This window comes from Rissa tridactyla, chromosome 18, assembly GCF_028500815.1.
Source record: "Rissa tridactyla isolate bRisTri1 chromosome 18, bRisTri1.patW.cur.20221130, whole genome shotgun sequence".
Taxonomy (NCBI): Eukaryota; Metazoa; Chordata; class Aves; order Charadriiformes; family Laridae; genus Rissa; species Rissa tridactyla.
This window is the reverse complement of record NC_071483.1, coordinates 8,881,006-9,017,205: the sequence shown is the minus strand read 5'-3', so window position 1 is coordinate 9,017,205 and position 136,200 is coordinate 8,881,006.

The window sequence follows — 136,200 nt, the reverse complement described above, 5'->3', positions numbered from 1 at the left end:
CCAAAGAGCTTTAGAACAAGGCATAGTTTTCCCTGATGGCTCTTTGGGCAGGGGACCCATCTCCAGCCATAGGCCATTTTTGTGCCTGGCGCGATGCCAAGTGGGAAAAGGTGGCTTTGAGGCTGAAGGCAGCAGCAAAGCCTGCAGCCCCCAGGTCTGTGGGGCTACGCAAGCGGTTCCCAAAGAGCTTTAGAACAAGGCATAGTTTTCCCTGCTGGCTCTTTGGGCATGGGACCCATCTCCAGCCGTATGGCCATTTTTGTGCCTGGCGCGGCGCCAAGTGGGAAAGGGTGGCTTTGAGGCTGAAGGCAGCAGGAAAGCCCGCAGCCCCCAGGTCTGTGGGGCTACGCAAGCGGTTCCCAAAGAGCTTTAGAACAAGGCATAGTTTTCCCTGCTGGCTCTTTGGGCGGGGGACCCATCTCCAGCCGTATGGTCATTTTTGTGCCTGGCGCGGCGCCAAGTGGGAAAGGGTGGCTTTGAGGCTGAAGGCAGCAGGAAAGCACGCAGCCCCCAGGTCTGTGGGGCTACGCAAGCGGTTCCCAAAGAGCTTTAGAACAAGGCATAGTTTTCCCTGCTGGCTCTTTGGGCAGGAGACCCATCTCCAGCCATAGGCCATTTTTGTGCCTAGCGCGGCGCCAAGTGGGAAAGGGTGGCTTTGAGGCTGAAGGCAGCAGGAAAGCACACAGCCCCCAGGTCTGTGGGGCTACGCAAGCGGTTCCCAAAGAGCTTTAGAACAAGGCATAGTTTTCCCTGATGGCTCTTTGGGCAGGGGACCCATCTCCAGCCATAGGCCATTTTTGTGCCTGGCGCGATGCCAAGTGGGAAAAGGTGGCTTTGAGACTGAAGGCAGCAGCAAAGCCTGCAGCCCCCAGGTCTGTGGGGCTACGCAAGCGGTTCCCAAAGAGCTTTAGAACAAGGCATAGTTTTCCCTGCTGGCTCTTTGGGCATGGGACCCATCTCCAGCCGTATGGCCATTTTTGTGCCTGGCGCGGCGCCAAGTGGGAAAGGGTGGCTTTGAGGCTGAAGGCAGCAGGAAAGCCCGCAGCCCCCAGGTCTGTGGGGCTACGCAAGCGGTTCCCAAAGAGCTTTAGAACAAGGCATAGTTTTCCCTGCTGGCTCCTTGGGTAGGGGACCCATCTCCAGCTGTATGGCCATTTTTGTGCCTGATGCGGCGCCAAGTGGGAAAGGGTGGCTTTGAGGCTGAAGGCAGCAGCAAAGCCTGCAGCCCCCAGGTCTGTGGGGCTATGCAAGCGGTTCCCAAAGAGCTTTAGAACAAGGCATAGTTTTCCCTGCTGGCTCTTTGGGCATGGGACCCATCTCCAGCCATAGGCCATTTTGGTGCCTGGTGCGGTGCCAAGTGGGAAAGGGTGGCTTTGAGGCTGAAGGCAGCAGCAAAGCCTGCAGCCCCCAGGTCTGTGGGGCTACGCAAGCGGTTCCCAAAGAGCTTTAGAACAAGGCATAATTTTCCCTGATGGCTCTTTGGGCATGGGACCCATCTCCAGCCATAGGCCATTTTTGTGCCTGATGGGGCGCCAAGTGGGAAAGGGTGGCTTTGAGGCTGAAGGCAGCAGGAAACCCTGCAGGCCCCAGGTCTGTGGGGCTACGCAAGCGGTTCCCAAAGAGCTTTAGAACAAGGCATAGTTTTCCCTGCTGGCTCTTTGGGCGGGGGACCCATCTCCAGCCGTATGGCCATTTTTGTGCCTGGCGCGGCGCCAAGTGGGAAAGGGTGGTGTCGAGGCTGAAGGCAGCAGGAAAGCCCGCAGCCCCCAGGTCTGTAGGGCTACGCAAGCGGTTCCCAAAGAGCTTTAGAACAAGGCATAGTTTTCCCTGCTGGCTCTTTGGGCGGGGGACCCATCTCCAGCCGTATGGTCATTTTTGTGCCTGGCGCGGCGCCAAGTGGGAAAGGGTGGTGTCGAGGCTGAATGCAGCAGGAAAGCCCGCAGCCCCCAGGTCTGTGGGGCTACGCAAGCGGTTCCCAAAGAGCTTTAGAACAAGGCATAGTTTTCCCTGATGGCTCTTTGGGCAGGGGACCCATCTCCAGCCATAGGCCATTTTTGTGCCTGGCGCGATGCCAAGTGGGAAAAGGTGGCTTTGAGGCTGAAGGCAGCAGCAAAGCCTGCAGCCCCCAGGTCTGTGGGGCTACGCAAGCGGTTCCCAAAGAGCTTTAGAACAAGGCATAGTTTTCCCTGCTGGCTCTTTGGGCATGGGACCCATCTCCAGCCGTATGGCCATTTTTGTGCCTGGCGCGGCGCCAAGTGGGAAAGGGTGGTGACGAGGCTGAAGGCAGCAGGAAAGCCTGCAGCCCCCAGGTCTGTGGGGCTACGCAAGCGGTTCCCAAAGAGCTTTAGAACAAGGCATAGTTTTCCCTGCTGGCTCTTTGGGCGGGGGACCCATCTCCAGCTGTATGGCCATTTTTGTGCCTGGCGTGGCGCCAAGTGGGAAAGGGTGGCTTTGAGGCTGCAGGCAGCAGCAAAGCGTGCAGCCCCCAGGTCTGTGGGGCTATGCAAGCGGTTCCCAAAGAGCTTTAGAACAAGGCATAGTTTTCCCTGCTGGCTCTTTGGGCATGGGACCCATCTCCAGCCATAGGCCATTTTGGTGCCTGGTGCGGTGCCAAGTGGGAAAGGGTGGCTTTGAGGCTGAAGGCAGCAGCAAAGCCTGCAGCCCCCAGGTCTGTGGGGCTACGCAAGCGGTTCCCAAAGAGCTTTAGAACAAGGCATAATTTTCCCTGATGGCTCTTAGGGCATGGGACCCATCTCCAGCCATAGGCCATTTTTGTGCCTGATGGGGCGCCAAGTGGGAAAGGGTGGCTTTGAGGCTGAAGGCAGCAGGAAACCCTGCAGGCCCCAGGTCTGTGGGGCTACGCAAGCGGTTCCCAAAGAGCTTTAGAACAAGGCATAGTTTTCCCTGCTGGCTCTTTGGGCGGGGGACCCATCTCCAGCCGTATGGCCATTTTTGTGCCTGGCGCGGCGCCAAGTGGGAAAGGGTGGTGTCGAGGCTGAAGGCAGCAGGAAAGCCCGCAGCCCCCAGGTCTGTAGGGCTACGCAAGCGGTTCCCAAAGAGCTTTAGAACAAGGCATAGTTTTCCCTGCTGGCTCCTTGGGCGGGGGACCCATCTCCAGCTGTATGGCCATTTTTGTGCCTGGCGCGGCGCCAAGTGGGAAAGGGTGGCTTTGAGGCTGAAGGCAGCAGCAAAGCCTGCAGCCCCCAGGTCTGTGGGGCTATGCAAGCGGTTCCCAAAGAGCTTTAGAACAAGGCATAGTTTTCCCTGCTGGCTCTTTGGGCATGGGACCCATCTCCAGCCATAGGCCATTTTGGTGCCTGGCGCGGCGCCAAGTGGGAAAGGGTGGCTTTGAGGCTGAAGGCAGCAGCAAAGCCTGCAGCCCCCAGGTCTGTGGGGCTACGCAAGCGGTTCCCAAAGAGCTTTAGAACAAGGCATAATTTTCCCTGATGGCTCTTAGGGCATGGGACCCATCTCCAGCCATAGGCCATTTTTGTGCCTGATGGGGCGCCAAGTGGGAAAGGGTGGCTTTGAGGCTGAAGGCAGCAGGAAACCCTGCAGGCCCCAGGTTTGTGGGGCTACGCAAGCGGTTCCCAAAGAGCTTTAGAACAAGGCATAATTTTCCCTGCTGGCTCTTTGGGCGGGGGACCCATCTCCAGCCGTATGGCCATTTTTGTGCCTGGCGCGGCGCCAAGTGGGAAAGGGTGGTGTCGAGGCTGAAGGCAGCAGGAAAGCCCGCAGCCCCCAGGTCTGTAGGGCTACGCAAGCGGTTCCCAAAGAGCTTTAGAACAAGGCATAGTTTTCCCTGCTGGCTCTTTGGGCGGGGGACCCATCTCCAGCCATAGGCCATTTTTGTGCCTGGCGCGATGCCAAGTGGGAAAAGGTGGCTTTGAGGCTGAAGGCAGCAGCAAAGCCTGCAGCCCCCAGGTCTGTGGGGCTACGCAAGCGGTTCCCAAAGAGCTTTAGAACAAGGCATAGTTTTCCCTGCTGGCTCTTTGGGCATGGGACCCATCTCCAGCCGTATGGCCATTTTTGTGCCTGGCGCGGCGCCAAGTGGGAAAGGGTGGCTTTGAGGCTGAAGGCAGCAGGAAAGCCCGCAGCCCCCAGGTCTGTGGGGCTACGCAAGCGGTTCCCAAAGAGCTTTAGAACAAGGCATAGTTTTCCCTGCTGGCTCTTTGGGCGGGGGACCCATCTCCAGCCGTATGGTCATTTTTGTGCCTGATGGGGCGCCAAGTGGGAAAGGGTGGCTTTGAGGCTGAAGGCAGCAGGAAAGCACGCAGCCCCCAGGTCTGTGGGGCTACGCAAGCGGTTCCCAAAGAGCTTTAGAACAAGGCATAGTTTTCCCTGCTGGCTCTTTGGGCAGGGGACCCATCTCCAGCCATAGGCCATTTTTGTGCCTGGCGCGATGCCAAGTGGGAAAGGGTGGTTTTGAGGCTGAAGGCAACAGCAAAGCCTCCACCCCCAGGTCTGTGGGGCTACACAAGCGGTTCCCAAAGAGCTTTAGAACAAGGCATAGTTTTCCCTGCTGGCTCTTTGGGCGGGGGACCCATCTCCAGCCGTATGGCCATTTTTGTGCCTGGCGCGGCGCCAAGTGGGAAAGGGTGGTGTCGAGTCTGAAGGCAGCAGGAAAGCCCGCAGCCCCCAGGTCTGTGGGGCTACGCAAGCGGTTCCCAAAGAGCTTTAGAACAAGGCATAGTTTTCCCTGCTGGCTCTTTGGGCGGGGGACCCATCTCCAGCTGTATGGCCATTTTTGTGCCTGGCGCGGCGCCAAGTGGGAAAGGGTGGCTTTGAGGCTGAAGGCAGCAGGAAAGCACGCAGCCCCCAGGTCTGTGGGGCTATGCAAGCGGTTCCCAAAGAGCTTTAGAACAAGGCATAGTTTTCCCTGCTGGCTCTTTGGGCATGGGACCCATCTCCAGCCATAGGCCATTTTGGTGCCTGGTGCGGTGCCAAGTGGGAAAGGGTGGCTTTGAGGCTGAAGGCAGCAGCAAAGCCTGCAGCCCCCAGGTCTGTGGGGCTACGCAAGCGGTTCCCAAAGAGCTTTAGAACAAGGCATAATTTTCCCTGATGGCTCTTAGGGCATGGGACCCATCTCCAGCCATAGGCCATTTTTGTGCCTGATGGGGCGCCAAGTGGGAAAGGGTGGCTTTGAGGCTGAAGGCAGCAGGAAACCCTGCAGGCCCCAGGTCTGTGGGGCTACGCAAGCGGTTCCCAAAGAGCTTTAGAACAAGGCATAGTTTTCCCTGCTGGCTCTTTGGGCGGGGGACCCATCTCCAGCCGTATGGCCATTTTTGTGCCTGGCGCGGCGCCAAGTGGGAAAGGGTGGTGTCGAGGCTGAAGGCAGCAGGAAAGCCCGCAGCCCCCAGGTCTGTAGGGCTACGCAAGCGGTTCCCAAAGAGCTTTAGAACAAGGCATAGTTTTCCCTGCTGGCTCTTTGGGCGGGGGACCCATCTCCAGCCGTATGGTCATTTTTGTGCCTGGCGCGGCGCCAAGTGGGAAAGGGTGGTGTCGAGGCTGAATGCAGCAGGAAAGCCCGCAGCCCCCAGGTCTGTGGGGCTACGCAAGCGGTTCCCAAAGAGCTTTAGAACAAGGCATAGTTTTCCCTGATGGCTCTTTGGGCAGGGGACCCATCTCCAGCCATAGGCCATTTTTGTGCCTGGCGCGATGCCAAGTGGGAAAAGGTGGCTTTGAGGCTGAAGGCAGCAGCAAAGCCTGCAGCCCCCAGGTCTGTGGGGCTACGCAAGCGGTTCCCAAAGAGCTTTAGAACAAGGCATAGTTTTCCCTGCTGGCTCTTTGGGCATGGGACCCATCTCCAGCCGTATGGCCATTTTTGTGCCTGGCGCGGCGCCAAGTGGGAAAGGGTGGCTTTGAGGCTGAAGGCAGCAGGAAAGCACGCAGCCCCCAGGTCTGTGGGGCTACGCAAGCGGTTCCCAAAGAGCTTTAGAACAAGGCATAGTTTTCCCTGCTGGCTCTTTGGGCAGGAGACCCATCTCCAGCCATAGGCCATTTTTGTGCCTAGCGCGGCGCCAAGTGGGAAAGGGTGGCTTTGAGGCTGAAGGCAGCAGGAAAGCCTGCAGCCCCCAGGTCTGTGGGGCTACGCAAGCGGTTCCCAAAGAGCTTTAGAACAAGGCATAGTTTTCCCTGCTGGCTCTTTGGGCATGGGACCCATCTCCAGCCGTATGGCCATTTTTGTGCCTGGCGCGGCGCCAAGTGGGAAAGGGTGGCTTTGAGGCTGAAGGCAGCAGGAAAGCCCGCAGCCCCCAGGTCTGTGGGGCTACGCAAGCGGTTCCCAAAGAGCTTTAGAACAAGGCATAGTTTTCCCTGCTGGCTCTTTGGGCGGGGGACCCATCTCCAGCTGTATGGCCATTTTTGTGCCTGATGCGGCGCCAAGTGGGAAAGGGTGGTTTTGAGGCTGAAGGCAGCAGCAAAGCCTGCAGCCCCCAGGTCTGCAGGGCTATGCAAGCGGTTCCCAAAGATCTTTAGAACAAGGCATAGTTTTCCCTGCTGGCTCTTTGGGCATGGGACCCATCTCCAGCCATAGGCCATTTTGTTGCCTGGTGCGGTGCCAAGTGGGAAAGGGTGGCTTTGAGGCTGAAGGCAGCAGCAAAGCCTGCAGCCCCCAGGTCTGTGGGGCTATGCAAGCGGTTCCCAAAGAGCTTTAGGAGAAGGCATAATTTTCCCTGATGGCTCTTAGGGCATGGGACCCATCTCCAGCCATAGGCCATTTTTGTGCCTGATGGGGCGCCAAGTGGGAAAGGGTGGCTTTGAGGCTGAAGGCAGCAGGAAAGCCCACAGCCCCCAGGTCTGTGGGGCTACGCAAGCGGTTCCCAAAGAGCTTTAGAACAAGGCATAGTTTTCCCTGCTGGCTCTTTGGGCGGGGGACCCATCTCCAGCCGTATGGTCATTTTTGTGCCTGGCGCGGCGCCAAGTGGGAAAGGGTGGTGTCGAGGCTGAAGGCAGCAGGAAAGCCTGCAGCCCCCAGGTCTGTGGGGCTACGCAAGCGGTTCCCAAAGAGCTTTAGAACAAGGCATAGTTTTCCCTGCTGGCTCTTTGGGGGGGAGACCCATCTCCAGCCACAGGCCATTTTTGTGCCTGGCGCAGTGCCAAGTGGGAAAGGGTGGCTTTGAGGCTGAAGGCAGCAGGAAAGCCCGCAGCCCCCAGGTCTGTGGGGCTACGCAAGCGGTTCCCAAAGAGCTTTAGAACAAGGCATAGTTTTCCCTGCTGGCTCTTTGGGCGGGGGACCCATCTCCAGCCACAGGCCATTTTTGTGCCTAGCGCGGCGCCAAGTGGGAAAGGGTGGTGTCGAGGCTGAAGGCAGCAGCAAAGCCTGCAGCCCCCAGGTCTGTGGGGCTACGCAAGCGGTTCCCAAAGAGCTTTAGAACAAGGCATAGTTTTCCCTGCTTGTTCTTTGGGCAGGGGACCCATCTCCAGCCGTATGGCCATTTTTGTGCCTGGCGCGGCGCCAAGTGGGAAAGGGTGGTGTCGAGGCTGAAGGCAGCAGCAAAGCCCGCAGCCCCCAGTCTGTAGGGCTACGCAAGCGGTTCCCAAAGAGCTTTAGAACAAGGCATAGTTTTCCCTGCTTGTTCTTTGGGCGGGGGACACTTCTCCAGCCGTATGGCCATTTTTGTGCCTGGCGCGGCGCCAAGTGGGAAAGGGTGGCTTTGAGGCTGAAGGCAGCAGGAAAGCCCACAGCCCCCAGGTCTGTGGGGCTACGCAAGCGGTTCCCAAAGAGCTTTAGAACAAGGCATAGTTTTCCCTGCTGGCTCTTTGGGCGGGGGAACCATCTCCAGCCGTATGGCCATTTTTGTGCCTGGCGCGTCGCCAAGTGGGAAAGGGTGGCTTTGAGGCTGAAGGCAGCAGGAAACCCTGCAGGCCCCAGGTCTGTGGGGCTACGCAAGCGGTTCCCAAAGAGCTTTAGAACAAGGCATAGTTTTCCCTGCTGGCTCTTTGGGCGGGGGACCCATCTCCAGCCGTATGGCCATTTTTGTGCCTAGTACGGCGCCAAGTGGGAAAGGGTGGTGTCGAGGCTGAAGGCAGCAGCAAAGCCCGCAGCCCCCAGGTCTGTAGGGCTACGCAAGCGGTTCCCAAAGAGCTTTAGAACAAGGCATAGTTTTCCCTGCTGGCTCTTTGCGCGGGGGACCCATCTCCAGCCGTATGGTCATTTTTGTGCCTGGCGCGGCGCCAAGTGGGAAAGGGTGGTGTCGAGGCTGAAGGCAGCAGGAAAGCCCGCAGCCCCCAGGTCTGTGGGGCTACGCAAGCGGTTCCCAAAGAGCTTTAGAACAAGGCATAGTTTTCCCTGCTGGCTCTTTGGGCGGGAGACCCATCTCCAGCCGTATGGCCATTTTTGTGCCTGGCGCGGTGCCAAGTGGGAAATGGTGGTGTCGAGGCTGAAGGCAGCAGCAAAGCCCGCAGCCCCCAGGTCTGTGTGGCTACGCAAGCGGTTCCCAAAGAGCTTTAGAACAAGGCATAGTTTTCCCTGCTGGCTCTTTGGGCGGGGGAACCATCTCCAGCCGTATGGCCATTTTTGTGCCTGGCGCGGCGCCAAGTGGGAAAGGGTGGTGTCGAGTCTGAAGGCAGCAGGAAAGCCCGCAGCCCCCAGGTCTGTGGGGCTACGCAAGCGGTTCCCAAAGAGCTTTAGAACAAGGCATAGTTTTCCCTGCTGGCTCTTTGGGGGGGAGACCCATCTCCAGCCATAGGCCATTTTTGTGCCTAGCGCGGCGCCAAGTGGGAAAGGTTGTTGTCGAGGCTGAAGGCAGCAGGAGAGCCTGCAGCCCCAGGTCTGTGCGGCTACGCAAGCGGTTCCCAAAGAGCTTTAGAACAAGGCATAGTTTTCCCTGCTGGCTCTTTGGGCAGGGGACCCATCTCCAGCCGTATGGCCATTTTTGTGCCTGGCGCGGCGCCAAGTGGGAAAGGGTGGTGTCGAGTCTGAAGGCAGCAGGAAAGCCCGCAGCCCCCAGGTCTGTGGGGCTACGCAAGCGGTTCCCAAAGAGCTTTAGAACAAGGCATAGTTTTCCCTGCTGGCTCTTTTGGCAGGGGACCCATCTACAGCCGTATGGCCATTTTTGTGCCTGGTGCGGCGCTAAGTGGGAAAGGGTGGCTTTGAGGCTGAAGGCAGCAGCAAAGCCTGCAGCCCCCAGGTCTGTGGGGCAAGCAAGAGGTTCCCAAAGAGCGTTAGAACAAGGCATAGTTTTCCCTGCTGGCTCTTAGGGCATGGGACCCATCTCCAGCCATAGGCCATTTTTGTGCCTGATGCGGCGCCAAGTGGGAAAGGATGGCTTTGAGGCTGAAGGCAGCAGGAAAGCCTGCAGCCCCCAGGTCTGTGAGCTATGCAAGCGGTTCCCAAAGAGCTTTAGAACAAGGCATAGTTTTCCCTGATGGCTCTTTGGGCGGGGGACCCATCTCCAGCCATAGGCCATTTTTGTGCCTGGCGCGACGCCAAGTGGGAAAGGGTGGCTTTGAGGCTGAAGGCAGCAGCACAGCCTGCAGCCCCCAGGTCTGTGGGGCTATGCAAGCGGTTCCCAAAGAGCTTTAGAACAAGGCATAATTTTCCCTGCTGGCTCTTTGGGCATGGGACCCATCTCCAGCCATAGGCCATTTTTGTGCCTGATGCGGCGCCAAGTGGGAAAGGGTGGCTTTGAGGCTGAAGGCAGCAGCAAAGCCTGCAGCCCCCAGGTCTGTGGGGCTATGCAAGCGGTTCCCAAAGAGCTTTAGAACAAGGCCTAGTTTTCCCTGCTGGCTCTTTGGGCGGGGGACCCATCTCCAGCCATAGGCCATTTTTGTGCCTGGCGCGGCGCCAAGTGGGAAAGGGTGGTGTCGAGGCTGAAGGCAGCAGGAAAGCCCGCAGCCCCCACGTCTGTGGGGCTATGCAAGCGGTTCCCAAAGAGCTTTAGAACAAGGCATAGTTTTCCCTGCTGGCTCTTTGGGCGGGGGACCCATCTCCAACCGTATGGCCATTTTTGAGCCTGGCGCGGCGCCAAGTGGGAAAGGGTGATGTCGAGTCTGAAGGCAGCAGGAAAGCCCGCAGCCCCCAGGTCTGTGGGGGTACGCAAGCGGTTCCCAAAGAGCTTTAGAACAAGGCATAGTTTTCCCTGCTGGCTCTTTGGGCGGGAGACCCATCTCAAGCCGTATGGCCATTTTTGTGCCTGGCGCGGCGCCAAGTGGGAAAGGGTGGTGTCGAGGCTGAAGGCAGCAGCAAAGCCTGCAGCCCCCAGGTCTTTGGGGCTACGCAAGCGGTTCCCAAAGAGCTTTAGAACAAGGCATAGTTTTCCCTGCTTGTTCTTTGGGCGGGGGACCCATCTCCAGCCGTATGGCCATTTTTGTGCCTGGCGCGGCGCCAAGTGGGAAAGGGTGGTTTTGAGGCTGAAGGCAACAGCAAAGCCTCCACCCCCAGCTCTGTGGGGCTACACAAGCGGTTCCCAAAGAGCTTTAGAACAAGGCATAGTTTTCCCTGCTGGCTCTTTGGGCGGGGGACCCATCTCCAGCCGTATGGCCATTTTTGTGCCTGGCGCGGCGCCAAGTGGGAAAGGGTGGTGTCGAGTCTGAAGGCAGCAGGAAAGCCCGCAGCCCCCAGGTCTGTGGGGCTACGCAAGCGGTTCCCAAAGAGCTTTAGAACAAGGCATATTTTTCCCTGCTCGCTCTTTGGGCGGGGGACCCATCTCCAGCTGTATGGCCATTTTTGTGCCTGATGCGGCGCCAAGTGGGAAAGGGTGGTGTCGAGGCTGAAGGCAGCAGGAAGGCCCGCAGCCCCCAGGTCTGTGGGGCTACGCATGCGGTTCCCAAAGAGCTTTAGAACAAGGCATAGTTTTCCCTGCTGGCTCTTTGGGCGGGGGACCCATCTCCAGCCGTATGGCCATTTTTGTGCCTGGCGCGGCGCCAAGTGGGAAAGGGTGGCTTTGAGGCTGAAGGCAGCAGCAAAGCCTGCAGCCCCCAGGTCTGTGGGGCTATGCAAGCGGTTCCCAAAGAGCTTTAGAACAAGGCATAGTTTTCCCTGCTGGCTCTTTGGGCATGGGACCCATCTCCAGCCATAGGCCATTTTGGTGCCTGGTGCGGTGCCAAGTGGGAAAGGGTGGCTTTGAGGCTGAAGGCAGCAGCAAAGCCTGCAGCCCCCAGGTCTGTGGGGCTACGCAAGCGGTTCCCAAAGAGCTTTAGGAGAAGGCATAATTTTCCCTGATGGCTCTTAGGGCATGGGACCCATCTCCAGCCATAGGCCATTTTTGTGCCTGATGGGGCGCCAAGTGGGAAAGGGTGGCTTTGAGGCTGAAGGCAGCAGGAAACCCTGCAGGCCCCAGGTCTGTGGGGCTACGCAAGCGGTTCCCAAAGAGCTTTAGAACAAGGCATAGTTTTCCCTGCTGGCTCTTTGGGCGGGGGACCCATCTCCAGCCGTATGGCCATTTTTGTGCCTGGCGCGGCGCCAAGTGGGAAAGGGTGGTGTCGAGGCTGAAGGCAGCAGGAAAGCCCGCAGCCCCCAGGTCTGTAGGGCTACGCAAGCGGTTCCCAAAGAGCTTTAGAACAAGGCATAGTTTTCCCTGCTTGTTCTTTGGGCGGGGGAACCATCTCCAGCCGTATGGTCATTTTTGTGCCTGGCGCGGCGCCAAGTGGGAAAGGGTGGTGTCGAGGCTGAATGCAGCAGGAAAGCCCGCAGCCCCCAGGTCTGTGGGGCTACGCAAGCGGTTCCCAAAGAGCTTTAGAACAAGGCATAGTTTTCCCTGATGGCTCTTTGGGCAGGGGACCCATCTCCAGCCATAGGCCATTTTTGTGCCTGGCGCGATGCCAAGTGGGAAAAGGTGGCTTTGAGGCTGAAGGCAGCAGCAAAGCCTGCAGCCCCCAGGTCTGTGGGGCTACGCAAGCGGTTCCCAAAGAGCTTTAGAACAAGGCATAGTTTTCCCTGCTGGCTCTTTGGGCGGGGGACCCATCTCCAGCCATATGGCCATTTTTGTGCCTGGCGCGGCGCCAAGTGGGAAAGGGTGGTGACGAGGCTGAAGGCAGCAGCAAAGCCCGCAGCCCCCAGGTCTGTGGGGCTACGCAAGCGGTTCCCAAAGAGCTTTAGAACAAGGCATAGTTTTCCCTGCTGGCTCTTTGGGCGGGGGACCCATCTCCAGCCATAGGCCATTTTTGTGCCTGGCGCAGTGCCAAGTGGGAAAGGGTGGCTTTGAGGCTGAAGGCAGCAGGAAAGACTGCAGCCCACAGGTCTGTGCGGCTACGCAAGCGGTTCCCAAAGAGCTTTAGAACAAGGCATAGTTTTCCCTGCTGGCTCTTTGGGCGGGGGACCCATCTCCAGCCATATGGTCATTTTTATGCCTGGCGCGGCGCCAAGTGGGAAAGGGTGGTGTCGAGTCTGAAGGCAGCAGGAAAGCCTGCAGCCCCCAGGTCTGTGTGGCTATGCAAGCGGTTCCCAAAGAGCTTTAGAACAAGGCATAGTTTTCCCTGCTGGCTCTTTGGTGGGGAGACCCATCTCCAGCCGTATGGTCATTTTTGTGCCTGGCGCGGCGCCAAGTGGGAAAGGGTGGTGTCGAGGCTGAAGGCAGCAGCAAAGCCTGCAGCCCCCAGGTCTGTGGGGCTACGCAAGCGGTTCCCAAAGAGCTTTAGAACAAGGCATAGTTTTCCCTGCTTGTTCTTTGGGCGGGGGACCCATCTCCAGCCGTATGGCCATTTTTGTGCCTGGCGCGGCGCCAAGTGGGAAAGGGTGGTTTTGAGGCTGAAGGCAACAGCAAAGCCTCCACCCCCAGGTCTGTGGGGCTACACAAGCGGTTCCCAAAGAGCTTTAGAACAAGGCATAGTTTTCCCTGCTGGCTCTTTGGGCGGGGGACCCATCTCCAGCTGTATGGCCATTTTTGTGCCTGGCGCGGCGCCAAGTGGGAAAGGGTGGTGTCGAGTCTGAAGGCAGCAGGAAAGCCCGCAGCCCCCAGGTCTGTGGGGCTACGCAAGCGGTTCCCAAAGAGCTTTAGAACAAGGCATATTTTTCCCTGCTGGCTCTTTGGGCGGGGGACCCATCTCCAGCCATAGGCCATTTTTGTGCCTGGCGCGATGCCAAGTGGGAAAAGGTGGCTTTGAGGCTGAAGGCAGCAGCAAAGCCTGCAGCCCCCAGGTCTGTGGGGCTACGCAAGCGGTTCCCAAAGAGCTTTAGAACAAGGCATAGTTTTCCCTGCTGGCTCTTTGGGCGGGGGACCCATCTCCAGCCATATGGCCATTTTTGTGCCTGGCGCGGCGCCAAGTGGGAAAGGGTGGTGACGAGGCTGAAGGCAGCAGCAAAGCCCGCAGCCCCCACGTCTGTGGGGCTACGCAAGCGGTTCCCAAAGAGCTTTAGAACAAGGCATAGTTTTCCCTGCTGGCTCTTTGGGCGGGGGACCCATCTCCAGCCATATGGTCATTTTTATGCCTGGCGCGGCGCCAAGTGGGAAAGGGTGGTGTCGAGTCTGAAGGCAGCAGGAAAGCCCGCAGCCCCCAGGTCTGTGTGGCTATGCAAGCGGTTCCCAAAGAGCTTTAGAACAAGGCATAGTTTTCCCTGCTGGCTCTTTGGGGGGGAGACCCATCTCCAGCCACAGGCCATTTTTGAGCCTAGCGCGGCGCCAAGTGGGAAAGGGTGGTGTCGAGGCTGAAGGCAGCAGCAAAGCCTGCAGCCCCCAGGTCTGTAGGGCTACGCAAGCGGTTCCCAAAGAGCTTTAGAACAAGGCATAGTTTTCCCTGCTTGTTCTTTGGGCGGGGGAACCATCTCCAGCCGTATGGTCATTTTTGTGCCTGGCGCGGCGCCAAGTGGGAAAGGGTGGTGTCGAGGCTGAATGCAGCAGGAAAGCCCGCAGCCCCCAGGTCTGTGGGGCTACGCAAGCGGTTCCCAAAGAGCTTTAGAACAAGGCATAGTTTTCCCTGCTGGCTCTTTGGGCAGGGGACCCATCTCCAGCCATAGGCCATTTTTGTGCCTGGCGCGATGCCAAGTGGGAAAAGGTGGCTTTGAGGCTGAAGGCAGCAGCAAAGCCTGCAGCCCCCAGGTCTGTGGGGCTACGCAAGCGGTTCCCAAAGAGCTTTAGAACAAGGCATAGTTTTCCCTGCTGGCTCTTTGGGCGGGGGACCCATCTCCAGCCATATGGCCATTTTTGTGCCTGGCGCGGCGCCAAGTGGGAAAGGGTGGTGACGAGGCTGAAGGCAGCAGCAAAGCCCGCAGCCCCCAGGTCTGTGGGGCTACGCAAGCGGTTCCCAAAGAGCTTTAGAACAAGGCATAGTTTTCCCTGCTGGCTCTTTGGGCGGGGGACCCATCTCCAGCCATAGGCCATTTTTGTGCCTGGCGCAGTGCCAAGTGGGAAAGGGTGGATTTGAGGCTGAAGGCAGCAGGAAAGACTGCAGCCCACAGGTCTGTGCGGCTACGCAAGCGGTTCCCAAAGAGCTTTAGAACAAGGCATAGTTTTCCCTGCTGGCTCTTTGGGCGGGGGACCCATCTCCAGCCATATGGTCATTTTTATGCCTGGCGCGGCGCCAAGTGGGAAAGGGTGGTGTCGAGTCTGAAGGCAGCAGGAAAGCCCGCAGCCCCCAGGTCTGTGTGGCTATGCAAGCGGTTCCCAAAGAGCTTTAGAACAAGGCATAGTTTTCCCTGCTGGCTCTTTGGTGGGGAGACCCATCTCCAGCCGTATGGTCATTTTTGTGCCTGGCGCGGCGCCAAGTGGGAAAGGGTGGTGTCGAGGCTGAAGGCAGCAGCAAAGCCTGCAGCCCCCAGGTCTGTGGGGCTACGCAAGCGGTTCCCAAAGAGCTTTAGAACAAGGCATAGTTTTCCCTGCTTGTTCTTTGGGCGGGGGACCCATCTCCAGCCGTATGGCCATTTTTGTGCCTGGCGCGGCGCCAAGTGGGAAAGGGTGGTTTTGAGGCTGAAGGCAACAGCAAAGCCTCCACCCCCAGGTCTGTGGGGCTACACAAGCGGTTCCCAAAGAGCTTTAGAACAAGGCATAGTTTTCCCTGCTGGCTCTTTGGGCGGGGGACCCATCTCCAGCTGTATGGCCATTTTTGTGCCTGGCGCGGCGCCAAGTGGGAAAGGGTGGTGTCGAGTCTGAAGGCAGCAGGAAAGCCCGCAGCCCCCAGGTCTGTGGGGCTACGCAAGCGGTTCCCAAAGAGCTTTAGAACAAGGCATATTTTTCCCTGCTGGCTCTTTGGGCGGGGGACCCATCTCCAGCCATAGGCCATTTTTGTGCCTGGCGCGATGCCAAGTGGGAAAAGGTGGCTTTGAGGCTGAAGGCAGCAGCAAAGCCTGCAGCCCCCAGGTCTGTGGGGCTACGCAAGCGGTTCCCAAAGAGCTTTAGAACAAGGCATAGTTTTCCCTGCTGGCTCTTTGGGCGGGGGACCCATCTCCAGCCATATGGCCATTTTTGTGCCTGGCGCGGCGCCAAGTGGGAAAGGGTGGTGACGAGGCTGAAGGCAGCAGCAAAGCCCGCAGCCCCCACGTCTGTGGGGCTACGCAAGCGGTTCCCAAAGAGCTTTAGAACAAGGCATAGTTTTCCCTGCTGGCTCTTTGGGCGGGGGACCCATCTCCAGCCATATGGTCATTTTTATGCCTGGCGCGGCGCCAAGTGGGAAAGGGTGGTGTCGAGTCTGAAGGCAGCAGGAAAGCCCGCAGCCCCCAGGTCTGTGTGGCTATGCAAGCGGTTCCCAAAGAGCTTTAGAACAAGGCATAGTTTTCCCTGCTGGCTCTTTGGGGGGGAGACCCATCTCCAGCCACAGGCCATTTTTGAGCCTAGCGCGGCGCCAAGTGGGAAAGGGTGGTGTCGAGGCTGAAGGCAGCAGCAAAGCCTGCAGCCCCCAGGTCTGTGGGGCTACGCAAGCGGTTCCCAAAGAGCTTTAGAACAAGGCATAGTTTTCCCTGCTTGTTCTTTGGGCGGGGGACCCATCTCCAGCCGTATGGCCATTTTTGTGCCTGGCGCGGCGCCAAGTGGGAAAGGGTGGTGACGAGGCTGAAGGCAGCAGCAAAGCCCGCAGCCCCCAGGTCTGTGGGGCTACGCAAGCGGTTCCCAAAGAGCTTTAGAACAAGGCATAGTTTTCCCTGCTGGCTCTTTGGGCGGGGGACCCATCTCCAGCCATAGGCCATTTTTGTGCCTGGCGCAGTGCCAAGTGGGAAAGGGTGGCTTTGAGGCTGAAGGCAGCAGGAAAGCCTGCAGCCCCCAGGTCTGTGCGGCTACGCAAGAGGTTCCCAAAGAGCTTTAGAACAAGGCATAGTTTTCCCTGCTGGCTCTTTGGGCGGGGGACCCATCTCCAGCCGTATGGTCATTTTTATGCCTGGCGCGGCGCCAAGTGGGAAAGGGTGGTGTCGAGTCTGAAGGCAGCAGGAAAGCCCGCAGCCCCCAGGTCTGTGTGGCTATGCAAGCGGTTCCCAAAGAGCTTTAGAACAAGGCATAGTTTTCCCTGCTGGCTCTTTGGGGGGGAGACCCATCTCCAGCCACAGGCCATTTTTGTGCCTAGCGCGGCGCCAAGTGGGAAAGGGTGGTGTCGAGGCTGAAGGCAGCAGCAAAGCCTGCAGCCCCCAGGTCTGTGGGGCTACGCAAGCGGTTCCCAAAGAGCTTTAGAACAAGGCATAGTTTTCCCTGCTTGTTCTTTGGGCGGGGGACCCATCTCCAGCCGTATGGCCATTTTTGTGCCTGGCGCGGCGCCAAGTGGGAAAGGGTGGTTTTGAGGCTGAAGGCAACAGCAAAGCCTCCACCCCCAGGTCTGTGGGGCTACACAAGCGGTTCCCAAAGAGCTTTAGAACAAGGCATAGTTTTCCCTGCTGGCTCTTTGGGCGGGGGACCCATCTCCAGCCGTATGGCCATTTTTGTGCCTGGCGCGGCGCCAAGTGGGAAAGGGTGGTGTCGAGTCTGAAGGCAGCAGGAAAGCCCGCAGCCCCCAGGTCTGTGGGGCTACGCAAGCGGTTCCCAAAGAGCTTTAGAACAAGGCATAGTTTTCCCTGCTGGCTCTTTGGGCGGGGGACCCATCTCCAGCTGTATGGCCATTTTTGTGCCTGGCGCGGCGCCAAGTGGGAAAGGGTGGCTTTGAGGCTGAAGGCAGCAGCAAAGCCTGCAGCCCCCAGGTCTGTGGGGCTATGCAAGCGGTTCCCAAAGAGCTTTAGAACAAGGCATAGTTTTCCCTGCTGGCTCTTTGGGCATGGGACCCATCTCCAGCCATAGGCCATTTTGGTGCCTGGTGCGGTGCCAAGTGGGAAAGGGTGGTTTGAGGCTGAAGGCAGCAGCAAAGCCTGCAGCCCCCAGGTCTGTGGGGCTACGCAAGCGGTTCCCAAAGAGCTTTAGAACAAGGCATAATTTTACCTGATGGCTCTTAGGGCATGGGACCCATCTCCAGCCATAGGCCATTTTTGTGCCTGATGGGGCGCCAAGTGGGAAAGGGTGGCTTTGAGGCTGAAGGCAGCAGGAAACCCTGCAGGCCCCAGGTCTGTGGGGCTACGCAAGCGGTTCCCAAAGAGCTTTAGAACAAGGCATAGTTTTCCCTGCTGGCTCTTTGGGCGGGGGACCCATCTCCAGCCGTATGGCCATTTTTGTGCCTGGCGCGGCGCCAAGTGGGAAAGGGTGGTGTCGAGGCTGAAGGCAGCAGGAAAGCCCGCAGCCCCCAGGTCTGTAGGGCTACGCAAGCGGTTCCCAAAGAGCTTTAGAACAAGGCATAGTTTTCCCTGCTGGCTCTTTGGGCGGGGGACCCATCTCCAGCCGTATGGTCATTTTTGTGCCTGGCGCGGCGCCAAGTGGGAAAGGGTGGTGTCGAGGCTGAATGCAGCAGGAAAGCCCGCAGCCCCCAGGTCTGTGGGGCTACGCAAGCGGTTCCCAAAGAGCTTTAGAACAAGGCATAGTTTTCCTTGATGGCTCTTTGGGCAGGGGACCCATCTCCAGCCATAGGCCATTTTTGTGCCTGGCGCGATGCCAAGTGGGAAAAGGTGGCTTTGAGGCTGAAGGCAGCAGCAAAGCCTGCAGCCCCCAGGTCTGTGGGGCTACGCAAGCGGTTCCCAAAGAGCTTTAGAACAAGGCATAGTTTTCCCTGCTGGCTCTTTGGGCATGGGACCCATCTCCAGCCGTATGGCCATTTTTGTGCCTGGCGCGGCGCCAAGTGGGAAAGGGTGGCTTTGAGGCTGAAGGCAGCAGGAAAGCCCGCAGCCCCCAGGTCTGTGGGGCTACGCAAGCGGTTCCCAAAGAGCTTTAGAACAAGGCATAGTTTTCCCTGCTGGCTCTTTGGGCGGGGGACCCATCTCCAGCCGTATGGTCATTTTTGTGCCTGGCGCGGCGCCAAGTGGGAAAGGGTGGCTTTGAGGCTGAAGGCAGCAGGAAAGCACGCAGCCCCCAGGTCTGTGGGGCTACGCAAGCGGTTCCCAAAGAGCTTTAGAACAAGGCATAGTTTTCCCTGCTGGCTCTTTGGGCAGGAGACCCATCTCCAGCCATAGGCCATTTTTGTGCCTAGCGCGGCGCCAAGTGGGAAAGGGTGGCTTTGAGGCTGAAGGCAGCAGGAAAGCACACAGCCCCCAGGTCTGTGGGGCTACGCAAGCGGTTCCCAAAGAGCTTTAGAACAAGGCATAGTTTTCCCTGATGGCTCTTTGGGCAGGGGACCCATCTCCAGCCATAGGCCATTTTTGTGCCTGGCGCGATGCCAAGTGGGAAAAGGTGGCTTTGAGACTGAAGGCAGCAGCAAAGCCTGCAGCCCCCAGGTCTGTGGGGCTACGCAAGCGGTTCCCAAAGAGCTTTAGAACAAGGCATAGTTTTCCCTGCTGGCTCTTTGGGCATGGGACCCATCTCCAGCCGTATGGCCATTTTTGTGCCTGGCGCGGCGCCAAGTGGGAAAGGGTGGCTTTGAGGCTGAAGGCAGCAGGAAAGCCCGCAGCCCCCAGGTCTGTGGGGCTACGCAAGCGGTTCCCAAAGAGCTTTAGAACAAGGCATAGTTTTCCCTGCTGGCTCCTTGGGTAGGGGACCCATCTCCAGCTGTATGGCCATTTTTGTGCCTGATGCGGCGCCAAGTGGGAAAGGGTGGCTTTGAGGCTGAAGGCAGCAGCAAAGCCTGCAGCCCCCAGGTCTGTGGGGCTATGCAAGCGGTTCCCAAAGAGCTTTAGAACAAGGCATAGTTTTCCCTGCTGGCTCTTTGGGCATGGGACCCATCTCCAGCCATAGGCCATTTTGGTGCCTGGTGCGGTGCCAAGTGGGAAAGGGTGGCTTTGAGGCTGAAGGCAGCAGCAAAGCCTGCAGCCCCCAGGTCTGTGGGGCTACGCAAGCGGTTCCCAAAGAGCTTTAGAACAAGGCATAATTTTCCCTGATGGCTCTTTGGGCATGGGACCCATCTCCAGCCATAGGCCATTTTTGTGCCTGACGCGGCGCCAAGTGGGAAAGGGTGGCTTTGAGGCTGAAGGCAGCAGGAAACCCTGCAGGCCCCAGGTCTGTGGGGCTACGCAAGCGGTTCCCAAAGAGCTTTAGAACAAGGCATAGTTTTCCCTGCTGGCTCTTTGGGCGGGGGACCCATCTCCAGCCGTATGGCCATTTTTGTGCCTGGCGCGGCGCCAAGTGGGAAAGGGTGGTGTCGAGGCTGAAGGCAGCAGGAAAGCCCGCAGCCCCCAGGTCTGTAGGGCTACGCAAGCGGTTCCCAAAGAGCTTTAGAACAAGGCATAGTTTTCCCTGCTGGCTCTTTGGGCGGGGGACCCATCTCCAGCCGTATGGTCATTTTTGTGCCTGGCGCGGCGCCAAGTGGGAAAGGGTGGTGTCGAGGCTGAATGCAGCAGGAAAGCCCGCAGCCCCCAGGTCTGTGGGGCTACGCAAGCGGTTCCCAAAGAGCTTTAGAACAAGGCATAGTTTTCCCTGATGGCTCTTTGGGCAGGGGACCCATCTCCAGCCATAGGCCATTTTTGTGCCTGGCGCGATGCCAAGTGGGAAAAGGTGGCTTTGAGGCTGAAGGCAGCAGCAAAGCCTGCAGCCCCCAGGTCTGTGGGGCTACGCAAGCGGTTCCCAAAGAGCTTTAGAACAAGGCATAGTTTTCCCTGCTGGCTCTTTGGGCATGGGACCCATCTCCAGCCGTATGGCCATTTTTGTGCCTGGCGCGGCGCCAAGTGGGAAAGGGTGGTGACGAGGCTGAAGGCAGCAGGAAAGCCTGCAGCCCCCAGGTCTGTGGGGCTACGCAAGCGGTTCCCAAAGAGCTTTAGAACAAGGCATAGTTTTCCCTGCTGGCTCTTTGGGCGGGGGACCCATCTCCAGCTGTATGGCCATTTTTGTGCCTGGCGTGGCGCCAAGTGGGAAAGGGTGGCTTTGAGGCTGCAGGCAGCAGCAAAGCCTGCAGCCCCCAGGTCTGTGGGGCTATGCAAGCGGTTCCCAAAGAGCTTTAGAACAAGGCATAGTTTTCCCTGCTGGCTCTTTGGGCATGGGACCCATCTCCAGCCATAGGCCATTTTGGTGCCTGGTGCGGTGCCAAGTGGGAAAGGGTGGCTTTGAGGCTGAAGGCAGCAGCAAAGCCTGCAGCCCCCAGGTCTGTGGGGCTACGCAAGCGGTTCCCAAAGAGCTTTAGAACAAGGCATAATTTTCCCTGATGGCTCTTAGGGCATGGGACCCATCTCCAGCCATAGGCCATTTTTGTGCCTGATGGGGCGCCAAGTGGGAAAGGGTGGCTTTGAGGCTGAAGGCAGCAGGAAACCCTGCAGGCCCCAGGTCTGTGGGGCTACGCAAGCGGTTCCCAAAGAGCTTTAGAACAAGGCATAGTTTTCCCTGCTGGCTCTTTGGGCGGGGGACCCATCTCCAGCCGTATGGCCATTTTTGTGCCTGGCGCGGCGCCAAGTGGGAAAGGGTGGTGTCGAGGCTGAAGGCAGCAGGAAAGCCCGCAGCCCCCAGGTCTGTAGGGCTACGCAAGCGGTTCCCAAAGAGCTTTAGAACAAGGCATAGTTTTCCCTGCTGGCTCCTTGGGCGGGGGACCCATCTCCAGCTGTATGGCCATTTTTGTGCCTGGCGCGGCGCCAAGTGGGAAAGGGTGGCTTTGAGGCTGAAGGCAGCAGCAAAGCCTGCAGCCCCCAGGTCTGTGGGGCTATGCAAGCGGTTCCCAAAGAGCTTTAGAACAAGGCATAGTTTTCCCTGCTGGCTCTTTGGGCATGGGACCCATCTCCAGCCATAGGCCATTTTGGTGCCTGGCGCGGCGCCAAGTGGGAAAGGGTGGCTTTGAGGCTGAAGGCAGCAGCAAAGCCTGCAGCCCCCAGGTCTGTGGGGCTACGCAAGCGGTTCCCAAAGAGCTTTAGAACAAGGCATAATTTTCCCTGATGGCTCTTAGGGCATGGGACCCATCTCCAGCCATAGGCCATTTTTGTGCCTGATGGGGCGCCAAGTGGGAAAGGGTGGCTTTGAGGCTGAAGGCAGCAGGAAACCCTGCAGGCCCCAGGTTTGTGGGGCTACGCAAGCGGTTCCCAAAGAGCTTTAGAACAAGGCATAATTTTCCCTGCTGGCTCTTTGGGCGGGGGACCCATCTCCAGCCGTATGGCCATTTTTGTGCCTGGCGCGGCGCCAAGTGGGAAAGGGTGGTGTCGAGGCTGAAGGCAGCAGGAAAGCCCGCAGCCCCCAGGTCTGTAGGGCTACGCAAGCGGTTCCCAAAGAGCTTTAGAACAAGGCATAGTTTTCCCTGCTGGCTCTTTGGGCGGGGGACCCATCTCCAGCCATAGGCCATTTTTGTGCCTGGCGCGATGCCAAGTGGGAAAAGGTGGCTTTGAGGCTGAAGGCAGCAGCAAAGCCTGCAGCCCCCAGGTCTGTGGGGCTACGCAAGCGGTTCCCAAAGAGCTTTAGAACAAGGCATAGTTTTCCCTGCTGGCTCTTTGGGCATGGGACCCATCTCCAGCCGTATGGCCATTTTTGTGCCTGGCGCGGCGCCAAGTGGGAAAGGGTGGCTTTGAGGCTGAAGGCAGCAGGAAAGCCCGCAGCCCCCAGGTCTGTGGGGCTACGCAAGCGGTTCCCAAAGAGCTTTAGAACAAGGCATAGTTTTCCCTGCTGGCTCTTTGGGCGGGGGACCCATCTCCAGCCGTATGGTCATTTTTGTGCCTGATGGGGCGCCAAGTGGGAAAGGGTGGCTTTGAGGCTGAAGGCAGCAGGAAAGCACGCAGCCCCCAGGTCTGTGGGGCTACGCAAGCGGTTCCCAAAGAGCTTTAGAACAAGGCATAGTTTTCCCTGCTGGCTCTTTGGGCAGGGGACCCATCTCCAGCCATAGGCCATTTTTGTGCCTGGCGCGATGCCAAGTGGGAAAGGGTGGTTTTGAGGCTGAAGGCAACAGCAAAGCCTCCACCCCCAGGTCTGTGGGGCTACACAAGCGGTTCCCAAAGAGCTTTAGAACAAGGCATAGTTTTCCCTGCTGGCTCTTTGGGCGGGGGACCCATCTCCAGCCGTATGGCCATTTTTGTGCCTGGCGCGGCGCCAAGTGGGAAAGGGTGGTGTCGAGTCTGAAGGCAGCAGGAAAGCCCGCAGCCCCCAGGTCTGTGGGGCTACGCAAGCGGTTCCCAAAGAGCTTTAGAACAAGGCATAGTTTTCCCTGCTGGCTCTTTGGGCGGGGGACCCATCTCCAGCTGTATGGCCATTTTTGTGCCTGGCGCGGCGCCAAGTGGGAAAGGGTGGCTTTGAGGCTGAAGGCAGCAGGAAAGCACGCAGCCCCCAGGTCTGTGGGGCTATGCAAGCGGTTCCCAAAGAGCTTTAGAACAAGGCATAGTTTTCCCTGCTGGCTCTTTGGGCATGGGACCCATCTCCAGCCATAGGCCATTTTGGTGCCTGGTGCGGTGCCAAGTGGGAAAGGGTGGCTTTGAGGCTGAAGGCAGCAGCAAAGCCTGCAGCCCCCAGGTCTGTGGGGCTACGCAAGCGGTTCCCAAAGAGCTTTAGAACAAGGCATAATTTTCCCTGATGGCTCTTAGGGCATGGGACCCATCTCCAGCCATAGGCCATTTTTGTGCCTGATGGGGCGCCAAGTGGGAAAGGGTGGCTTTGAGGCTGAAGGCAGCAGGAAACCCTGCAGGCCCCAGGTCTGTGGGGCTACGCAAGCGGTTCCCAAAGAGCTTTAGAACAAGGCATAGTTTTCCCTGCTGGCTCTTTGGGCGGGGGACCCATCTCCAGCCGTATGGCCATTTTTGTGCCTGGCGCGGCGCCAAGTGGGAAAGGGTGGTGTCGAGGCTGAAGGCAGCAGGAAAGCCCGCAGCCCCCAGGTCTGTAGGGCTACGCAAGCGGTTCCCAAAGAGCTTTAGAACAAGGCATAGTTTTCCCTGCTGGCTCTTTGGGCGGGGGACCCATCTCCAGCCGTATGGTCATTTTTGTGCCTGGCGCGGCGCCAAGTGGGAAAGGGTGGTGTCGAGGCTGAATGCAGCAGGAAAGCCCGCAGCCCCCAGGTCTGTGGGGCTACGCAAGCGGTTCCCAAAGAGCTTTAGAACAAGGCATAGTTTTCCCTGATGGCTCTTTGGGCAGGGGACCCATCTCCAGCCATAGGCCATTTTTGTGCCTGGCGCGATGCCAAGTGGGAAAAGGTGGCTTTGAGGCTGAAGGCAGCAGCAAAGCCTGCAGCCCCCAGGTCTGTGGGGCTACGCAAGCGGTTCCCAAAGAGCTTTAGAACAAGGCATAGTTTTCCCTGCTGGCTCTTTGGGCATGGGACCCATCTCCAGCCGTATGGCCATTTTTGTGCCTGGCGCGGCGCCAAGTGGGAAAGGGTGGCTTTGAGGCTGAAGGCAGCAGGAAAGCACGCAGCCCCCAGGTCTGTGGGGCTACGCAAGCGGTTCCCAAAGAGCTTTAGAACAAGGCATAGTTTTCCCTGCTGGCTCTTTGGGCAGGAGACCCATCTCCAGCCATAGGCCATTTTTGTGCCTAGCGCGGCGCCAAGTGGGAAAGGGTGGCTTTGAGGCTGAAGGCAGCAGGAAAGCCTGCAGCCCCCAGGTCTGTGGGGCTACGCAAGCGGTTCCCAAAGAGCTTTAGAACAAGGCATAGTTTTCCCTGATGGCTCTTTGGGCAGGGGACCCATCTCCAGCCATAGGCCATTTTTGTGCCTGGCGCGATGCCAAGTGGGAAAAGGTGGCTTTGAGACTGAAGGCAGCAGCAAAGCCTGCAGCCCCCAGGTCTGTGGGGCTACGCAAGCGGTTCCCAAAGAGCTTTAGAACAAGGCATAGTTTTCCCTGCTGGCTCTTTGGGCATGGGACCCATCTCCAGCCGTATGGCCATTTTTGTGCCTGGCGCGGCGCCAAGTGGGAAAGGGTGGCTTTGAGGCTGAAGGCAGCAGGAAAGCCCGCAGCCCCCAGGTCTGTGGGGCTACGCAAGCGGTTCCCAAAGAGCTTTAGAACAAGGCATAGTTTTCCCTGCTGGCTCTTTGGGCGGGGGACCCATCTCCAGCTGTATGGCCATTTTTGTGCCTGATGCGGCGCCAAGTGGGAAAGGGTGGCTTTGAGGCTGAAGGCAGCAGCAAAGCCTGCAGCCCCCAGGTCTGTGGGGCTATGCAAGCGGTTCCCAAAGAGCTTTAGAACAAGGCATAGTTTTCCCTGCTGGCTCTTTGGGCATGGGACCCATCTCCAGCCATAGGCCATTTTGGTGCCTGGTGCGGTGCCAAGTGGGAAAGGGTGGCTTTGAGGCTGAAGGCAGCAGCAAAGCCTGCAGCCCCCAGGTCTGTGTGGCTATGCAAGCGGTTCCCAAAGAGCTTTAGAACAAGGCATAGTTTTCCCTGCTGGCTCTTTGGGCGGGGGACCCATCTCCAGCCACAGGCCATTTTTGTGCCTAGCGCGGCGCCAAGTGGGAAAGGGTGGTGTCGAGGCTGAAGGCAGCAGCAAAGCCTGCAGCCCCCAGGTCTGTGGGGCTACGCAAGCGGTTCCCAAAGAGCTTTAGAACAAGGCATAGTTTTCCCTGCTTGTTCTTTGGGCGGGGGACCCATCTCCAGCCGTATGGCCATTTTTGTGCCTGGCGCGGCGCCAAGTGGGAAAGGGTGGTTTTGAGGCTGAAGGCAACAGCAAAGCCTCCACCCCCAGGTCTGTGGGGCTACACAAGCGGTTCCCAAAGAGCTTTAGAACAAGGCATAGTTTTCCCTGCTGGCTCTTTGGGCGGGGGACCCATCTCCAGCCGTATGGCCATTTTTGTGCCTGGCGCGGCGCCAAGTGGGAAAGGGTGGTGTCGAGTCTGAAGGCAGCAGGAAAGCCCGCAGCCCCCAGGTCTGTGGGGCTACGCAAGCGGTTCCCAAAGAGCTTTAGAACAAGGCATAGTTTTCCCTGCTGGCTCTTTGGGCGGGGGACCCATCTCCAGCTGTATGGCCATTTTTGTGCCTGGCGCGGCGCCAAGTGGGAAAGGGTGGCTTTGAGGCTGAAGGCAGCAGCAAAGCCTGCAGCCCCCAGGTCTGTGGGGCTACGCAAGCGGTTCCCAAAGAGCTTTAGAACAAGGCATAGTTTTCCCTGCTGGCTCTTTGGGCATGGGACCCATCTCCAGCCGTATGGCCATTTTTGTGCCTGGCGCGGCGCCAAGTGGGAAAGGGTGGCTTTGAGGCTGAAGGCAGCAGGAAAGCCTGCAGCCCCCAGGTCTGTGGGGCTACGCAAGCGGTTCCCAAAGAGCTTTAGAACAAGGCATAGTTTTCCCTGCTGGCTCTTTGGGCGGGGGACCCATCTCCAGCTGTATGGCCATTTTTGTGCCTGGCGCGGCGCCAAGTGGGAAAGGGTGGCTTTGAGGCTGAAGGCAGCAGCAAAGCCTGCAGCCCCCAGGTCTGTGGGGCTATGCAAGCGGTTCCCAAAGAGCTTTAGAACAAGGCATAGTTTTCCCTGCTGGCTCTTTGGGCATGGGACCCATCTCCAGCCATAGGCCATTTTGGTGCCTGGTGCGGTGCCAAGTGGGAAAGGGTGGCTTTGAGGCTGAAGGCAGCAGCAAAGCCTGCAGCCCCCAGGTCTGTGGGGCTACGCAAGCGGTTCCCAAAGAGCTTTAGAACAAGGCATAATTTTCCCTGATGGCTCTTAGGGCATGGGACCCATCTCCAGCCATAGGCCATTTTTGTGCCTGATGGGGCGCCAAGTGGGAAAGGGTGGCTTTGAGGCTGAAGGCAGCAGGAAACCCTGCAGGCCCCAGGTCTGTGGGGCTACGCAAGCGGTTCCCAAAGAGCTTTAGAACAAGGCATAGTTTTCCCTGCTGGCTCTTTGGGCGGGGGACCCATCTCCAGCCGTATGGCCATTTTTGTGCCTGGCGCGGCGCCAAGTGGGAAAGGGTGGTGTCGAGGCTGAAGGCAGCAGGAAAGCCCGCAGCCCCCAGGTCTGTAGGGCTACGCAAGCGGTTCCCAAAGAGCTTTAGAACAAGGCATAGTTTTCCCTGCTGGCTCTTTGGGCGGGGGACCCATCTCCAGCCGTATGGTCATTTTTGTGCCTGGCGCGGCGCCAAGTGGGAAAGGGTGGTGTCGAGGCTGAATGCAGCAGGAAAGCCCGCAGCCCCCAGGTCTGTGGGGCTACGCAAGCGGTTCCCAAAGAGCTTTAGAACAAGGCATAGTTTTCCCTGATGGCTCTTTGGGCAGGGGACCCATCTCCAGCCATAGGCCATTTTTGTGCCTGGCGCGATGCCAAGTGGGAAAAGGTGGCTTTGAGGCTGAAGGCAGCAGCAAAGCCTGCAGCCCCCAGGTCTGTGGGGCTACGCAAGCGGTTCCCAAAGAGCTTTAGAACAAGGCATAGTTTTCCCTGCTGGCTCTTTGGGCATGGGACCCATCTCCAACCGTATGGCCATTTTTGTGCCTGGCGCGGCGCCAAGTGGGAAAGGGTGGTGACGAGGCTGAAGGCAGCAGGAAAGCCTGCAGCCCCCAGGTCTGTGGGGCTACGCAAGCGGTTCCCAAAGAGCTTTAGAACAAGGCATAGTTTTCCCTGCTGGCTCTTTGGGCGGGGGACCCATCTCCAGCTGTATGGCCATTTTTGTGCCTGGCGTGGCGCCAAGTGGGAAAGGGTGGCTTTGAGGCTGAAGGCAGCAGCAAAGCCTGCAGCCCCCAGGTCTGTGGGGCTATGCAAGCGGTTCCCAAAGAGCTTTAGAACAAGGCATAGTTTTCCCTGCTGGCTCTTTGGGCATGGGACCCATCTCCAGCCATAGGCCATTTTGGTGCCTGGTGCGGTGCCAAGTGGGAAAGGGTGGCTTTGAGGCTGAAGGCAGCAGCAAAGCCTGCAGCCCCCAGGTCTGTGGGGCTACGCAAGCGGTTCCCAAAGAGCTTTAGAACAAGGCATAATTTTCCCTGATGGCTCTTAGGGCATGGGACCCATCTCCAGCCATAGGCCATTTTTGTGCCTGATGGGGCGCCAAGTGGGAAAGGGTGGCTTTGAGGCTGAAGGCAGCAGGAAACCCTGCAGGCCCCAGGTCTGTGGGGCTACGCAAGCGGTTCCCAAAGAGCTTTAGAACAAGGCATAGTTTTCCCTGCTGGCTCTTTGGGCGGGGGACCCATCTCCAGCCGTATGGCCATTTTTGTGCCTGGCGCGGCGCCAAGTGGGAAAGGGTGGTGTCGAGGCTGAAGGCAGCAGGAAAGCCCGCAGCCCCCAGGTCTGTAGGGCTACGCAAGCGGTTCCCAAAGAGCTTTAGAACAAGGCATAGTTTTCCCTGCTGGCTCTTTGGGCGGGGGACCCATCTCCAGCTGTATGGCCATTTTTGTGCCTGGCGCGGCGCCAAGTGGGAAAGGGTGGCTTTGAGGCTGAAGGCAGCAGCAAAGCCTGCAGCCCCCAGGTCTGTGGGGCTATGCAAGCGGTTCCCAAAGAGCTTTAGAACAAGGCATAGTTTTCCCTGCTGGCTCTTTGGGCATGGGACCCATCTCCAGCCATAGGCCATTTTGGTGCCTGGTGCGGTGCCAAGTGGGAAAGGGTGGCTTTGAGGCTGAAGGCAGCAGCAAAGCCTGCAGCCCCCAGGTCTGTGGGGCTACGCAAGCGGTTCCCAAAGAGCTTTAGAACAAGGCATAATTTTCCCTGATGGCTCTTAGGGCATGGGACCCATCTCCAGCCATAGGCCATTTTTGTGCCTGATGGGGCGCCAAGTGGGAAAGGGTGGCTTTGAGGCTGAAGGCAGCAGGAAACCCTGCAGGCCCCAGGTTTGTGGGGCTACGCAAGCGGTTCCCAAAGAGCTTTAGAACAAGGCATAATTTTCCCTGCTGGCTCTTTGGGCGGGGGACCCATCTCCAGCCGTATGGCCATTTTTGTGCCTGGCGCGGCGCCAAGTGGGAAAGGGTGGTGTCGAGGCTGAAGGCAGCAGGAAAGCCCGCAGCCCCCAGGTCTGTAGGGCTACGCAAGCGGTTCCCAAAGAGCTTTAGAACAAGGCATAGTTTTCCCTGCTGGCTCTTTGGGCGGGGGACCCATCTCCAGCCATAGGCCATTTTTGTGCCTGGCGCGATGCCAAGTGGGAAAAGGTGGCTTTGAGGCTGAAGGCAGCAGGAAAGCCTGCAGCCCCCAGGTCTGTGGGGCTACGCAAGCGGTTCCCAAAGAGCTTTAGAACAAGGCATAGTTTTCCCTGCTGGCTCTTTGGGCATGGGACCCATCTCCAGCCGTATGGCCATTTTTGTGCCTGGCGCGGCGCCAAGTGGGAAAGGGTGGCTTTGAGGCTGAATGCAGCAGGAAAGCCCGCAGCCCCCAGGTCTGTGGGGCTACGCAAGCGGTTCCCAAAGAGCTTTAGAACAAGGCATAGTTTTCCCTGCTGGCTCTTTGGGCGGGGGACCCATCTCCAGCCGTATGGTCATTTTTGTGCCTGATGGGGCGCCAAGTGGGAAAGGGTGGCTTTGAGGCTGAAGGCAGCAGGAAAGCACGCAGCCCCCAGGTCTGTGGGGCTACGCAAGCGGTTCCCAAAGAGCTTTAGAACAAGGCATAGTTTTCCCTGCTGGCTCTTTGGGCAGGGGACCCATCTCCAGCCATAGGCCATTTTTGTGCCTGGCGCGATGCCAAGTGGGAAAAGGTGGCTTTGAGGCTGAAGGCAGCAGCAAAGCCTGCAGCCCCCAGGTCTGTGGGGCTACGCAAGCGGTTCCCAAAGAGCTTTAGAACAAGGCATAGTTTTCCCTGCTGGCTCTTTGGGCGGGGGACCCATCTCCAGCCATATGGCCATTTTTGTGCCTGGCGCGGCGCCAAGTGGGAAAGGGTGGTGACGAGGCTGAAGGCAGCAGCAAAGCCCGCAGCCCCCAGGTCTGCGGGGCTACGCAAGCGGTTCCCAAAGAGCTTTAGAACAAGGCATAGTTTTCCCTGCTGGCTCTTTGGGCGGGGGACCCATCTCCAGCTGTATGGCCATTTTTGTGCCTGGCGCGGCGCCAAGTGGGAAAGGGTGGCTTTGAGGCTGAAGGCAGCAGCAAAGCCTGCAGCCCCCAGGTCTGTGGGGCTATGCAAGCGGTTCCCAAAGAGCTTTAGAACAAGGCATAGTTTTCCCTGATGGCTCTTTGGGCAGGGGACCCATCTCCAGCCATAGGCCATTTTTGTGCCTGATGGGGCGCCAAGTGGGAAAGGGTGGCTTTGAGGCTGAAGGCAGCAGGAAACCCTGCAGGCCCCAGGTCTGTGGGGCTACGCAAGCGGTTCCCAAAGAGCTTTAGAACAAGGCATAGTTTTCCCTGCTGGCTCTTTGGGCGGGGGGACCCATCTCCAGCCGTATGGCCATTTTTGTGCCTGGCGCGGCGCCAAGTGGGAAAGGGTGGTGTCGAGGCTGAAGGCAGCAGGAAAGCCCGCAGCCCCCAGGTCTGTAGGGCTACGCAAGCGGTTCCCAAAGAGCTTTAGAACAAGGCATAGTTTTCCCTGCTGGCTCTTTGGGCGGGGGACCCATCTCCAGCCGTATGGTCATTTTTGTGCCTGGGGCGGCGCCAAGTGGGAAAGGGTGGTGTCGAGGCTGAATGCAGCAGGAAAGCCCGCAGCCCCCAGGTCTGTAGGGCTACGCAAGCGGTTCCCAAAGAGCTTTAGAACAAGGCATAGTTTTCCCTGCTGGCTCTTTGGGCGGGGGACCCATCTCCAGCCGTATGGCCATTTTTGTGCCTGGCGCGGTGCCAAGTGGGAAAGGGTGGCTTTGACGCTGAAGGCAGCAGCAAAGCCTGCAGCCCCCAGGTCTGTGGGGCTATGCAAGCGGTTCCCAAAGAGCTTTAGAACAAGGCATAGTTTTCCCTGCTGGCTCTTTGGGCATGGGACCCATCTCCAGCCATAGGCCATTTTGGTGCCTGGTGCGGTGCCAAGTGGGAAAGGGTGGCTTTGAGGCTGAAGGCAGCAGCAAAGCCTGCAGCCCCCAGGTCTGTGGGGCTACGCAAGCGGTTCCCAAAGAGCTTTAGAACAAGGCATAATTTTCCCTGATGGCTCTTAGGGCATGGGACCCATCTCCAGCCATAGGCCATTTTTGTGCCTGATGGGGCGCCAAGTGGGAAAGGGTGGCTTTGAGGCTGAAGGCAGCAGGAAACCCTGCAGGCCCCAGGTCTGTGGGGCTACGCAAGCGGTTCCCAAAGAGCTTTAGAACAAGGCATAGTTTTCCCTGCTGGCTCTTTGGGCGGGGGACCCATCTCCAGCCGTATGGCCATTTTTGTGCCTGGCGCGGCGCCAAGTGGGAAAGGGTGGTGTCGAGGCTGAAGGCAGCAGGAAAGCCCGCAGCCCCCAGGTCTGTAGGGCTACGCAAGCGGTTCCCAAAGAGCTTTAGAACAAGGCATAGTTTTCCCTGCTGGCTCTTTGGGCGGGGGACCCATCTCCAGCCATAGGCCATTTTTGTGCCTGGCGCGATGCCAAGTGGGAAAAGGTGGCTTTGAGGCTGAAGGCAGCAGGAAAGCCCGCAGCCCCCAGGTCTGTGGGGCTACGCAAGCGGTTCCCAAAGAGCTTTAGAACAAGGCATAGTTTTCCCTGCTGGCTCTTTGGGCATGGGACCCATCTCCAGCCGTATGGCCATTTTTGTGCCTGGCGCGGCGCCAAGTGGGAAAGGGTGGCTTTGAGGCTGAAGGCAGCAGGAAAGCCCGCAGCCCCCAGGTCTGTGGGGCTACGCAAGCGGTTCCCAAAGAGCTTTAGAACAAGGCATAGTTTTCCCTGCTGGCTCTTTGGGCGGGGGACCCATCTCCAGCCGTATGGTCATTTTTGTGCCTGATGGGGCGCCAAGTGGGAAAGGGTGGCTTTGAGGCTGAAGGCAGCAGGAAAGCACGCAGCCCCCAGGTCTGTGGGGCTACGCAAGCGGTTCCCAAAGAGCTTTAGAACAAGGCATAGTTTTCCCTGCTGGCTCTTTGGGCAGGGGACCCATCTCCAGCCATAGGCCATTTTTGTGCCTGGCGCGATGCCAAGTGGGAAAAGGTGGCTTTGAGGCTGAAGGCAGCAGCAAAGCCTGCAGCCCCCAGGTCTGTGGGGCTACGCAAGCGGTTCCCAAAGAGCTTTAGAACAAGGCATAGTTTTCCCTGCTGGCTCTTTGGGCGGGGGACCCATCTCCAGCCATATGGCCATTTTTGTGCCTGGCGCGGCGCCAAGTGGGAAAGGGTGGTGACGAGGCTGAAGGCAGCAGCAAAGCCCGCAGCCCCCAGGTCTGTGGGGCTACGCAAGCGGTTCCCAAAGAGCTTTAGAACAAGGCATAGTTTTCCCTGCTGGCTCTTTGGGCGGGGGACCCATCTCCAGCCATAGGCCATTTTTGTGCCTGGCGCAGTGCCAAGTGGGAAAGGGTGGCTTTGAGGCTGAAGGCAGCAGGAAAGCCTGCAGCCCCCAGGTCTGTGCGGCTACGCAAGCGGTTCCCAAAGAGCTTTAGAACAAGGCATAGTTTTCCCTGCTGGCTCTTTGGGCGGGGGACCCATCTCCAGCCATATGGTCATTTTTATGCCTGGCGCGGCGCCAAGTGGGAAAGGGTGGCTTTGAGGCTGAAGGCAGCAGGAAAGCCCGCAGCCCCCAGGTCTGTGGGGCTACGCAAGCGGTTCCCAAAGAGCTTTAGAACAAGGCATAGTTTTCCCTGCTGGCTCTTTGGGCGGGGGACCGATTCCAGCCGTATGGCCATTTTTGTGCCTGATGGGGCGCCAAGTGGGAAAGGGTGGCTTTGAGGCTGAAGGCAGCAGGAAAGCACGCAGCCCCCAGGTCTGTGGGGCTACGCAAGCGGTTCCCAAAGAGCTTTAGAACAAGGCATAGTTTTCCCTGCTGGCTCTTAGGGCAGGGGACCCATCTCCAGCCATAGGCCATTTTTGTGCCTGGCGCGATGCCAAGTGGGAAAAGGTGGCTTTGAGGCTGAAGGCAGCAGCAAAGCCTGCAGCCCCCAGGTCTGTGGGGCTACGCAAGCGGTTCCCAAAGAGCTTTAGAACAAGGCATAGTTTTCCCTGCTGGCTCTTTGGGCGGGGGACCCATCTCCAGCCGTATGGCCATTTTTGTGCCTGGCGCGGCGCCAAGTGGGAAAGGGTGGTGACGAGGCTGAAGGCAGCAGCAAAGCCCGCAGCCCCCAGGTCTGTGGGGCTACGCAAAAGGTTCCCAAAGAGCTTTAGAACAAGGCATAGTTTTCCCTGCTGGCTCTTTGGGCGGGGGACCCATCTCCAGCTGTATGGCCATTTTTGTGCCTGGCGCGGCGCCAAGTGGGAAAGGGTGGCTTTGAGGCTGAAGGCAGCAGCAAAGCCTGCAGCCCCCAGGTCTGTGGGGCTGTGCAAGCGGTTCCCAAAGAGCTTTAGAACAAGGCATAGTTTTCCCTGCTGGCTCTTTGGGCATGGGACCCATCTCCAGCCATAGGCCATTTTGGTGCCTGGTGCGGTGCCAAGTGGGAAAGGGTGGCTTTGAGGCTGAAGGCAGCAGCAAAGCCTGCAGCCCCCAGGTCTGTGGGGCTACGCAAGCGGTTCCCAAAGAGCTTTAGGAGAAGGCATAATTTTCCCTGATGGCTCTTAGGGCATGGGACCCATCTCCAGCCATAGGCCATTTTTGTGCCTGATGGGGCGCCAAGTGGGAAAGGGTGGCTTTGAGGCTGAAGGCAGCAGGAAACCCTGCAGGCCCCAGGTCTGTGGGGCTACGCAAGCGGTTCCCAAAGAGCTTTAGAACAAGGCATAGTTTTCCCTGCTGGCTCTTTGGGCGGGGGACCCATCTCCAGCCGTATGGCCATTTTTGTGCCTGGCGCGACGCCAAGTGGGAAAGGGTGGTGTCGAGGCTGAAGGCAGCAGGAAAGCCCGCAGCCCCCAGTTCTGTAGGGCTACGCAAGCGGTTCCCAAAGAGCTTTAGAACAAGGCATAGTTTTCCCTGCTGGCTCTTTGGGCGGGGGACCCATCTCCAGCCGTATGGTCATTTTTGTGCCTGGCGCGGCGCCAAGTGGGAAAGGGTGGTGTCGAGGCTGAATGCAGCAGGAAAGCCCGCAGCCCCCAGGTCTGTGGGGCTACGCAAGCGGTTCCCAAAGAGCTTTAGAACAAGGCATAGTTTTCCCTGATGGCTCTTTGGGCAGGGGACCCATCTCCAGCCATAGGCCATTTTTGTGCCTGGCGCGATGCCAAGTGGGAAAAGGTGGCTTTGAGGCTGAAGGCAGCAGCAAAGCCTGCAGCCCCCAGGTCTGTGGGGCTACGCAAGCGGTTCCCAAAGAGCTTTAGAACAAGGCATAGTTTTCCCTGCTGGCTCTTTGGGCATGGGACCCATCTCCAGCCGTATGGCCATTTTTGTGCCTGGCGCGGCGCCAAGTGGGAAAGGGTGGTGACGACGCTGAAGGCAGCAGGAAAGCCTGCAGCCCCCAGGTCTGTGGGGCTACGCAAGCGGTTCCCAAAGAGCTTTAGAACAAGGCATAGTTTTCCCTGCTGGCTCTTTGGGCATGGGACCCATCTCCAGCTGTATGGCCATTTTTGTGCCTGGCGCGGCGCCAAGTGGGAAAGGGTGGCTTTGAGGCTGAAGGCAGCAGCAAAGCCTGCAGCCCCCAGGTCTGTGGGGCTATGCAAGCGGTTCCCAAAGAGCTTTAGAACAAGGCATAGTTTTCCCTGCTGGCTCTTTGGGCATGGGACCCATCTCCAGCCATAGGCCATTTTGGTGCCTGGTGCGGTGCCAAGTGGGAAAGGGTGGCTTTGAGGCTGAAGGCAGCAGCAAAGCCTGCAGCCCCCAGGTCTGTGGGGCTACGCAAGCGGTTCCCAAAGAGCTTTAGAACAAGGCATAATTTTCCCTGATGGCTCTTAGGGCATGGGACCCATCTCCAGCCATAGGCCATTTTTGTGCCTGATGGGGCGCCAAGTGGGAAAGGGTGGCTTTGAGGCTGAAGGCAGCAGGAAACCCTGCAGGCCCCAGGTCTGTGGGGCTACGCAAGCGGTTCCCAAAGAGCTTTAGAACAAGGCATAGTTTTCCCTGCTGGCTCTTTGGGCGGGGGACCCATCTCCAGCCGTATGGCCATTTTTGTGCCTGGCGCGGCGCCAAGTGGGAAAGGGTGGTGTCGAGGCTGAAGGCAGCAGGAAAGCCCGCAGCCCCCAGGTCTGTAGGGCTACGCAAGCGGTTCCCAAAGAGCTTTAGAACAAGGCATAGTTTTCCCTGCTGGCTCTTTGGGCGGGGGACCCATCTCCAGCTCTATGGCCATTTTTGTGCCTGGCGCGGCGCCAAGTGGGAAAGGGTGGCTTTGAGGCTGAAGGCAGCAGCAAAGCCTGCAGCCCCCAGGTCTGTGGGGCTACGCAAGCGGTTCCCAAAGAGCTTTAGAACAAGGCATAGTTTTCCCTGCTGGCTCTTTGGGCAGGAGACCCATCTCCAGCCATAGGCCATTTTGGTGCCTGGTGCGGTGCCAAGTGGGAAAGGGTGGCTTTGAGGCTGAAGGCAGCAGCAAAGCCTGCAGCCCCCAGGTCTGTGGGGCTACGCAAGCGGTTCCCAAAGAGCTTTAGAACAAGGCATAATTTTCCCTGATGGCTCTTAGGGCATGGGACCCATCTCCAGCCATAGGCCATTTTTGTGCCTGATGGGGCGCCAAGTGGGAAAGGGTGGCTTTGAGGCTGAAGGCAGCAGGAAACCCTGCAGGCCCCAGGTCTGTGGGGCTACGCAAGCGGTTCCCAAAGAGCTTTAGAACAAGACATAGTTTTCCCTGCTGGCTCTTTGGGCGGGGGACCCATCTCCAGCCGTATGGCCATTTTTGTGCCTGGCGCGGCGCCAAGTGGGAAAGGGTGGTGTCGAGGCTGAAGGCAGCAGGAAAGCCCGCAGCCCCCAGGTCTGTAGGGCTACGCAAGCGGTTCCCAAAGAGCTTTAGAACAAGGCATAGTTTTCCCTGCTGGCTCTTTGGGCGGGGGACCCATCTCCAGCCATAGGCCATTTTTGTGCCTGGCGCGATGCCAAGTGGGAAAAGGTGGCTTTGAGGCTGAAGGCAGCAGCAAAGCCTGCAGCCCCCAGGTCTGTGGGGCTACGCAAGCGGTTCCCAAAGAGCTTTAGAACAAGGCATAGTTTTCCCTGCTGGCTCTTTGGGCATGGGACCCATCTCCAGCCGTATGGCCATTTTTGTGCCTGGCGCGGCGCCAAGTGGGAAAGGGTGGCTTTGAGGCTGAAGGCAGCAGGAAAGCCCGCAGCCCCCAGGTCTGTGGGGCTACGCAAGCGGTTCCCAAAGAGCTTTAGAACAAGGCATAGTTTTCCCTGCTGGCTCTTTGGGCGGGGGACCCATCTCCAGCCGTATGGTCATTTTTGTGCCTGATGGGGCGCCAAGTGGGAAAGGGTGGCTTTGAGGCTGAAGGCAGCAGGAAAGCACGCAGCCCCCAGGTCTGTGGGGCTACGCAAGCGGTTCCCAAAGAGCTTTAGAACAAGGCATAGTTTTCCCTGATGGCTCTTTGGGCAGGGGACCCATCTCCAGCCATAGGCCATTTTTGTGCCTGGCGCGATGCCAAGTGGGAAAAGGTGGCTTTGAGGCTGAAGGCAGCAGCAAAGCCTGCAGCCCCCAGGTCTGTGGGGCTACGCAAGCGGTTCCCAAAGAGCTTTAGAACAAGGCATAGTTTTCCCTGCTGGCTCTTTGGGCGGGGGACCCATCTCCAGCCATATGGCCATTTTTGTGCCTGGCGCGGCGCCAAGTGGGAAAGGGTGGTGACGAGGCTGAAGGCAGCAGCAAAGCCCGCAGCCCCCAGGTCTGTGGGGCTACGCAAGCGGTTCCCAAAGAGCTTTAGAACAAGGCATAGTTTTCCCTGCTGGCTCTTTGGGCGGGGGACCCATCTCCAGCCATAGGCCATTTTTGTGCCTGGCGCAGTGCCAAGTGGGAAAGGGTGGCTTTGAGGCTGAAGGCAGCAGGAAAGCCTGCAGCCCCCAGGTCTGTGCGGCTACGCAAGCGGTTCCCAAAGAGCTTTAGAACAAGGCATAGTTTTCCCTGCTGGCTCTTTGGGCGGGGGACCCATCTCCAGCCATATGGTCATTTTATGCCTGGCGCGGCGCCAAGTGGGAAAGGGTGGTGTCGAGTCTGAAGGCAGCAGGAAAGCCCGCAGCCCCCAGGTCTGTGTGGCTATGCAAGCGGTTCCCAAAGAGCTTTAGAACAAGGCATAGTTTTCCCTGCTGGCTCTTTGGGCGGGGGACCCATCTCCAGCCACAGGCCATTTTTGTGCCTAGCGCGGCGCCAAGTGGGAAAGGGTGGTGTCGAGGCTGAAGGCAGCAGCAAAGCCTGCAGCCCCCAGGTCTGTGGGGCTACGCAAGCGGTTCCCAAAGAGCTTTAGAACAAGGCATAGTTTTCCCTGCTTGTTCTTTGGGCGGGGGACCCATCTCCAGCCGTATGGCCATTTTTGTGCCTGGCGCGGCGCCAAGTGGGAAAGGGTGGTTTTGAGGCTGAAGGCAACAGCAAAGCCTCCACCCCCAGGTCTGTGGGGCTACACAAGCGGTTCCCAAAGAGCTTTAGAACAAGGCATAGTTTTCCCTGCTGGCTCTTTGGGCGGGGGACCCATCTCCAGCCGTATGGCCATTTTTGAGCCTGGCGCGGCGCCAAGTGGGAAAGGGTGGTGTCGAGTCTGAAGGCAGCAGGAAAGCCCGCAGCCCCCAGGTCTGTGGGGCTACGCAAGCGGTTCCCAAAGAGCTTTAGAACAAGGCATAGTTTTCCCTGCTGGCTCTTTGGGCGGGGGACCCATCTCCAGCTGTATGGCCATTTTTGTGCCTGGCGCGGCGCCAAGTGGGAAAGGGTGGCTTTGAGGCTGAAGGCAGCAGCAAAGCCTGCAGCCCCCAGGTCTGTGGGGCTACGCAAGCGGTTCCCAAAGAGCTTTAGAACAAGGCATAGTTTTCCCTGCTGGCTCTTTGGGCATGGGACCCATCTCCAGCCGTATGGCCATTTTTGTGCCTGGCGCGGCGCCAAGTGGGAAAGGGTGGTGACGAGGCTGAAGGCAGCAGGAAAGCCTGCAGCCCCCAGGTCTGTGGGGCTACGCAAGCGGTTCCCAAAGAGCTTTAGAACAAGGCATAGTTTTCCCTGCTGGCTCTTTGGGCGGGGGACCCATCTCCAGCTGTATGGCCATTTTTGTGCCTGGCGCGGCGCCAAGTGGGAAAGGGTGGCTTTGAGGCTGAAGGCAGCAGCAAAGCCTGCAGCCCCCAGGTCTGTGGGGCTATGCAAGCGGTTCCCAAAGAGCTTTAGAACAAGGCATAGTTTTCCCTGCTGGCTCTTTGGGCATGGGACCCATCTCCAGCCATAGGCCATTTTGGTGCCTGATGGGGCGCCAAGTGGGAAAGGGTGGCTTTGAGGCTGAAGGCAGCAGGAAACCCTGCAGGCCCCAGGTCTGTGGGGCTACGCAAGCGGTTCCCAAAGAGCTTTAGAACAAGGCATAGTTTTCCCTGCTGGCTCTTTGGGCGGGGGACCCATCTCCAGCCGTATGGCCATTTTTGTGCCTGGCGCGGCGCCAAGTGGGAAAGGGTGGTGTCGAGGCTGAAGGCAGCAGGAAAGCCCGCAGCCCCCAGGTCTGTAGGGCTACGCAAGCGGTTCCCAAAGAGCTTTAGAACAAGGCATAGTTTTCCCTGCTGGCTCTTTGGGCGGGGGACCCATCTCCAGCCGTATGGTCATTTTTGTGCCTGGCGCGGCGCCAAGTGGGAAAGGGTGGTGTCGAGGCTGAATGCAGCAGGAAAGCCCGCAGCCCCCAGGTCTGTAGGGCTACGCAAGCGGTTCCCAAAGAGCTTTAGAACAAGGCATAGTTTTCCCTGATGGCTCTTTGGGCAGGGGACCCATCTCCAGCCATAGGCCATTTTTGTGCCTGGCGCGATGCCAAGTGGGAAAAGGTGGCTTTGAGGCTGAAGGCAGCAGCAAAGCCTGCAGCCCCCAGGTCTGTGGGGCTACGCAAGCGGTTCCCAAAGAGCTTTAGAACAAGGCATAGTTTTCCCTGCTGGCTCTTTGGGCATGGGACCCATCTCCAGCCGTATGGCCATTTTTGTGCCTGGCGCGGCGCCAAGTGGGAAAGGGTGGCTTTGAGGCTGAAGGCAGCAGGAAAGCCCGCAGCCCCCAGGTCTGTGGGGCTACGCAAGCGGTTCCCAAAGAGCTTTAGAACAAGGCATAGTTTTCCCTGCTGGCTCTTTGGGCGGGGGACCCATCTCCAGCCGTATGGTCATTTTTGTGCCTGGCGCGGCGCCAAGTGGGAAAGGGTGGTGTCGAGGCTGAATGCAGCAGGAAAGCCCGCAGCCCCCAGGTCTGTGGGGCTACGCAAGCGGTTCCCAAAGAGCTTTAGAACAAGGCATAGTTTTCCCTGCTGGCTCTTTGGGCAGGAGACCCATCTCCAGCCGTATGGCCATTTTTGTGCCTGGCGCGGCGCCAAGTGGGAAAGGGTGGCTTTGAGGCTGAAGGCAGCAGGAAAGCCCGCAGCCCCCAGGTCTGTGGGGCTACGCAAGCGGTTCCCAAAGAGCTTTAGAACAAGGCATAATTTTCCCTGCTGGCTCTTTGGGCGGGGGACCCATCTCCAGCCGTATGGTCATTTTTGTGCCTGGCGCGGCGCCAAGTGGGAAAGGGTGGCTTTGAGGCTGAAGGCAGCAGGAAAGCACGCAGCCCCCAGGTCTGTGGGGCTACGCAAGCGGTTCCCAAAGAGCTTTAGAACAAGGCATAGTTTTCCCTGCTGGCTCTTTGGGCAGGAGACCCATCTCCAGCCATAGGCCATTTTTGTGCCTAGCGCGGCGCCAAGTGGGAAAGGGTGGCTTTGAGGCTGAAGGCAGCAGGAAAGCACACAGCCCCCAGGTCTGTGGGGCTACGCAAGCGGTTCCCAAAGAGCTTTAGAACAAGGCATAGTTTTCCCTGCTGGCTCTTTGGGCGGGGGACCCATCTCCAGCCGTATGGTCATTTTTGTGCCTGGCGCGGCGCCAAGTGGGAAAGGGTGGTGTCGAGGCTGAATGCAGCAGGAAAGCCCGCAGCCCCCAGGTCTGTGGGGCTACGCAAGCGGTTCCCAAAGAGCTTTAGAACAAGGCATAGTTTTCCCTGATGGCTCTTTGGGCAGGGGACCCATCTCCAGCCATAGGCCATTTTTGTGCCTGGCGCGATGCCAAGTGGGAAAAGGTGGCTTTGAGGCTGAAGGCAGCAGCAAAGCCTGCAGCCCCCAGGTCTGTGGGGCTACGCAAGCGGTTCCCAAAGAGCTTTAGAACAAGGCATAGTTTTCCCTGCTGGCTCTTTGGGCATGGGACCCATCTCCAGCCGTATGGCCATTTTTGTGCCTGGCGCGGCGCCAAGTGGGAAAGGGTGGCTTTGAGGCTGAAGGCAGCAGGAAAGCCCGCAGCCCCAAGGTCTGTGGGGCTACGCAAGCGGTTCCCAAAGAGCTTTAGAACAAGGCATAGTTTTCCCTGCTTGTTCTTTGGGCGGGGGACCCATCTCCAGCCGTATGGTCATTTTTGTGCCTGGCGCGGCGCCAAGTGGGAAAGGGTGGCTTTGAGGCTGAAGGCAGCAGGAAAGCACGCAGCCCCCAGGTCTGTGGGGCTACGCAAGCGGTTCCCAAAGAGCTTTAGAACAAGGCATAGTTTTCCCTGCTGGCTCTTTGGGCAGGAGACCCATCTCCAGCCATAGGCCATTTTTGTGCCTAGCGCGGCGCCAAGTGGGAAAGGGTGGCTTTGAGGCTGAAGGCAGCAGGAAAGCACACAGCCCCCAGGTCTGTGGGGCTACGCAAGCGGTTCCCAAAGAGCTTTAGAACAAGGCATAGTTTTCCCTGCTGGCTCTTTGGGCAGGGGACCCATCTCCAGCCGTATGGCCATTTTTGTGCCTGGCGCGGCGCCAAGTGGGAAAGGGTGGTGTCGAGGCTGAAGGCAGCAGGAAAGCCCGCAGCCCCCAGGTCTGTGGGGCTACGCAAGCGGTTCCCAAAGAGCTTTAGAACAAGGCATAGTTTTCCCTGCTGGCTCTTTGGGCGGGGGACCCATCTCCAGCTGTATGGCCATTTTTGTGCCTGGCGCGGCGCCAAGTGGGAAAGGGTGGTGTCGAGGCTGAAGGCAGCAGGAAGGCCCGCAGCCCCCAGGTCTGTGGGGCTACGCATGCGGTTCCCAAAGAGCTTTAGAACAAGGCATAGTTTTCCCTGCTGGCTCTTTGGGCAGGGGACCCATCTCCAGCCGTATGGCCATTTTTGTGCCTGGCGCGGCGCCAAGTGGGAAAGGGTGGTGTCGAGGCTGAAGGCAGCAGCAAAGCCCGCAGCCCCCAGGTCTGTAGGGCTAGGCAAGCGGTTCCCAAAGAGCTTTAGAACAAGGCATAATTTTCCCTGCTTGTTCTTTGGGCGGGGGACACTTCTCCAGCCGTATGGCCATTTTTGTGCCTGGCGCGGCGCCAAGTGGGAAAGGGTGGTGTCGAGTCTGAAGGCAGCAGGAAAGCCCACAGCCCCCAGGTCTGTGGGGCTACGCAAGTGGTTCCCAAAGACCTTTAGAACAAGGCATAGTTTTCCCTGCTGGCTCTTTGGGCGGGGGAACCATCTCCAGCCGTATGGCCATTTTTGTGCCTGGCGCGGCGCCAAGTGGGAAAGGGTGGTGTCGAGTCTGGAGGCAGCAGGAAAGCCCGCAGCCCCCAGGTCTGTGGGGCTACGCAAGCGGTTCCCAAAGAGCTTTAGAACAAGGCATAGTTTTCCCTGCTGGCTCTTTGGGGGGGAGACCCATCTCCAGCCATAGGCCATTTTTGTGCCTAGCGCGGCGCCAAGTGGGAAAGGGTGTTGTCGAGGCTGAAGGCAGCAGGAGAGCCTGCAGCCCCAGGTCTGTGCGGCTACGCAAGCGGTTCCCAAAGAGCTTTAGAACAAGGCATAGTTTTCCCTGCTGGCTCTTTGGGCAGGGGACCCATTTCCAGCCGTATGGCCATTTTTGTGCCTGGCGCGGCGCCAAGTGGGAAAGGGTGGCTTTGAGGCTGAAGGCAGCAGGAAAGCACGCAGCCCCCAGGTCTGTGGGGCTACGCAAGCAGTTCCCAAAGAGCTTTAGAACAAGGCCTTGTTTTCCCTGCTGGCTCTTTGGGCGGGGGACCCATCTCCAGCCATAGGCCATTTTTGTGCCAGGCGCGGCGCCAAGTGGGAAAGGGTGGTGTCGAGGCTGAAGGCAGCAGGAAAGCCCGCAGCCCCCACGTCTGTGGGGCTATGCAAGCGGTTCCCAAAGAGCTTTAGAACAAGGCATAGTTTTCCCTGCTGGCTCTTTGGGCGGGGGAACCATCTCCAGCCGTATGGCCATTTTTGAGCCTGGCGCGGCGCCAAGTGGGAAAGGGTGATGTCGAGTCTGAAGGCAGCAGGAAAGCCCGCAGCCCCCAGGTCTGTGGGGGTACGCAAGCGGTTCCCAAAGAGCTTTAGAACAAGGCATAGTTTTCCCTGCTGGCTCTTTTGGCCGGAGACCCATCTCAAGCCGTATGGCCATTTTTGTGCCTGGCGCGGCGCCAAGTGGGAAAGGGTGGTGTCGAGGCTGAAGGCAGCAGCAAAGCCTGCAGCCCCCAGGTCTGTGGGGCTACGCAAGCGGTTCCCAAAGAGCTTTAGAACAAGGCATAGTTTTCCCTGCTTGTTCTTTGGGCGGGGGACCCATCTCCAGCTGTATGGCCATTTTTGTGCCTGGCGCAGCGCCAAGTGGGAAAGGGTGGTGTCGAGGCTGAAGGCAGCAGGAAGGCCCGCAGCCCCCAGGTCTGTGTGGCTACTCATGCGGTTCCCAAAGAGCTTTAGAACAAGGCATAGTTTTCCCTGATGGCTCTTTGGGCGGGGGACCCATCTGCAGCCATAGGCCATTTTTGTGCCTGGCGCGGCGCCAAGTGGGAAAGGGTGGCTTTGAGGCTGAAGGCAGCAGCAAAGCCTGCAGCCCCCAGGTCTGCGGGGCTATGCAAGCGGTTCCCAAAGAGCTTTAGAACAAGGCATAGTTTTCCCTGCTGGCTCTTTGGGCATGGGACCCATCTCCAGCCATAGGCCATTTTGGTGCCTGGTGCGGTGCCAAGTGGGAAAGGGTGGCTTTGAGGCTGAAGGCAGCAGCAGCAAGCCTGCAGCCCCCAGGTCTGTGGGGCTACGCAAGCGGTTCCCAAAGAGCTTTAGGAGAAGGCATAATTTTCCCTGATGGCTCTTAGGGCATGGGACCCATCTCCAGCCATAGGCCATTTTTGTGCCTGATGGGGCGCCAAGTGGGAAAGGGTGGCTTTGAGGCTGAAGGCAGCAGGAAACCCTGCAGACCCCAGGTCTGTGGGGCTACGCAAGCGGTTCCCAAAGAGCTTTAGAACAAGGCATAGTTTTCCCTGCTGGCTCTTTGGGCGGGGGACCCATCTCCAGCCGTATGGCCATTTTTGTGCCTGGCGCGGCGCCAAGTGGGAAAGGGTGGTGTCGAGGCTGAAGGCAGCAGGAAAGCCCGCAGCCCCCAGGTCTGTGGGGCTACGCAAGCGGTTCCCAAAGAGCTTTAGAACAAGGCATAGTTTTCCCTGCTGGCTCTTTGGGCGGGGGACCCATCTCCAGCCGTATGGTCATTTTTGTGCCTGGCGCGGCGCCAAGTGGGAAAGGGTGGTGTCGAGGCTGAAGGCAGCAGGAAAGCCCGCAGCCCCCAGGTCTGTGGGGCTACGCAAGCGGTTCCCAAAGAGCTTTAGAACAAGGCATAGTTTTCCCTGCTGGCTCTTTGGGGGGGAGACCCATCTCCAGCCACAGGCCATTTTGGTGCCTGGCGCAGTGCCAAGTGGGAAAGGGTGGCTTTGAGGCTGAAGGCAGCAGGAAAGCCCGCAGCCCCCAGGTCTGTGGGGCTACGCAAGCGGTTCCCAAAGAGCTTTAGAACAAGGCATAGTTTTCCCTGCTGGCTCTTTGGGCATGGGACCCATCTCCAGCCGTATGGCCATTTTTGTGCCTGGCGCGGCGCCAAGTGGGAAAAGGTGGTTTGAGGCTGAAGGCAGCAGGAAAGCCCGCAGCCCCCAGGTCTGTGGGGCTACGCAAGCGGTTCCCAAAGAGCTTTAGAACAAGGCATAGTTTTCCCTGCTGGCTCTTTGGGCGGGGGAACCATCTCCAGCCGTATGGCCCTTTTTGTGCCTGGCGCGGCGCCAAGTGGGAAAGGGTGGCTTTGAGGCTGAAGGCAGCAGCAAAGCCTGCAGCCCCCAGGTCTGTGGGGCTACGCAAGCGGTTCCCAAAGAGCTTTAGAACAAGGCATAGTTTTCCCTGATGGCTCTTTGGGCATGGGACCCATCTCCAGCCATAGGCCATTTTTGTGCCTGGTGCGGTGCCAAGTGGGAAAGGGTGGCTTTGAGGCTGAAGGCAGCAGCAAAGCCTGCAGGCCCAGGTCTGTGGGGCTACGCAAGCGGTTCCCAAAGAGCTTTAGGAGAAGGCATAATTTTCCCTGATGGCTCTTAGGGCATGGGACCCATCTCCAGCCATAGGCCATTTTTGTGCCTGATGGGGCGCCAAGTGGGAAAGGGTGGCTTTGAGGCTGAAGGCAGCAGGAAACCCTGCAGACCCCAGGTCTGTGGGGCTACGCAAGCGGTTCCCAAAGAGCTTTAGAACAAGGCATAGTTTTCCCTGCTGGCTCTTTGGGCGGGGGACCCATCTCCAGCCGTATGGCCATTTTTGTGCCTGGCGCGGCGCCAAGTGGGAAAGGGTGGTGTCGAGGCTGAAGGCAGCAGGAAAGCCCGCAGCCCCCAGGTCTGTGGGGCTACGCAAGCGGTTCCCAAAGAGCTTTAGAACAAGGCATAGTTTTCCCTGCTGGCTCTTTGGGCGGGGGACCCATCTCCAGCCGTATGGTCATTTTTGTGCCTGGCGCGGCGCCAAGTGGGAAAGGGTGGTGTCGAGGCTGAAGGCAGCAGGAAAGCCCGCAGCCCCCAGGTCTGTGGGGCTACGCAAGCGGTTCCCAAAGAGCTTTAGAACAAGGCATAGTTTTCCCTGCTGGCTCTTTGGGGGGGAGACCCATCTCCAGCCACAGGCCATTTTTGTGCCTAGCGCGGCGCCAAGTGGGAAAGGGTGGTGTCGAGGCTGAAGGCAGCAGGAAAGCCTGCAGCCCCCAGGTCTGTGGGGCTACACAAGCGGTTCCCAAAGAGATTTAGAACAAGGCATAGTTTTCCCTGCTTGTTCTTTGGGCGGGGGACCCATCTCCAGCCGTATGGCCATTTTTGTGCCTGGCGCGGCGCCAAGTGGGAAAGGGTGGTGTCGAGGCTGAAGGCAACAGCAAAGCCTCCACCCCCAGGTCTGTGGGGCTACACAAGCGGTTCCCAAAGAGCTTTAGAACAAGGCATAGTTTTCCCTGCTGGCTCTTTGGGCGGGGGACCCATCTCCAGCCGTATGGCCATTTTTGTGCCTGGCGCGGCGCCAAGTGGGAAAGGGTGGTGTCGAGTCTGAAGGCAGCAGCAAAGCCCGCAGCCCCCAGGTCTGTGGGGCTACGCAAGCGGTTCCCAAAGAGCTTTAGAACAAGGCATAGTTTTCCCTGCTGGCTCTTTGGGCGGGGGACCCATCTCCAGCTGTATGGCCATTTTTGTGCCTGGCGCGGCGCCAAGTGGGAAAGGGTGGTGTCGAGGCTGAAGGCAGCAGGAAGGCCCGCAGCCCCCAGGTCTGTGTGGCTACTCATGCGGTTCCCAAAGAGCTTTAGAACAAGGCATAGTTTTCCCTGCTGGCTCTTTGGGCGGGGGACCCATCTCCAGCCGTATGGCCATTTTTGTGCCTGGCGCGTCGCCAAGTGGGAAAGGGTGGCTTTGAGGCTGAAGGCAGCAGCAAAGCCTGCAGCCCCCAGGTCTGTGGGGCTATGCAAGCGGTTCCCAAAGAGCTTTAGAACAAGGCATAGTTTTCCCTGATGGCTCTTTGGGCATGGGACCCATCTCCAGCCATAGGCCATTTTGGTGCCTGGTGCGGTGCCAAGTGGGAAAGGGTGGCTTTGAGGCTGAAGGCAGCAGCAAAGCCTGCAGCCCCCAGGTCTGTGGGGCTACGCAAGCGGTTCCCAAACAGCTTTAGGAGAAGGCATAATTTTCCCTGATGGCTCTTAGGGCATGGGACCCATCTCCAGCCATAGGCCATTTTTGTGCCTGGTGGGGCGCCAAGTGGGAAAGGGTGGCTTTGAGGCTGAAGGCAGCAGGAAACCCTGCAGGCCCCAGGTCTGTGGGGCTACGCAAGCGGTTCCCAAAGAGCTTTAGAACAAGGCATAGTTTTCCCTGCTGGCTCTTTGGGCGGGGGACCCATCTCCAGCCGTATGGCCATTTTTGTGCCTGGCGCGGCGCCAAGTGGGAAAGGGTGGTGTCGAGGCTGAAGGCAGCCGGAAAGCCCGCAGCCCCCAGGTCTGTAGGGCTACGCAAGCGGTTCCCAAAGAGCTTTAGAACAAGGCATAGTTTTCCCTGCTGGCTCTTTGGGCGGGGGAACCATCTCCAGCCGTATGGTCATTTTTGTGCCTGGCGCGGCGCCAAGTGGGAAAGGGTGGTGTCGAGGCTGAAGGCAGCAGGAAAGCCCGCAGCCCCCAGGTCTGTGGGGCTACGCAAGCGGTTCCCAAAGAGCTTTAGAACAAGGCATAGTTTTCCCTGCTGGCTCTTTGGGCAGGAGACCCATCTCCAGCCATAGGCCATTTTTGTGCCTAGCGCGGCGCCAAGTGGGAAAGGGTGGCTTTGAGGCTGAAGGCAGCAGGAAAGCACACAGCCCCCCAGGTCTGTGGGGCTACGCAAGCGGTTCCCAAAGAGCTTTAGAACAAGGCATAGTTTTCCCTGCTGGCTCTTTGGGCATGGGACCCATCTCCAGCCGTATGGCCATTTTTGTGCCTGGCGCGGCGCCAAGTGGGAAAGGGTGGTGTCGAGGCTGAAGGCAGCAGGAAAGCCCACAGCCCCCAGGTCTGTGGGGCTACGCAAGCGGTTCCCAAAGAGCTTTAGAACAAGGCATAGTTTTCCCTGCTGGCTCTTTGGGCGGGGGAACCATCTCCAGCCGTATGGCCATTTTTGTGCCTGGCGCGTCGCCAAGTGGGAAAGGGTGGCTTTGAGGCTGAAGGCAGCAGGAAAGCCTGCAGCCCCCAGGTCTGTGGGGCTACGCAAGCGGTTCCCAAAGAGCTTTAGAACAAGGCATAGTTTTCCCTGCTTGTTCTTTGGGCGGGGGACCCATCTCCAGCCATATGGCCATTTTTGTGCCTGGCGCGGCGCCAAGTGGGAAAGGGTGGTGTCGAGTCTGAAGGCAGCAGGAAAGCCCGCAGCCCCCAGGTCTGTGGGGCTACGCAAGCGGTTCCCAAAGAGCTTTAGAACAAGGCATAGTTTTCCCTGCTGGCTCTTTGGGCGGGGGACCCATCTCCAGCCGTATGGTTATTTTTGTGCCTGGCGCGGCGCCAAGTGGGAAAGGGTGGTGTCGAGGCTGAAGGCAGCAGGAAAGCCCGCAGCCCCCAGGTCTGTGGGGCTACGCAAGCGGTTCCCAAAGAGCTTTAGAACAAGGCATAGTTTTCCCTGCTGGCTCTTTGGGCGGGGGACCCATCTCCAGCCATAGGCCATTTTTGTGCCTGGCGCAGTGCCAAGTGGGAAAGGGTGGCTTTGAGGCTGAAGGCAGCAGCAAAGCCCGCAGCCCCCAGGTCTGTGGGGCTACGCAAGCGGTTCCCAAAGAGCTTTAGAACAAGGCATAGTTTTCCCTGCTGGCTCTTTGGGCAGGAGACCCATCTCCAGCCATAGGCCATTTTTGTGCCTAGCGCGGCGCAAAGTGGGAAAGGGTGGCTTTGAGGCTGAAGGCAGCAGGAAAGCACACAGCCCCCAGGTCTGTGGGGCTACGCAAGCGGTTCCCAAAGAGCTTTAGAACAAGGCATAGTTTTCCCTGCTGGCTCTTTGGGCGGGGGACCCATCTCCAGCCGTATGGCCATTTTTGTGCCTGGCGCGGCGCCAAGTGGGAAAGGGTGGTGTCGAGGCTGAAGGCAGCACCAAAGCCCGCAGCCCCCAGGTCTGTAGGGCTACGCAAGCGGTTCACAAAGAGCTTTAGAACAAGGCATAGTTTTCCCTGCTTGTTCTTTGGGCGGGGGACACTTCTCCAGCCGTATGGCCATTTTTGTGCCTGGCGCGGCGCCAAGTGGGAAAGGGTGGTGTCGAGGCTGAAGGCAGCAGGAAAGCCCACAGCCCCCAGGTCTGTGGGGCTACGCAAGTGGTTCCCAAAGACCTTTAGAACAAGGCATAGTTTTCCCTGCTGGCTCTTTGGGCGGGGGAACCATCTCCAGCCGTATGGCCATTTTTGTGCCTGGCGCGTCGCCAAGTGGGAAAGGGTCGTGTCGAGTCTGAAGGCAGCAGGAAAGCCCGCAGCCCCCAGGTCTGTGGGGCTACGCAAGCGGTTCCCAAAGAGCTTTAGAACAAGGCATAGTTTTCCCTGCTGGCTCTTTGGGGGGGAGACCCATCTCCAGCCATAGGCCATTTTTGTGCCTAGCGCGGCGCCAAGTGGGAAAGGGTGTTGTCGAGGCTGAAGGCAGCAGGAGAGCCTGCAGCCCCAGGTCTGTGCGGCTACGCAAGCGGTTCCCAAAGAGCTTTAGAACAAGGCATAGTTTTCCCTGCTGGCTCTTTGGGCGGGGGACCCATCTCCAGTCGTATGGCCATTTTTGTGCCTGGCGCAGTTCCAAGTGGGAAAGGGTGGTGTCAAGTCTGAAGGCAGCAGGAAAGCCCGCAGCCCCCAGGTCTGTGGGGCTACGCAAGCGGTTCCCAAAGAGCTTTAGAACAAGGCATAGTTTTCCCTGCTGGCTCTTTGGGCGGGGGACCCATCTCCAGCCATAGGCCATTTTTGTGCCTGGCGCAGTGCCAAGTGGGAAAGGGTGGCTTTGAGGCTGAAGGCAGCAGGAAAGCCTGCAGCCCCCAGTTCTGTGGGGCTACGCAAGCGGTTCCCAAAGAGCTTTAGAACAAGGCATAGTTTTCCCTGCTGGCTCTTAGGGCATGGGACCCATCTCCAGCCATAGGCCATTTTTGTGCCTGATGGGGCGCCAAGTGGGAAAGGGTGGCTTTGAGGCTGAAGGCAGCAGGAAACCCTGCAGGCCCCTGGTCTGTGGGGCAAGCAAGAGGTTCCCAAAGAGCTTTAGAACAAGGCATAGTTTTCCCTGCTGGCTCTTTGGGCGGGGGAACCATCTCCAGCCGTATGGCCATTTTTGTGCCTGGCGCGGCGCCAAGTGGGAAAGGGTGGTGTCGAGGCTGAAGGCAGCAGGAAAGCCTGCAGCCCCCAGGTCTGTGCGGATACGCAAGCGGTTCCCAAAGAGCTTTAGAACAAGGCATAGTTTTCCCTGCTGGCTCTTTTGGCAGGGGACCCATCTCCAGCCGTATGGCCATTTTTGTGCCTGGTGCGGCGCCAAGTGGGAAAGGGTGGCTTTGAGGCTGAAGGCAGCAGCAAAGCCTGCAGCCCCCAGGTCTGTGGGGCAAGCAAGAGGTTCCCAAAGAGCTTTAGAACAAGGCATAGTTTTCCCTGCTGGCTCTTAGGGCATGGGACCCATCTCCAGCCATAGGCCATTTTTGTGCCTGATTCGGCGCCAAGTGGGAAAGGATGGCTTTGAGGCTGAAGGCAGCAGGAAAGCCTGCAGCCCCCAGGTCTGTGAGCTATGCAAGCGGTTCCCAAAGAGCTTTAGAACAAGGCATAGTTTTCCCTGCTGGCTCTTTGGGCGGGGGACCCATCTCCAGCCATAGGCCATTTTTGTGCCTAGCACGGCGCCAAGTGGGAAAGGGTGGCTTTGAGGCTGAAGGCAGCAGCACAGCCTGCACCCCCAGGTCTGTAGGGCTACGCAAGCGGTTCCCAAAGAGCTTTAGAACAAGGCATAGTTTTCCCTGCTTGTTCTTTGGGCGGGGGACACTTCTCCAGCCGTATGGCCATTTTTGTGCCTGGCGCGGCGCCAAGTGGGAAAGGGTGGTGTCGAGGCTGAAGGCAGCAGGAGAGCCTGCAGCCCCAGGTCTGTGCAGCTACGCAAGCGGTTCCCAAAGAGCTTTAGAACAAGGCATAGTTTTCCCTGCTGGCTCTTTGGGCAGGGGACCCATCTCCAGCCGTATGGCCATTTTTGTGCCTGGCGCGGCGCCAAGTGGGAAAGGGTGGTGTCGAGTCTGAAGGCAGCAGGAAAGCCCGCAGCCCCCAGGTCTGTGGGGCTACGCAAGCGGTTCCCAAAGAGCTTTAGAACAAGGCATAGTTTTCCCTGCTGGCTCTTTTGGCAGGGGACCCATCTACAGCCCTATGGCCATTTTTGTGCCTGGTGCAGTGCCAAGTGGGAAAGGGTGGCTTTGAGGCTGAAGGCAGCAGCAAAGCCTGCAGCCCCCAGGTCTGTGGGGCAAGCAAGAGGTTCCCAAAGAGCTTTAGAACAAGGCATAGTTTTCCCTGCTGGCTCTTAGGGCATGGGACCTATCTCCAGCCATAGGCCATTTTTGTGCCTGATGCGGCGCCAAGTGGGAAAGGATGGCTTTGAGGCTGAAGGCAGCAGGAAAGCCTGCAGCCCCAGGTCTGTGGGGCTACACAAGCGGTTCCCAAAGAGCTTTAGAACAAGGCATAGTTTTCCCTGCTGGCTCTTTGGGCGGGGGACCCATCTCCAGCCGTATGGCCATTTTTGTGCCTGGCGCGGCGCCAAGTGGGAAAGGGTGGTGTCGAGTCTGAAGGCAGCAGGAAAGCCCGCAGCCCCCAGGTCTGTGGGGCTACGCAAGCGGTTCCCAAAGAGCTTTAGAACAAGGCATATTTTTCCCTGCTGGCTCTTTGGGCGGGGGACCCATCTCCAGCTGTATGGCCATTTTTGTGCCTGATGCGGCGCCAAGTGGGAAAGGGTGGTGTCGAGGCTGAAGGCAGCAGGAAGGCCCGCAGCCCCCAGGTCTGTGGGGCTACGCATGCGGTTCCCAAAGAGCTTTAGAACAAGGCATAGTTTTCCCTGCTGGCTCTTTGGGCGGGGGACCCATCTGCAGCCATAGGCCATTTTTGTGCCTGGCGCGTCGCCAAGTGGGAAAGGGTGGCTTTGAGGCTGAAGGCAGCTGCAAAGCCTGCAGCCCCCAGGTCTGTGGGGCTATGCAAGCGGTTCCCAAAGAGCTTTAGAACAAGGCATAGTTTTCCCTGCTGGCTCTTTGGGCATGGGACCCATCTCCAGCCATAGGCCATTTTGTTGCCTGGTGCGGTGCCAAGTGGGAAAGGGTGGCTTTGAGGCTGAAGGCAGCAGCAAAGCCTGCAGCCCCCAGGTCTGTGGGGCTACGCAAGCGGTTCCCAAAGAGCTTTAGGAGAAGGCATAATTTTCCCTGATGGCTCTTAGGGCATGGGACCCATCTCCAGCCATAGGCCATTTTTGTGCCTGATGGGGCGCCAAGTGGGAAAGGGTGGCTTTGAGGCTGAAGGCAGCAGGAAACCCTGCAGGCCCCAGGTCTGTGGGGCTACGCAAGCGGTTCCCAAAGAGCTTTAGAACAAGGCATAGTTTTCCCTGCTGGCTCTTTGGGCGGGGGACCCATCTCCAGCCGTATGGCCATTTTTGTGCCTGGCGCGGCGCCAAGTGGGAAAGGGTGGTGTCGAGGCTGAAGGCAGCAGGAAAGCCCGCAGCCCCCAGGTCTGTAGGGCTACGCAAGCGGTTCCCAAAGAGCTTTAGAACAAGGCATAGTTTTCCCTGCTGGCTCTTTGGGCGGGGGAACCATCTCCAGCCGTATGGTCATTTTTGTGCCTGGCGCGGCGCCAAGTGGGAAAGGGTGGTGTCGAGGCTGAATGCAGCAGGAAAGCCCGCAGCCCCCAGGTCTGTGGGGCTACGCAAGCGGTTCCCAAAGAGCTTTAGAACAAGGCATAGTTTTCCCTGATGGCTCTTTGGGCAGGGGACCCATCTCCAGCCATAGGCCATTTTTGTGCCTGGCGCGATGCCAAGTGGGAAAAGGTGGCTTTGAGGCTGAAGGCAGCAGCAAAGCCTGCAGCCCCCAGGTCTGTGGGGCTACGCAAGCGGTTCCCAAAGAGCTTTAGAACAAGGCATAGTTTTCCCTGCTGGCTCTTTAGGCGGGGGACCCATCTCCAGCCATATGGTCATTTTTATGCCTGGCGCGGCGCCAAGTGGGAAAGGGTGGTGTCGAGTCTGAAGGCAGCAGCAAAGCCTGCAGCCCCCAGGTCTGTGGGGCTACGCAAGCGGTTCCCAAAGAGCTTTAGAACAAGGCATAGTTTTCCCTGCTTGTTCTTTGGGCAGGGGACCCATCTCCAGCCGTATGGCCATTTTTGTGCCTGGCGCGGCGCCAAGTGGGAAAGGGTGGTTTTGAGGCTGAAGGCAACAGCAAAGCCTCCACCCCCAGGTCTGTGGGGCTACACAAGCGGTTCCCAAAGAGCTTTAGAACAAGGCATAGTTTTCCCTGCTGGCTCTTTGGGCGGGGGACCCATCTCCAGCCGTATGGCCATTTTTGTGCCTGGCGCGGCGCCAAGTGGGAAAGGGTGGTGTCGAGTCTGAAGGCAGCAGGAAAGCCCGCAGCCCCCAGGTCTGTGGGGCTACGCAAGCGGTTCCCAAAGAGCTTTAGAACAAGGCATAGTTTTCCCTGCTGGCTCTTTGGGCGGGGGACCCATCTCCAGCTGTATGGCCATTTTTGTGCCTGGCGCGGCGCCAAGTGGGAAAGGGTGGCTTTGAGGCTGAAGGCAGCAGCAAAGCCTGCAGCCCCCAGGTCTGTGGGGCTATGCAAGCGGTTCCCAAAGAGCTTTAGAACAAGGCATAGTTTTCCCTGCTGGCTCTTTGGGCGGGGGACCCATCTCCAGCCGTATGGCCATTTTTGTGCCTGGCGCGGCGCCAAGTGGGAAAGGGTGGTGTCGAGGCTGAAGGCAGCAGGAAAGCCCGCAGCCCCCAGGTCTGTGGGGCTACACAAGCGGTTCCCAAAGAGCTTTAGAACAAGGCATAGTTTTCCCTGCTGGCTCTTTGGGCATGGGACCCATCTCCAGCCATAGGCCATTTTGTTGCCTGGTGCGGTGCCAAGTGGGAAAGGGTGGCTTTGAGGGTGAAGGCAGCAGGAAAGCCTGCAGCCCCCAGGTCTGTGGGGCTACGCAAGCGGTTCCCAAAGAGCTTTAGGAGAAGGCATAATTTTCCCTGATGGCTCTTAGGGCATGGGACCCATCTCCAGCCATAGGCCATTTTTGTGCCTGATGGGGCGCCAAGTGGGAAAGGGTGGCTTTGAGGCTGAAGGCAGCAGGAAACCCTGCAGGCCCCAGGTCTGTGGGGCTACGCAAGCGGTTCCCAAAGAGCTTTAGAACAAGGCATAGTTTTCCCTGCTGGCTCTTTGGGCGGGGGACCCATCTCCAGCCGTATGGCCATTTTTGTGCCTGGCGCGGCGCCAAGTGGGAAAGGGTGGTGTCGAGGCTGAAGGCAGCAGGAAAGCCCGCAGCCCCCAGGTCTGTAGGGCTACGCAAGCGGTTCCCAAAGAGCTTTAGAACAAGGCATAGTTTTCCCTGCTGGCTCTTTGGGCGGGGGAACCATCTCCAGCCGTATGGTCATTTTTGTGCCTGGCGCGGCGCCAAGTGGGAAAGGGTGGTGTCGAGGCTGAATGCAGCAGGAAAGCCCGCAGCCCCCAGGTCTGTGGGGCTACGCAAGCGGTTCCCAAAGAGCTTTAGAACAAGGCATAGTTTTCCCTGATGGCTCTTTGGGCAGGGGACCCATCTCCAGCCATAGGCCATTTTTGTGCCTGGCGCGATGCCAAGTGGGAAAAGGTGGCTTTGAGGCTGAAGGCAGCAGCAAAGCCTGCAGCCCCCAGGTCTGTGGGGCTACGCAAGCGGTTCCCAAAGAGCTTTAGAACAAGGCATAGTTTTCCCTGCTGGCTCTTTGGGCGGGGGACCCATCTCCAGCCATATGGCCATTTTTGTGCCTGGCGCGGCGCCAAGTGGGAAAGGGTGGTGACGAGGCTGAAGGCAGCAGCAAAGCCCGCAGACCCCAGGTCTGTGGGGCTACGCAAGCGGTTCCCAAAGAGCTTTAGAACAAGGCATAGTTTTCCCTGCTGGCTCTTTGGGCGGGGGTCCCATCTCCAGCCATATGGTCATTTTTATGCCTGGCGCGGCGCCAAGTGGGAAAGGGTGGTGTCGAGTCTGAAGGCAGCAGGAAAGCCCGCAGCCCCCAGGTCTGTGTGGCTATGCAAGCGGTTCCCAAAGAGCTTTAGAACAAGGCATAGTTTTCCCTGCTGGCTCTTTGGGGGGGAGACCCATCTCCAGCCACAGGCCATTTTTGTGCCTAGCGCGGCGCCAAGTGGGAAAGGGTGGTGTCGAGGCTGAAGGCAGCAGCAAAGCCTGCAGCCCCCAGGTCTGTGGGGCTACGCAAGCGGTTCCCAAAGAGCTTTAGAACAAGGCATAGTTTTCCCTGCTTGTTCTTTGGGCGGGGGACCCATCTCCAGCCGTATGGCCATTTTTGTGCCTGGCGCGGCGCCAAGTGGGAAAGGGTGGTGTCGAGGCTGAAGGCAACAGCAAAGCCTCCACCCCCAGGTCTGTGGGGCTACACAAGCGGTTCCCAAAGAGCTTTAGAACAAGGCATAGTTTTCCCTGCTGGCTCTTTGGGCGGGGGACCCATCTCCAGCCGTATGGCCATTTTTGTGCCTGGCGCGGCGCCAAGTGGGAAAGGGTGGTGTCGAGTCTGAAGGCAGCAGGAAAGCCCGCAGCCCCCAGGTCTGTGGGGCTACGCAAGCGGTTCCCAAAGAGCTTTAGAACAAGGCATAGTTTTCCCTGCTGGCTCTTTGGGCGGGGGACCCATCTCCAGCCGTATGGCCATTTTTGTGCCTGGCGCGGCGCCAAGTGGGAAAGGGTGGTGTCGAGGCTGAAGGCAGCAGGAAAGCCCGCAGCCCCCAGGTCTGTAGGGCTACGCAAGCGGTTCCCAAAGAGCTTTAGAACAAGGCATAGTTTTCCCTGCTGGCTCTTTGGGCGGGGGACCCATCTCCAGCCGTATGGTCATTTTTGTGCCTGGCGCGGCGCCAAGTGGGAAAGGGTGGTGTCGAGGCTGAATGCAGCAGGAAAGCCCGCAGCCCCCAGGTCTGTGGGGCTACGCAAGCGGTTCCCAAAGAGCTTTAGAACAAGGCATAGTTTTCCCTGATGGCTCTTTGGGCAGGGGACCCATCTCCAGCCATAGGCCATTTTTGTGCCTGGCGCGATGCCAAGTGGGAAAAGGTGGCTTTGAGGCTGAAGGCAGCAGCAAAGCCTGCAGCCCCCAGGTCTGTGGGGCTACGCAAGCGGTTCCCAAAGAGCTTTAGAACAAGGCATAGTTTTCCCTGCTGGCTCTTTGGGCATGGGACCCATCTCCAGCCGTATGGTCATTTTTGTGCCTGGCGCGGCGCCAAGTGGGAAAGGGTGGCTTTGAGGCTGAAGGCAGCAGGAAAGCACGCAGCCCCCAGGTCTGTGGGGCTACGCAAGCGGTTCCCAAAGAGCTTTAGAACAAGGCATAGTTTTCCCTGCTGGCTCTTTGGGCAGGAGACCCATCTCCAGCCATAGGCCATTTTTGTGCCTAGCGCGGCGCCAAGTGGGAAAGGGTGGCTTTGAGGCTGAAGGCAGCAGGAAAGCACACAGCCCCCAGGTCTGTGGGGCTACGCAAGCGGTTCCCAAAGAGCTTTAGAACAAGGCATAGTTTTCCCTGCTGGCTGTTTGGGCAGGGGACCCATCTCCAGCCGTATGGCCATTTTTGTGCCTGGCGCGGCGCCAAGTGGGAAAGGGTGGCTTTGAGGCTGAAGGCAGCAGCAAAGCCTGCAGCCCCCAGGTCTGTGGGGCTATGCAAGCGGTTCCCAAAGAGCTTTAGAACAAGGCATAGTTTTCCCTGCTGGCTCTTTGGGCATGGGACCCATCTCCAGCCATAGGCCATTTTGGTGCCTGGTGCGGTGCCAAGTGGGAAAGGGTGGCTTTGAGGCTGAAGGCAGCAGCAAAGCCTGCAGCCCCCAGGTCTGTGGGGCTACGCAAGCGGTTCCCAAAGAGCTTTAGGAGAAGGCATAATTTTCCCTGATGGCTCTTAGGGCATGGGACCCATCTCCAGCCATAGGCCATTTTTGTGCCTGATGGGGCGCCAAGTGGGAAAGGGTGGCTTTGAGGCTGAAGGCAGCAGGAAACCCTGCAGGCCCCAGGTCTGTGGGGCTACGCAAGCGGTTCCCAAAGAGCTTTAGAACAAGGCATAGTTTTCCCTGCTGGCTCTTTGGGCGGGGGACCCATCTCCAGCCGTATGGCCATTTTTGTGCCTGGCGCGGCGCCAAGTGGGAAAGGGTGGTGTCGAGGCTGAAGGCAGCAGGAAAGCCCGCAGCCCCCAGGTCTGTAGGGCTACGCAAGCGGTTCCCAAAGAGCTTTAGAACAAGGCATAGTTTTCCCTGCTGGCTCTTTGGGCGGGGGACCCATCTCCAGCCGTATGGTCATTTTTGTGCCTGGCGCGGCGCCAAGTGGGAAAGGGTGGTGTCGAGGCTGAATGCAGCAGGAAAGCCCGCAGCCCCCAGGTCTGTCGGGCTACGCAAGCGGTTCCCAAAGAGCTTTAGAACAAGACATAGTTTTCCCTGATGGCTCTTTGGGCAGGGGACCCATCTCCAGCCATAGGCCATTTTTGTGCCTGGCGCGATGCCAAGTGGGAAAAGGTGGCTTTGAGGCTGAAGGCAGCAGCAAAGCCTGCAGCCCCCAGGTCTGTGGGGCTACGCAAGCGGTTCCCAAAGAGCTTTAGAACAAGGCATAGTTTTCCCTGCTGGCTCTTTGGGCATGGGACCCATATCCAGCCGTATGGCCATTTTTGTGCCTGGCGCGGCGCCAAGTGGGAAAGGGTGGCTTTGAGGCTGAAGGCAGCAGGAAAGCCCGCAGCCCCCAGGTCTGTGGGGCTACGCAAGCGGTTCCCAAAGAGCTTTAGAACAAGGCATAGTTTTCCCTGCTGGCTCTTTGGGCGGGGGACCCATCTCCAGCCGTATGGTCATTTTTGTGCCTGGCGCGGCGCCAAGTGGGAAAGGGTGGCTTTGAGGCTGAAGGCAGGAGGAAAGCACGCAGCCCCCAGGTCTGTGGGGCTACGCAAGCGGTTCCCAAAGAGCTTTAGAACAAGGCATAGTTTTCCCTTCTGGCTCTTTGGGCAGGAGACCCATCTCCAGCCATAGGCCATTTTTGTGCCTAGCGCGGCGCCAAGTGGGAAAGGGTGGCTTTGAGGCTGAAGGCAGCAGGAAAGCACACAGCCCCCAGGTCTGTGGGGCTACGCAAGCGGTTCCCAAAGAGCTTTAGAACAAGGCATAGTTTTCCCTGCTGGCTCTTTGGGCAGGGGACCCATCTCCAGCCGTATGGCCATTTTTGTGCCTGGCGCGGCGCCAAGTGGGAAAGGGTGGTGTCGAGGCTGAAGGCAGCAGCAAAGCCCGCAGCCCCCAGGTCTGTAGGGCTACGCAAGCGGTTCCCAAAGAGCTTTAGAACAAGGCATAATTTTCCCTGCTTGTTCTTTGGGCGGGGGACACTTCTCCAGCCGTATGGCCATTTTTGTGCCTGGCGCGGCGCCAAGTGGGAAAGGGTGGTGTCGAGTCTGAAGGCAGCAGGAAAGCCCACAGCCCCCAGGTCTGTGGGGCTACGCAAGTGGTTCCCAAAGACCTTTAGAACAAGGCATAGTTTTCCCTGCTGGCTCTTTGGGCATGGGACCCATCTCCAGCCGTATGGCCATTTTTGTGCCTGGCGCGGCGCCAAGTGGGAAAGGGTGGTGTCGAGTCTGGAGGCAGCAGGAAAGCCCGCAGACCCCAGGTCTGTGGGGCTACGCAAGCGGTTCCCAAAGAGCTTTAGAACAAGGCATAGTTTTCCCTGCTGGCTCTTTGGGGGGGAGACCCATCTCCAGCCATAGGCCATTTTTGTGCCTAGCGCGGCGCCAAGTGGGAAAGGGTGTTGTCGAGGCTGAAGGCAGCAGGAGAGCCTGCAGCCCCAGGTCTGTGCGGCTACGCAAGCGGTTCCCAAAGAGCTTTAGAACAAGGCATAGTTTTCCCTGCTGGCTCTTTGGGCAGGGGACCCATCTCCAGCCATAGGCCATTTTTGTGCCTGGCGCGATGCCAAGTGGGAAAGGGTGGCTTTGAGGCTGAAGGCAGCAGCAAAGCCTGCAGCCCCCAGGTCTGTGGGGCTACGCAAGCGGTTCCCAAAGAGCTTTAGAACAAGGCATAGTTTTCCCTGCTGGCTCTTTGGGCATGGGACCCATCTCCAGCCGTATGGCCATTTTTGTGCCTGGCGCGGCGCCAAGTGGGAAAGGGTGGCTTTGAGGCTGAAGGCAGCAGGAAAGCCCGCAGCCCCCAGGTCTGTGGGGCTACGCAAGCGGTTCCCAAAGAGCTTTAGAACAAGGCATAGTTTTCCCTGCTGGCTCTTTGGGCGGGGGACCCATCTCCAGCCGTATGGTCATTTTTGTGCCTGGCGCGGCGCCAAGTGGGAAAGGGTGGCTTTGAGGCTGAAGGCAGCAGCAAAGCCCGCAGCCCCCAGGTCTGTGGGGCTATGCAAGCGGTTCCCAAAGAGCTTTAGAACAAGGCATAGTTTTCCCTGCTGGCTCTTTGGGCAGGAGACCCATCTCCAGCCATAGGCCATTTTTGTGCCTAGCGCGGCGCCAAGTGGGAAAGGGTGTTGTCGAGGCTGAAGGCAGCAGGAGAGCCTGCAGCCCCAGGTCTGTGCGGCTACGCAAGCGGTTCCCAAAGAGCTTTAGAACAAGGCATAGTTTTCCCTGCTGGCTCTTTGGGCAGGGGACCCATCTCCAGCCGTATGGCCATTTTTGTGCCTGGCGCGGCGCCAAGTGGGAAAGGGTGGTGTCAAGTCTGAAGGCAGCAGGAAAGCCCGCAGCCCCCAGGTCTGTGGGGCTACGCAAGTGGTTCCCAAAGAGCTTTAGAACAAGGCATAGTTTTCCCTGCTGGCTCTTTGGGCGGGGGACCCATCTCCAGCCATAGGCCATTTTTGTGCCTGGCGCAGTGCCAAGTGGGAAAGGGTGGCTTTGAGGCTGAAGGCAGCAGGAAAGCCTGCAGCCCCCAGGTCTGTGGGGCCAAGCAAGCGGTTCCCAAAGAGCTTTAGAACAAGGCATAGTTTTCCCTGCTGGCTCTTTGGGGGGGAGACCCATCTCCAGCCATAGGCCCTTTTTGTGCCTAGCGCGGCGCCAAGTGGGAAAGGGTGGCTTTGAGGCTGAAGGCAGCAGGAGAGCCTGCAGCCCCCAGGTCTGTGGGGCAACGCAAGCGGTTCCCAAAGAGCTTTAGAACAAGGCATAATTTTCCCTGATGGCTCTTAGGGCATGGGACCCATCTCCAGCCATAGGCCATTTTTGTGCCTGATGGGGCACCAAGTGGGAAAGGGTGGCTTTGAGGCTGAAGGCAGCAGGAAACCCTGCAGGCCCCAGGTTTGTGGGGCTATGCAAGCGGTTCCCAAAGAGCTTTAGAACAAGGCATAGTTTTCCCTGCTGGCTCTTTGGGCGGGGGACCCATCTCCAGCTGTATGGCCATTTTTGTGCCTGGCGCGGCGCCAAGTGGGAAAGGGTGGTGTCGAGGCTGAAGGCAGCAGGAAAGCCCGCAGCCCCCAGGTCTGTGGGGCTACGCAAGCGGTTCCCAAAGAGCTTTAGAACAAGGCATAGTTTTCCCTGCTGGCTCTTTGGGCGGGGGACCCATCTCTAGCCGTATGGCCATTTTTGTGCCTGGCGCGGCGCCAAGTGGGAAAGGGTGGTGTCGAGTCTGAAGGCAGCAGGAAAGCCCGCAGCCCCCAGGTCTGTGGGGCTACGCAAGCGGTTCCCAAAGAGATTTAGAACAAGGCATAATTTTCCCTGATGGCTCTTAGGGCATGGGACCCATCTCCAGCCATAGGCCATTTTTGTGCCTTATGGGGCGCCAAGTGGGAAAGGGTGGCTTTGAGGCTGAAGGCAGCAGGAAACCCTGCAGGCCCCAGGCCTGTGGGGCTATGCAAGCGGTTCCCAAAGAGCTTTAGAACAAGGCATAGTTTTCCCTGCTGGCTCTTTGGGCGGGGGACCCATCTCCAGCCCTATGGCCATTTTTGTGCCTGGCGCGGCGCCAAGTGGGAAAGGGTGGTGTCGAGGCTGAAGGCAGCAGGAAAGACCGCAGCCCCCAGGTCTGTGGGGCTACGCAAGCGGTTCCCAAAGAGCTTTAGAACAAGGCATAGTTTTCCCTGCTGGCTCTTTGGGCGGGGGACCCATCTCCAGCCGTATGGCCATTTTTGTGCCTGGCGCGGCGCCAAGTGGGAAAGGGTGGTGTCGTGGCTGAAGGCAGCAGGAAAGACCGCAGCCCCCAGGTCTGTGGGGCTACGCAAGCGGTTCCCAAAGAGCTTTAGAACAAGGCATAGTTTTCCCTGCTTGTTCTTTGGGCGGGGGACTAATCTCCAGCCGTATGGCCATTTTTGTGCCTGGCGCGGCGCCAAGTGGGAAAGGGTGGTGTCGAGGCTGAATGCAGCAGAAAAGCCCGCAGCCCCCAGGTCTGTGGGGCTACGCAAGCGGTTCCCAAAGAGCTTTAGAACAAGGCATAGTTTTCCCTGCTGGCTCTTTGGGCGGGGGAACCATCTCCAGCCGTATGGCCATTTTTGTGCCTGGCGCGTCGCCAAGTGGGAAAGGGTGGCTTTGAGGCTGAAGGCAGCAGGAAACCCTGCAGGCCCCAGGTCTGTGGGGCTACGCAAGCGGTTCCCAAAGAGCTTTAGAACAAGGCATAGTTTTCCCTGCTGGCTCTTTGGGCGGGGGACCCATCTCCAGCCGTATGGCCATTTTTGTGCCTGGCGCGGCGCCAAGTGGGAAAGGGTGGTGTCGAGGCTGAAGGCAGCAGGAAAGCCCGCAGCCCCCAGGTCTGTGGGGCTACGCAAGCGGTTCCCAAAGAGCTTTAGAACAAGGCATAGTTTTCCCTGCTGGCTCTTTGGGCGGGGGACCCATCTCCAGCCGTATGGTCATTTTTGTGCCTGGCGCGGCGCCAAGTGGGAAAGGGTGGTGTCGAGGCTGAAGGCAGCAGGAAAGCCCGCAGCCCCCAGGTCTGTGGGGCTACGCAAGCGGTTCCCAAAGAGCTTTAGAACAAGGCATAGTTTTCCCTGCTGGCTCTTTGGGCGGGGGACCCATCTCCAGCCATAGGCCATTTTTGTGCCTGGCGCAGTGCCAAGTGGGAAAGGGTGGCTTTGAGGCTGAAGGCAGCAGCAAAGCCCGCAGACCCCAGGTCTGTGGGGCTACGCAAGCGGTTCCCAAAGAGCTTTAGAACAAGGCATAGTTTTCCCTGCTGGCTCTTTGGGCAGGAGACCCATCTCCAGCCATAGGCCATTTTTGTGCCTAGCGCGGCGCAAAGTGGGAAAGGGTGGCTTTGAGGCTGAAGGCAGCAGGAAACCCTGCAGGCCCCAGGTCTGTGGGGCTACGCAAGCGGTTCCCAAAGAGCTTTAGAACAAGGCATAGTTTTCCCTGCTGGCTCTTTGGGCGGGGGACCCATCTCCAGCCGTATGGCCATTTTTGTGCCTGGCGCGGCGCCAAGTGGGAAAGGGTGGTGTCGAGGCTGAAGGCAGCAGGAAAGCCTGCAGCCCCCAGGTCTGTGGGGCTACGCAAGTGGTTCCCAAAGACCTTTAGAACAAGGCATAGTTTTCCCTGCTGGCTCTTTGGGCGGGGGAACCATCTCCAGCCGTATGGCCATTTTTGTGCCTGGCGCGTCGCCAAGTGGGAAAGGGTCGTGTCGAGTCCGAAGGCAGCAGGAAAGCCCGCAGCCCCCAGGTCTGTGGGGCTACGCAAGCGGTTCCCAAAGAGCTTTAGAACAAGGCATAGTTTTCCCTGCTGGCTCTTTGGGGGGGAGACCCATCTCCAGCCATAGGCCATTTTTGTGCCTAGCGCGGCGCCAAGTGGGAAAGGGTGTTGTCGAGGCTGAAGGCAGCAGGAGAGCCTGCAGCCCCAGGTCTGTGCGGCTACGCAAGCGGTTCCCAAAGAGCTTTAGAACAAGGCATAGTTTTCCCTGATGGCTCTTTGGGCGGGGGACCCATCTCCAGTCGTATGGCCATTTTTGTGCCTGGCGCAGTTCCAAGTGGGAAAGGGTGGTGTCAAGTCTGAAGGCAGCAGGAAAGCCCGCAGCCCCCAGGTCTGTGGGGCTACGCAAGCGGTTCCCAAAGAGCTTTAGAACAAGGCATAGTTTTCCCTGCTGGCTCTTTGGGCGGGGGACCCATCTCCAGCCATAGGCCATTTTTGTGCCTGGCGCAGTGCCAAGTGGGAAAGGGTGGCTTTGAGGCTGAAGGCAGCAGGAAAGCCTGCAGCCCCCAGGTCTGTGGGGCTACGCAAGTGGTTCCCAAAGAGCTTTAGAACAAGGCATAGTTTTCCCTGCTGGCTCTTAGGGCATGGGACCCATCTCCAGCCATAGGCCATTTTTGTGCCTGATGGGGCGCCAAGTGGGAAAGGGTGGCTTTGAGGCTGAAGGCAGCAGGAAACCCTGCAGGCCCCAGGTTTGTGGGGCTATGCAAGCGGTTCCCAAAGAGCTTTAGAACAAGGCATAGTTTTCCCTGCTGGCTCTTTGGGCGGGGGACCCATCTCCAGCTGTATGGCCATTTTTGTGCCTGGCGCGGCGCCAAGTGGGAAAGGGTGGTGTCGAGGCTGAAGGCAGCAGGAAAGCCCGCAGCCCCCAGGTCTGTGGGGCTACGCAAGCGGTTCCCAAAGCGCTTTAGAACAAGGCATAGTTTTCCCTGCTGGCTCTTTGGGCGGGGGACCCATCTGCAGCCGTATGGCCATTTTTGTGCCTGGCGCGGCGCCAAGTGGGAAAGGGTGGTGTCGAGTCTGAAGGCAGCAGGAAAGCCCGCAGCCCCCAGGTCTGTGGGGCTACGCAAGCGGTTCCCAAAGAGCTTTAGAACAAGGCATAGTTTTCCCTGCTTGTTCTTTGGGCGGGGGACCCATCTCCAGCCGTATGGCCATTTTTGTGCCTGGCGCGGCGCCAAGTGGGAAAGGGTGGTTTTCAGGCTGAAGGCAGCAGGAACGCACACAGCCCCCAGGTCTGTGGGGCTACGCAAGCGGTTCCCAAAGAGCTTTAGAACAAGGCATAGTTTTCCCTGCTTGTTCTTTGGGCGGGGGACACTTCTCCAGCCATATGGCCATTTTTGTGCCTGGCGCGGCGCCAAGTGGGAAAGGTTGTTGTCGAGGCTGAAGGCAGCAGGAGAGCCTGCAGCCCCAGGTCTGTGCGGCTACGCAAGCGGTTCCCAAAGAGCTTTAGAACAAGGCATAGTTTTCCCTGCTGGCTCTTTGGGCAGGGGACCCATCTCCAGCCGTATGGCCATTTTTGTGCCTGGCGCGGCGCCAAGTGGGAAAGGGTGGTGTCGAGTCTGAAGGCAGCAGGAAAGCCCGCAGCCCCCAGGTCTGTGGGGCTACGCAAGCGGTTCCCAAAGAGCTTTAGAACAAGGCATAGTTTTCCCTGCTGGCTCTTTTGGCAGGGGACCCATCTACAGCCGTATGGCCATTTTTGTGCCTGGTGCGGCGCCAAGTGGGAAAGGGTGGCTTTGAGGCTGAAGGCAGCAGCAAAGCCTGCAGCCCCCAGGTCTGTGGGGCAAGCAAGAGGTTCCCAAAGAGCTTTAGAACCAGGCATAGTTTTCCCTGCTGGCTCTTAGGGCATGGGACCTATCTCCAGCCATAGGCCATTTTTGTGCCTGATGCGGCGCCAAGTGGGAAAGGATGGCTTTGAGGCTGAAGGCAGCAGGAAAGCCTGCAGCCCCCAGGTCTGTGAGCTATGCAAGCGGTTCCCAAAGAGCTTTAGAACAAGGCATAGTTTTCCCTGATGGCTCTTTGGGCGGGGGACCCATCTCCAGCCATAGGCCATTTTTGTGCCTAGCGCGGCGCCAAGTGGGAAAGGGTGGCTTTGAGGCTGAAGGCAGCAGCACAGCCTGCACCCCCAGGTCTGTGGGGCTATGCAAGCGGTTCCCAAAGAGCTTTAGAACAAGGCATAATTTTCCCTGATGGCTCTTTGGGCATGGGACCCATCTCCAGCCATTGGCCATTTTTGTGCCTGGCGCGGCGCCAAGTGGGAAAGGGTGGTTTTGAGGCTGAAGGCAACAGCAAAGCCTCCACCCCCAGGTCTGTGGGGCTACACAAGCGGTTCCCAAAGAGCTTTAGAACAAGGCATAGTTTTCCCTGCTGGCTCTTTGGGCGGGGGACCCATCTCCAGCCGTATGGCCATTTTTGTGCCTGGCGCGGCGCCAAGTGGGAAAGGGTGGTGTCGAGTCTGAAGGCAGCAGGAAAGCCCGCAGCCCCCAGGTCTGTGGGGCTACGCAAGCGGTTCCCAAAGAGCTTTAGAACAAGGCATATTTTTCCCTGCTGGCTCTTTGGGCGGGGGACCCATCTCCAGCTGTATGGCCATTTTTGTGCCTGATGCGGCGCCAAGTGGGAAAGGGTGGTGTCGAGGCTGAAGGCAGCAGGAAGGCCCGCAGCCCCCAGGTCTGTGGGGCTACGCATGCGGTTCCCAAAGAGCTTTAGAACAAGGCATAGTTTTCCCTGCTGGCTCTTTGGGCGGGGGACCCATCTCCAGCCATAGGCCATTTTTGTGCCTGGCGCGTCGCCAAGTGGGAAAGGGTGGCTTTGAGGCTGAAGGCAGCAGCAAAGCCTGCAGCCCCCAGGTCTGTGGGGCTATGCAAGCGGTTCCCAAAGAGCTTTAGAACAAGGCATAGTTTTCCCTGCTGGCTCTTTGGGCATGGGACCCATCTCCAGCCATAGGCCATTTTGTTGCCTGGTGCGGTGCCAAGTGGGAAAGGGTGGCTTTGAGGCTGAAGGCAGCAGCAAAGCCTGCAGCCCCCAGGTCTGTGGGGCTACGCAAGCGGTTCCCAAAGAGCTTTAGGAGAAGGCATAATTTTCCCTGATGGCTCTTAGGGCATGGGACCCATCTCCAGCCATAGGCCATTTTTGTGCCTGATGGGGCGCCAAGTGGGAAAGGGTGGCTTTGAGGCTGAAGGCAGCAGGAAACCCTGCAGGCCCCAGGTCTGTGGGGCTACGCAAGCGGTTCCCAAAGAGCTTTAGAACAAGGCATAGTTTTCCCTGCTGGCTCTTTGGGCGGGGGACCCATCTCCAGCTGTATGGCCATTTTTGTGCCTGGCGCGGCGCCAAGTGGGAAAGGGTGGTGTCGAGGCTGAAGGCAGCAGGAAAGCCCGCAGCCCCCAGGTCTGTAGGGCTACGCAAGCGGTTCCCAAAGAGCTTTAGAACAAGGCATAGTTTTCCCTGCTGGCTCTTTGGGCGGGGGAACCATCTCCAGCCGTATGGTCATTTTTGTGCCTGGCGCGGCGCCAAGTGGGAAAGGGTGGTGTCGAGTCTGAAGGCAGCAGGAAAGCCCGCAGCCCCCAGGTCTGTGGGGCTACGCAAGCGGTTCCCAAAGAGCTTTAGAACAAGGCATAGTTTTCCCTGATGGCTCTTTGGGCAGGGGACCCATCTCCAGCCATAGGCCATTTTTGTGCCTGGCGCGATCCCAAGTGGGAAAAGGTGGCTTTGAGGCTGAAGGCAGCAGCAAAGCCTGCAGCCCCCAGGTCTGTGGGGCTACGCAAGCGGTTCCCAAAGAGCTTTAGAACAAGGCATAGTTTTCCCTGCTGGCTCTTTGGGCAGGGGACCCATCTCCAGCCATATGGCCATTTTTGTGCCTGGCGCGGCGCCAAGTGGGAAAGGGTGGTGACGAGGCTGAAGGCAGCAGCAAAGCCCGCAGCCCCCAGGTCTGTGGGGCTACGCAAGCGGTTCCCAAAGAGCTTTAGAACAAGGCATAGTTTTCCCTGCTGGCTCTTTGGGCGGGGGACCCATCTCCAGCCATAGGCCATTTTTGTGCCTGGCGCAGTGCCAAGTGGGAAAGGGTGGCTTTGAGGCTGAAGGCAGCAGGAAAGCCTGCAGCCCCCAGGTCTGTGGGGCTAAGCAAGCGGTTCCCAAAGAGCTTTAGAACAAGGCATAGTTTTCCCTGCTGGCTCTTTGGGGGGGAGACCCATCTCCAGCCACAGGCCATTTTTGTGCCTAGCGCGGCGCCAAGTGGGAAAGGGTGGTGTCGAGGCTGAAGGCAGCAGCAAAGCCTGCAGCCCCCAGGTCTGTGGGGCTACGCAAGCGGTTCCCAAAGAGCTTTAGAACAAGGCATAGTTTTCCCTGCTTGTTCTTTGGGCGGGGGACCCATCTCCAGCCGTATGGCCATTTTTGTGCCTGGCGCGGCGCCAAGTGGGAAAGGGTGGTTTTGAGGCTGAAGGCAACAGCAAAGCCTCCACCCCCAGGTCTGTGGGGCTACACAAGCGGTTCCCAAAGAGCTTTAGAACAAGGCATAGTTTTCCCTGCTGGCTCTTTGGGCGGGGGACCCATCTCCAGCCGTATGGCCATTTTTGTGCCTGGCGCGGCGCCAAGTGGGAAAGGGTGGTGTCGAGTCTGAAGGCAGCAGGAAAGCCCGCAGCCCCCAGGTCTGTGGGGCTATGCAAGCGGTTCCCAAAGAGCTTTAGAACAAGGCATAGTTTTCCCTGCTGGCTCTTTGGGCGGGGGACCCATCTCCAGCTGTATGGCCATTTTTGTGCCTGATGCGGCGCCAAGTGGGAAAGGGTGGTGTCGAGGCTGAAGGCAGCAGGAAGGCCCGCAGCCCCCAGGTCTGTGGGGCTACGCATGCGGTTCCCAAAGAGCTTTAGAACAAGGCATAGTTTTCCCTGCTGGCTCTTTGGGCGGGGGACCCATCTCCAGCCATATGGCCATTTTTGTGCCTGGCGCGGCGCCAAGTGGGAAAGGGTGGTGACGAGGCTGAAGGCAGCAGCAAAGCCCGAAGCCCCCAGGTCTGTGGGGCTACGCAAGCGGTTCCCAAAGAGCTTTAGAACAAGGCATAGTTTTCCCTGCTGGCTCTTTGGGCGGGGGACCCACCTCCAGCCATAGGCCATTTTTGTGCCTGGCGCAGTGCCAAGTGGGAAAGGGTGGCTTTGAGGCTGAAGGCAGCAGGAAAGCCTGCAGCCCCCAGGTCTGTGCGGCTACGCAAGCGGTTCCCAAAGAGCTTTAGAACAAGGCATAGTTTTCCCTGCTGGCTCTTTGGGCGGGGGACCCATCTCCAGCCATATGGTCATTTTTATGCCTGGCGCGGCGCCAAGTGGGAAAGGGTGGTGTCGAGTCTGAAGGCAGCAGGAAAGCCCGCAGCCCCCAGGTCTGTGTGGCTATGCAAGCGGTTCCCAAAGAGCTTTAGAACAAGGCATAGTTTTCCCTGCTGGCTCTTTGGGGGGGAGACCCATCTCCAGCCACAGGCCATTTTTGTGCCTAGCGCGGCGCCAAGTGGGAAAGGGTGGTGTCGAGGCTGAAGGCAGCAGCAAAGCCTGCAGCCCCCAGGTCTGTGGGGCTACGCAAGCGGTTCCCAAAGAGCTTTAGAACAAGGCATAGTTTTCCCTGCTTGTTCTTTGGGCGGGGGACCCATCTCCAGCCGTATGGCCATTTTTGTGCCTGGCGCGGCGCCAAGTGGGAAAGGGTGGTTTTGAGGCTGAAGGCAACAGCAAAGCCTCCACCCCCAGGTCTGTGGGGCTACACAAGCGGTTCCCAAAGAGCTTTAGAACAAGGCATAGTTTTCCCTGCTGGCTCTTTGGGCGGGGGACCCATCTCCAGCCGTATGGCCATTTTTGTGCCTGGCGCGGCGCCAAGTGGGAAAGGGTGGTGTCGAGTCTGAAGGCAGCAGGAAAGCCCGCAGCCCCCAGGTCTGTGGGGCTACGCAAGCGGTTCCCAAAGAGCTTTAGAACAAGGCATAGTTTTCCCTGCTGGCTCTTTGGGCGGGGGACCCATCTCCAGCCGTATGGCCATTTTTGTGCCTGGCGCGGCGCCAAGTGGGAAAGGGTGGTGTCGAGGCTGAATGCAGCAGGAAAGCCCGCAGCCCCCAGGTCTGTGGGGCTACGCAAGCGGTTCCCAAAGAGCTTTAGAACAAGGCATAGTTTTCCCTGATGGCTCTTTGGGCAGGGGACCCATCTCCAGCCATAGGCCATTTTTGTGCCTGGCGCGATGCCAAGTGGGAAAAGGTGGCTTTGAGGCTGAAGGCAGCAGCAAAGCCTGCAGCCCCCAGGTCTGTGGGGCTACGCAAGCGGTTCCCAAAGAGCTTTAGAACAAGGCATAGTTTTCCCTGCTGGCTCTTTGGGCGGGGGACCCATCTCCAGCCGTATGGCCATTTTTGTGCCTGGCGCGGCGCCAAGTGGGAAAGGGTGGCTTTGAGGCTGAAGGCAGCAGGAAAGCCCGCAGCCCCCAGGTCTGTGGGGCTACGCAAGCGGTTCCCAAAGAGCTTTAGAACAAGGCATAGTTTTCCCTGCTGGCTCTTTGGGCGGGGGACCCATCTCCAGCCGTATGGTCATTTTTGTGCCTGGCGCGGCGCCAAGTGGGAAAGGGTGGCTTTGAGGCTGAAGGCAGCAGGAAAGCACGCAGCCCCCAGGTCTGTGGGGCTACGCAAGCGGTTCCCAAAGAGCTTTAGAACAAGGCATAGTTTTCCCTGCTGGCTCTTTGGGCGGGGGACCCATCTCCAGCCATAGGCCATTTTTGTGCCTAGCGCGGCGCCAAGTGGGAAAGGGTGGCTTTGAGGCTGAAGGCAGCAGGAAAGCACACAGCCCCCAGGTCTGTGGGGCTACGCAAGCGGTTCCCAAAGAGCTTTAGAACAAGGCATAGTTTTCCCTGCTGGCTCTTTGGGCAGGGCCCCATCTCCAGCCGTATGGCCATTTTTGTGCCTGGCGCGGCGCCAAGTGGGAAAGGGTGGTGTCGAGGCTGAAGGCAGCAGGAAAGCCCGCAGCCCCCAGGTCTGTGGGGCTACGCAAGCGGTTCCCAAAGAGCTTTAGAACAAGGCATAGTTTTCCCTGCTGGCTCTTTGGGCGGGGGACCCATCTCCAGCCATAGGCCATTTTTGTGCCTGGCGCGGCGCCAAGTGGGAAAGGGTGGTGTCGAGGCTGAAGGCAGCAGGAAGGCCCGCAGCCCCCAGGTCTGTGGGGCTACGCATGCGGTTCCCAAAGAGCTTTAGAACAAGGCATAGTTTTCCCTGCTGGCTCTTTGGGCGGGGGACCCATCTGCAGCCGTATGGCCATTTTTGTGCCTGGCGCGTCGCCAAGTGGGAAAGGGTGGCTTTGAGGCTGAAGGCAGCAGCAAAGCCTGCAGCCCCCAGGTCTGTGGGGCTATGCAAGCGGTTCCCAAAGAGCTTTAGAACAAGGCATAGTTTTCCCTGCTGGCTCTTTGGGCATGGGACCCATCTCCAGCCATAGGCCATTTTGGTGCCTGGTGCGGTGCCAAGTGGGAAAGGGTGGCTTTGAGGCTGAAGGCAGCAGCAAAGCCTGCAGCCCCCAGGTCTGTGGGGCTACGCAAGCGGTTCCCAAAGAGCTTTAGAACAAGGCATAATTTTCCCTGATGGCTCTTAGGGCATGGGACCCATCTCCAGCCATAGGCCATTTTTGTGCCTGATGGGGCGCCAAGTGGGAAAGGTGGCTTTGAGGCTGAAGGCAGCAGGAAACCCTGCAGGCCCCAGGTCTGTGGGGCTACGCAAGCGGTTCCCAAAGAGCTTTAGAACAAGGCATAGTTTTCCCTGCTGGCTCTTTGGGCGGGGGACCCATCTCCAGCCGTATGGCCATTTTTGTGCCTGGCGCGGCGCCAAGTGGGAAAGGGTGGTGTCGAGGCTGAAGGCAGCAGGAAAGCCCGCAGCCCCCAGGTCTGTAGGGCTACGCAAGCGGTTCCCAAAGAGCTTTAGAACAAGGCATAGTTTTCCCTGCTGGCTCTTTGGGCGGGGGACCCATCTCCAGCCGTATGGTCATTTTTGTGCCTGGCGCGGCGCCAAGTGGGAAAGGGTGGTGTCGAGGCTGAATGCAGCAGGAAAGCCCGCAGCCCCCAGGTCTGTCGGGCTACGCAAGCGGTTCCCAAAGAGCTTTAGAACAAGGCATAGTTTTCCCTGCTGGCTCTTTGGGCAGGGGACCCATCTCCAGCCATAGGCCATTTTTGTGCCTGGCGCGATGCCAAGTGGGAAAAGGTGGCTTTGAGGCTGAAGGCAGCAGCAAAGCCTGCAGCCCCCAGGTCTGTGGGGCTACGCAAGCGGTTCCCAAAGAGCTTTAGAACAAGGCATAGTTTTCCCTGCTGGCTCTTTGGGCATGGGACCCATCTCCAGCCGTATGGCCATTTTTGTGCCTGGCGCGGCGCCAAGTGGGAAAGGGTGGCTTTGAGGCTGAAGGCAGCAGGAAAGCCCGCAGCCCCCAGGTCTGTGGGGCTACGCAAGCGGTTCCCAAAGAGCTTTAGAACAAGGCATAGTTTTCCCTGCTGGCTCTTTGGGCGGGGGACCCATCTCCAGCCATAGGCCATTTTTGTGCCTGGCGCAGTGCCAAGTGGGAAAGGGTGGCTTTGAGGCTGAAGGCAGCAGGAAAGCCTGCAGCCCCCAGGTCTGTGCGGCTACGCAAGCGGTTCCCAAAGAGCTTTAGAACAAGGCATAGTTTTCCCTGCTGGCTCTTTGGGCGGGGGACCCATCTCCAGCCATATGGTCATTTTTATGCCTGGCGCGGCGCCAAGTGGGAAAGGGTGGTGTCGAGTCTGAAGGCAGCAGGAAAGCCCGCAGCCCCCAGGTCTGTGTGGCTATGCAAGCAGTTCCCAAAGAGCTTTAGAACAAGGCATAGTTTTCCCTGCTGGCTCTTTGGGGGGGAGACCCATCTCCAGCCACAGGCCATTTTTGTGCCTAGCGCGGCGCCAAGTGGGGAAGGGTGGTGTCGAGGCTGAAGGCAGCAGCAAAGCCTGCAGCCCCCAGGTCTGTGGGGCTACGCAAGCGGTTCCCAAAGAGCTTTAGAACAAGGCATAGTTTTCCCTGCTTGTTCTTTGGGCGGGGGACCCATCTCCAGCCGTATGGCCATTTTTGTGCCTGGCGCGGCGCCAAGTGGGAAAGGGTGGTGTCGAGTCTGAAGGCAGCAGGAAAGCCCGCAGCCCCCAGGTCTGTGGGGCTATGCAAGCGGTTCCCAAAGAGCTTTAGAACAAGGCATAGTTTTCCCTGCTGGCTCTTTGGGCGGGGGACCCATCTCCAGCTGTATGGCCATTTTTGTGCCTGGCGCGGCGCCAAGTGGGAAAGGGTGGCTTTGAGGCTGAAGGCAGCAGCAAAGCCTGCAGCCCCCAGGTCTGTGGGGCTATGCAAGCGGTTCCCAAAGAGCTTTAGAACAAGGCATAGTTTTCCCTGCTGGCTCTTTGGGCGGGGGACCCATCTCCAGCCGTATGGCCATTTTTGTGCCTGGCGCGGCGCCAAGTGGGAAAGGGTGGTGTCGAGTCTGAAGGCAGCAGGAAAGCCCGCAGCCCCCAGGTCTGTGGGGCTACGCAAGCGGTTCCCAAAGAGCTTTAGAACAAGGCATAGTTTTCCCTGCTGGCTCTTTGGGCGGGGGACCCATCTCCAGCTGTATGGCCATTTTTGTGCCTGATGGGGCGCCAAGTGGGAAAGGGTGGTGTCGAGGCTGAAGGCAGCAGGAAGGCCCGCAGCCCCCAGGTCTGTGGGGCTACGCATGCGGTTCCCAAAGAGCTTTAGAACAAGGCATAGTTTTCCCTGCTGGCTCTTTGGGCGGGGGACCCATCTGCAGCCATAGGCCATTTTTGTGCCTGGCGCGTCGCCAAGTGGGAAAGGGTGGCTTTGAGGCTGAAGGCAGCAGCAAAGCCTGCAGCCCCCAGGTCTGTGGGGCTATGCAAGCGGTTCCCAAAGAGCTTTAGAACAAGGCATAGTTTTCCCTGCTGGCTCTTTGGGCATGGGACCCATCTCCAGCCATAGGCCATTTTGTTGCCTGGTGCGGTGCCAAGTGGGAAAGGGTGGCTTTGAGGCTGAAGGCAGCAGCAAAGCCTGCAGCCCCCAGGTCTGTGGGGCTACGCAAGCGGTTCCCAAAGAGCTTTAGGAGAAGGCATAATTTTCCCTGATGGCTCTTAGGGCATGGGACCCATCTCCAGCCATAGGCCATTTTTGTGCCTGATGGGGCGCCAAGTGGGAAAGGGTGGCTTTGAGGCTGAAGGCAGCAGGAAACCCTGCAGGCCCCAGGTCTGTGGGGCTACGCAAGCGGTTCCCAAAGAGCTTTAGAACAAGGCATAGTTTTCCCTGCTGGCTCTTTGGGCGGGGGACCCATCTCCAGCCGTATGGCCATTTTTGTGCCTGGCGCGGCGCCAAGTGGGAAAGGGTGGTGTCGAGGCTGAAGGCAGCAGGAAAGCCCGCAGCCCCCAGGTCTGTAGGGCTACGCAAGCGGTTCCCAAAGAGCTTTAGAACAAGGCATAGTTTTCCCTGATGGCTCTTTGGGCGGGGGACCCATCTCCAGCCATAGGCCATTTTTGTGCCTGGCGCGATGCCAAGTGGGAAAAGGTGGCTTTGAGGCTGAAGGCAGCAGCAAAGCCTGCAGCCCCCAGGTCTGTGGGGCTACGCAAGCGGTTCCCAAAGAGCTTTAGAACAAGGCATAGTTTTCCCTGCTGGCTCTTTGGGCGGGGGACCCATCTCCAGCCATATGGCCATTTTTGTGCCTGGCGCGGCGCCAAGTGGGAAAGGGTGGTGACGAGGCTGAAGGCAGCAGCAAAGCCCGAAGCCCCCAGGTCTGTGGGGCTACGCAAGCGGTTCCCAAAGAGCTTTAGAACAAGGCATAGTTTTCCCTGCTGGCTCTTTGGGCGGGGGACCCACCTCCAGCCATAGGCCATTTTTGTGCCTGGCGCAGTGCCAAGTGGGAAAGGGTGGCTTTGAGGCTGAAGGCAGCAGGAAAGCCTGCAGCCCCCAGGTCTGTGCGGCTACGCAAGCGGTTCCCAAAGAGCTTTAGAACAAGGCATAGTTTTCCCTGCTGGCTCTTTGGGCGGGGGACCCATCTCCAGCCATATGGTCATTTTTATGCCTGGCGCGGCGCCAAGTGGGAAAGGGTGGTGTCGAGTCTGAAGGCAGCAGGAAAGCCCGCAGCCCCCAGGTCTGTGTGGCTATGCAAGCGGTTCCCAAAGAGCTTTAGAACAAGGCATAGTTTTCCCTGCTGGCTCTTTGGGGGGGAGACCCATCTCCAGCCACAGGCCATTTTTGTGCCTAGCGCGGCGCCAAGTGGGAAAGGGTGGTGTCGAGGCTGAAGGCAGCAGCAAAGCCTGCAGCCCCCAGGTCTGTGGGGCTACGCAAGCGGTTCCCAAAGAGCTTTAGAACAAGGCATAGTTTTCCCTGCTTGTTCTTTGGGCGGGGGACCCATCTCCAGCCGTATGGCCATTTTTGTGCCTGGCGCGGCGCCAAGTGGGAAAGGGTGGTTTTGAGGCTGAAGGCAACAGCAAAGCCTCCACCCCCAGGTCTGTGGGGCTACACAAGCGGTTCCCAAAGAGCTTTAGAACAAGGCATAGTTTTCCCTGCTGGCTCTTTGGGCGGGGGACCCATCTCCAGCCGTATGGCCATTTTTGTGCCTGGCGCGGCGCCAAGTGGGAAAGGGTGGTGTCGAGTCTGAAGGCAGCAGGAAAGCCCGCAGCCCCCAGGTCTGTGGGGCTACGCAAGCGGTTCCCAAAGAGCTTTAGAACAAGGCATAGTTTTCCCTGCTGGCTCTTTGGGCGGGGGACCCATCTCCAGCCGTATGGCCATTTTTGTGCCTGGCGCGGCGCCAAGTGGGAAAGGGTGGTGTCGAGGCTGAATGCAGCAGGAAAGCCCGCAGCCCCCAGGTCTGTGGGGCTACGCAAGCGGTTCCCAAAGAGCTTTAGAACAAGGCATAGTTTTCCCTGATGGCTCTTTGGGCAGGGGACCCATCTCCAGCCATAGGCCATTTTTGTGCCTGGCGCGATGCCAAGTGGGAAAAGGTGGCTTTGAGGCTGAAGGCAGCAGCAAAGCCTGCAGCCCCCAGGTCTGTGGGGCTACGCAAGCGGTTCCCAAAGAGCTTTAGAACAAGGCATAGTTTTCCCTGCTGGCTCTTTGGGCATGGGACCCATCTCCAGCCGTATGGCCATTTTTGTGCCTGGCGCGGCGCCAAGTGGGAAAGGGTGGCTTTGAGGCTGAAGGCAGCAGGAAAGCCCGCAGCCCCCAGGTCTGTGGGGCTACGCAAGCGGTTCCCAAAGAGCTTTAGAACAAGGCATAGTTTTCCCTGCTGGCTCTTTGGGCGGGGGACCCATCTCCAGCCGTATGGTCATTTTTGTGCCTGGCGCGGCGCCAAGTGGGAAAGGGTGGCTTTGAGGCTGAAGGCAGCAGGAAAGCACGCAGCCCCCAGGTCTGTGGGGCTACGCAAGCGGTTCCCAAAGAGCTTTAGAACAAGGCATAGTTTTCCCTGCTGGCTCTTTGGGCAGGAGACCCATCTCCAGCCATAGGCCATTTTTGTGCCTAGCGCGGCGCCAAGTGGGAAAGGGTGGCTTTGAGGCTGAAGGCAGCAGGAAAGCACACAGCCCCCAGGTCTGTGGGGCTACGCAAGCGGTTCCCAAAGAGCTTTAGAACAAGGCATAGTTTTCCCTGCTGGCTCTTTGGGCAGGGCCCCATCTCCAGCCGTATGGCCATTTTTGTGCCTGGCGCGGCGCCAAGTGGGAAAGGGTGGTGTCGAGGCTGAAGGCAGCAGGAAAGCCCGCAGCCCCCAGGTCTGTGGGGCTACGCAAGCGGTTCCCAAAGAGCTTTAGAACAAGGCATAGTTTTCCCTGCTGGCTCTTTGGGCGGGGGACCCATCTCCAGCTGTATGGCCATTTTTGTGCCTGGCGCGGCGCCAAGTGGGAAAGGGTGGTGTCGAGGCTGAAGGCAGCAGGAAGGCCCGCAGCCCCCAGGTCTGTGGGGCTACGCATGCGGTTCCCAAAGAGCTTTAGAACAAGGCATAGTTTTCACTGCTGGCTCTTTGGGCGGGGGACCCATCTGCAGCCGTATGGCCATTTTTGTGCCTGGCGCGTCGCCAAGTGGGAAAGGGTGGCTTTGAGGCTGAAGGCAGCAGCAAAGCCTGCAGCCCCCAGGTCTGTGGGGCTACGCAAGCGGTTCCCAAAGAGCTTTAGAACAAGGCATAGTTTTCCCTGCTGGCTCTTTGGGCGGGGGACCCATCACCAGCCATATGGCCATTTTTGTGCCTGGCGCGGCGCCAAGTGGGAAAGGGTGGTGTCGAGGCTGAAGGCAGCAGGAAAGCCCGCAGCCCCCAGGTCTGTAGGGCTACGCAAGCGGTTCCCAAAGAGCTTTAGAACAAGGCATAGTTTTCCCTGCTGGCTCTTTGGGCGGGGGACCCATCTCCAGCCGTATGGTCATTTTTGTGCCTGGCGCGGCGCCAAGTGGGAAAGGGTGGTGTCGAGGCTGAATGCAGCAGGAAAGCCCGCAGCCCCCAGGTCTGTCGGGCTACGCAAGCGGTTCCCAAAGAGCTTTAGAACAAGGCATAGTTTTCCCTGATGGCTCTTTGGGCAGGGGACCCATCTCCAGCCATAGGCCATTTTTGTGCCTGGCGCGATGCCAAGTGGGAAAAGGTGGCTTTGAGGCTGAAGGCAGCAGCAAAGCCTGCAGCCCCCAGGTCTGTGGGGCTACGCAAGCGGTTCCCAAAGAGCTTTAGAACAAGGCATAGTTTTCCCTGCTGGCTCTTTGGGCATGGGACCCATCTCCAGCCGTATGGCCATTTTTGTGCCTGGCGCGGCGCCAAGTGGGAAAGGGTGGCTTTGAGGCTGAAGGCAGCAGGAAAGCCCGCAGCCCCCAGGTCTGTGGGGCTACGCAAGCGGTTCCCAAAGAGCTTTAGAACAAGGCATAGTTTTCCCTGCTGGCTCTTTGGGTGGGGGACCCATCTCCAGCCGTATGGTCATTTTTGTGCCTGGCGCGGCGCCAAGTGGGAAAGGGTGGCTTTGAGGCTGAAGGCAGGAGGTAAGCACGCAGCCCCAGGTCTGTGGGGCTACGCAAGCGGTTCCCAAAGAGCTTTAGAACAAGGCATAGTTTTCCCTGCTGGCTCTTTGGGCAGGAGACCCATCTCCAGCCATAGGCCATTTTTGTGCCTAGCGCGGCGCCAAGTGGGAAAGGGTGGCTTTGAGGCTGAAGGCAGCAGGAAAGCACACAGCCCCCAGGTCTGTGGGGCTACGCAAGCGGTTCCCAAAGAGCTTTAGAACAAGGCATAGTTTTCCCTGCTGGCTCTTTGGGCAGGGGACCCATCTCCAGCCGTATGGCCATTTTTGTGCCTGGCGCGGCGCCAAGTGGGAAAGGGTGGTGTCGAGGCTGAAGGCAGCAGCAAAGCCCGCAGCCCCCAGGTCTGTAGGGCTACGCAAGCGGTTCCCAAAGAGCTTTAGAACAAGGCATAATTTTCCCTGCTTGTTCTTTGGGCGGGGGACACTTCTCCAGCCGTATGGCCATTTTTGTGCCTGGCGCGGCGCCAAGTGGGAAAGGGTGGTGTCGAGTCTGAAGGCAGCAGGAAAGCCCACAGCCCCCAGGTCTGTGGGGCTACGCAAGTGGTTCCCAAAGACCTTTAGAACAAGGCATAGTTTTCCCTGCTGGCTCTTTGGGCGGGGGACCCATCTCCAGCCATAGGCCATTTTTGTGCCTGGTGCAGTGCCAAGTGGGAAAGGGTGGCTTTGAGGCTGAAGGCAGCAGGAAAGCCTGCAGCCCCCAGGTCTGTGGGGCCAAGCAAGCGGTTCCCAAAGAGCTTTAGAACAAGGCATAGTTTTCCCTGCTGGCTCTTTGGGGGGGAGACCCATATCCAGCCATAGGCCATTTTTGTGCCTAGCGCGGCGCCAAGTGGGAAAGGGTGGCTTTGAGGCTGAAGGCAGCAGGAGAGCCTGCAGCCCCCAGGTCTGTGGGGCAACGCAAGCGGTTCCCAAAGAGCTTTAGAACAAGGCATAATTTTCCCTGATGGCTCTTAGGGCATGGGACCCATCTCCAGCCATAGGCCATTTTTGTGTCTGATGGGGCGCCAAGTGGGAAAGGGTGGCTTTGAGGCTGAAGGCAGCAGGAAACCCTGCAGGCCCCCAGGTTTGTGGGGCTATGCAAGCGGTTCCCAAACAGCTTTAGAACAAGGCATAGTTTTCCCTGCTGGCTCTTTGGGCGGGGGACCCATCTCCAGCTGTATGGCCATTTTTGTGCCTGGCGCGGCGCCAAGTGGGAAAGGGTGGTGTCGAGGCTGAAGGCAGCAGGAAAGCCCGCAGCCCCCAGGTCTGTGGGGCTACGCAAGCGGTTCCCAAAGCGCTTTAGAACAAGGCATAGTTTTCCCTGATGGCTCTTTGGGCAGGGGACCCATCTCCAGCCATAGGCCATTTTTGTGCCTGGCGCGATGCCAAGTGGGAAAAGCTGGCTTTGAGGCTGAAGGCAGCAGCAAAGCCTGCAGCCCCCAGGTCTGTGGGGCTACGCAAGCGGTTCCCAAAGAGCTTTAGAACAAGGCATAGTTTTCCCTGCTGGCTCTTTGGGCATGGGACCCATCTCCAGCCGTATGGCCATTTTTGTGCCTGGCGCGGCGCCAAGTGGGAAAGGGTGGTGTCGAGGCTGAAGGCAGCAGGAAAGCCCGCAGCCCCCAGGTCTGTGGGGCTACGCAAGCGGTTCCCAAAGAGCTTTAGAACAAGGCATAGTTTTCCCTGCTGGCTCTTTGGGCGGGGGACCCATCTCCAGCCGTATGGTCATTTTTGTGCCTGGCGCGGCGCCAAGTGGGAAAGGGTGGCTTTGAGGCTGAAGGCAGGAGGAAAGCACGCAGCCCCCAGGTCTGTGGGGCTACGCAAGCGGTTCCCAAAGAGCTTTAGAACAAGGCATAGTTTTCCCTGCTGGCTCTTTGGGGGGGAGACCCATCTCCAGCCATAGGCCATTTTTGTGCCTAGCGCGGCGCCAAGTGGGAAAGGGTGTTGTCGAGGCTGAAGGCAGCAGGAGAGCCTGCAGCCCCAGGTCTGTGCGGCTACGCAAGCGGTTCCCAAAGAGCTTTAGAACAAGGCATAGTTTTCCCTGCTGGCTCTTTGGGCGGGGGACCCATCTCCAGCCATAGGCCATTTTTGTGCCTGGTGCAGTGCCAAGTGGGAAAGGGTGGCTTTGAGGCTGAAGGCAGCAGGAAAGCCTGCAGCCCCCAGGTCTGTGGGGCCAAGCAAGCGGTTCCCAAAGAGCTTTAGAACAAGGCATAGTTTTCCCTGCTGGCTCTTTGGGGGGGAGACCCATATCCAGCCATAGGCCATTTTTGTGCCTAGCGCGGCGCCAAGTGGGAAAGGGTGGCTTTGAGGCTGAAGGCAGCAGGAGAGCCTGCAGCCCCCAGGTCTGTGGGGCAACGCAAGCGGTTCCCAAAGAGCTTTAGAACAAGGCATAATTTTCCCTGATGGCTCTTAGGGCATGGGACCCATCTCCAGCCATAGGCCATTTTTGTGCCTGATGGGGCGCCAAGTGGGAAAGGGTGGCTTTGAGGCTGAAGGCAGCAGGAAACCCTGCAGGCCCCCAGGTTTGTGGGGCTATGCAAGCGGTTCCCAAACAGCTTTAGAACAAGGCATAGTTTTCCCTGCTGGCTCTTTGGGCGGGGGACCCATCTCCAGCTGTATGGCCATTTTTGTGCCTGGCGCGGCGCCAAGTGGGAAAGGGTGGTGTCGAGGCTGAAGGCAGCAGGAAAGCCTGCAGCCCCCAGGTCTGTGGGGCTACGCAAGCGGTTCCCAAAGCGCTTTAGAACAAGGCATAGTTTTCCCTGATGGCTCTTTGGGCAGGGGACCCATCTCCAGCCATAGGCCATTTTTGTGCCTGGCGCGATGCCAAGTGGGAAAAGCTGGCTTTGAGGCTGAAGGCAGCAGCAAAGCCTGCAGCCCCCAGGTCTGTGGGGCTACGCAAGCGGTTCCCAAAGAGCTTTAGAACAAGGCATAGTTTTCCCTGCTGGCTCTTTGGGCATGGGACCCATCTCCAGCCGTATGGCCATTTTTGTGCCTGGCGCGGCGCCAAGTGGGAAAGGGTGGCTTTGAGGCTGAAGGCAGCAGGAAAGCCCGCAGCCCCCAGGTCTGTGGGGCTACGCAAGCGGTTCCCAAAGAGCTTTAGAACAAGGCATAGTTTTCCCTGCTGGCTCTTTGGGCGGGGGACCCATCTCCAGCCGTATGGCCATTTTTGTGCCTGGCGCGGCGCCAAGTGGGAAAGGGTGGCTTTGAGGCTGAAGGCAGGAGGAAAGCACGCAGCCCCCAGGTCTGTGGGGCTACGCAAGCGGTTCCCAAAGAGCTTTAGAACAAGGCATAGTTTTCCCTGCTGGCTCTTTGGGGGGGAGACCCATCTCCAGCCATAGGCCATTTTTGTGCCTAGCGCGGCGCCAAGTGGGAAAGGGTGTTGTCGAGGCTGAAGGCAGCAGGAGAGCCTGCAGCCCCAGGTCTGTGCGGCTACGCAAGCGGTTCCCAAAGAGCTTTAGAACAAGGCATAGTTTTCCCTGCTGGCTCTTTGGGCAGGGGACCCATCTCCAGCCGTATGGCCATTTTTGTGCCTGGCGCGGCGCCAAGTGGGAAAGGGTGGCTTTGAGGCTGAAGGCAGCAGGAAAGCCCGCAGCCCCCAGGTCTGTGGGGCCAAGCAAGCGGTTCCCAAAGAGCTTTAGAACAAGGCATAGTTTTCCCTGCTGGCTCTTTGGGGGGGAGACCCATCTCCAGCCATAGCCCCTTTTTGTGCCTAGCGCGGCGCCAAGTGGGAAAGGGTGGCTTTGAGGCTGAAGGCAGCAGGAGAGCCTGCAGCCCCCAGGTCTGTGGGGCAACGCAAGCGGTTCCCAAAGAGCTTTAGAACAAGGCATAATTTTCCCTGATGGCTCTTAGGGCATGGGACCCATCTCCAGCCATAGGCCATTTTTGTGCCTGATGGGGCGCCAAGTGGGAAAGGGTGGCTTTGAGGCTGAAGGCAGCAGGAAACCCTGCAGGCCCCAGGTTTGTGGGGCTATGCAAGCGGTTCCCAAAGAGCTTTAGAACAAGGCATAGTTTTCCCTGCTGGCTCTTTGGGCGGGGGACCCATCTCCAGCTGTAGGGCCATTTTTGTGCCTGGCGCGGCGCCAAGTGGGAAAGTGTGGTGTCGAGGCTGAAGGCAGCAGGAAAGCCCGCAGCCCCCAGGTCTGTGGGGCTACGCAAGCGGTTCCCAAAGAGCTTTAGAACAAGGCATAGTTTTCCCTGCTGGCTCTTTGGGCGGGGGACCCATCTCTAGCCGTATGGCCATTTTTGTACCTGGCGCGGCGCCAAGTGGGAAAGGGTGGTGTCGAGTCTGAAGGAAGCAGGAAAGCCCGCAGCCCCCAGGTCTGTGGGGCTACGCAAGCGGTTCCCAAAGAGATTTAGAACAAGGCATAATTTTCCCTGATGGCTCTTAGGGCATGGGACCCATCTCCAGCCATAGGCCATTTTTGTGCCTTATGGGGCGCCAAGTGGGAAAGGGTGGCTTTGAGGCTGAAGGCAGCAGGAAACCCTGCAGGCCCCAGGTCTGTGGGGCTATGCAAGCGGTTCCCAAAGAGCTTTAGAACAAGGCATAGTTTTCCCTGCTGGCTCTTTGGGCGGGGGACCCATCTCCAGCCCTATGGCCATTTTTGTGCCTGGCGCGGCGCCAAGTGGGAAAGGGTGCTGTCGAGGCTGAAGGCAGCAGGAAAGCCCGCAGCCCCCAGGTCTGTGGGGCTACGCAAGCGGTTCCCAAAGAGCTTTAGAACAAGGCATAGTTTTCCCTGCTGGCTCTTTTGGGGGGGAGACCCATCTCCAGCCATAGGCCATTTTTGTGCCGAGCGCGGCGCCAAGTGGGAAAGGGTGTTGTCGAGGCTGAAGGCAGCAGGAGATCCTGCAGCCCCAGGTCTGTGCGGCTACGCAAGCGGTTCCCAAAGAGCTTTAGAACAAGGCATAGTTTTCCCTGCTGGCTCTTTAGGCATGGGACCCATCTCCAGCCGTATGGCCATTTTTGTGCCTGGCGCGGCGCCAAGTGGGAAAGGGTGCTGTCGAGGCTGAAGGCAGCAGCAAAGCCTGCAGCCCCCAGGTCTGTGGGGCTACGCAAGCGGTTCCCAAAGAGCTTTAGAACAAGGCATAGTTTTCCCTGCTGGCTCTTTGGGCGGGGGACCCATCTCCAGCCGTATGGCCATTTTTGTGCCTGGCGCGGCGCCAAGTGGGAAAGGGTGGTTTTGAGGCTGAAGGCAGCAGGAAAGCCTGCAGCCCCCAGGTCTGTGGGGCTACGCAAGTGGTTCCCAAAGAGCTTTAGAACAAGGCATAGTTTTCCCTGCTGGCTCTTTGGGCGGGGGACCCATCTCCAGCCATAGGCCATTTTTGTGCCTGGCGCAGTGCCAAGTGGGAAAGGGTGGCTTTGAGGCTGAAGGCAGCAGGAAAGCCTGCAGCCCCCAGGTCTGTGGGGCCAAGCAAGCGGTTCCCAAAGAGCTTTAGAACAAGGCATAGTTTTCCCTGCTGGCTCTTTGGGGGGGAGACCCATCTCCAGCCATAGGCCATTTTTGTGCCTGATGGGGCGCCAAGTGGGAAAGGGTGGTGTCGAGGCTGAAGGCAGCAGGAAAGCCCACAGCCCCCAGGTCTGTGGGGCTACGCAAGTGGTTCCCAAAGAGCTTTAGAACAAGGCATAGTTTTCCCTGCTGGCTCTTTGGGCGGGGGACCCATCTCCAGCCGTATGGCCATTTTTGTGCCTGGCGCGGCGCCAAGTGGGAAAGGGTGGTGTCGAGTCTGAAGGCAGCAGGAAAGCCCGCAGACCCCAGGTCTGTGGGGCTACGCAAGCGGTTCCCAAAGAGCTTTAGAACAAGGCATAGTTTTCCCTGCTGGCTCTTTGGGGGGGAGACCCATCTCCAGCCATAGGCCATTTTTGTGCCGAGCGCGGCGCCAAGTGGGAAAGGGTGTTGTCGAGGCTGAAGGCAGCAGGAGAGCCTGCAGCCCCAGGTCTGTGCGGCTACGCAAGCGGTTCCCAAAGAGCTTTAGAACAAGGCATAGTTTTCCCTGCTGGCTCTTTGGGCATGGGACCCATCTCCAGCCGTATGGCCACTTTTGTGCCTGGCGCGGCGCCAAGTGGGAAAGGGTGCTGTCGAGGTTGAAGGCAGCAGCAAAGCCCGCAGCCCCCAGGTCTGTGGGGCTACGCAAGCGGTTTCCAAAGAGGTTTAGAACAAGGCATAATTTTCCCTGCTGGCTCGTTGGGGGTGCTACCAATCTCCAGCCGTATGGCCATTTTTGTGCCTGGTGCAGCGCCAAGTGGGAAAGGGTGGTTTTGAGGCTGAAGGCAGCAGGAAAGCCTGCAGCCACCAGATCTGTGGGGCTACGCAAGCGGTTCCCAAAGAGCTTTAGAACAAGGCATAGTTTTCCCTGCTGGATCTTTGGGCGGGGTAGCCATCTCCAGCCATATGGCCATTTTTGTGCCTGGCGCGGCGCCAAGTGGGAAAGGGTGGTTTTGAGTGACAAGACAGCAGAAAAGCCTGCAGCCCCCAGGTCTGTGGGGCTACGCAAGCGGTTCCCAAAGAGCTTTAGACAAGAAGGCATAGTTTTCCCTTCTGGCTCCTTGGGCAGGGGACCCATCTCCAGCCATTAGGCCATTTTTGTGCCTGGCGCGGCGCCAATTGGGAAAGGGTGGTGTCGAGGCTGAAGGCAGCAGGAAAGCCTGCAGCTCCAGTTCTGTGGGGCTACGCAAGCGGTTCCCAAAGAGCTTTAGAACAAGGCATAGTTTTCCCTGCTCGCTCTTTGGGCATGGGAACCATCTCCAGCCCTATGGCCATTTTTGTGCCTGGCGCGGCGCCAAGTGGGAAAGGGTGGTTTTGAGGCTGAAGGCAGCAGAAAAGCCTGCAGCCCCCAGGTCTGTGGGGCCACGCAAGCGGTTCCCAAAGAGCTTTAGAACAAGGCATAGTTTTCCCTGCTGGCTCTTTGGGCGTTGGACCAGTCTCCATTCATATGGAAGTGTTGGAGGCTGGCGCTGCGCCAAATGGGAAAGGGTGGTTTTGAGGCTGAAGGCAGCAGGAAAGCCTTCAGCCCCCAGGTCTGTGGGGCTACGCAAGCGGTTCCCAAAGAGCTTTAGAACAAGGCATAGTTTTCCCTGCTGGCTCTTTGGGCGGGGGACCCATCTCCAGCGATATGGCCATTTTTGTGCCTGGCGCGGCGCCAAGTGGGAAAGAGTGGTTTTGAGGCTGAAGGCAGCAGGAAAGCCTGCAGCCCCCAGGTCTGTGGGGCTACGCAAGCGGTTCCCAAAGAGCTTTAGAACAAGGCTTAGTTTTCCCTGATGGCTTTTTGGGCGTGGGACCCATCTCCAGCCATATGGCCATTTTTGTGCCTGGCGCGACGCCAAGTGGGAAATGGTGGTTTTGAGGCTGAAGGCAGCAGGAAAGGCTGCAGCTCCAGTTCTGTGGGGCTACGCAAGCGGTTCCCAAAGAGCTTTAGAACAAGGCATAATTTTCCCTGCTGGCTCTTTGGGCGGGGGACCCATCTCCAGCCATATGGCCATTTTTGTGCCTGGCGCGGCGCCAAGTGGGAAAGGGTGGTTTTGAGGCTGAAGGCAGCAGCAAAGCCCGCAGCCACCAGGTCTGTGGGGCCACGCAAGCGGTTCCCAAAGAGCTTTAGAACAAGGCATAGTTTTCCCTGCTGGCTCTTTGGGCGGGGGACCCATCTCCAGCCATATGGCCATTTTTGTGCCTGGCGCGGCGCCAAGTGGGAAAGGGTGGTGTCGAGGCTGAAGGCAGTAGGAAAGACTGCAGCCCCCAGGTCTGTGGGGCTACGCAAGCGGTTCCCAAAGAGCTTTAGAACAAGGCATAGTTTTCCCTGCTCGCTCTTTGCGCATGGGACCCATCTCCAGCCGTATGGCCATTTTTGTGCCTGGCGCGGCGCCAAGTGGGAAAGGGTGGTGTCGAGGCTGAAGGCAGCAGAAAAGCCTGCAGCCCCCAGGTCTGTGGGGCCACGCAAGCGGTTCCCAAAGAGCTTTAGAACAAGGCTTAGTTTTCCCTGCTGGCTTTTTGGGCGGGGGACCCATCTCCAGCCATATGGCCATTATTGTGCCTGGCGCGGCGCCAAGTGGGAAATGGTGGTGTCGAGGCTGAAGGCAGCAGGAAAGACTGCAGCTCCAGTTCTGTGGGGCTACGCAAGCGGTTCCCAAAGAGCTTTAGAACAAGGCATAGTTTTCCCTGCTGGCTCTTTGGGCGCGGGGCCCATCTCCAGCCGTATGGCCATTTTTGTGCCTGCCGCGGCGCCAAGTGGGAAAGGGTGGTTTTGAGGCTGAAGGCAGCAGGAAAGCCCGCAGCCGCCAGGTCTGTGGGGCCACGCAAGCGGTTCCCAAAGAGCTTTAGAACAAGGCATAATTTTCCCTGCTGGCTCTTTGGGCGTGGGACCAGTCTCCAGTCATATGGAAGTGTTGGAGGCTGGCGCTGCGCCAAATTGGAAAGGGTCGCTTTGGGGCTGAAGGCAGCAGGAAAGCCCGCAGCCCCCAGGTCTGTGGGGCTACGCAAGCGGTTCCCAAAGAGCTTTAGAACAAGGCATAGTTTTCCCTGCTGGCTCTTTTGGCTTGGGACCCATCTCCAGCCATATGGCCACTTCTGGGCCTGGCGCGGCGCCAAGTGGGAAAGGGTGATGTCGAAGCTGAAGGCAGCAGGAAAGGCTGCAGCCCCCAGGTCTGTGCGGCTACGCAAGCGGTTCCCAAAAAGCTTTAGAACAAGGCATAGTTTTCCCTGCTGGCTCCTTGGGCGGGGGACCCATCTCCAGCCATAGGCCTCTTTTGTGCCTGGCCAGGTGCCCAAAGGGAAAGGGTGGTTTTGAGGATGAAGGCAGCAGGAAAGCCCGCAACCCCCAGGTCTGTGGGGCTACGCAAGCGGTTCCCAAAGAGCTTTAGAACAAGGCATAGTTTTCCCTGCTGGCTCCTTGGGCGGGGGACCCATCACCAGCCATATGGCCATTTTTGTGACTGGCGCGGTGCCAAGTGTGAAAGGGTGGTGTCGAGGCTGAAGGCAGCACGAAGGTCCACAGCTACCAGGTCTGTGGGGCTACGCAAGCGGTTCCCAAAGAGCTTTAGAACAAGGCATAGTTTTCCCTGCTGGCTCTTTGGGCGGGGGACCCATCTCCAGCCGTATGGCCATTTTTGTGCCTGGCGCGGCGCCAAGTGGGAAAGGGTGGTGTCGAGGCTGAAGGCAGCAGGAAAGCCCGCAGCCCCCAGGTCTGTGGGGCTACGCAAGCGGTTCCCAAAGAGCTTTAGAACAAGGCATAGTTTTCCCTGCTGGCTCTTTGGGCGGGGGACCCATCTCCAGCCGTATGGTCATTTTTGTGCCTGGCGCGGCGCCAAGTGGGAAAGGGTGGCTTTGAGGCTGAAGGCAGCAGGAAAGCACGCAGCCCCCAGGTCTGTGGGGCTACGCAAGCGGTTCCCAAAGAGCTTTAGAACAAGGCATAGTTTTCCCTTCTGGCTCTTTGGGCATGGGACCCATCTCCAGCCATAGGCCATTTTTGTGCCTAGCGCGGCGCCAAGTGGGAAAGGGTGGCTTTGAGGCTGAAGGCAGCAGGAAAGCACACAGCCCCCAGGTCTGTGGGGCTACGCAAGCGGTTCCCAAAGAGCTTTAGAACAAGGCATAGTTTTCCCTGCTGGCTCTTTGGGCAGGGGACCCATCTCCAGCCGTATGGCCATTTTTGTTCCTGGCGCGGCGCCAAGTGGGAAAGGGTGGTGTCGAGGCTGAAGGCAGCAGGAAAGCCCGCAGCCCCCAGGTCTGTAGGGCTACGCAAGCGGTTCCCAAAGAGCTTTAGAACAAGGCATAGTTTTCCCTGCTTGTTCTTTGGGCGGGGGACACTTCTCCAGCCGTATGGCCATTTTTGTGCCTGCCTGGCGCGGCGCCAAGTGGGAAAGGGTGGTTTTGAGGCTGAAGGAAGCAGGAAAGCTCACAGCCCCCAGGTCTGTGGGGCTATGCAAGTGGTTCCCAAAGAGCTTTAGAACAAGGCATAGTTTTCCCTGCTGGCTCTTTGGGAGGGGAACCATCTCCAGCCGTATGGCCATTTTTGTGTCTGGCGCGGCGCCAAGTGGGAAAGGGTGGTGTCGAGTCTGAAGGCAGCAGGAAAGCCCGCAGCCCCCAGGTCTGTGGGGCTACGCAAGCGGTTCCCAAAGAGATTTAGAACAAGGCATAATTTTCCCTGATGGCTCTTAGGGCATGGGACCCATCTCCAGCCATAGGCGATTTTTGTGCCTTATGGGGCGCCAAGTGGGAAAGGGTGGCTTTGAGGCTGAAGGCAGCAGGAAACCCTGCAGGCCCCAGGTCTGTGGGGCTATGCAAGCGGTTCCCAAAGAGCTTTAGAACAAGGCATAGTTTTCCCTGCTGGCTCTTTGGGCGGGGGACCCATCTCCAGCCCTATGGCCATTTTTGTGCCTGGCGCGGCGCCAAGTGGGAAAGGGTGGTGTCGAGGCTGAAGGCAGCAGGAAAGCCCGCAGCCCCCAGGTCTGTGGGGCTACGCAAGCGGTTCCCAAAGAGCTTTAGAACAAGGCATAGTTTTCCCTGCTGGCTCTTTGGGCGGGGGACCCATCTCCAGCCGTATGGCCATTTTTGTGCCTGGCGCGGCGCCAAGTGGGAAAGGGTGGTGTCGAGGCTGAAGGCAGCAGCAAAGCCTGCAGCCCCCAGGTCTGTAGGGCTACGCAAGCGGTTCCCAAAGAGCTTTAGAACAAGGCATAGTTTTCCCTGCTGGCTCTTTGGGCGGGGGACCCATCTCCAGCCATATGGCCATTTTTATGCCTGGCGCCGTGCCAAGTGGGAAAGGGTGGTGTCGAGTTTGAAGGCAGGAGGAAAGCCCGCAGCCCCCAGGTCTGTGGGGCTACGCAAGCGGTTCCCAAAGAGCTTTAGAACAAGGCATAGTTTTCCCTGCTGGCTCTTTGGGGGGGAGACCCATCTCCAGCCATAGGCCATTTTTGTGCCTAGCGCGGCGCCAGGTGGGAAAGGGTGGCTTTGAGGCTGAAGGCAGCAGGAGAGCCTACAGCCCCCAGGTCTGTGGGGCTACGCAAGCGGTTCCCAAAGAGCTTTAGAACAAGGCATAGTTTTCCCTGCTCGCTCTTTGGGCATGTGACCCATCTCCAGCCGTATGGCCATTTTTGTGCCTGGCGCGGCGCCAAGTGGGAAAGGGTGCTGTCGAGTCTGAAGGCAGCAGCAAAGCCCGCAGCCCCCAGGTCTGTGGGGCTACGCAAGCGGTTTCCAAAGAGCTTTAGAACAAGGCATAGTTTTCCCTGCTGGCTCTTTGGGCGGGGGACCCATCTCCAGCCGTATGGCCATTTTTGTGCCTGGCGCGGTGCGTAGTGGTAAAGGGTGGTTTTGAGGCTGAAGGCAGCAGGAAAGCCTGCAGCCCCCAGGTCTGTGGGGCTACGCAAGCGGTTCCCAAAGAGCTTTAGAACAAGGCATAGTTTTCCCTGCTGGCTCTTTGGGCGGGGGACCCATCTCCATCCGTATGGCCATTTTTGTGCCTGGCGCGGCGCCAAGTGGGAAAGGGTGGTTTTGAGGCTGAAGGCAGCAGGAAAGCCTGCAGCCCCCAGGTCTGTGGGGCTACGCAAGCGGTTCCCAAAGAGCTTTAGAACAAGGCATAGTTTTCCCTGCTGGCTCCTTGGGCGAGGGACCCATCTCCAGCCATAGGCCATTTTTGTGCCTGGCGCGGCGCCAAGTGGGAAAGGGTGGTGTCGAGGCTGAAGGCTGCAGGAAAGCCCGCAGCCCCCAGGTCTGTGGGGCTACGCAAGCGGTTCCCAAAGAGCTTTAGAACAAGGCATAGTTTTCCCTGCTGGCTCTTTGGGCATGGGACCCATCTCCAGCCGTATGGCCTTTTTTTTGCCTGGTGCAGCGCCAAGTGGGAAAGGGTGGTTTTGAGGCTGAAGGCAGCAGGAAAGCCTGCAGCCCCCAGGTCTGTGGGGCTACGCAAGCGGTTCCCAAAGAGCTTTAGAACAAGGCATAGTTTTCCCTGCTGGCTCTTTGGGCGTTGGACCAGTCTCCATTCATATGGAAGTGTTGGAGGCTGGCGCTGCGCCAAATGGGAAAGGGTGGTTTTGAGGCTGAAGGCAGCAGGAAAGCCTGCAGCCCCCAGGTCTGTGGGGCTACGCAAGCGGTTCCCAAAGAGCTTTAGAACAAGGCATAATTTTCCCTGCTGGCTCCTTGGGCGGGGGACCCATCTCCAGCCATTAGGCCATTTTGGTGCCTGGTGCGGTGCCAAGTGGAAAAGGATGGTGTCGAGGCTGAAGGCAGCAGGAAAGCTCGCAGCCACCAGGTCTGTGGGGCTACGCAAGCGGTTCCCAAAGAGCTTTAGAACAAGGCATAGTTTTCCCTGCTGGCTCTTTGGGCGGGGGACCCATCTCCAGCGATATGGCCATTTTTGTGCCTGGCGCGGCGCCAAGTGGGAAAGGGTGGTGTCGAGGCTGAAGGCAGCAGGAAAGACTGCAGCCCACAGGTCTGTGGGGCTACGCAAGCGGTTCCCAAAGAGCTTTAGAACAAGGCATAGTTTTCCCTGCTGGCTCTTTGGGCGTGGGACCCATCTCCAGCCGTATGGCCATTTTTGTGCCTGGTGCGGCGCCAAGTGGGAAAGAGTGGTTTTGAGGCTGAAGGCAGCAGCAAAGCCTGCAGCCCCCAGGTCTGTAGGGCTACGCAAGCGGTTCCCAAAGAGCTTTAGAACAAGGCTTAGTTTTCCCTGATGGCTTTTTGGGCGTGGGACCCATCTCCAGCCATATGGCCATTTTTGTGCCTGGCGCGACGCCAAGTGGGAAATGGTGGTGTCGAGGCTGAAGGCAGCAGGAAAGGCTGCAGCTCCAGTTCTGTGGGGCTACGCAAGCGGTTCCCAAAGAGCTTTAGAACAAGGCATAGTTTTCCCTGCTGGCTCTTTGGGCGGGGGACCCATCTCCAGCCATATGGCCATTTTTGTGCCTGGCGCGGCGCCAAGTGGGAAAGGGTGGTTTTGAGGCTGAAGGCAGCAGCAAAGCCCGCAGCCACCAGGTCTGTGGGGCCACGCAAGCGGTTCCCAAAGAGCTTTAGAACAAGGCATAGTTTTCCCTGCTGGCTCTTTGGGCGGGGGACCCATCTCCAGCCATATGGCCATTTTTGTGCCTGGCGCGGCGCCAAGTGGGAAAGGGTGGTTTTGAGGCTGAAGGCAGCAGCAAAGCCCGCAGCCACCAGGTCTGTGGGGCCACGCAAGCGGTTCCCAAAGAGCTTTAGAACAAGGCATAGTTTTCCCTGCTCGCTCTTTGGGCATGGGACCCATCTCCAGCCGTATGGCCATTTTTGTGCCTGGCGCGGCGCCAAGTGGGAAAGGGTGGCTTTGAGGCTGAAGGCAGCAGAAAAGCCTGCAGCCCCCAGGTCTGTAGGGCCACGCAAGCGGTTCCCAAAGAGCTTTAGAACAAGGCTTAGTTTTCCCTGCTCGCTCTTTGCGCATGGGACCCATCTCCAGCCGTATGGCCATTTTTGTGCCTGGCGCGGCGCCAAGTGGGAAAGGGTGGTTTTGAGGCTGAAGGCAGCAGAAAAGCGTGCAGCCCCCAGGTCTGTGGGGCCACGCAAGCGGTTCCCAAAGAGCTTTAGAACAAGGCTTAGTTTTCCCTGCTGGCTTTTTGGGCGTGGGACCCATCTCCAGCCATATGGCCATTTTTGTGCCTGGCGCGGCGCCAAGTGGGAAATGGTGGTGTCGAGGCTGAAGGCAGCAGGAAAGACTGCAGCTCCAGTTCTGTGGGGCTACGCAAGCGGTTCCCAAAGAGCTTTAGAACAAGGCATAGTTTTCCCTGCTGGCTCTTTGGGCGCGGGGCCCATCTCCAGCCATATGGCCATTTTTGTGCCTGCCGCGGCGCCAAGTGGGAAAGGGTGGTTTTGAGGCTGAAGGCAGCAGGAAAGCCCGCAGCCGCCAGGTCTGTGGGGCCACGCAAGCGGTTCCCAAAGAGCTTTAGAACAAGGCATAATTTTCCCTGCTGGCTCTTTGGGCGTGGGACCAGTCTCCAGTCATATGGAAGTGTTGGAGGCTGGCGCTGCGCCAAATTGGAAAGGGTCGCTTTGGGGCTGAAGGCAGCAGGAAAGCCCGCAGCCCCCAGGTCTGTGGGGCTACGCAAGCGGTTCCCAAAGAGCTTTAGAACAAGGCATAGTTTTCCCTGCTGGCTCTTTTGGCTTGGGACCCATCTCCAGCCATATGGCCACTTCTGGGCCTGGCGCGGCGCCAAGTGGGAAAGGGTGATGTCGAAGCTGAAGGCAGCAGGAAAGGCTGCAGCCCCCAGGTCTGTGCGGCTACGCAAGCGGTTCCCAAAAAGCTTTAGAACAAGGCATAGTTTTCCCTGCTGGCTCCTTGGGCGGGGGACCCATCTCCAGCCATAGGCCTCTTTTGTGCCTGGCCAGGTGCCCAAAGGGAAAGGGTGGTTTTGAGGATGAAGGCAGCAGGAAAGCCCGCAACCCCCAGGTCTGTGGGGCTACGCAAGCGGTTCCCAAAGAGCTTTAGAACAAGGCATAGTTTTCCCTGCTGGCTCTTTGGGCGGGGGACCCATCACCAGCCATATGGCCATTTTTGTGACTGGCGCGGTGCCAAGTGTGAAAGGGTGGTGTCGAGGCTGAAGGCAGCACGAAGGTCCACAGCTACCAGGTCTGTGGGGCTACGCAAGCGGTTCCCAAAGAGCTTTAGAACAAGGCATAGTTTTCCCTGCTGGCTCTTTGGGCGGGGGACCCATCTCCAGCCGTATGGCCATTTTTGTGCCTGGCGCGGCGCCAAGTGGGAAAGGGTGGTGTCGAGGCTGAAGGCAGCAGGAAAGCCCGCAGCCCCCAGGTCTGTAGGGCTACGCAAGCGGTTCCCAAAGAGCTTTAGAACAAGGCATAATTTTCCCTGCTGGCTCTTTGGGCGGGGGACCCATCTCCAGCCGTATGGTCATTTTTGTGCCTGGCACGGCGCCAAGTGGGAAAGGGTGGTGTTGAGGCTGAAGGCAGCATCAAAGCCTGTAGCCACCAGGTCTGTGGGGCTACGCAAGCGGTTCCCAAAGACCTTTAGAACAAGGCATAGTTTTCCCTGATGGCTCTTTGGGCAGGGGACCCATCTCCAGCCATAGGCCATTTTTGTGCCTGGCGCGATGCCAAGTGGGAAAAGGTTGCTTTGAGGCTGAAGGCAGCAGGAAAGCCCGCAGCCCCCAGGTCTGTGGGGCTACGCAAGCGGTTCCCAAAGAGCTTTAGAACAAGGCATAGTTTTCCCTGCTGGCTCTTTGGGCGGGGGACCCATCTCCAGCCGTATGGCCATTTTTGTGCCTGGCGCGGCGCCAAGTGGGAAAGGGTGGCTTTGAGGCTGAAGGCAGCAGGAAAGCACGCAGCCCCCAGGTCTGTGGGGCTACGCAAGCGGTTCCCAAAGAGCTTTAGAACAAGGCATAGTTTTCCCTGCTGGCTCTTTGGGCAGGAGACCCATCTCCAGCCGTATGGCCATTTTTGTTCCTGGCGCGGCGCCAAGTGGGAAAGGGTGGTGTCGAGGCTGAAGGCAGCAGCAAAGCCCGCAGCCCCCAGGTCTGTAGGGCTACGCAAGCGGTTCCCAAAGAGCTTTAGAACAAGGCATAGTTTTCCCTGCTTGTTCTTTGGGCGGGGGACACTTCTCCAGCCGTATGGCCATTTTTGTGCCTTCCTGGCGCGGCGCCAAGTGGGAAAGGGTGGTTTTGAGGCTGAAGGAAGCAGGAAAGCTCACAGCCCCCAGGTCTGTGGGGCTATGCAAGTGGTTCCCAAAGAGCTTTAGAACAAGGCATAGTTTTCCCTGCTGGCTCTTTGGGAGGGGAACCATCTCCAGCCGTATGGCCATTTTTGTGTCTGGCGCGGCGCCAAGTGGGAAAGGGTGGTGTCGAGTCTGAAGGCAGCAGGAAAGCCCGCAGCCCCCAGGTCTGTGGGGCTACGCAAGCGGTTCCCAAAGAGATTTAGAACAAGGCATAATTTTCCCTGATGGCTCTTAGGGCATGGGACCCATCTCCAGCCATAGGCGATTTTTGTGCCTTATGGGGCGCCAAGTGGGAAAGGGTGGCTTTGAGGCTGAAGGCAGCAGGAAACCCTGCAGGCCCCAGGTCTGTGGGGCTATGCAAGCGGTTCCCAAAGAGCTTTAGAACAAGGCATAGTTTTCCCTGCTGGCTCTTTGGGCGGGGGACCCATCTCCAGCCCTATGGCCATTTTTGTGCCTGGCGCGGCGCCAAGTGGGAAAGGGTGGTGTCGAGGCTGAAGGCAGCAGGAAAGCCCGCAGCCCCCAGGTCTGTGGGGCTACGCAAGCGGTTCCCAAAGAGCTTTAGAACAAGGCATAGTTTTCCCTGCTGGCTATTTGGGCGGGGGACCCATCTCCAGCCGTATGGCCATTTTTGTGCCTGGCGCGGCGCCAAGTGGGAAAGGGTGGTGTCGAGGCTGAAGGCAGCAGCAAAGCCTGCAGCCCCCAGGTCTGTAGGGCTACGCAAGCGGTTCCCAAAGAGCTTTAGAACAAGGCATAGTTTTCCCTGCTGGCTCTTTGGGCGGGGGACCCATCTCCAGCCATATGGCCATTTTTATGCCTGGCGCGGTGCCAAGTGGGAAAGGGTGGTGTCGAGTCTGAAGGCAGGAGGAAAGCCCGCAGCCCCCAGGTCTGTGGGGCTACGCAAGTGGTTCCCAAAGAGCTTTAGAACAAGGCATAGTTTTCCCTGCTGGCTCTTTGGGGGGGAGACCCATCTCCAGCCATAGGCCATTTTTGTGCCTAGCGCGGCGCCAGGTGGGAAAGGGTGGCTTTGAGGCTGAAGGCAGCAGGAGAGCCTACAGCCCCCAGGTCTGTGGGGCTACGCAAGCGGTTCCCAAAGAGCTTTAGAACAAGGCATAGTTTTCCCTGCTGGCTCTTTGGGCATGTGACCCATCTCCAGCCGTATGGCCATTTTTGTGCCTGGCGCGGCGCCAAGTGGGAAAGGGTGCTGTCGAGGCTGAAGGCAGCAGCAAAGCCCGCAGCCCCCAGGTCTGTGGGGCTACGCAAGCGGTTTCCAAAGAGCTTTAGAACAAGGCATAGTTTTCCCTGCTGGCTCTTTGGGCGGGGGACCCATCTCCAGCCGTATGGCCATTTTTGTGCCTGGCGCGGTGCGTAGTGGTAAAGGGTGGTTTTGAGGCTGAAGGCAGCAGGAAACCTGCAGCCCCCAGGTCTGTGGGGCTACGCAAGCGGTTCCCAAAGAGCTTTAGAACAAGGCATAGTTTTCCCTGCTGGCTCTTTGGGCGGGGGACCCATCTCCATCCGTATGGCCATTTTTGTGCCTGGCGCGGCGCCAAGTGGGAAAGGGTGGTTTTGAGGCTGAAGGCAGCAGGAAAGCCTGCAGCCCCCACGTCTGTGGGGCTACGCAAGCGGTTCCCAAAGAGCTTTAGAACAAGGCATAGTTTTCCCTGCTGGCTCCTTGGGCGAGGGACCCATCTCCAGCCATAGGCCATTTTTGTGCCTGGCGCGGCGCCAAGTGGGAAAGGGTGGTGTCGAGGCTGAAGGCTGCAGGAAAGCCCGCAGCCCCCAGGTCTGTGGGGCTACGCAAGCGGTTCCCAAAGAGCTTTAGAACAAGGCATAGTTTTCCCTGCTGGCTCTTTGGGCGTTGGACCAGTCTCCATTCATATGGAAGTGTTGGAGGCTGGCGCTGCGCCAAATGGGAAAGGGTGGTTTTGAGGCTGAAGGCAGCAGGAAAGCCTGCAGCCCCCAGGTCTGTGGGGCTACGCAAGCGGTTCCCAAAGAGCTTTAGAACAAGGCATAATTTTCCCTGCTGGCTCCTTGGGCGGGGGACCCATCTCCAGCCATTAGGCCATTTTGGTGCCTGGTGCGGTGCCAAGTGGAAAAGGATGGTGTCGAGGCTGAAGGCAGCAGGAAAGCTCGCAGCCACCAGGTCTGTGGGGCTACGCAAGCGGTTCCCAAAGAGCTTTAGAACAAGGCATAGTTTTCCCTGCTGGCTCTTTGGGCGGGGGACCCATCTCCAGCGATATGGCCATTTTTGTGCCTGGCGCGGCGCCAAGTGGGAAAGGGTGGTGTCGAGGCTGAAGGCAGCAGGAAAGACTGCAGCCCACAGGTCTGTGGGGCTACGCAAGCGGTTCCCAAAGAGCTTTAGAACAAGGCATAGTTTTCCCTGCTGGCTCTTTGGGCGTGGGACCCATCTCCAGCCGTATGGCCATTTTTGTGCCTGGTGCGGCGCCAAGTGGGAAAGAGTGGTTTTGAGGCTGAAGGCAGCAGCAAAGCCTGCAGCCCCCAGGTCTGTAGGGCTACGCAAGCGGTTCCCAAAGAGCTTTAGAACAAGGCTTAGTTTTCCCTGATGGCTTTTTGGGCGTGGGACCCATCTCCAGCCATATGGCCATTTTTGTGCCTGGCGCGACGCCAAGTGGGAAATGGTGGTGTCGAGGCTGAAGGCAGCAGGAAAGGCTGCAGCTCCAGTTCTGTGGGGCTACGCAAGCGGTTCCCAAAGAGCTTTAGAACAAGGCATAGTTTTCCCTGCTGGCTCTTTGGGCGGGGGACCCATCTCCAGCCATATGGCCATTTTTGTGCCTGGCGCGGCGCCAAGTGGGAAAGGGTGGTTTTGAGGCTGAAGGCAGCAGCAAAGCCCGCAGCCACCAGGTCTGTGGGGCCACGCAAGCGGTTCCCAAAGAGCTTTAGAACAAGGCATAGTTTTCCCTGCTGGCTCTTTGGGCGGGGGACCCATCTCCAGCCATATGGCCATTTTTGTGCCTGGCGCGGCGCCAAGTGGGAAAGGGTGGTTTTGAGGCTGAAGGCAGCAGCAAAGCCCGCAGCCACCAGGTCTGTGGGGCCACGCAAGCGGTTCCCAAAGAGCTTTAGAACAAGGCATAGTTTTCCCTGCTCGCTCTTTGGGCATGGGACCCATCTCCAGCCGTATGGCCATTTTTGTGCCTGGCGCGGCGCCAAGTGGGAAAGGGTGGCTTTGAGGCTGAAGGCAGCAGAAAAGCCTGCAGCCCCCAGGTCTGTGGGGCCACGCAAGCGGTTCCCAAAGAGCTTTAGAACAAGGCTTAGTTTTCCCTGCTGGCTTTTTGGGCGTGGGACCCATCTCCAGCCATGTGGCCATTTTTGTGCCTGGTGCAGCGCCAAGTGGGAAAGGGTGGTGTCGAGGCTGAAGGCAGCAGGAAAGCCTGCAGCTCCAGTTCTGTAGGGCTACGCAAGCGGTTCCCAAAGAGCTTTAGAACAAGGCATAGTTTTCCCTGCTGGCTCTTTGGGCGGGGGACCCATCTCCAGCCATATGGCCATTTTTGTGCCTGGCGCGGCGCCAAGTGGGAAAGGGTGGTTTTGAGGCTGAAGGCAGCAGGAAAGCCCGCAGCCACCAGGTCTGTGGGGCCACGCAAGCGGTTCCCAAAGAGCTTTAGAACAAGGCATAATTTTCCCTGCTGGCTCTTTGGGCGTGGGACCAGTCTCCAGTCATATGGAAGTGTTGGAGGCTGGCGCTGCGCCAAATTGGAAAGGGTCGCTTTGGGGCTGAATGCAGCAGGAAAGCCCGCAGCCCCCAGGTCTGTGGGGCTACGCAAGCGGTTCCCAAAGAGCTTTAGAACAAGGCATAGTTTTCCCTGCTGGCTCTTTTGGCTTGGGACCCATCTCCAGCCATATGGCCACTTCTGGGCCTGGCGCGGCGCCAAGTGGGAAAGGGTGGTGTCGAAGCTGAAGGCAGCAGGAAAGGCTGCAGCCCCCAGGTCTGTGCGGCTACGCAAGCGGTTCCCAAAAAGCTTTAGAACAAGGCATAGTTTTCCCTGCTGGCTCCTTGGGCGGGGGACCCATCTCCAGCCATAGGCCTCTTTTGTGCCTGGCCAGGTGCCCAAAGGGAAAGGGTGGTTTTGAGGATGAAGGCAGCAGGAAAGCCCGCAACCCCCAGGTCTGTGGGGCTACGCAAGCGGTTCTCAAAGAGCTTTAGAACAAGGCATAGTTTTCCCTGCTGGCTCCTTGGGCGGGGGACCCATCACCAGCCATATGGCCATTTTTGTGCCTGGCGCGGTGCCAAGTGTGAAAGGGTGGTGTCGAGGCTGAAGGCAGCACGAAGGTCCACAGCTACCAGCTCTGTGGGGCTACGCAAGCGGTTCCCAAAGAGCTTTAGAACAAGGCATAGTTTTCCCTGCTGGCTCTTTGGGCGGGGGACCCATCTCCAGCCGTATGGCCATTTTTGTGCCTGGCGCGGCGCCAAGTGGGAAAGGGCGGTGTTGAGGCTGAAGGCAGCAGGAAAGCCTGCAGCCCCCAGGTCTGTGCGGCTACGCAAGCGGTTCCCAAAGAGCTTTAGAACAAGGCATAGTTTTCCCTGCTGCCTCCTTGGGCGTGGGACCCATCTCCAGCCATATGGCCATTTTTGTGCCTGGTGCAGCGCCAAGTGGGAAAGGGTGGTTTTGAGGCTGAAGGCAGCATCAAAGCCTGTAGCCACCAGGTCTCTGGGGCTACGCAAGCGGTTCCCAAAGACCTTTAGAACAAGGCATAGTTTTCCCTGCTGGCTCCTTGGCCGGGGGACCCATCTCCAGCCATATTGCCATTTTTGTGCCTGGCGCGGTGCCAAGTGGAAAAGGGTGTTTTTGAGGCTGAAGGCAGCAGGAAAGCCCGCAGCCCCCAGGTCTGTGGGGCCACGCAAGCGGTTCCCAAAGACCTTTAGAACAAGGCATAATTTTCCCTGCTGGCTCTTTGGGCGTTGGACCAGTCTCCATTCATATGGAAGTGTTGGAAGCTGGCGATGCGCCAAATGGGAAAGGGTGGTTTTGAGGCTGAAGGCAGCAGGAAAGCCTGCAGCCCCCAGGTCTGTGGGGCTACGCAAGCGGTTCCCAAAGAGCTTTAGAACAAGGCATAGATTTCCCTGCTGGCTCTTTGGGCGGGGGACCCATCTCCAGCCATATGGCCATTTTTGTGCCTGGCGCGGCGCGAAGTGGGAAAGGGTGGTTTTGAGTGAGAAGGCAGCAAGAAAGCCCGCAGCCCCCAGGTCTGTGGGGCTACGCAAGCGGTTCCCAAAGAGCTTTAGAACAAGGCATAGTTTTCCCTGCTCGCTCTTTGGGCGGGGGACCCATCTCCAGCCTTATGGCCATTTTTATGCCTGGCGCTGCGCCAAGTTGGAAAGGGTGGCTTTGAGGCTGAAGGCAGCAGGGAAGCCCACAGCCCCCAGGTCTGTGGGGCTACGCAAGCGGTTCCCAAAGAGCTTTAGAACAAGGCATAGTTTTCCCTGCTGGCTCCTTGGGCGGGGGACCCATCTCCAGCCGTACGGCCATTTTTGTGGCTGACGCGGCACCAAGTGGGAAAGGGTGGTGTCGAGGCTGAAGGCAGCAGGAAGGCCCGCAGCTCCCAGGTCTTTGGACCTACGCAAGCGGTTCCCAAAGAGCTTTAGAACAAGGCATAGTTTTCCCCGATGGCTCTTTGGGCATGTGACCCATCTCCAGCCATTGGATATTTTTGTGCCTGGCGCGGCGCCAAGTGGGAAAGGGTGGTGTCGAGGCTGAAGGCAGCAGGAAGGCCCGCAGCCCCCAGGTCTGTGGGGCTACGCAAGCGATTCCCAAAGAGCTTTAGAACAAGGCATAATTTTCCCTGCTGGCTCTTTGGGCGTGGGACCAGTCTCCTGTCATATGGAAGTGTTGGAGGCTGGGGCTGCGCCAAGTTGGAAAGGGTCGCTTTGGGGCTGAAGGCAGCAGGAAAGCCCGCAGCCCCCGGGTCTGTGGGGCTACGCAAGCGGTTCCCAAAGAGCTTTAGAACAAGGCATAGTTTTCCCTGCTGGCTCTTTTGGCTTGGGACCCATCTCCAGCCATATGGCCACTTCTGGGCCTGGCGCGGCGCCAAGTGGGAAAGGGTGGTGTCGAAGCTGAAGGCAGCAGGAAAGGCTGCAGCCCCCAGGTCTGTGGGGCTACGCAAGCGGTTCCCAAAGAGCTTTAGAACAAGGCATAGTTTTCCCTGCTGGCTCTTTGGGCGGGGGACCCATCTCCAGCCATAGGCCTCTTTTGTGCCTGGCCAGGTGCCCAAAGTGAAAGGGTGGTTTTGAGGATGAAGGCAGCAGGAAAGCCCGCAACCCCCAGGTCTGTGGGGCTACGCAAGCGGTTCCCAAAGAGCTTTAGAACAAGGCATAGTTTTCCCTGCTGGCTCTTTGGGCGGGGGACCCATCACCAGCCATATGGCCATTTTTGTGCCTGGCGCGGTGCCAAGTGTGAAAGGGTGGTGTCGAGGCTGAAGGCAGCACGAAGGTCCACAGCTACCAGGTCTGTGGGGCTACGCAAGCGGTTCCCAAAGAGCTTTAGAACAAGGCATAGATTTCCCTGCTGGCTCCTTGGGCGTGGGACCCATCTCCAGCCATATGGCCATTTTTGTGCCTGGTGCAGCGCCAAGTGGGAAAGGGTGGTTTTGAGGCTGAAGGCAGCATCAAAGCCTGTAGCCACCAGGTCTGTGGGGCTACGCAAGCGGTTCCCAAATACCTTTAGAACAAGGCATAGTTTTCCCTGCTGGCTCTTTGGGACGGGGACCCATCTCCAGACATATGGCCATTTTTGTGCCTGGCGCGGCGCCAAGTGGGAAAGGGTGGTGTTGAGGCTGAAGGCAGCAGGAAAGCCTGCAGCCCCCAGGTCTGTGGGGCCACGCAAGCGGTTCCCAAAGACCTTTAGAACAAGGCATAGTTTTCCCTGCTGGCTCTTTGGGCGTTGCACCAGTCTCCATTCATATGGAAGTGTTGGAAGCTGGCGATGCGCCAAATGGGAAAGGGTGGTTTTGAGGCTGAAGGCAGCAGGAAAGCCTGCAGCCCCCAGGTCTGTGGGGCTACGCAAGCGGTTCCCAAAGAGCTTTAGAACAAGGCATAGTTTTCCCTGCTGGCTCTTTGGGCGGGGGACCCATCTCCAGCCGTATGGCCATTTTTGTGCCTGGCGCGGCGCGAAGTGGGAAAAGGTGGTGTCGAGGCTGAAGGCAGCACGAAGGTCCACAGCCCCCAGGTCTGTGGGGCTACGCAAGCGGTTCCCAAAGAGCTTTAGAACAAGGCATAGTTTTCCCTGCTCGCTCTTTGGGCGGGGGACCGATCTCCAGCCGTACGGCCATTTTTGTGCCTGACGCGGCACCAATTGGGAAAGGGTGGTGTCGAGGCTGAAGGCAGCAGGAAGGCCCGCAGCTCCCAGGTCTGTGGACCTACGCAAGCGGTTCCCAAAGAGCTTTAGAACAAGGCATAGTTTTCCCCGATGGCTCTCTGGGCGGGGGACCCATCTCCAGCCATTGGCCATTTTTGTGCCTGGCGCGGCGCCAAGTGGGAAAGGGTGGTGTCGAGGCTGAAGGGAGCAGGAAGGCCCGCAGCCCCCAGGTCTGTGGGGCTACGCAAGCGATTCCCAAAGAGCTTTAGAACAAGGCATAGTTTTCCCTGCTGGCTCCTTGGGCGGGGGACCCATCTCCAGCCATAGGCCTCTTTTGTGCCTGGCCAGGTGCCCAAAGGGAAAGGGTGGTTTTGAGGATGAAGGCAGCAGGAAAGCCCGCAGCCCCCAGGTCTGTGGGGCTACGCAAGCGGTTCCCAAAGAGCTTTAGAACAAGGCATAGTTTTCCCTGCTGGCTCTTTGGGCGGGGGACCCATCTCCAGCCGTATGGCCATTTTTGTGCCTGGCGCGGTGCCAAGTGGGAAAGGGTGGTGTCGAGGCTGAAGGCAGCACGAAGGTCCACAGCTACCAGGTCTGTGGGGCTACGCAAGCGGTTCCCAAAGAGCTTTAGAACAAGGCATAATTTTCCCTGCTGGCTCTTTGGGCTGGGGACCCATCTCCAGCCATATGGCCATTTTTGTGCCTGGCGCGGCGCCAAGTGGGAAAGGGTGGTTTTGAGGCTGAAGGCAGCAGGAAAGCCTGCATCGCCCAGGTCTGTGGGGCTACGCAAGCGGTTCCGAAAGAGCTTTAGAACAAGGCATATTTTTCCCTGCTGGCTCCTTGGGCGTGGGACCCATCTCCAGCCATATGGCCATTTTTGTGCCTGGCGTGGCGCCAAGTGGGAAAGGGTGGTTTTGAGGCTGAAGGCAGCATCAAAGCCTGTAGCCACCAGGTCTGTGGGGCTACGCAAGCGGTTCCCAAAGACCTTTAGAACAAGGCATAGTTTTCCCTGCTGGCTCTTTGGGCGGGGGACCCATCTCCAGCCGTATGGCCATTTTTGTTCCTGGCGCGGCGCCAAGTGGGAAAGGGTGGTTTTGAGGCTGAAGGCAGCAGAAAAGCCTGCAGCCCCCAGGTCTGTGGGGCCACGCAAGCGGTTCCCAAAGAGCTTTAGAACAAGGCTTAGTTTTCCCTGCTGGCTTTTTGGGCGTGGGACCCATCTCCAGCCATATGGCCATTTTTGTGCCTGGCGCGGCGCCAAGTGGGAAAGGGTGGTGTCGAGGCTGAAGGCAGCAGGAAAGCCTGCAGCTCCAGTTCTGTGGGGCTACGCAAGCGGTTCCCAAAGAGCTTTAGAACAAGGCATAGTTTTCCCTGCTGGCTCTTTGGGCGGGGGACCCATCTCCAGCCATATGGCCATTTTTGTGCCTGGCGCGGCGCCAAGTGGGAAAGGGTGGTTTTGAGGCTGAAGGCAGCAGGAAAGCCCGCAGCCACCAGGTCTGTGGGGCCACGCAAGCGGTTCCCAAAGAGCTTTAGAACAAGGCATAATTTTCCCTGCTGGCTCTTTGGGCGTGGGACCAGTCTCCAGTCATATGGAAGTGTTGGAGGCTGGCGCTGCGCCAAATTGGAAAGGGTCGCTTTGGGGCTGAAGGCAGCAGGAAAGCCCGCAGCCCCCAGGTCTGTGGGGCTACGCAAGCGGTTCCCAAAGAGCTTTAGAACAAGGCATAGTTTTCCCTGATGGCTCTTTTGGCTTGGGACCCATCTCCAGCCATATGGCCACTTCTGGGCCTGGCGCGGCGCCAAGTGGGAAAGGGTGGTGTCGAAGCTGAAGGCAGCAGGAAAGCCTGCAGCCCCCAGTTCTGTGGGGCTACGCAAGCGGTTCCCAAAGAGCTTTAGAACAAGGCATAGTTTTCCCTGCTGGCTCCTTGGGCGGGGGACCCATCTCCAGCCATAGGCCTCTTTTGTGCCTGGCCAGGTGCCCAAAGGGAAAGGGTGGTTTTGAGGATGAAGGCAGCAGGAAAGCCCGCAACCCCCAGGTCTGTGGGGCTACGCAAGCGGTTCCCAAAGAGCTTTAGAACAAGGCATAGTTTTCCCTGCTGGCTCTTTGGGCGGGGGACCCATCACCAGCCATAGGCCATTTTGGTGCCTGGCGCGGTGCCAAGTGTGAAAGGGTGGTGTCGAGGCTGAAGGCAGCACGAAGGTCCACAGCTACCAGGTCTGTGGGGCTACGCAAGCGGTTCCCAAAGAGATTTAGAACAAGGCATAGTTTTCCCTGCTGGCTCTTTGGGCGGGGGACCCATCTCCAGCCATATGGCCATTTTTGTGCCTGGCGCGGCGCGAAGTGGGAAACGGTGGTTTCGAGTGAGAAGGCAGCAGGAAAGCCTGCAGCCCCCAGGTCTGTGGGGCTACGCAAGCGGTTCCCAAAGAGCTTTAGAACAAGGCATAGTTTTCCCTGCTGGCTCCTTGGGCGGGGGACCCATCTCCAGCCGTACGGCCATTTTTGTGGCTGACGCGGCACCAAGTGGGAAAGGGTGGTGTCGAGGCTGAAGGCAGCAGGAAGGCCCGCAGCTCCCAGGTCTTTGGACCTACGCAAGCGGTTCCCAAAGAGCTTTAGAACAAGGCATAGTTTTCCCCGATGGCTCTTTGGGCATGTGACCCATCTCCAGCCATTGGATATTTTTGTGCCTGGCGCGGCGCCAAGTGGGAAAGGGTGGTGTCGAGGCTGAAGGCAGCAGGAAGGCCCGCAGCCCCCAGGTCTGTGGGGCTACGCAAGCGATTCCCAAAGAGCTTTAGAACAAGGCATAATTTTCCCTGCTGGCTCTTTGGGCGTGGGACCAGTCTCCTGTCATATGGAAGTGTTGGAGGCTGGGGCTGCGCCAAGTTGGAAAGGGTCGCTTTGGGGCTGAAGGCAGCAGGAAAGCCCGCAGCCCCCGGGTCTGTGGGGCTACGCAAGCGGTTCCCAAAGAGCTTTAGAACAAGGCATAGTTTTCCCTGCTGGCTCTTTTGGCTTGGGACCCATCTCCAGCCATATGGCCACTTCTGGGCCTGGCGCGGCGCCAAGTGGGAAAGGGTGGTGTCGAAGCTGAAGGCAGCAGGAAAGGCTGCAGCCCCCAGGTCTGTGGGGCTACGCAAGCGGTTCCCAAAGAGCTTTAGAACAAGGCATAGTTTTCCCTGCTGGCTCTTTGGGCGGGGGACCCATCTCCAGCCATAGGCCTCTTTTGTGCCTGGCCAGGTGCCCAAAGTGAAAGGGTGGTTTTGAGGATGAAGGCAGCAGGAAAGCCCGCAACCCCCAGGTCTGTGGGGCTACGCAAGCGGTTCCCAAAGAGCTTTAGAACAAGGCATAGTTTTCCCTGCTGGCTCTTTGGGCGGGGGACCCATCACCAGCCATATGGCCATTTTTGTGCCTGGCGCGGTGCCAAGTGTGAAAGGGTGGTGTCGAGGCTGAAGGCAGCACGAAGGTCCACAGCTACCAGGTCTGTGGGGCTACGCAAGCGGTTCCCAAAGAGCTTTAGAACAAGGCATAGTTTTCCCTGCTGGCTCCTTGGGCGTGGGACCCATCTCCAGCCATATGGCCATTTTTGTGCCTGGTGCAGCGCCAAGTGGGAAAGGGTGGTTTTGAGGCTGAAGGCAGCATCAAAGCCTGTAGCCACCAGGTCTGTGGGGCTACGCAAGCGGTTCCCAAATACCTTTAGAACAAGGCATAGTTTTCCCTGCTGGCTCTTTGGGACGGGGACCCATCTCCAGACATATGGCCATTTTTGTGCCTGGCGCGGCGCCAAGTGGGAAAGGGTGGTGTTGAGGCTGAAGGCAGCAGGAAAGCCTGCAGCCCCCAGGTCTGTGGGGCCACGCAAGCGGTTCCCAAAGACCTTTAGAACAAGGCATAATTTTCCCTGCTGGCTCTTTGGGCGTTGGACCAGTCTCCATTCATATGGAAGTGTTGGAAGCTGGCGATGCGCCAAATGGGAAAGGGTGGTTTTGAGGCTGAAGGCAGCAGGAAAGCCTGCAGCCCCCAGGTCTGTGGGGCTACGCAAGCGGTTCCCAAAGAGCTTTAGAACAAGGCATAGTTTTCCCTGCTGGCTCTTTGGGCGGGGGACCCATCTCCAGCCGTATGGCCATTTTTGTGCCTGACGCGGCGCGAAGTGGGAAAGGGTGGTTTTGAGGCTGAAGGCAGCAGCAAAGCCCGCAGCCACCAGGTCTGTGGGGCCACGCAAGCGGTTCCCAAAGAGCTTTAGAACAAGGCATAGTTTTCCCTGCTGGCTCTTTGGGCGGGGGACCCATCACCAGCCATAGGCCATTTTGGTGCCTGGCGCGGTGCCAAGTGTGAAAGGGTGGTGTCGAGGCTGAAGGCAGCACGAAGGTCCACAGCTACCAGGTCTGTGGGGCTACGCAAGCGGTTCCCAAAGAGATTTAGAACAAGGCATAGTTTTCCCTGCTGGCTCTTTGGGCGGGGGACCCATCTCCAGCCATATGGCCATTTTTGTGCCTGGCGCGGCGCGAAGTGGGAAAAGGTGGTTTCGAGTGAGAAGGCAGCAGGAAAGCCTGCAGCCCCCAGGTCTGTGGGGCTACGCAAGCGGTTCCCAAAGAGCTTTAGAACAAGGCATAGTTTTCCCTGCTGGCTCCTTGGGCGGGGGACCCATCTCCAGCCGTACGGCCATTTTTGTGGCTGACGCGGCACCAAGTGGGAAAGGGTGGTGTCGAGGCTGAAGGCAGCAGGAAGGCCCGCAGCTCCCAGGTCTTTGGACCTACGCAAGCGGTTCCCAAAGAGCTTTAGAACAAGGCATAGTTTTCCCCGATGGCTCTTTGGGCATGTGACCCATCTCCAGCCATTGGATATTTTTGTGCCTGGCGCGGCGCCAAGTGGGAAAGGGTGGTGTCGAGGCTGAAGGCAGCAGGAAGGCCCGCAGCCCCCAGGTCTGTGGGGCTACGCAAGCGATTCCCAAAGAGCTTTAGAACAAGGCATAATTTTCCCTGCTGGCTCTTTGGGCGTGGGACCAGTCTCCTGTCATATGGAAGTGTTGGAGGCTGGGGCTGCGCCAAGTTGGAAAGGGTCGCTTTGGGGCTGAAGGCAGCAGGAAAGCCCGCAGCCCCCGGGTCTGTGGGGCTACGCAAGCGGTTCCCAAAGAGCTTTAGAACAAGGCATAGTTTTCCCTGCTGGCTCTTTTGGCTTGGGACCCATCTCCAGCCATATGGCCACTTCTGGGCCTGGCGCGGCGCCAAGTGGGAAAGGGTGGTGTCGAAGCTGAAGGCAGCAGGAAAGGCTGCAGCCCCCAGGTCTGTGGGGCTACGCAAGCGGTTCCCAAAGAGCTTTAGAACAAGGCATAGTTTTCCCTGCTGGCTCTTTGGGCGGGGGACCCATCTCCAGCCATAGGCCTCTTTTGTGCCTGGCCAGGTGCCCAAAGTGAAAGGGTGGTTTTGAGGATGAAGGCAGCAGGAAAGCCCGCAACCCCCAGGTCTGTGGGGCTACGCAAGCGGTTCCCAAAGAGCTTTAGAACAAGGCATAGTTTTCCCTGCTGGCTCTTTGGGCGGGGGACCCATCACCAGCCATATGGCCATTTTTGTGCCTGGCGCGGTGCCAAGTGTGAAAGGGTGGTGTCGAGGCTGAAGGCAGCACGAAGGTCCACAGCTACCAGGTCTGTGGGGCTACGCAAGCGGTTCCCAAAGAGCTTTAGAACAAGGCATAGTTTTCCCTGCTGGCTCCTTGGGCGTGGGACCCATCTCCAGCCATATGGCCATTTTTGTGCCTGGTGCAGCGCCAAGTGGGAAAGGGTGGTTTTGAGGCTGAAGGCAGCATCAAAGCCTGTAGCCACCAGGTCTGTGGGGCTACGCAAGCGGTTCCCAAATACCTTTAGAACAAGGCATAGTTTTCCCTGCTGGCTCTTTGGGACGGGGACCCATCTCCAGACATATGGCCATTTTTGTGCCTGGCGCGGCGCCAAGTGGGAAAGGGTGGTGTTGAGGCTGAAGGCAGCAGGAAAGCCTGCAGCCCCCAGGTCTGTGGGGCCACGCAAGCGGTTCCCAAAGACCTTTAGAACAAGGCATAATTTTCCCTGCTGGCTCTTTGGGCGTTGGACCAGTCTCCATTCATATGGAAGTGTTGGAAGCTGGCGATGCGCCAAATGGGAAAGGGTGGTTTTGAGGCTGAAGGCAGCAGGAAAGCCTGCAGCCCCCAGGTCTGTGGGGCTACGCAAGCGGTTCCCAAAGAGCTTTAGAACAAGGCATAGTTTTCCCTGCTGGCTCTTTGGGCGGGGGACCCATCTCCAGCCGTATGGCCATTTTTGTGCCTGACGCGGCGCGAAGTGGGAAAGGGTGGTTTTGAGGCTGAAGGCAGCAGCAAAGCCCGCAGCCACCAGGTCTGTGGGGCCACGCAAGCGGTTCCCAAAGAGCTTTAGAACAAGGCATAGTTTTCCCTGCTGGCTCTTTGGGCGGGGGACCCATCACCAGCCATAGGCCATTTTGGTGCCTGGCGCGGTGCCAAGTGTGAAAGGGTGGTGTCGAGGCTGAAGGCAGCACGAAGGTCCACAGCTACCAGGTCTGTGGGGCTACGCAAGCGGTTCCCAAAGAGCTTTAGAACAAGGCATAGTTTTCCCTGCTGGCTCTTTGGGCGGGGGACCCATCTCCAGCCATATGGCCATTTTTGTGCCTGGCGCGGCGCGAAGTGGGAAAAGGTGGTTTCGAGTGAGAAGGCAGCAGGAAAGCCTGCAGCCCCCAGGTCTGTGGGGCTACGCAAGCGGTTCCCAAAGAGCTTTAGAACAAGGCATAGTTTTCCCTGCTGGCTCCTTGGGCGGGGGACCCATCTCCAGCCGTACGGCCATTTTTGTGGCTGACGCGGCACCAAGTGGGAAAGGGTGGTGTCGAGGCTGAAGGCAGCAGGAAGGCCCGCAGCTCCCAGGTCTTTGGACCTACGCAAGCGGTTCCCAAAGAGCTTTAGAACAAGGCATAGTTTTCCCCGATGGCTCTTTGGGCATGTGACCCATCTCCAGCCATTGGATATTTTTGTGCCTGGCGCGGCGCCAAGTGGGAAAGGGTGGTGTCGAGGCTGAAGGCAGCAGGAAGGCCCGCAGCCCCCAGGTCTGTGGGGCTACGCAAGCGATTCCCAAAGAGCTTTAGAACAAGGCATAATTTTCCCTGCTGGCTCTTTGGGCGTGGGACCAGTCTCCTGTCATATGGAAGTGTTGGAGGCTGGGGCTGCGCCAAGTTGGAAAGGGTCGCTTTGGGGCTGAAGGCAGCAGGAAAGCCCGCAGCCCCCGGGTCTGTGGGGCTACGCAAGCGGTTCCCAAAGAGCTTTAGAACAAGGCATAGTTTTCCCTGCTGGCTCTTTTGGCTTGGGACCCATCTCCAGCCATATGGCCACTTCTGGGCCTGGCGCGGCGCCAAGTGGGAAAGGGTGGTGTCGAAGCTGAAGGCAGCAGGAAAGGCTGCAGCCCCCAGGTCTGTGGGGCTACGCAAGCGGTTCCCAAAGAGCTTTAGAACAAGGCATAGTTTTCCCTGCTGGCTCTTTGGGCGGGGGACCCATCTCCAGCCATAGGCCTCTTTTGTGCCTGGCCAGGTGCCCAAAGTGAAAGGGTGGTTTTGAGGATGAAGGCAGCAGGAAAGCCCGCAACCCCCAGGTCTGTGGGGCTACGCAAGCGGTTCCCAAAGAGCTTTAGAACAAGGCATAGTTTTCCCTGCTGGCTCTTTGGGCGGGGGACCCATCACCAGCCATATGGCCATTTTTGTGCCTGGCGCGGTGCCAAGTGGGAAAGGGTGGTGTCGAGGCTGAAGGCAGCACGAAGGTCCACAGCTACCAGGTCTGTGGGGCTACGCAAGCGGTTCCCAAAGAGCTTTAGAACAAGGCATAGTTTTCCCTGCTGGCTCCTTGGGCGTGGGACCCATCTCCAGCCATATGGCCATTTTTGTGCCTGGTGCAGCGCCAAGTGGGAAAGGGTGGTTTTGAGGCTGAAGGCAGCATCAAAGCCTGTAGCCACCAGGTCTGTGGGGCTACGCAAGCGGTTCCCAAATACCTTTAGAACAAGGCATAGTTTTCCCTGCTGGCTCTTTGGGACGGGGACCCATCTCCAGACATATGGCCATTTTTGTGCCTGGCTCGGCGCCAAGTGGGAAAGGGTGGTGTTGAGGCTGAAGGCAGCAGGAAAGCCTGCAGCCCCCAGGTCTGTGGGGCCACGCAAGCGGTTCCCAAAGACCTTTAGAACAAGGCATAATTTTCCCTGCTGGCTCTTTGGGCGTTGGACCAGTCTCCATTCATATGGAAGTGTTGGAAGCTGGCGATGCGCCAAATGGGAAAGGGTGGTTTTGAGGCTGAAGGCAGCAGGAAAGCCTGCAGCCCCCAGGTCTGTGGGGCTACGCAAGCGGTTCCCAAAGAGCTTTAGAACAAGGCATAGTTTTCCCTGCTGGCTCTTTGGGCGGGGGACCCATCTCCAGCCGTATGGCCATTTTTGTGCCTGGCGCGGCGCGAAGTGGGAAAAGGTGGTTTCGAGTGAGAAGGCAGCAGGAAAGCCTGCAGCCCCCAGGTCTGTGGGGCTACGCAAGCGGTTCCCAAAGAGCTTTAGAACAAGGCATAGTTTTCCCTGCTCGCTCTTTGGGCGGGGGACCGATCTCCAGCCGTACGGCCATTTTTGTGCCTGACGCGGCACCAATTGGGAAAGGGTGGTGTCGAGGCTGAAGGCAGCAGGAAGGCCCGCAGCTCCCAGGTCTGTGGACCTACGCAAGCGGTTCCCAAAGAGCTTTAGAACAAGGCATAGTTTTCCCCGATGGCTCTCTGGGCGGGGGACCCATCTCCAGCCATTGGCCATTTTTGTGCCTGGCGCGGCGCCAAGTGGGAAAGGGTGGTGTCGAGGCTGAAGGCAGCAGGAAGGCCCGCAGCCCCCAGGTCTGTGGGGCTACGCAAGCGATTCCCAAAGAGCTTTAGAACAAGGCATAGTTTTCCCTGCTGGCTCCTTGGGCGGGGGACCCATCTCCAGCCATAGGCCTCTTTTGTGCCTGGCCAGGTGCCCAAAGGGAAAGGGTGGTTTTGAGGATGAAGGAAGCAGGAAAGCCCGCAGCCCCCAGGTCTGTGGGGCTACGCAAGCGGTTCCCAAAGAGCTTTAGAACAAGGCATAGTTTTCCCTGCTGGCTCTTTGGGCGGGGGACCCATCTCCAGCCGTATGGCCATTTTTGTGCCTGGCGCGGTGCCAAGTGGGAAAGGGTGGTGTCGAGGCTGAAGGCAGCACGAAGGTCCACAGCTACCAGGTCTGTGGGGCTACGCAAGCGGTTCCCAAAGAGCTTTAGAACAAGGCATAGTTTTCCCTGCTCGCTCTTTGGGCATGGGACCCATCTCCAGCCGTATGGCCATTTTTGTGCCTGGCGCGGCGCCAAGTGGGAAAGGGTGGTTTTGAGGCTGAAGGCAGCAGAAAAGCCTGCAGCCCCCAGGTCTGTGGGGCCACGCAAGCGGTTCCCAAAGAGCTTTAGAACAAGGCTTAGTTTTCCCTGCTGGCTTTTTGGGCGTGGGACCCATCTCCAGCCATATGGCCATTTTTGTGCCTGGCGCGGCGCCAAGTGGGAAAGGGTGGTGTCGAGGCTGAAGGCAGCAGGAAAGCCTGCAGCTCCAGTTCTGTGGGGCTACGCAAGCGGTTCCCAAAGAGCTTTAGAACAAGGCATAGTTTTCCCTGCTGGCTCTTTGGGCGGGGGACCCATCTCCAGCCATATGGCCATTTTTGTGCCTGGCGCGGCGCCAAGTGGGAAAGGGTGGTTTTGAGGCTGAAGGCAGCAGGAAAGCCCGCAGCCACCAGGTCTGTGGGGCCACGCAAGCGGTTCCCAAAGAGCTTTAGAACAAGGCATAATTTTCCCTGCTGGCTCTTTGGGCGTGGGACCAGTCTCCAGTCATATGGAAGTGTTGGAGGCTGGCGCTGCGCCAAATTGGAAAGGGTCGCTTTGGGGCTGAAGAGAGCAGGAAAGCCCGCAGCCCCCAGGTCTGTGGGGCTACGCAAGCGGTTCCCAAAGAGCTTTAGAACAAGGCATAGTTTTCCCTGATGGCTCTTTTGGCTTGGGACCCATCTCCAGCCATATGGCCACTTCTGGGCCTGGCGCGGCGCCAAGTGGGAAAGGGTGGTGTCGAAGCTGAAGGCAGCAGGAAAGCCTGCAGCCCCCAGTTCTGTGGGGCTACGCAAGCGGTTCCCAAAGAGCTTTAGAACAAGGCATAGTTTTCCCTGCTGGCTCCTTGGGCGGGGGACCCATCTCCAGCCATAGGCCTCTTTTGTGCCTGGCCAGGTGCCCAAAGGGAAAGGGTGGTTTTGAGGATGAAGGCAGCAGGAAAGCCCGCAACCCCCAGGTCTGTGGGGCTACGCAAGCGGTTCCCAAAGAGCTTTAGAACAAGGCATAGTATTCCCTGCTGGCTCTTTGGGCGGGGGACCCATCACCAGCCATAGGCCATTTTGGTGCCTGGCGCGGTGCCAAGTGTGAAAGGGTGGTGTCGAGGCTGAAGGCAGCACGAAGGTCCACAGCTACCAGGTCTGTGGGGCTACGCAAGCGGTTCCCAAAGAGCTTTAGAACAAGGCATAGTTTTCCCTGCTGGCTCTTTGGGCGGGGGACCCATCTCCAGCCATATGGCCATTTTTGTGCCTGGCGCGGCGCGAAGTGGGAAACGGTGGTTTCGAGTGAGAAGGCAGCAGGAAAGCCTGCAGCCCCCAGGTCTGTGGGGCCACGCAAGCGGTTCCCAAAGACCTTTAGAACAAGGCATAATTTTCCCTGCTGGCTCTTTGGGCGTTGGACCAGTCTCCATTCATATGGAAGTGTTGGAAGCTGGCGATGCGCCAAATGGGAAAGGGTGGTTTTGAGGCTGAAGGCAGCAGGAAAGCCTGCAGCCCCCAGGTCTGTGGGGCTACGCAAGCGGTTCCCAAAGAGCTTTAGAACAAGGCATAGTTTTCCCTGCTGGCTCTTTGGGCGGGGGACCCATCTCCAGCCGTATGGCCATTTTTGTGCCTGGCGCGGCGCGAAGTGGGAAAAGGTGGTTTCGAGTGAGAAGGCAGCAGGAAAGCCTGCAGCCCCCAGGTCTGTGGGGCTACGCAAGCGGTTCCCAAAGAGCTTTAGAACAAGGCATAGTTTTCCCTGCTCGCTCTTTGGGCGGGGGACCGATCTCCAGCCGTACGGCCATTTTTGTGCCTGACGCGGCACCAATTGGGAAAGGGTGGTGTCGAGGCTGAAGGCAGCAGGAAGGCCCGCAGCTCCCAGGTCTGTGGACCTACGCAAGCGGTTCCCAAAGAGCTTTAGAACAAGGCATAGTTTTCCCCGATGGCTCTCTGGGCGGGGGACCCATCTCCAGCCATTGGCCATTTTTGTGCCTGGCGCGGCGCCAAGTGGGAAAGGGTGGTGTCGAGGCTGAAGGCAGCAGGAAGGCCCGCAGCCCCCAGGTCTGTGGGGCTACGCAAGCGATTCCCAAAGAGCTTTAGAACAAGGCATAGTTTTCCCTGCTGGCTCCTTGGGCGGGGGACCCATCTCCAGCCATAGGCCTCTTTTGTGCCTGGCCAGGTGCCCAAAGGGAAAGGGTGGTTTTGAGGATGAAGGCAGCAGGAAAGCCCGCAGCCCCCAGGTCTGTGGGGCTACGCAAGCGGTTCCCAAAGAGCTTTAGAACAAGGCATAGTTTTCCCTGCTGGCTCTTTGGGCGGGGGACCCATCTCCAGCCGTATGGCCATTTTTGTGCCTGGCGCGGTGCCAAGTGGGAAAGGGTGGTGTCGAGGCTGAAGGCAGCACGAAGGTCCACAGCTACCAGGTCTGTGGGGCTACGCAAGCGGTTCCCAAAGAGCTTTAGAACAAGGCATAGTTTTCCCTGCTGGCTCTTTGGGCGGGGGACCCATCTCCAGCCATATGGCCATTTTTGTGCCTGGCGCGGCGCGAAGTGGGAAAGGGTGGCTTTGAGGCTGAAGGCAGCAGGAAAGCCCGCAGCCCCCAGGTCTGTGGGGCTACGCAAGCGGTTCCCAAAGAGCTTTAGAACAAGGCATAGTTTTCCCTGCTCGCTCTTTGGGCGGGGGACCCATCTCCAGCCTTATGGCCATTTTTATGCCTGGCGCTGCGCCAAGTGGGAAAGGGTGGCTTTGAGGCTGAAGGCAGCAGCAAAGCCTGCAGCCCCCAGGTCTGTGGGGCTACGCAAGCGCTTCCCAAAGAGCTTTAGAACAAGGCATAGTTTTCCCTGCTGGCTCCTTGGGGGGGGGAACGATCTCCAGCCGTATGGCCATTTTTGTGCCTGACGCGGCACCAATTGGGAAAGGGTGGTGTCGAGGCTGAAGGCAGCAGGAAGGCCCGCAGCTCCCAGGTCTGTGGACCTACGCAAGCGGTTCCCAAAGAGCTTTAGAACAAGGCATAGTTTTCCCCGATGGCTCTCTGGGCGGGGGACCCATCTCCAGCCATTGGCCATTTTTGTGCCTGGCGCGGCGCCAAGTGGGAAAGGGTGGTGTCGAGGCTGAAGGCAGCAGGAAGGCCCGCAGCCCCCAGTTCTGTGGGGCTACGCAAGCGATTCCCAAAGACCTTTAGAACAAGGCATAGTTTTCCCTGCTGGCTCCTTGGGCGGGGGACCCATCTCCAGCCATAGGCCTCTTTTGTGCCTGGCCAGGTGCCCAAAGGGAAAGGGTGGTTTTGAGGATGAAGGCAGCAGGAAAGCCCGCAACCCCCAGGTCTGTGGGGCTACGCAAGCGGTTCCCAAAGAGCTTTAGAACAAGGCATAGTTTTCCCTGCTGGCTCTTTGGGCGGGGGACCCATCACCAGCCATAGGCCATTTTGGTGCCTGGCGCGGTGCCAAGTGTGAAAGGGTGGTGTCGAGGCTGAAGGCAGCACGAAGGTCCACAGCTACCAGGTCTGTGGGGCTACGCAAGCGGTTCCCAAAGAGCTTTAGAACAAGGCATAGTTTTCCCTGCTGGCTCTTTGGGCGGGGGACCCATCTCCAGCCATATGGCCATTTTTGTGCCTGGCGCGGCGCGAAGTGGGAAACGGTGGTTTCGAGTGAGAAGGCAGCAGGAAAGCCTGCAGCCCCCAGGTCTGTGGGGCCACGCAAGCGGTTCCCAAAGACCTTTAGAACAAGGCATAATTTTCCCTGCTGGCTCTTTGGGCGTTGGACCAGTCTCCATTCATATGGAAGTGTTGGAAGCTGGCGATGCGCCAAATGGGAAAGGGTGGTTTTGAGGCTGAAGGCAGCAGGAAAGCCTGCAGCCCCCAGGTCTGTGGGGCTACGCAAGCGGTTCCCAAAGAGCTTTAGAACAAGGCATAGTTTTCCCTGCTGGCTCTTTGGGCGGGGGACCCATCTCCAGCCGTATGGCCATTTTTGTGCCTGGCGCGGCGCGAAGTGGGAAAAGGTGGTTTCGAGTGAGAAGGCAGCAGGAAAGCCTGCAGCCCCCAGGTCTGTGGGGCTACGCAAGCGGTTCCCAAAGAGCTTTAGAACAAGGCATAGTTTTCCCTGCTCGCTCTTTGGGCGGGGGACCGATCTCCAGCCGTACGGCCATTTTTGTGCCTGACGCGGCACCAATTGGGAAAGGGTGGTGTCGAGGCTGAAGGCAGCAGGAAGGCCCGCAGCTCCCAGGTCTGTGGACCTACGCAAGCGGTTCCCAAAGAGCTTTAGAACAAGGCATAGTTTTCCCCGATGGCTCTCTGGGCGGGGGACCCATCTCCAGCCATTGGCCATTTTTGTGCCTGGCGCGGCGCCAAGTGGGAAAGGGTGGTGTCGAGGCTGAAGGCAGCAGGAAGGCCCGCAGCCCCCAGGTCTGTGGGGCTACGCAAGCGATTCCCAAAGAGCTTTAGAACAAGGCATAGTTTTCCCTGCTGGCTCCTTGGGCGGGGGACCCATCTCCAGCCATAGGCCTCTTTTGTGCCTGGCCAGGTGCCCAAAGGGAAAGGGTGGTTTTGAGGATGAAGGCAGCAGGAAAGCCCGCAGCCCCCAGGTCTGTGGGGCTACGCAAGCGGTTCCCAAAGAGCTTTAGAACAAGGCATAGTTTTCCCTGCTCGCTCTTTGGGCATGGGACCCATCTCCAGCCATATGGCCATTTTTGTTCCTGGCGCGGCGCCAAGTGGGAAAGGGTGGTTTTGAGGCTGAAGGCAGCAGAAAAGCCTGCAGCCCCCAGGTCTGTGGGGCCACGCAAGCGGTTCCCAAAGAGCTTTAGAACAAGGCTTAGTTTTCCCTGCTGGCTTTTTGGGCGTGGGACCCATCTCCAGCCATATGGCCATTTTTGTGCCTGGCGCGGCGCCAAGTGGGAAAGGGTGGTGTCGAGGCTGAAGGCAGCAGGAAAGCCCGCAGCCCCCAGGTCTGTGGGGCTACGCAAGCGGTTCCCAAAGAGCTTTAGAACAAGGCATAGTTTTCCCTGCTGGCTCTTTTGGCTTGGGACCCATCTCCAGCCATATGGCCACTTCTGGGCCTGGCGCGGCGCCAAGTGGGAAAGGGTGGTGTCGAAGCTGAAGGCAGCAGGAAAGGCTGCAGCCCCCAGGTCTGTGGGGCTACGCAAGCGGTTCCCAAAGAGCTTTAGAACAAGGCATAGTTTTCCCTGCTGGCTCCTTGGGCGGGGGACCCATCTCCAGCCATAGGCCTCTTTTGTGCCTGGCCAGGTGCCCAAAGGGAAAGGGTGGTTTTGAGGATGAAGGCAGCAGGAAAGCCCGCAACCCCCAGGTCTGTGGGGCTACGCAAGCGGTTCCCAAAGAGCTTTAGAACAAGGCATAGTTTTCCCTGCTGGCTCTTTGGGCGGGGGACCCATCACCAGCCGTATGGCCATTTTTGTGCCTGGCGCGGCGCCAAGTGGGAAAGGGTGGTGTTGAGGCTGAAGGCAGCAGGAAAGCCTGCAGCCCCCAGGTCTGTGGGGCTACGCAAGCGGTTCCCAAAGAGCTTTAGAACAAGGCATAGTTTTCCCTGCTGGCTCCTTGGGCGTGGGACCCATCTCCAGCCATATGGCCATTTTTGTGCCTGGTGCAGCGCCAAGTGGGAAAGGGTGGTTTTGAGGCTGAAGGCAGCATCAAAGCCTGTAGCCACCAGGTCTGTGGGGCTACGCAAGCGGTTCCCAAAGACCTTTAGAACAAGGCATAGTTTTCCCTGCTGGCTCTTTGGGACAGGGACCCATCTCCAGACATATGGCCATTTTTGTGCCTGGCGCGGCGCCAAGTGGGAAAGGGTGGTGTTGAGGCTGAAGGCAGCAGTAAAGCCTGCAGCCCCCAGGTCTGTGGGGCTACGCAAGCGGTTCCCAAAGAGCTTTAGAACAAGGCATAGTTTTCCCTGCTGGCTCCTTGGGCGGGGGACCAATCTCCAGCCATATTGCCATTTTTGTGCCTGGCGCGGTGCCAAGTGGAAAAGGGTGGTTTTGAGGCTGAAGGCAGCAGGAAAGCCCGCAGCCCCCAGGTCTGTGGGGCCACGCAAGCAGTTCCCAAAGACCTTTAGAACAAGGCATAATTTTCCCTGCTGGCTCTTTGGGCGTTGGACCAGTCTCCATTCATATGGAAGTGTTGGAAGCTGGCGATGCGCCAAATGGGAAAGGGTGGTTTTGAGGCTGAAGGCAGCAGGAAAGCCTGCAGCCCCCAGGTCTGTGGGGCTACGCAAGCGGTTCCCAAAGAGCTTTAGAACAAGGCATAGTTTTCCCTGCTGGCTCCTTGGGCGGGGGACCCATCTCCAGCCATAGGCCTCTTTTGTGCCTGGCTTTGCCCAAAGGGAAAGGGTGGTTTTGAGGATGAAGGCAGCAGGAAAGCCCGCAGCCCCCAGGTCTGTGGGGCTACGCGAGCGGTTCCCAAAGAGCTTTAGAACAAGGCATAGTTTTCCCTGCTGGCTCCTTGGGCGTGGGACCCATCTCCAGCCATATGGCCATTTTTGTGCCTGGCGCGGCGCCAAGTGGGAAAGGGTGGTTTTGAGGCTGAAGGCAGCATCAAAGCCTGTAGCCACCAGGTCTGTGGGGCTACGCAAGCGGTTCCCAAAGACCTTTAGAACAAGGCATAGTTTTCCCTGCTGGCTCTTTGGGACGGGGACCCATCTCCAGACATATGGCCATTTTTGTGCCTGGCGCGGCGCCAAGTGGGAAAGGGTGTTGTCGAGGCTGAAGGCAGCAGGAAAGCCTGCAGCCCCCAGGTCTGTGGGGCTACGCAAGCGGTTCCCAAAGAGCTTTAGAACAAGGCATAGTTTTCCCTGCTGGCTCCTTGTGCGGGGGACCCATCTCCAGCCATATTGCCATTTTTGTGCCTGGCGCGGTGCCAAGTGCAAAAAGGGTGGTTTTGAGGCTGAAGGCAGCAGGAAAGCCCGCAGCCCCCAGGTCTGTGGGGCCACGCAAGCGGTTCCCAAAAACCTTTAGAACAAGGCATAATTTTCCCTGCTGGCTCTTTGGGCGTTGGACCAGTCTCCATTCATATGGAAGTGTTGGAAGCTGGTGCGGCGCCAAGTGGGAAAGGGTGGTTTTGAGGCTGAAGGCAGCAGGAAAGCCTGCAGCCCCCAGGTCTGTGGGGCTACGCAAGCGGTTCCCAAAGAGCTTTAGAACAAGGCATAGTTTTCCCTGCTCGCTCTTTGGGCATGGGACCAATCTCCAGCCGTATGGCCATTTTTGTGCCTGGCGCGGCGCCAAGTGGGAAAGGGTGGTTTTGAGGCTGAAGGCAGCAGGAAAGCCCGCAGCCACCAGATCTGTGGGGCTAAGCAAGCGGTTCCCAAAGAGCTTTAGAACAAGGCATAGTTTTCCCTGCTGGATCTTTGGACAGGGGCCCAATCTCCAGACATATGGCCATTTTTGTGCCTGGCGCGGCGCCAAGTGGGAAAGGGTGGTTTTGAGGCTGAAGGCAGCAGGAAAGCCTGCAGCCCCCAGGTCTGTGGGGCCACGCAAGCGGTTCCCAAAGACCTTTAGAACAAGGCATAATTTTCCCTGCTGGCTCTTTGGGCGTTGGACCAGTCTCCATTCATATGGAAGTGTTGGAGGCTGGCGCTGCGCCACATGGGAAAGGGTGGTTTTGAGGCTGAAGGCAGCATGAAAGCCTGCAGCCCCCAGGTCTGTGGGGCTACGCAAGCGGTTCCCAAAGAGCTTTAGAACAAGGCATAGTTTTCCCTGCTGGATCTTTGGGCGGGGTACCCATCTCCAGCCATATGTCCATTTTTGTGCCTGGCACGGCGCCAAGTGCGAAAGGGTTGTTTTGAGTGACAAGACAGCAGAAAAGCCTGCAGCACCCAGGTCTGTGGGGCTACGCAAGCGGTTCCCAAAGAGCTTTAGAACAAGGCATAGTTTTCACTGCTCGCTCTTTGGGCGGGGGACCCATCTCCAGCCATTAGGCCATTTTTGTGCCTGGCGCGGCGCCAAGTGGGAAAGGGTGGTTTTGACGCTGAAGACAGCAGGAAAGCCTGCAGCCCCCAGGTCTGTGGGGCTACGCAAGCGGTTCCCAAAGAGCTTTAGAACAAGACATAGTTTTCCCTGCTGGCTCCTTGGGCGGGGGACCCATCTCCAGCCGTATGGCCATTTTTGTGCCTGGCGCGGCGCCAAGTGCGAAAGGGTGGTTTTGAGTGACAAGACAGCAGAAAAGCCTGCAGCACCCAGGTCTGTGGGGCTACGCAAGCGGTTCCCAAAGAGCTTTAGAACAAGGCATAGTTTTCCCTGCTCGCTCTTTGGGCGGGGGACCCATCTCCAGCCATTAGGCCATTTTTGTGCCTGGCGCGGCGCCAAGTGGGAAAGGGTGGTTTTGAGGCTGAAGGCAGCAGGAAAGCCTGCAGCCCCCAGGTCTGTGGGGCTACGCAAGCGGTTCCCAAAGAGCTTTAGAACAAGACATAGTTTTCCCTGCTGGCTCCTTGGGCGGGGGACCCATCTCCAGCCGTATGGCCATTTTTGTGCCTGGCGCATTGCCAAGTGGGAAAGGGTGGTTTTGAGGCTGAAGGCAGCAGGAAAGCCCGCAGACCCCAGGTCTGTGGGGCTACGCAAGTGGTTCCCAAAGAGCTTTAGAACAAGGCATAGTTTTCCCTGCTGGCTCTTTGGGCGGGGGACCCATCACCAGCCATATGGCCATTTTTGTGCCTGGCGCATTGCCAAGTGGGAAAGGGTGGTTTTGAGGCTGAAGGCAGCATGAAAGCCTGCAGCCCCCAGGTCTGTGGGGCTACGCAAGCGGTTCCCAAAGAGCTTTAGAACAAGGCATAGTTTTCCCTGCTGGCTCCTTGGGCGGGGGACCCATCTCCAGCCATTAGGCCATTTTTGTCCCTGGCGCGGCACCAAGTGGGAAAGGGTGGTGTCGAGGCTGAAGGCAGCAGGAAAGCCCGCAGCCCCCAGGTCTGTGGGGCTACGCAAGCGGTTCCCAAAGAGCTTTAGAACAAGGCATAGTTTTCCCTGCTGGCTCTTTGGGTGGGGGTCCCATCTCCAGCCATATGGCCATTTTTGTGCCAGGCGCGGCGCCAAGTGGGAAAGGGTGGTGTCGAGGCTGAAGGCAGCAGGAAAGCCTGCAGCCCCCACGTCTGTGGGGCTACGCAAGCGGTTCCCAAAGAGCTTTAGAACAAGGCATAGTTTTCCCTGCTCGCTCTTTGGGCATGGGACCAATCTCCAGAAATATTGCGATTTTTGTGCCTGGCGCGGCGGCAAGTGGGAAAGGGTGGTTTTGAGGCTGAAGGCAGCAGGAAAGCCTGCAGCTCCAGTTCTGTGGGGCTACGCAAGCGGTTCCCAAAGAGCTTTAGAACAAGGCATAGTTTTCCCTGCTGGATCTTTGGGCGGGGTACCCATCTCCAGCCATATGTCCATTTTTGTGCCTGGCGCGGCGCCAAGTGCGAAAGGGTTGTTTTGAGTGACAAGACAGCAGAAAAGCCTGCAGCACCCAGGTCTGTGGGGCTACGCAAGCGGTTCCCAAAGAGATTTAGAACAAGGCATAGTTTTCCCTGCTCGCTCTTTGGGCGGGGGACCCATCTCCAGCCATTAGGCCATTTTTGTGCCTGGCGCGGCGCCAAGTGGGAAAGGGTGGTTTTGACGCTGAAGGCAGCAGGAAAGCCTGCAGCCCCCAGGTCTGTGGGGCTACGCAAGCGGTTCCCAAAGAGCTTTAGAACAAGACATAGTTTTCCCTGCTGGCTCCTTGGGCGGGGGACCCATCTCCAGCCGTATGGCCATTTTTGTGCCTGGCGCGGCGCCAAGTGCGAAAGGGTGGTTTTGAGTGACAAGACAGCAGAAAAGCCTGCAGCACCCAGGTCTGTGGGGCTACGCAAGCGGTTCCCAAAGAGCTTTAGAACAAGGCATAGTTTTCCCTGCTCGCTCTTTGGGCGGGGGACCCATCTCCAGCCATTAGGCCATTTTTGTGCCTGGCGCGGCGCCAAGTGGGAAAGGGTGGTTTTGAGGCTGAAGGCAGCAGGAAAGCCTGCAGCCCCCAGGTCTGTGGGGCTACGCAAGCGGTTCCCAAAGAGCTTTAGAACAAGACATAGTTTTCCCTGCTGGCTCCTTGGGCGGGGGACCCATCTCCAGCCGTATGGCCATTTTTGTGCCTGGCGCATTGCCAAGTGGGAAAGGGTGGTTTTGAGGCTGAAGGCAGCATGAAAGCCTGCAGCCCCCAGGTCTGTGGGGCTACGCAAGCGGTTCCCAAAGAGCTTTAGAACAAGGCATAGTTTTCCCTGCTGGCTCTTTGGGCGGGGGACCCGTCTCCAGCCGTATGGCCATTTTTGTGCCTGGCGCGGCGGCAACTGGGAAAGGGTGTTGTCGAGGCTGAAGGCAGCAGGAAAGCCTGCAGCCCCCAGGTCTGTGGGGCTACGCAAGTGGTTCCCAAAGAGCTTTAGAACAAGGCATAGTTTTCCCTGCTGGCTCTTTGGGCGGGGGACCCATCTCCAGCCGTATGGCCATTTTTGTGCCTGGCGCATTGCCAAGTGGGAAAGGGTGGTTTTGAGGCTGAAGGCAGCAGGAAAGCCCGCAGACCCCAGGTCTGTGGGGCTACGCAAGCGGTTCCCAAAGAGCTTTAGAACAAGGCATAGTTTTCCCTGCTGGCTCTTTGGGCGGGGGACCCGTCTCCAGCCGTATGGCCATTTTTGTGCCTGGCGCGGCGGCAACTGGGAAAGGGTGTTGTCGAGGCTGAAGGCAGCAGGAAAGCCTGCAGCCCCCAGGTCTGTGGGGCTACGCAAGTGGTTCCCAAAGAGCTTTAGAACAAGGCATAGTTTTCCCTGCTGGCTCTTTGGGCGGGGGACCCATCACCAGCCATATGGCCATTTTTGTGCCTGGCGCATTTCCAAGTGGGAAAGGGTGGTTTTGAGGCTGAAGGCAGCATGAAAGCCTGCAGCCCCCAGGTCTGTGGGGCTACGCAAGCGGTTCCCAAAGAGCTTTAGAACAAGGCATAGTTTTCCCTGCTGGCTCCTTGGGCGGGGGACCCATCTCCAGCCATTAGGCCATTTTTGTCCCTGGCGCGGCACCAAGTGGGAAAGGGTGGTGTCGAGGCTGAAGGCAGCAGGAAAGCCCGCAGCCCCCAGGTCTGTGGGGCTACGCAAGCGGTTCCCAAAGAGCTTTAGAACAAGGCATAGTTTTCCCTGCTGGCTCTTTGGGTGGGGGTCCCATCTCCAGCCATATGGCCATTTTTGTGCCAGGCGCGGCGCCAAGTGGGAAAGGGTGGTGTCGAGGCTGAAGGCAGCAGGAAAGCCTGCAGCCCCCACGTCTGTGGGGCTACGCAAGCGGTTCCCAAAGAGCTTTAGAACAAGGCATAGTTTTCCCTGCTCGCTCTTTGGGCATGGGACCAATCTCCAGAAATATTGCGATTTTTGTGCCTGGCGCGGCGGCAAGTGGGAAAGGGTGGTTTTGAGGCTGAAGGCAGCAGGAAAGCCTGCAGCTCCAGTTCTGTGGGGCTACGCAAGCGGTTCCCAAAGAGCTTTAGAACAAGGCATAGTTTTCCCTGCTGGATCTTTGGGCGGGGTACCCATCTCCAGCCATATGTCCATTTTTGTGCCTGGCGCGGCGCCAAGTGCGAAAGGGTTGTTTTGAGTGACAAGACAGCAGAAAAGCCTGCAGCACCCAGGTCTGTGGGGCTACGCAAGCGGTTCCCAAAGAGATTTAGAACAAGGCATAGTTTTCCCTGCTCGCTCTTTGGGCGGGGGACCCATCTCCAGCCATTAGGCCATTTTTGTGCCTGGCGCGGCGCCAAGTGGGAAAGGGTGGTTTTGACGCTGAAGGCAGCAGGAAAGCCTGCAGCCCCCAGGTCTGTGGGGCTACGCAAGCGGTTCCCAAAGAGCTTTAGAACAAGACATAGTTTTCCCTGCTGGCTCCTTGGGCGGGGGACCCATCTCCAGCCGTATGGCCATTTTTGTGCCTGGCGCGGCGCCAAGTGCGAAAGGGTGGTTTTGAGTGACAAGACAGCAGAAAAGCCTGCAGCACCCAGGTCTGTGGGGCTACGCAAGCGGTTCCCAAAGAGCTTTAGAACAAGGCATAGTTTTCCCTGCTCGCTCTTTGGGCGGGGGACCCATCTCCAGCCATTAGGCCATTTTTGTGCCTGGCGCGGCGCCAAGTGGGAAAGGGTGGTTTTGAGGCTGAAGGCAGCAGGAAAGCCTGCAGCCCCCAGGTCTGTGGGGCTACGCAAGCGGTTCCCAAAGAGCTTTAGAACAAGACATAGTTTTCCCTGCTGGCTCCTTGGGCGGGGGACCCATCTCCAGCCGTATGGCCATTTTTGTGCCTGGCGCATTGCCAAGTGGGAAAGGGTGGTTTTGAGGCTGAAGGCAGCATGAAAGCCTGCAGCCCCCAGGTCTGTGGGGCTACGCAAGCGGTTCCCAAAGAGCTTTAGAACAAGGCATAGTTTTCCCTGCTGGCTCCTTGGGCGGGGGACCCATCTCCAGCCATTAGGCCATTTTTGTCCCTGGCGCGGCACCAAGTGGGAAAGGGTGGTGTCGAGGCTGAAGGCAGCAGGAAAGCCCGCAGCCCCCAGGTCTGTGGGGCTACGCAAGCGGTTCCCAAAGAGCTTTAGAACAAGGCATAGTTTTCCCTGCTGGCTCTTTGGGTGGGGGTCCCATCTCCAGCCATATGGCCATTTTTGTGCCAGGCGCGGCGCCAAGTGGGAAAGGGTGGTGTCGAGGCTGAAGGCAGCAGGAAAGCCTGCAGCCCCCAGGTCTGTGGGGCTACGCAAACGGTTCCCAAAGAGCTTTAGAACAAGGCATAGTTTTCCCTGCTCGCTCTTTGGGCATGGGACCAATCTCCAGAAATATTGCGATTTTTGTGCCTGGCGCGGCGGCAAGTGGGAAAGGGTGGTTTTGAGGCTGAAGGCAGCAGGAAAGCCTGCAGCTCCAGTTCTGTGGGGCTACGCAAGCGGTTCCCAAAGAGCTTTAGAACAAGGCATAGTTTTCCCTGCTGGATCTTTGGGCGGGGTACCCATCTCCAGCCATATGTCCATTTTTGTGCCTGGCGCGGCGCCAAGTGCGAAAGGGTTGTTTTGAGTGACAAGACAGCAGAAAAGCCTGCAGCACCCAGGTCTGTGGGGCTACGCAAGCGGTTCCCAAAGAGCTTTAGAACAAGGCATAGTTTTCCCTGCTCGCTCTTTGGGCGGGGGACCCATCTCCAGCCATTAGGCCATTTTTGTGCCTGGCGCGGCGCCAAGTGGGAAAGGGTGGTTTTGAGGCTGAAGGCAGCAGGAAAGCCTGCAGCCCCCAGGTCTGTGGGGCTACGCAAGCGGTTCCCAAAGAGCTTTAGAACAAGACATAGTTTTCCCTGCTGGCTCCTTGGGCGGGGGACCCATCTCCAGCCGTATGGCCATTTTTGTGCCTGGCGCGTCGCCAAGTGGGAAAGGGTGGTTTTGAGGCTGAAGGCAGCAGGAAAGCCCGCAGCCCCCAGGTCTGTGGGGCTACGCAAGCGGTTCCCAAAGAGCTTTAGAACAAGGCATAGTTTTCCCTGCTGGCTCTTTGGGCGGGGGACCCGTCTCCAGCCGTATGGCCATTTTTGTGCCTGGCGCGGCGGCAAGTGGGAAAGGGTGTTGTCGAGGCTGAAGGCAGCAGGAAAGCCTGCAGCCCCCAGGTCTGTGGGGCTACGCAAGTGGTTCCCAAAGAGCTTTAGAACAAGGCATAGTTTTCCCTGCTGGCTCTTTGGGCGGGGGACCCATCACCAGCCATATGGCCATTTTTGTGCCTGGCGCGGTGCCAAGAGGGAAAGGGTGGTGTCGAGGCTGAAGGCAGCACGAAGGTCCACAGCTACCAGGTCTGTGGGGCTACGCAAGCGGTTCCCAAAGAGCTTTAGAACAAGGCATAGTTTTCCCTGCTGGCTCTTTGGGCTGGGGACCCATGTCCAGACATATGGCCATTTTTGTGCCTGGCGCGGCGCCAAGTTGGAAAGGGTGGTGTCGAGGCTGAAGGCAGCAGGAAAGCCTGCAGCCCCCAGGTCTGTGGGGCTACGCAAGCGGTTCCCAAAGAGCTTTAGAACAAGGCATAGTTTTCCCTGCTGGCTCCTTGGGCGTGGGACCCATCTCCAGCCATATTGCCATTTTTGTGCCTGGCGCGGTGCCAAGTGCAAAAAGGGTGGTTTTGAGGCTGAAGGCAGCAGGAAAGCCCGCAGCCCCCAGGTCTGTGGGGCCACGCAAGCGGTTCCCAAAGAGCTTTAGAACAAGGCATAGTTTTCCCTGCTGGCTCTTTGGGCGTTGGACCAGTCTCCATTCATATGGAAGTGTTGGAATCTGGTGCGGCGCCAAGTGGGAAAGGGTGGTTTTGAGGCTGAAGGCAGCAGGAAAGCCTGCAGCCCCCAGGTCTGTGGGGCTACGCAAGCGGTTCCCAAAGAGCTTTAGAACAAGGCATAGTTTTCCCTGCTCGCTCTTTGGGCATGGGACCAATCTCCAGAAATATTGCCATTTTTGTGCCTGGCGCGGCGCCAAGTGGGAAAGGGTGGTTTTGAGGCTGAAGGCAGCAGGAAAGCCCGCAGCCACCAGATCTGTGGGGCTACACAAGCGGTTCCCAAAGAGCTTTAGAACAAGGCATAGTTTTCCCTGCTGGCTCTTTGGGCGGGGGACCAGTCTCCAGCCGTATGGCCATTTTTGTGCCTGGCGCGGTGCCAAGTGGGAAAGGGTGGTTTTGAGGCTGAAGGCAGCAGGAAAGCCTGCAGGCCCCAGGTCTGTGGGGCCACGCAAGCGGTTCCCAAAGAGCTTTAGAACAAGGCTTAGTTTTCCCTGCTGGCTATTTGGGCGTGGGACCCATCTCCAGCCATATGGCCATTTTTGTGCCTGGCGCGGCGCCAAGTGGGAAAGGGTGGTGTCGAGGCTGAAGGCAGCAGGAAAGCCTGCAGCCCCCAGGTCTGTGGGGCTACGCAAGCGGTTCCCAAAGAGCTTTAGAACAAGGCATAGTTTTCCCTGCTGGCTCCTTGGGCGGGGGACCCATCTCCAGCCGTATGGCCATTTTTGTGCCTGGCGCGGCGCCAAGTGGGAAAGGGTGGTTTTGAGGCTGAAGGCAGCAGGAAAGCCCGCAGCCCCCAGGTCTGTGGGGCTACGCAAACGGTTCCCAAAGAGCTTTAGAACAAGGCATAGTTTTCCCTGCTGGCTCTTTGGGCGGGGGACCCGTCTCCAGCCGTATGGCCATTTTTGTGCCTGGCGCGGCGGCAAGTGGGAAAGGGTGGTGTCGAGGCTGAAGGCAGCAGGAAAGACTGCAGCCCCCAGGTCTGTGGGGCTACGCAAGCGGTTCCCAAAGAGCTTTAGAACAAGGCATATTTTTCCCTGCTGGCTCTTTGGGCGGGGGACCCACCTCCAGCCGTATGGCCATTTTTGTGCCTGGCGCGGCACCAAGTGGGAAAGGGTGGTTTTGAGGCTGAAGGCGCCACGAAAGCCTGTTGCCCGAGTTTTTCTTAATGACTTTTCTTAATGATGTCTCCACAGTGTGAAGTTTTCCAGGATGCGAAAAAGTAATAGACACAGTGAAATTGAATCTATTGGAAACTTCCATACCTTTCCCTCCCTCTAAAGTCTCTGCTGTCCTATAGTATCCACTGCCTGCAGCTGGTGTTGCAGGAGCAGACGGGGTGGTATCGGATTTAGAAAAAAGGGACATCATTAAGAGGATTCACTCGCCTTTTTTTTCACCGGTGTGGCCAGTAAAGAAACCGAAAAGGCAATAGCGTTTCACAGTAGATTAGCAAATGTTGGATGCCAACACTGCACCCCTGACCGCTGCTGTTCCGAATATCACGGAAATTGTGACTATGCTACAAGGAGCTGCCCATCCTTGGAGGGTTGCCTTAGATGTTAAAGACATATTTTTTTATGATTCTCCTCCTTGAGCAGGACAAAGCGCAGTTTGCATTCACATGGAAAGGAGTCCAATATACCTTTAACCGCTTTCCGCAAGGTTACAAACATTCCCCCACTATTGCCCATAATGCTTTAGCTAAAGTGCTATCAGAGATTCCTGTTTCACAGGGATGTACAGTATACCAATATATTATTGACGACATCTTAATAGGGGGAGAGAGCCAAGAAAGTGTACAAGACATGATGCAAAACATCCGAAAAACATTATCAGATTTGGGATTGGAAATTCCAGACTCAAAGTGTCAGGGACCAGCACAGGAAGTTAAATTCCTGGGGGTCTGGTGGATTAAGGGAGCTGCTTCTGTCCCTTAGGATACCCTGGAAAAAATAGAGCATGGCCAGAATCCATCCAGCGTGAAGGAGTTACAGCAAGTCCTGGGACTTTAAGTTATTGGCGTAAACACGTCCCTGGCTTTTCCATCATTGCTCGCCCCCTTCATAGCTTGCCAAAAAAGGGTAAATCCTGGGTGTGGACTGAACAACACACTAATGCTCTGCAATTACTAATAAAGGAGCTAAGGTTATTCCAACAGCTTGGTCCTATACATCCAACTGACCCTGTCCGTGTAGAATGGGGGTTCAGTGAACATGGTTCCCGTTGTAATTTATGCCAGAAGGGACCAGCAGGACCGGAGAGACCATTAGAATTTAGCTCTCACTCCTTCAATGATACTGAGAGCAGCTATTCAGACCTGGAGAAGGGTTTACTGTCCATGGTGCGAGCGTTGCAACGAGCAGAGCAGATAAGAAGAGAACAGAGTGTGATCTTTCCTGGGACCTTTTCGCCTCCCAGATGTGGTCCTTAAAGGGACACCACCACCAGCTGGCATTGCCCAGAGACCTACAGTTCGAAAGTGGTATGCTTATTTAGAAGGCATTAATGAAATCAAGCCAGTCTCTGAAGGCAGTGTTAAAGTATCCAAGGCTACTTCACAAGGATACCAAAGGATATAGATGGTGCCCTATTGTTCCAATCCCCACCAAATAGACCATCTCCGATCCAAGAAGCTCCTCCTTTGAGGGACAGCAGTGATCTTACAGGAGTGTGGTTTACTGGTGCGTCATCTCACCGTGAAAAAAATAAGTGGAAATATAAGGCCGTAGCACTGGAAGTAACAACGGGAGAAAGAGCGATTGAAACAGGGGAGGGTAGGGGAACTCAGAGCTGTCCTACTAGCTGCACAACATGGAGCCACCTCCTTTTACGCTGAGTCATATGCTGTTTTTAAAGGAGCCACTGAATGGCTAGGACACTGGGCAGCCAATGATTGGCAGGTGAACAGAGTCCCGATTTGGGAGACGGACAGTTGGAAGCAACTGTTAGAAATAGGAGAACAGAGAACATTGCACATTGGTTGGGTAAAAGGCCACGATCGTTCAAACTCGATGACTGCTCAGTTCAACCAACAGGTAGATGGCCTCACGCGGCTACAACAAATTGACATTGTAGATGATGGTCGGGAATGGGAACGCTTACTTGAATCGTTACATGTTAAACGTGGCCGCACAGGCCGTCCTGACCTGTATCGGGAAGGTGGGTGACTTGTGTCGGTTAAGCTGTGCGAACAAATAGTAACTGCCTGGTCACAATGTCACCTACGACTCAGCAAAGATCATCCGAGTAAGGCGCCTCCCTTACACATTCGGGACAAGAAAGCGTTGTGGCATTCATGGCAGATTGATTATATTGGGCCCTTGAGATTATCAGGTGGGAAAAGATATGTCCTGGTAGGAGTGGAGATTATCTCCAGCCTCAGTATGGCCAGCAGTTTCAAATCAGCTACCGGGGACAACACAGTGAAAGGCCTAAAAGGGTGGTTCAGCACACTTCCCCTTCCCGAGGAAATCCAAAGTGATAACGTTTCACACTTTACCGCTTCGGTGGTACAAGATTGGGCCAAAGAAGAAGGGATTCGATGGGTATTTCATACTCCCTATTATCCCCAGGCTAATGGCATTGTTGAATGAACCAATAGATTGGTTAAGCGTTTTGCAAAAAGTCATGAACCTGGTTGGCATTTGCGATTGGATGATGCCATCTATCAACTAAATAACAGATGGAGTGGAGACGGCTGTCCTAAAATGAAAGCTTTCTGTGTACCTGCCAATATTATCTCTCCAAAGGCTGCCAATGAACCGGGAAAATACCCCGGAAGATTTCACCCTGGACTACCTGTGCTAGTGAAAATGCCTCAAAATGGGACGGTGCCAATGGTGCTAGCTACTCCCAAAAATCCCTATGCATGGGAAGCCAAGGATTGTTCAGGGAAGATACACCGGATCAGCACCCGGTGGATCGCACCTTCTTTTTAACCCCGTCGGTCGAATAAGACCGAGCAGATTTTCTTTTCCTTTGTGTCTTACAGGAACCTTGGATGAGCTGTACAGACGGATTGGCCTACGCTACCTTTGAATGTCTCCAGGGAATCCTGACATTGATCCTGGCAATAATACTACTTTTATGATGTATGGCTACCTGGAGGCCCAAATTCTAAAATGACGAATTGGCAGATGGAATTGATGCTATTCAGTTTCACCTTTTTATTCCCTGTTGTTTGTAGTCAAAGAGACCCAGAGTGGCCATGGTCTCAAGCCTTTGTCATCTGTAATACAAGACTACAGGGAGACCTCATGCTAACGCACCCTTTCCCAACATAGTCAAGCACAGTCTCTGGGGTTTCATCGGGATGTGTCTCAAAGTGACAAACATTCTGGTTGGTGTCAAGACAAAGGTCTTGTGCTTTGAGAGTATTACTCTCACAAATGTATCCTTGTTGGTCTCGTGAAACGCATGCGTCAACATCAGCAGTTTGCCATTTAGTCTCATTTTGTCGTGCCCAACCTCTGTGCTGTGTTGGATAGAGTAGAGCTCCTTGGTGATTCAACCCCAGTGCGATGATTGGGTATATGGTGGATACTGAGGCATTGCGTATCGTTAAGACAAAAGCTGTGGCTTTGCTCTCAGTGGGATCGTAGGTGAAATTAACCAGATACCACCAGGATTGAAATTTTCTCTCAAACTCAATTGCATTATCCCATATTACTTTTCGAATTTCGGTGGGCAAGGTGCCTTCTTCACCTTCCCTTATGATTTATGAGTTTTTGCAAAACGCTTAACCAATCCGTTGGTGCATTCAACAATGCCATTAGCCTGAGGATAATGGGGAGTATGAAATACCCATCGAATCGAATAAAGTGTGAACAGTTATCACTTTGGATTTCCTCGGGAAGGGGAAGTGTGCTGAACCACCCTTTTAGGCCTTTCACTGTGTTGTCCCCAGCAGCTGATTTGAAGCTGGTGGCCATAGTGAGGCTGGAGATAATCTCCACTCCGACTAGGACATATCTTTTCTCACCTGATGATCTCAAGGGCCCAATATAATCAATCTGCCATGAATGCCACAACGCTTTCTTGTCCCGCATGTGTAAGGGAGGCGCCTTACTCGGATGATCTTTGCTGAGTCGTAGGCGACATTGTGACCAGGCAGTTACTACTTGTTCGCACAGCTTAAGCGACACAAGCCACCCACCTTCCCGATACAGGTCAGGACGGCCTGTGCGGCCACGTTTAACATGTAACGATTCAAGTAAGCGTTCCCATTCCCGACCATCATCTACAATGTCAATTTGTTGTAGCCGCGTGAGGCCATCTACCTGTTGGTTGAACTGAGCAGTGATCGAGTTTGAACGATCGTGGCCTTTTACCCAAGCAATGTGCAATGGTCTCTGTCCTCCTATTTCCAACAGTTGCTTCCAACTATCTGTCTCCCAGATTGGGACTCTATTCACCTGCCAATCATTGGCTGCCCAGTGTCCTAGCCATTAGTGGCTCCTTTAAAAACAGCATATGAGTCAGTGTAAATGTAAGTAGCCCCATGTTGTGCAGCTAGTAGGACTGCTCTGAGTTCCCCTACTTGTGCCCTACCTTCTCCTGTTTCAATTGCTCTTTCCCCCGTTGCTACTTCCAGTGCTACGGCCTTGTATTTCCACTTGCTGTTCTCACGGTGAGATGACACACCAGTAAACCACACTCCTGTAAGATCACTGCCTTCTTTCAGAGGAGGTGCTTCTTGGATTGGAGATGGTCTGTTTGGTGGGGATTGGAACAATAGGGCACCATCTATATCCTTCTGGAGCATGGATACTTTGATACTACCTTCAGAGATTGGCATGATATCATTAATGCCTTCTAAATAAGCATACCACTTTCGAACTGTGGGTTTCTGGGCAATGCCGGCTGGCGGTGCTGTCCCTTTACGGACCACATCTAGGAGTCGAAAAGGGCCTCGAACAATCACGCTCTGTTCTCTCCTTATCTGCTCTGCTCGTTGCAATGCTCGCACCAGGGACAGTAAACCCTTCTCAAAGTCTGAATATCTGCTCTCAGTATCATTAAAGGCGTGAGAGCCAAATTCTAATGGTCTCTCCGGTCCTGCTGGTCCCTTTTGCCATAAATTACAACGGGAACCATGTTCACTGAACCCCCATTCCACATGGACAAGGTCAGTTGGATGTATGGGGCCAAGTTGTTGGAATAACCTTAGCTCTTTTATTAGCAATTCTAGTGCTTTTTTGAGCAAACAATAAAGGGGGCGAGCAATGATGGAAAAGCCAGGGATGTGTTTACGCCAATAACTTAAAGTTCCTAGGACTTGCTGTAACTCCTTCGTGCTGGAAGGATTCTGTCCATGTTCTATTTTTTCAGGGTATCCTGAGGGACGGAAGCAGCTCCCTTAATCCACCAGACCCCCAGGAATTTAACTTCCTGTGCGGGTCCCTGACACTTTGAGTCGGGAATTTCCAATCCCAAATCTGATAATGTTTTTCGGATGTTTTGCATCATGTCTTGTACACTTTCTTGGCTCTCTCCCCCATTAAGATGTCGTCAATATATTGGTATACCGTACATCCCTGTGAAACAGGAATCTCTGATAGCACTTTAGCCAAAGCATTATGGGCAATAGTGGGGGAATGTTTGTATCCTTGCGGAAAGCGGTTAAAGGTATATTGGACTCCTTTCCATGTGAATGCAAACTGCGCTTTGTCCTGCTCAAGGAGGAGAATCATAAAAAAATATGTCTTTAACATCTAAGGCAGCCACCCAAGCATGGGCAGCTCCTTTTATCATTGTCACAATTTCCGCGATATTCGGAACCGCAGCGGTCAGGGGTGCAGTGTTGGCGTTTAATTTTCCGTAATCTACTGTGAAACGCCGTTGCCTTTTTGGTTTCTTTACTGGCCACACCGGTGAATTATAAGGCACGTGAGTCCTCTTAATGATGTTTCTTTTTTCTAAATCTGATACCACCCTGTCTGCTCCTGCAAGTGCAGCTGCAGGCAGTGGGTACTGTCGGACGTTGGTAATTTTAGAAGGAGGTAAAAGTATAGATGTTTCTAATAGCCCCAATTTAACTGTGTCTAATCCTTTTTTGCATCCTGCAAAACTCCACACAGTTCCATCTCCATCTGGGAGTTTCCACATTCGCCCACGCAGTACGTCAAATCCTAGGAGGTTAGTACGTGAGGCACCCACTAACACTTCTGCCCTAGTCATTCGCTGCTCTCCCGGCAACCAGAGGTTAATTTTTGCAGTGGGGCATGTTTTTACCACACCATCAATTCCTGTGAAGTTGACTCTGCGTCGGGTGGGATTTATACCTAGAAGTTGTGCTGTTTCGTTAGTGATTGCAGACATTTGGGCTCCAGTATCGATAATAAAATTTACCAATATCTTCCGGGGGTCCAACAGGAATGACAATAACGGGTTCGGAGTCTTTATGAGAGTGCCATTGGATTGCTAGTACCTGCCGGACAGGGTGGCTCACTGCCCTCCCCGGGGATAGGAGTGTTTTGGCTGGGACTCTGTCAAATCAATCAAGTTACGTTCCGGTGCAGAAGGCACAATTTTCTCACGGCTTGGGGATTCTCTGGTTAGACTCCCGTCTAACCCGTAGGGATCTCCCGTAGGGTCACCGTGCAAGAATTGTCGGGGCACCCCTAATTGTAGGGCTTTACGCCACAACTCATTCCGGTCCTTATCAGGCTTAAACCTTCCCTCTGATTTAGGGTTTTGAGTGTGAGTTTGGACTTGGCGAACCTTTCGCGGGTGTTCGGAGGATTTCTCACTAGTTTGGCTGGCCCAGCCCATTCGGCGTCCATATTGATCTATTTCCTGTACATTCCAGGTGGGCATGTAGTGACGATGGCCCCGCCCATGAGCACCCCAAGCATCCCGTATACGATCTTGAGTACGAACAACAAATGGCTTCAGGCAATCGGGAAGACCACGGATGAGAGGGGCTAATCGATCCGGGTCGATAGGGGCTGACATTGGGGATTTCCGAAACTCCTCTCTGTCATACATGGCTTGCAGACAAGCTGCTTTCCGTACAGCCGCAAACAGATCAGAGTAGCCTGTAGCTCTAATCTCTAACGGCTCCCCCCTCTCTCGCGGATCCATACCCCTTGCCCAAAAGGCTGCTCGAGCGGTTAGGGAATAATTATGATCCCCAGGCATAGTGGTTAAAAACACTCCTGGTCCCCAAGAGTCTCCTGCTTCTTCCTCACTCAGCATAATTCTGCCCCCCCTTCAGAAGAAACTCGCCACACGTACTCAACAGCTGACTCTTCTGGTCGCCTCGAATATTTCTCCCTTATTTTTGTTAACTCGGTTGGTGTCCATGGAACGGTACGCACAGTGGTGTGAATTTCATCACCATCATCAACTGCAGTTTCAGTTTTAACCAGAGGACGTAAAGGAAAAACTTGGGATTTCAAAGTCAAAGTCCTTTCCTCCTCATCTTCTTCGTCATCCTCACTATTAGACAAAAAAATCTCCAGTCTGGGTTCCGGAATTTGGATAACACATTAACTTACGAATCTGTTGGACCTGGGTCGAGGGCTGCATTTTATCTAAGAGCCCGGTCACCCTTTCCAATAACATTTTAAGTTGGCGATTTTCACTCCCAAGTTGAGCATTCCGGTTTCCTAAACATTCATTCTCACTCACAAGCTTATCGACTTGAGTTCTTAATTTTTCTCCTGTCTCCTTTTGCAAGGCTAATGATGACTTCAGCACCTCATTCTCCGAATTCAGGGTTGCATATTCTACAGCTGAAATCAGATTAGGAGCAGGGGTTTCTCTAGCTTCTTGTTGTGCACAAGATAAACAGGCGCCTAACACAGCACAAATCACACCCTTGCCTTTCCCCGCTCTGAGCTTCTGTGAAACCCGACGCTCTTCAATACGTTCCACCACTTTCTCTTCATCCTTCCAAAATTTTTGGGCCCACTCCTTCCCAGCCTGGGAAGGGGCACAATCATATTTTTGCAGCAGTTTATCCATGGCAATCCTGCCGCCTACGCCAAATTCTGTTGCGTGAAACGGGGCCAAGCGGTTTTGGCAGAAGATAAACCCCCTTGCGTTCTAACACTCCTCACCGAGGTGGGAGGCCAGGTGCGGCTGGGTTTCAATTCTGAGTGATGCCCAATTCAGCACTACCAGGCCAATCGCGTTTAATATGTGTTAAACTATTACGATTTGGAGACACTAATAGTGGGCTGCACCTTCAGTCTAGTCGTGCTCCTGAACCAGCACGGCCTCTCTCAAGTTTTGGTCGCGTTCAGTGAGAAAGCGAAACGACTAGCTACTGAAACAGTGCAGTTTATTTAAAGAACAGATATACAGGTTCTTTAGGATTGCCGGTGATAAATACACTGTCTGCAAAGCACGTGCAAATAAAGACATTGTTAAATATACAAACGCGCGACAAAATTATAAACGATACAGCCTGGCTATAAATGTAGGGTAGAGATTCTCTAGAGAAATTGCTAGAGTCCCCGAGAAAGCACTCGGTGTAATCAAAGTCTTACCCAAAGGCGTCCTTATGGGGGGAAGAAAGGCTCAGCCCATTGACTGATCCCAGAAAACAGCGGTGGGATTCTTCGCGATGGTGTCTTCCCTGACATCCCCTCTCTCTTGGGCTATTTTTATATTATTTTTTTATCTTCAAAGTGGAGTTTGAGTGACTTTAGTCATATGTACTTTTATTATGATTAATGTACTCAAGGAGGAGTGTTCACACCTCGGGGGTGGATAGCCTCCGGGATGGAGGTGTGTTTTGGTACATTGTGGTGAGCAAAGTTCGCACAAAAGGACAGCATTTCATCAACATTTGACGAAATGTTGGCTCAGGTAGCGTGTAGGCCGCTTATCAGTTCCGTAGTACCATCTCGTCCCCATATCTGCTATTCGTCACAAGGGAAGGCCACGGAACAAGCGCGTTCCGTTCCATCCATCGTGTAGTTTCGCAAACAACCTTGTACAGGGAATCCCAGCTGTTGCATTCTTCGTGTGCTAGCTGCGGCTGTATTCTACCTCAGAAGCCTCTTGATTTTATGACTTTCCTTAATGTGTGAACAATGCTGTATTTTTGTATTCTTGGCCAATTTAGTAATTATTCCACAAGAACACACATTGGTTGCCGATTTATCAACGGGTCTAATCACCACAGGCCAACTGTAATTAAAACCATCTATGTAGACTCTACCAAAGCGGACAAATACAACACTGATTGTTACAAAATTATGGCGCCAAATTCAGATTGCTGGCACAATTTCACTTTCATCAAACCTACAGTAGTGTACTGTATTTGGGGCTACAAGGGCACAGAATTGTTATTTGAATTTATGATTGACTCAAATACACCTGAACTTGCCGAAATAAATCCAGAACCTACACCCCCACAAACTCTCAAAGGTGTACCTTCTAAGCCCTCCATTAGTCTAACTCCTTACATTTTCAACATTGGCCCTTACGTTATTAAACACACACAGGTCAACAACAGGTACTGTTTAATCCCACATATTCCCTCAAACGAGCAGAATTGTCAATGCAGATTAAAATCTCTGCGATCAAACCCACCTGCTTACCATTCCTGAGTACATCTTATGCAGAATGGTCAGCATGCTTATGCAAACGAACTCTTGCCACTTCACACGGACGGAAGAGGGATGCGACTGGTATCTTAGGAACAGGCCTGGGAGTCTTGAATAGTATAGATGCTGAGATACTTGCCAACAAACTAGTCACAACCACTACTGATCTGGACAAATTAAGACATCCCCTACGGTCCTCTCTATTAGCATTGGGAAACCACCAACGGCTTTTATCGAATATATTGCCTCAGTGGGAAGAAACGGGTGAAAAAGACCATCAGCTGATCACAGATGCACTTGGTACAACCCAAACCGATGTTTCCTTGGCTCTTAGTTGTATCCAAGCCCAATTGTGGATGCAATCTATGACAGCCGCAATCATAAGGGAAGGTGAAGAAGGCACCTTGCCCACCGAAATTCGAAAAGTAATATGGGATAACGCAATTGAATTTGAGAAAAAATTTCAGTCCAGGTGGTATCTGGTTAATTTCACCTACGATCCCACTGAGAGCAAAGCCACAGCTTTTGTCTTAACGATACGCAATGCCTCAGTATCCACCATATACCCAATCATCGCACTGGGGTTGAATCACCAAGGAGCTCTACTCTATCCAACACAGCACAGAGGTTGGGCACGACAAAATGAGACTAAATGGCAAACTGCTGATGTTGACGCATGCGTTTCACGAGACCAACAAGGATACATTTGTGAGAGTAATACTCTCAAAGCACAAGACCTTTGTCTTGACACCAACCAGAATGTTTGTCACTTTGAGACACATCCCGATGAAACCCCAGAGACTGTGCTTGACTATGTTGGGAAAGGGTGCGTTAGCATGAGGTCTCCCTGTAGTCTTGTATTCAGAGATGATATAGTAATCACTCAAATCTTTGTGTTTGAACTTCACTAACACAAAGTTACGGGATGCGACTTCAATTATTAAGCTCCTGTTACGTCTTTTCAATTGCTACAACCTAATTATACGTTGATTCGAGATTGTTGCCTACCCCTATCGGAATGAATCTCTCCCTGGTGAAGAAGCTGCTAAAACACAATGAATTGAAGCGACTCTTGAAAGAGGCCCAAGAAAATAGACAGACAACTTTGATTACCGTCCATCACAGGTTGAAGAAATACACCAAGCGTTGGAAAGAGTGAAGAGAGGCGGAGGACATAGATGGGGAGATACTCTTTTTGGATGGTCACCGACAGTTACAGGACTTTATAACAAGATGCTTCACTCTGTTGTTGTTTTACTAATACTCACTGTATTGTGCTTTGCTTAGACAATTGTTTTGCATGTTAGACTTTGGATTATGATGAAAAGTTTAAATCGCTTGATCACTCCGCGAGAAGGATTTCCACTTGATATCCCTCACCACAAGAACACATGTGATCTTTCTTATCAGTGTTGAGTACGTCGACCTTGACTGACTGTAGACAAAGTTTTCCCTGCTGGCTCTTTGGGCGGGGGACCCATCTCCAGCCGTATGGCCATTTTTGTGCCTGGCACGGCGCCAAGTGGGAAAGGGTACTGTCGAGGCTGAAGGCAGCAGGAAAGCCCGCAGCCCCCAGGTCTGTGGGGCTACGCAAGCGGTTTCCAAAGAGTTTTAGAACAAGGCATAGTTTTCCCTGCTCGCTCTTTGGGTGGGGGACCCATCTCCAGCCGTAAGGCCATTTTTGTGCCTGGCGCGGTGCCAAGTGGGAAAGGGTGGTGTCGAGGCTGAAGGCAGCAGGAAAGCCTGCAGCCCCCAGGTCTGTGGGGCTACGCAAGCGGTTCCCAAAGAGCTTTAGAACAAGGCATAGATTTCCCTGCTGGCTCTTTGGCGGGGGACCCATCTGCAGCCATATGGCCATTTATGTGCCTGGCGCGGCGCCAAGTGGGAAAGGGTGGTTTTGAGGCTGAAGGCAGCAGGAAAGCCTGCAGCCACCAGGTCTGTGGGGCCACGCAAGCGGTTCCCAAAGAGCTTTAGAATAAGGCATAATTTTCCCTGCTGGCTCTTTGGGCTGGGACCAGTCTCCAGTCATATGGAAGTGTTGGAGGCTGGCGCTGAGCCAAGTAGGAAAGGGTGGTTTTGAGGCTGAAGGCAGCATGAAAGCCTGCAGCCCCCAGGTGCGTGGGGCTACGCAAGCGGTTCCCAAAGAGCTTTAGAACAAGGCATAGTTTTCCCTGCTGGCTCTTTGGGCGTAGGACCAATCTCCAGACATACGACCATTTTTGTCCCTGGTGCGGCGCCAAGTAGGAAAGGGTGGTTTTGAGGCTGAAGGCAGCAGGAAAGCCTGCAGCCCCCAGGTCTGTGGGGCCACGCATGCGGTTCCCAAAGAGCTTTAGAACAAGGCATAGTTTTCCCTGTTGGCTCATTGGGCATGGGACCAATCTCCAGCCATATGGCCATTTTTTTGCCTCGCGCGGTTACAAGTGGGAAAGGGTGGTTTTGAGGCTGAAGGCAGCAGGAAAGCCCGCAGCCCCCAGGTCTGTGGGGCCACGCAAGCGGTTCCCAAAGAGCCTTAGAACAAGGCATAGTTTTCCCTGCTGGCTCTTTGGGCGGGGGACCAATCTCCAGCCGTATGGCCATTTTTGTGCCTGGCGCGGCGCCAAGTGGGAAAGGGTGGTTTTGAGTGAGAAGACAGCAGGAAAGCCTGCAGCCCCCAGGTCTGTGGGGCTATGCAAGCGGTTCCCAAAGAGCTTTAGAACAAGGCATAGTTTTCCCTTCTGGCTCTTTGGGCAGGGGACCAATCTCCAGCCGTATGGCCATTTTTGTGCCTGGCGTGGCGCCAAGTGGGAAAGGGTGGTGTCGAGGCTGAAGGCAGCAGGAAAGCCCGCAGCCCCCAGGTCTGTGGGGCCATGCAAGCGGTTCCCAAAGAGCTTTAGAACAAGGGATAATTTTCCCTGCTGGGTCTTTGGGCGTTGGACCAGTCTCCATTCACATGGAAGTGTTGGAGGCTGGCGCTGCGCTAAGTGGGAAAGGGTGGTTTTGAGGCTGAAGGCAGCAGGAAAGCCTGCAGCCCCATGTCTGTGGGGCTACGCAAGCGGTTCCCAAAGAGCTTTAGCACAAGGCATAGTTTTCCCTGCTGGCTCGTTAGGCATGGGACCAATCTCCTCACATTTGGCCATTTTTGTGCCTGGCGCGGTTACAAGTGGGAAAGGGTGGTGTCGAGGCCGAAGGCAGCAGGAAAGCCTGCAGCCCCCAGGTCTGTGGGGCTACGCAAGTGGTTCCCAAAGAGCTTTAGAACAAGACATAGTTTTCCCTGCTGGCTCTTTGGGCGGGGGACCCAACTCCAGCCGTATGGCCATTTTTGTGCCTGGCGCGGCGCCAAGTGGGAAAGGGTGGTGTCGAGGCTGAAGGCAGCAGGAAAGACTGCAGCCCCCAAGTCTGTGGGGCTACGCAAGCGGTTCCCAAAGAGCTTTAGAACAAGGCATAGTTTTCCCTGCTCGCTCTTTGGGCGTGGGACCCATCTCCAGCCATATGGCCAGTTTTGTGCCTGGCGCGGCGCCAAGTGGGAAAGGGTGGCTTTGAGGCTGAAGGCAGCAGGAAAGCCCGCAGCCCCCAGGTCTGTGGGGCTACGCAAGCGGTTCCCAAAGACCTTTAGAACAAGGCATAGTTTTCCCTGCTGGATCTTTGGGCGGGGTACCCATCTCCAGCCATATGGCCATTTTTGTGCCTGGCGCGGCACCAAGTGGGAAAGGGTGGTTTTGAGGCTGAAGGCGCGAGCAAAGCTTGCAGCCCCAAGGATTGTGGGGCCACGCAAGCGGTTCCCAAAGAGATTTAGAACAAGGCTTAATTTTCCCTCCTGGCTCTTTGGGCGTGGGACCAGTCTCCACTCATATGGAAGTGTTGGAGGCTGGCGCTGCGCCAAGTGGGAAAGGGTGGTTTTGAGGCTGAAGGCTCTAGAAAAGCCCGCAGCCCCCAGGTCTGTGGGGCTACACAAGTGGTTTCCAAAGAGCTTTAGAACAAGGCAGTTTTTGGCTCACCTCCCGGGACAGCCTCAACTCAGCTCCTGGGATGCCTCCGGAAGGCTCCCGGCCTGGCTCCGCATGGCTCCTAGGCCACACTCCATTCAGCTCCTTGGACCAACTCAACTTGCCCCCATGTGCCGCCTCAGCTTGCCTTTTGGAGCCCGCTGAGCTCGGCTCCTTGCACCAACGTACCTTGTCTGCTGGTGGCAGCTCAGCTCGGATCCTGAACAGCAAAGCTCGATTCTTGGGGACGCCTGCACTCAGTTCTTGGGAACGACACAGCTCAGCTCCAGGGGCTGGCTGCGCTCAGCATGCTCAGCATCTCGGCCTGACTACTGAGCTGTCTCCGCTCGGCCCTCGCCAGAGACTTGCCTGGTCTTTTGACACAAAGTCAGATGGACTCTTGTGGCCAGCTCTGCCCAACTCCTTGGCCAGCTCACCTTGGCTCCTGGGACGGCTCATGGAGGCTCCTACACTGCCTCAGCAGGGTTCCTAGGGCCAGCTCAGCTCCTGGCGCTATCTCCGCATCCTTCCTTGTCCCCGCTGA